At 41.9% G+C, this 144179-nt stretch overlaps 6 protein-coding genes across 6 annotated transcripts; 3 read left to right on the top strand and 3 right to left on the bottom strand.

The window, feature by feature from the left end:
* The first annotated feature begins 19739 nt into the window (after window positions 1-19739).
* On the top strand, window positions 19740-23899 carry spra (sepiapterin reductase a). The gene is made up of 3 exons (XM_080046443.1): window positions 19740-20148; window positions 20567-20857; window positions 22421-23899. Exons 1-3 carry the CDS (start codon window positions 19827-19829, stop codon window positions 22609-22611), a joined length of 804 nt encoding a protein of 267 aa, XP_079902569.1. The 5' UTR covers window positions 19740-19826; the 3' UTR covers window positions 22612-23899.
* A 16656-nt stretch (window positions 23900-40555) lies between these two features.
* Window positions 40556-50140, top strand: smyd1a (SET and MYND domain containing 1a). Its single transcript, XM_080046173.1, has 10 exons — window positions 40556-40795; window positions 42882-43058; window positions 45711-45924; window positions 46583-46713; window positions 47128-47166; window positions 47867-48053; window positions 48204-48296; window positions 48464-48627; window positions 48910-49078; window positions 49893-50140. Exons 1-10 carry the CDS (start codon window positions 40659-40661, stop codon window positions 49983-49985), a joined length of 1404 nt encoding a protein of 467 aa, XP_079902299.1. The 5' UTR covers window positions 40556-40658; the 3' UTR covers window positions 49986-50140.
* Window positions 50141-51711: 1571 nt separating this feature from the next.
* dqx1 (DEAQ box RNA-dependent ATPase 1) lies at window positions 51712-79157 on the bottom strand. The gene is made up of 12 exons (XM_080046504.1): window positions 78890-79157; window positions 71667-72039; window positions 68840-69033; window positions 65521-65968; window positions 63501-63815; window positions 63027-63126; window positions 61767-61925; window positions 58094-58285; window positions 57350-57475; window positions 56930-57120; window positions 53677-53867; window positions 51712-52936 (listed from the first exon to the last, which is right to left on the bottom strand). Exons 2-12 carry the CDS (start codon window positions 71991-71993, stop codon window positions 52759-52761), a joined length of 2421 nt encoding a protein of 806 aa, XP_079902630.1. The 5' UTR covers window positions 71994-72039; window positions 78890-79157; the 3' UTR covers window positions 51712-52758.
* A 1728-nt stretch (window positions 79158-80885) lies between these two features.
* Window positions 80886-87157, bottom strand: thnsl2 (threonine synthase-like 2; the record flags this gene model as incomplete). The annotated part of the gene is made up of 8 exons (XM_080047019.1): window positions 80886-81111; window positions 81674-81828; window positions 82780-82905; window positions 84456-84604; window positions 84941-85174; window positions 85479-85631; window positions 86454-86648; window positions 86935-87157. The coding sequence occupies 8 exons, from the start codon at window positions 87155-87157 to the stop codon at window positions 80886-80888; spliced, it is 1461 nt and encodes a 486-aa protein (XP_079903145.1).
* A 3885-nt stretch (window positions 87158-91042) lies between these two features.
* On the bottom strand, window positions 91043-112194 carry tbc1d13 (TBC1 domain family, member 13). Its single transcript, XM_080046165.1, has 12 exons — window positions 112078-112194; window positions 108796-108869; window positions 108657-108697; window positions 105462-105523; window positions 101810-101909; window positions 99307-99389; window positions 98690-98849; window positions 98315-98525; window positions 97304-97467; window positions 96614-96774; window positions 96468-96525; window positions 91043-95706 (listed from the first exon to the last, which is right to left on the bottom strand). The coding sequence occupies exons 1-12, from the start codon at window positions 112098-112100 to the stop codon at window positions 95641-95643; spliced, it is 1203 nt and encodes a 400-aa protein (XP_079902291.1). The 5' UTR covers window positions 112101-112194; the 3' UTR covers window positions 91043-95640.
* Window positions 112195-116543: 4349 nt separating this feature from the next.
* On the top strand, window positions 116544-139602 carry zer1 (zyg-11 related, cell cycle regulator). The gene is made up of 16 exons (XM_080046783.1): window positions 116544-116657; window positions 117678-117900; window positions 118487-118637; window positions 119940-120397; window positions 121963-122136; window positions 122832-122946; window positions 123243-123389; window positions 123882-124055; window positions 126014-126229; window positions 127036-127077; window positions 128742-128861; window positions 129330-129445; window positions 129912-130100; window positions 132758-132855; window positions 134098-134200; window positions 135860-139602. Exons 2-16 carry the CDS (start codon window positions 117734-117736, stop codon window positions 135945-135947), a joined length of 2358 nt encoding a protein of 785 aa, XP_079902909.1. The 5' UTR covers window positions 116544-116657; window positions 117678-117733; the 3' UTR covers window positions 135948-139602.
* The last annotated feature ends 4577 nt before the right edge of the window (window positions 139603-144179 follow it).

Here is a 144179-nt window from a genome sequence, read left to right as displayed (position 1 = left end):
TTCTATTTGGGTAAATGCAAAGAATGCACATTTTAATGTTTTTTTGGGGTCCAGACCGCATTAGAACTGGTCCTGATTGAAAACCACTGCACCTAGACTCTTCAAATCTGGACTAGATTATCATAGTGAGGCTATACATTATAGAAAACATAGTTTCTGAATTGTGAAACTTTTTTTCTATTTGTGAAAATACAATAAAGATACATTTCAAGGTTTTTTTGGGGTCCAGACGGCATTAGAACTGGTCCTGATTGAAAACCACTGCACCTAGACTCTTCAAATCTGGACTAGATTATCACAGAGAGGCTATACATTATAGAAAACATAGTTTTTGATTTGTGAAACTTTTTCTCTATTTGTGAAGATGAAATAAAGGCACATGTCAACGCTTTTTTGGGGTCTAGACCGCATTAGAACTGGTCCTGATTGAAAACCACTGCACCCAGACTCTTCAAATCTGGACTAGAATATCACAGAGAGGCTATACATTATGGAAAACATAGTTTCTGATTTGTGAAACTTTTATTCTATTTGTGAAAATGCAAAGAATGCACATTTTAATGTTTTTTTTGGGGTCTAGACTGCATTAGAACTGATTGAAAACCACTGCACCTAGACTCTTCAAATCTCGACTAGATTATCATAGTGAGGCTATACATTATAGAAAACATAGTTTCTGATTTGTGAAACTTTTTTTCTATTTGGAAAATACAATAAAGATACATTTCAAGGTTTTTTTGGGGTCCAGACTGCATTAGAACTGGTCCTGATTGAAAACCACTGCACCTAGACTCTTCCAATCTGGACTAGAATATCACAGTGAGGCTATAGATTATAGAAAACATAGTTTCTGATTTGTGAAACTTTTACCCTATCTGTGAAAATGCAATAAAGGCACATGTCAACGCTTTTTTGGGGTCTAGACCGCATTAGAACTGGTCCTGATTGAAAACCACTGCACCTAGACTCTTCAAATCTGGACTAGAATATCACAGTGAGGCTATAGATTATAGAAAACATAGTTTATGATTTGTGAAACCTTTTTTCCATTTGTGAACATGCAATAAAGATACATTTCAAGGTTCTTTTGGGGTCTAGACCGCATTAGAACTGGTCCTGATTGAAAACCACTGCACCTAGACTCTTCAAATCTGGACTAGAATATCACAGTGAGGCTATAGATTATAGAAAACATAGTTTATGATTTGTGAAACCTTTTTTCCATTTGTGAACATGCAATAAAGATACATTTCAAGGTTTTTTTGGGGTCCAGACCGCATTAGAACTGTTCCTGATTGAAAACCACTGCACCTAGACTCTTCAAATCTGTACTAGAATATCACAGTGAGGCTATAGATTATAGAAAACATAGTTTCTGATTTGTGAAACTTTTTTTCTATTTGTGAAAATACAAAGAATGCACATGTTAATGGTTTTTAGGGGTCTAGGCCGCGTTAGAACTGGTCCTGATTGAAAACCACTGCATCTAGACTCTTCAAATCTGGACTAGAATATCACAGTGAGGCTATACATTATAGAAAACATAGATTCTGATTTGTGAAACTTTTACCCTATCTGTGAAAATGCAAATAATGCACATTTTAATGGTGTTTAGGGGTCCAGACCGCATTATAACTGGTCCTGATTGAAGCTGATGTCTTTATATTTGTTTTTTTTTGTTTTGTTTTTTAAAGATATTTTTTGGGCATTTTTATGCTTTATTGACAGTGTAGAGACAGAGTTGAAATGGGGCAGAGAGGGGAGTGACATGCAGAGAACGGTTGGTTACGTTGTAACCCAGGTTCTCTGAGTGGAGAGACTATCTCTCCACCTTACATAGTTGACGTGGATACTCTTTAAGACACATCACTTGTGGCGGCCACGCATGATTGGCCAGCCGTGGCTATATAAGCTACACGCATGCGTGGCCTCTTCGGTTTGAACCTTGATTGGAACGCGTTTCTGAGCGGCATCTTGGCTGGAGAGATAGTCTCTCCACTCAGAGAACCTGAGTTACAACGTAACCAACCGTTCTCTATCGTGTCAAGACTATCTCTCCACCCTACATATTTCATATGTATGGGGACTTCTGTAAGGCACACCGCGAGGAAACCAAGCAGACGCAGCTGCTCCTGCGGGAGCCTAAATAAAAAAAGGCAGTTGAGTTCGAATGACACGTCACCACCACCAGAGTGTTCACCCATGTGCCCAGTATAAAGGAACTATTTACAATTATACATTATGTACACACCCATCGCCAAGGCGCCAGACGCTACCAAGGCTAAGCTGGCCCTGCAAGACCCTAAAGCCAGCCATGAATGGGTAGATGGCCTAGCCCAAACGCACACCGTCCTGCTGCATTGAGCCCAGCACTTGCTGCGAGAATGGGGTGCTGGCTGCCACATTTGTGCAGTAGAACCGGATAAAAGTTGACAGGGTTGACCAAGAGGCCGCCGTACAAATCTCAGATAGAGGGGCCCCTCGCCATAGGGCCCATGACGTAGCAATGCCCCGTGTGGAGTGAGCCCGCACCCCTACTGGGGTCGGCTTGGTTGCCCTCTCATATGCCTGCTGGATACCATCCACAACCCAGTGGGCAAGCCTGGCCTTGGAGACTGGCTGTCCAAGACGGTTAGGCTTGTAACAGACAAAGAGCTGGCCCGTTGTCCTATGGCCACGTGTCCGAGGGAGATACACTGTTAGGGCCCTGACTGGGCACAGTAGTGACCGCCTACTCCACCCTGCTTCACCTTCCTGAGGAGGGTGGAAAGGGTGCAGCTCAATAGATCGACCGGCGTGGGACTCAGACCAGACTTGAGGGTGGAATGCAGGGTTCGGGCGCAGCACCACCCCGGCACCACCTGGCAAGAAGCGGCAGCAGTCCTCATGCACTGAAAGAGCATGCAGCTCTTCCATTCTCTTAGCAGACACAATTGCGAGCAAAAACGCAGTCTTGAGAGAAAGCCATTGTAGCCCAGTTCCATCCAGGGGCTCGAATGGCTCATTCTGCAAGGCCGACAGCACCACCTCCAAATCCCATGGGGGGACAGCTGGCCTTCTGCGATGTGGAGTAACCCTACGAGCGCCTCTAAGAAACTGAGCAATAAGGTTGCTGTTACTAGAATCATTTACCCAAGTGTTTGAATAATTGAAACTGAATCAGGCCTTCTTGAAAGCAGGTGAAGTTTACTTGCAAACAGCATACAAGGGAATCAACAATGTATCTGGGTTGGTACATGGTTGAATACAAAGAAATGAACAGTGTACATGGGATTATATGTAAGAGAAGGTGGTGTGTGCGCAAACACATACTAGGTTTGGTGTGTCCAGCCCTTGTTTTGCTGGCGAAAGCAGAAATGTTTCTAATTAGGCAGATAACAGAATATGGGAAATTTAGGGAGTCTTTTTTACTCCCCCATCAACTTTCAACCACTGTGCACATGAATGCGTCATACCTCTGTATGTGCCAAAATCTTATTAGGCAGTTTCTTCTTCAAGGCTAAACAACAGTTGTAGCAAAAACACTTTGGGGCTGTTAGTTTACTGGGACAAAGTTCAACAGGCAGAAAGCATGTATTGTGCATTAAAATATTATACAATCATAAGGCAAATAAAATTCTGTTAACATTCCACCCTTTTGTATAATATTTAATGCAACATCTATGCATACACTTCTAAGCAAAAAGGTAAAGCATATGAGTAAATAAATTTCATTTAAGCAGAATATATCAAGTACATCAACATCACAGTTGTGAAATTGCAAGTGTGTGTACTGGTGCAACATCATCTATGTACAGTTTCAGAGAGGACAGTCTTTTGCAGAAGCCAGGGAACAGGAACCTAGGTCGTCTTGATGGTCTACAAGTCCCTTTGTGGCATTTTGACGCAAAGTGTCCTTCATATCACAGTCACTGGGGGAATGGTTAGGCATTACCATAACCTATTCAGATTGTTCCTCAGTGTCCAATGTGTCCTTATTGAAGCATGCCAGCTTTGTCTTCTCCTTGCACCTGAAAGCAGAATGAATATGGAGCAGTATCATGTTTTTCAAAACAAATGCTCCTCATTCTGCCTGGGTAAACAGCTTCTAAAATATCATCCTATCCGCATTGCTTGCTCTAGATGTCACAATTAACGCATAACAACATTTTAGGATAGGTTTGATTTCATTTTTCAGTTCACATTTTTTGTCTGTGTTGGGTAAAATTACACACACACATTATTTCAAGTGTGCTCTCTCCCTCCTCCCTTTGCAGAGACTGGCTCTCACACACACCATTCCTCAGACAGAGAAGCTCTCTCTACCTCCAAACATGCATTTCATTCATCACATACAGTTTGTGGCAAATAGGTTGCTCTTTCGTCTTTTCTTTATTTCCATCATAACAGCATAACAATTGTATGCACACTTACTAAAACCTTCTTTTATCTCCCTTCCCCTACATACTTTTTCTTTCTTTATAACATCCATCTATGAGCAAGATACTCACATCAATCTTTACAAAGTTAATGCAGTTTTTGAATCAATTTATATCAATAATACACCTTATGATCAAATTTTAGCATAAAAATCCCCTTAACTGTTAATTCAAATCAAAACATTGAACAATTCTTGTCAGTGAACATTTTCATAAAAAGAACACAAAAGAACGCTCATTTGTAAGTTTATGCTGGGACTTCAAATGACTGACTGCACCTTTAATCTTTAAGGTTGACTATGGGGCCTTGGATTGGCGAGATATTTAGCTCTAAACTTTAAAGCGTTTAGCAATTTAGTCAGAACTCTGGTCATCTTTAGGAGACGAGCATTTTGTTTCTCCTTTGTCTTGATAAGACTTTGCAGTACATTCATTTTCTCTGATAGGCATTTTTCTACAGACTCCTGAATATACTTTTTAAGCTCTTTTTTTATCATGACTTTCAACAACATCTTATTCATCTCCTGGGCCACCACCTCTCTCTGATTGATTTTTTCCTTCTCTGGGGTGGGGGCACTTGCGAAGCCAGTGATCATTCTGGCCGCATCTGAAACACCCAGTTTGCCTTTCTTTCTCTGTGGCCCCTCTCTGTTTCCCCCTTCCCCATTGTTTCTTATTAAACTCTTTTTCTCTGCCTCTTTCAGCTGCCTGGAAAAGGATCTCATTGTTTCTTACAATCTCCTCACAGGCTGTAACCAGCTGCAGGAGTTGGGCTGTTTGTTCTTCACTTTTCTTAAGGAGATTTTGCAGGAGATTACACTTTTGTGACAGGCAATTTTCAACACTCTCCTGGATAAATACCTTAATCTCCTCTTTAAACTGGTCTTTGTTTATTTTTATATCAAATGTATCCATTTTACAACTAATTTAATTTTTAAAATGTAAAATCAAATATCAAATTACCCAGTAATCAATTTAACCAGGGTGAACACCCCTATTCCCTCCAATTGATTAACAAAATTCACCAATTTTAAAACTAGAACACCCTATGTGATGTATTCTAAACAAAACAAATAAGTCTACTCTGCAGTTGTAGACTATTGACAAACATAACAAAACAAAAACTCCCGGGAGCAGTACCCGGCCGGAGGATATCCCCAGGTTAAAAATAAACCTTTCAGAGCTGACAATCAACTTGCTTCTATAAAAACTGTCCAAAATTGAGTCCAACTCACAGTTCTATAAAACAAATGATACCTGTCTGAAAAAACGGATTACTAAATGATCCGTTACCATGATCATATTAACGTGCACGGTGAGACTTTTCTTCCTCTTTGAGTGTATGTCCTCAAACACTACAGGTTGAGATAGGTTTGTCTCTAGTGCATCTCCCAAACACTAATAGAAAATAACTACAATGAGTTATTTTCCCACTGATGGTAATGAAAATACTGCTTGACACAACAAAAAAAACATAAAACAAAGGAATTACCCTAATTCCTAAATAAAACAAAACAAAACCAGCTGTATATATTCACCTGATTTCAAGAAAGCCTCGACTCGCTCAGGCTCTGGATTCCGTCACCCCCCTCCGTCCAAGTCGAGTCTGCTGACAGCCTCTTTTGTAGCTCTGTTTACTGGAGGTCTTTTGTCGAGAAGTCTTGGACTCCCCCGTCTTCACGGTGCAGGCTCGTCTTGTTCAGAGAAGAAGATGTTGGATCCGGCAACTCGAAGGACCATTTGTTACTAGAATCATTTACCCAAGTGTTTGAATAATTGAAACTGAATCAGGCCTTCTTGAAAGCAGGTGAAGTTTACTTGCAAACAGCATACAAGGGAATCAACAATGTATCTGGGTTGGTACATGGTTGAATACAAAGAAATGAACAGTGTACATGGGATTATATGTAAGAGAAGGTGGTGTGTGCGCAAACACATACTAGGTTTGGTGTGTCCAGCCCTTGTTTTGCTGGCGAAAGCAGAAATGTTTTTAATTAGGCAGATAACAGAATATGGGAAATTTAGGGAGTCTTTTTTACTCCCCCATCAACTTTCAACCACTGTGCACATGAATGCGTCATACCTCTGTATGTGCCAAAATCTTATTAGGCAGTTTCTTCTTCAAGGCTAAACAACAGTTGTAGCAAAAACACTTTGGGGCTGTTAGTTTACTGGGACAAAGTTCAACAGGCAGAAAGCATGTATTGTGCATTAAAATATTATACAATCATAAGGCAAATTAAATTCTGTTAACAGTTGCAACAGCCTTCTGCCAGCTTCCGAGGTCCAACACGGGCTGCCTTTATGGCTGACATTATTCCCCTCAATGTCAAGGGAGATTTTCCCACCTCCAACATTTCCTGGAGGAACTGGAGAATGTCATGGGCCGTGCAGGCGAGGGGATCCACCTGTCTCGAATTTCACTATGATTGAAACCCTCCCCAACGATAAGCGTATGCCGCCCTCGTTGATGGAGCCCGGGCTCCTTGTAGAGTGCTAACCACACAGGTTTAAATGTCTTAACGTAAATTTTTGAGATAAAGAATTTCCCTTAGGGGACAATAAGGTCCAAAGTCTTTGATCTATGTCTTCAGGTTGACACCAGCAGCCAGGTACAATTTGAAAAATGTTCCATGAGTTTCATGTCACATACTGAACATACTGCATAGACAACCAGACCCAGGTGTCACACCATAAGGATGTCTGACCAGTTCTTTACTGCACCTCAGGGGCGGCCCGCAGCATAGGCAATATCTGTAATAGTGTCCTTTGTTGTTGCCTGCTCCTGTGATAAACCTAGTGAATACTCAAGAAAACCAATGTTATTTTGTAAAAATCTGTTGAATATTAAGCGATTGTGTGAGTTTTAGGGTATTACAATAAATTGGTAAGTAAGTCAGAAATGTACTACTATTTTAAAAAACATATACAGTATAATAATCACAAAATAGTCCTTTTTCTCACTTGAGCTCCTGCTCCCCAAACTCTCGCTGCACGTCCCTGGTTGATAAGATAGTTAGTCTCTCTACAAATACATGTATGTGTTTATTTAGGGATGAGCGCACACACACACACACACACACATTAATACAAGTAAAGTATGAGTTAGGGGGGCCCATTGACTGGAGGTTTTCAGGGGCCCAGGCATTTGTGTCGGCGGGCCTGGTTGTGGTGGCAGGAGTCAAGGAGCTTTAAACTCCTGTGTTTTTTTGTTCCTTTATTGCTTGGTCATAGACCACTTTGATTCGACTAAAAGTGAATTAACAAATTGGTCAGGATGTTTTGAGGCGCAGACATGGTCGCATATGCATTTTTTTTTCTTTCTCTCACGGTCGCATAGGCCTATACAGGGGCGTAGCACCAAATTCTGGGCCCCTATACAAAAAGTCCTGATGGGCCCCCTGAAAAGCGGTCTTACAATACACATGGCTCTCTGAGCCAGACAACTCCACAATATTTCATCTGATGAATGACCAAATCATTACTTTTACCGGTGTTTACCCCAGAACATGTCTTAGTTAAGGTGGTCACTGGCCAGGTTCACAGGAGGTGCGGCGCCGAGCGCAAAGATGGCAATGTGCACTATAGAAATTAACAACTGTTTATTTGAATACAGTTGTGCAATTCTGTTTGCTATGTACAGGTATAATTTTACAGACAGTACAAAACACAATTAAAGAAAACTTCTACTGTTTTGGTGCAATACTATGCAGACACACTAAATACAAATAATAGACCACTTGTGTAGGCACATCAAGTGCAAATTCAACTTTTTAAAGTTCCTTTATGGATGGGGGGCTGTGATTATTGTGGACAATAGGCCTACTGTGATGCGATAGCCTATAATTCATTAATGGTTATTATTAGCCTACTTGCTTGATTTCTTTTTAAATACAGGTTGTTTTGGAACATGTCTTTCCCAATTTAAAACATAAAAATAAAGCAGCTTTGAAAATTCAGAAAACAAATCTTGTTGGCCTACACTAGCATGCTGTTCTACAAATAACTCAGTAGTTGAAATAATAAATACAATGTGTTTTCCCCTTAAAATGTCTAAATGCATTTCAAAGACAGTAACAGTGTGGCACTTCTTTAAACTTACTGAAAGTTGCAGGGGCCATCACTCTCATGTATTCATCAGACTTTTCTTTGCGCTGTCTGAGCTGATAGATAGTTTGTGTTGCCACAGTGATGTGGAGTCTTAAACTGTGCCAGCACTTATTTCTGTACAGCTAAATATCCCCATAGAAACATCGCTGCGTTTATTTTCGCCACCAGTTCAATTCAATGTTGGCTGGGAGAGGAGGTCCCGCCGACCCGGGAGCTCCCACGGGTGTCCCTGAAGGAGGGGTGCAATCGCTGAGAACCAGATCATCTGGGGCCAGTTGGGGGCCACCAGGATGAGGCTCACCTCTTCCACCTGAACTCTCTTGTTATTAGAATTATTAAAAACCAAGTGTTTGAATAATGGAAACTGAGTCAGGCCTTCTTGAAAGCAGGTGATTTACTCGCAAACAGCAAATGCAAGGGTCAAACAATCAATGCATCACAAGTCTTACATTGTTAAGCATACATGGATTGAGACAAAGATTGAACAGAAAAAGCAGAGGTTATATGTCCGATTCCTGTGTAGGCGTATACACTCGGTTTGTGTGTCCAGCCCTTGTTTTGCTGGCGAAAGCAGAAATGTTTTTAATGAGAGAGATATTCCCAGAAAATCATCTCAGCACAGGTGTTATTCTTCTGATAACAGAATATGGGAGTCATTTCTCCCTTGGGGCTGAGTGATACAATTGTATTCGAGTGCAAGAAGTCCTTGAACATGTGCTGTGTGTTCACATCTTGCTGTGTGACAAGGCAGTTTTACTTCTTAAGAAAAACATGTTTACCACAGTGTTTGTACAACAGAGTTCAATGTGAGGTGAATAGGTGAATAGAATGATAGCATTAATATGTTATACAATCATAGAGAAATAGATTTCGTTAACATCTCTGTAGAAGTGTATGATGGAGGGTGAAGGGAGGGAAGGCATACAGGAGGCCTTGTGGCCACTGTTGTGCCATAGCATCCGTGCCCAAGGGAGGATCGCCCCTTTTCATGGAGAAAAAGAGGGGACGGTGAGCTGTCTCCCTCGAGGCGAAGAGATCGGCTGTGGCTGTACCAAAGCACTCCCAGATATCGCTCACGACCTCCGGATGCAGTCTCCATTCCCCGGGGAGGGGTCCCCCTCTGGAGAGCCGATCCGCCGCAAGGTTCACCTGACCCCAGGGTTTTTCCTGGCTCAGAATGGGCCTTTGGGGGGACAGTACGCAGACCAACTTTTTTTGTGTTCGCGACTGTGCAACAGTAAAGGCAAAACGTTATTGTATTTTAAGAGGGTTTTGGGGTTGGGAGAGGGCAGTTTCTGTCCAGCTACAGAGCATTTAGGTTAGCCTGTCAATCACTGTGTTACCATGGAGCTTACTGACTGATAACATCACAATAAAGAACCTGTAGATATGAAGTCAAAATACTAATAATGACTGTTTCTAATTGATCTAAACCATGGAAATTGCAAGAAGGAAGGGCTGCTCGATTATGAAAAAATCATAATCATGATTATTTTGATTGACATTGTGTAATCACGATTATTAAAGACAGTTAATCATTGATTTAAGAACATCATGCATTTATTTAACTTTTTTTATTTTTATTTTTTTGTGGTTTTACGATTTTACATATATGGACAAAAAAAAACAAGTAGACACATACAATACCCACACAACCCCCACCCCCCTCCCCCTCCCTCACATAAACAGGCAAGAAAGACACACAACAAAAATAAAGAACAAACAAACAAGACAAAATAATCAAGAAAACAAGCTACAAATACATAAAAAACAAAAGCAAAAACAAAACTGGGGCAAATCTCACATGGCACCCGGCAGGGTAAGTGGCACCAAGGGGGCAGACACCTCAGTCCATTTATTTAACTTTTAACCAGGTTGTTTCTATTTACACCATCACTGTTTTGTCATGGTGATCATTATTTAATGTAATTATGCACTGCAGTGTATAGATGCACAGGTGTTGTGTGGACTCCAGGAAGAATAGCTTTGGCTATGGCCTCAGCTAATGGAGATCCCAATAAAATACAAATACAAATACAAATACAAATACAAATACAAATACTTTGGACTTTAAACAAAGGCCTAATTGAACTGAAAACAAAGAACATAGAAATAAGCTAAATAAGTGAAACATATTTTTAATAATTGAATAAAACAAATATGTCAAATTAAAAATAACCCGTTGCAAATGGTGTTGATAGGGGACGTATTTTGCTAACAGGGATGTGAGGGCATAATTTATTTATATCTCAAGGAGCTGGCTGGATATTGTACAGTGTTGACTGTTGTGATCAGGGCCGCCCATAAGGGGTAGAAAGTGGGAAAGCTTTCTCGGGCCCAACCCTTGGGTGGCCCATGGTCTTCAGAGGCCAAGAACCTAACTGAGCCTAAAATTATTTTTAACAGAAATATTCACTATAACCATTTAAAACTTGCACAACCATAACGACAAAACAAACATTTAAAATATTGTAACTTGGGTAAAATGCCAATATCTACTCCTCTGCTACCCTCCACTTTATGTCCGTCCTGTGTGCACGGCACGCTGAAAAAAAGTCACTAACACCAATTTTAAAAAGCCTGGCTCAGAGCCATTAGCTGTTTATATTTACGATTTTGACATTTCGGGGAACAGGCTAGGCGGGGCACTGGCTCTGAGAGACAAATATTAACGTGGTTAGTATAAACATAAACAAACATTCGCCAAGTATTCGCTAGAGATTAGCTATGCCTTTTAAACATCATAACATGATGTACTCCCCCACTCTTACCCAGGGCAGGTGGACTGGGTACCACAAAACTGAGCTGAGGGGGAATGGAGGCTGGCCAGGGAACTTGTATAACTTATAATTTGACCCCTTATACAGTATATGCCTTGTTGGCTTCCCACCTAGTTGTAGTAATGTGTTAATCACAAAATACATATCAATTTGTTCTCCCAGGAATTGTAGAATATTTCAGCGCAGCATCCATTTAATTTGAACTCTCAAAATAATCTAGTCTTGAAGAGCTTTTTTAAGTTTGAGTTACAGTAAAATTATTTCTTTGATAAATTCAGGTGTCTCCATATCAGATAAATGGAGTTCTTTAATACAATTATGCATTAATTTCCTTTACTTGTTGTGCCATATGGTCACAAAATTTGGTTTTGATATATTGTTGTACAGTTGTGTCTGGATTATTTTACCTGAGTCGTCCTGCTACTTGTGTCTGGGTGTTATTCTATGAATTGTGAAAAGTATTTGGACCCCTCAGGTAAAACAGAAAACATTCTTATAAAGTTGACAAGGTAATTACTTTGTTGTTTAGTCTACAAACAGGTTTAAATGTCTTAACGTAAATTTTTGAGATAAAGAATTTCCCTTAGGGGACAATAAGGTCCAAAGTCTTTGATCTATGTCTTCAGGTTGACACCAGCAGTGTCAGGAGCTTCTCCCTCTGCCCTGTTAACAGCACTAATTGCTGCCGCTCCACTCTGCTCAGCCACACCTGTATCCACTCCTGCCCTAATTAACCTGCCAGCTGCACTGCATTCCCTGCTCATTACCCTCTGTATATAAACCCTGGCTTTCAGTCACTCCTTGTCGGATCGTCTGCTAACCAGCACCAGTTACTCTGCCTGTTTCCTTACGCTTCTGACTCCTATCTGCAATACCGGACCTGCTCTTCTCGTTCTCTGAACATGCTCATACACTCCCTTTCCCCCAATCCTTTAATAAACTGTTGAACGTGACGCTATTGTGGTCCTCGCCTTGTTTGGGTCTGACAGAACGATCCGACCAAATATGGACCCAGCGCACGTCTCACCCAGCATGGAACTCGACAACCCTGGACAACCCGCCGCCATGCAGCGCCTGGAACATACAGAGAGTAAGGTTTACCGCATGACAGATGACGTCGCCTCTCTGCTCCAGTTCAGCCAGCAGCAGCAACAACAGATTCAGCAGCAGCAACAACAACTTGCCATGGTTATCCAACTTCTCACCAACCTTACTCCTCCGTCAGCTTCAGCCAGTCTGCCCACCGGCCCAGCTCCCGTGTCCTCTGCCCCGGTCACTGCCGCCGCAGTTGTTGCCTTCCCCGAACCCAAGATTGGCAATCCTGAGCGGTTCAATGGTGATCCAACTCAGGTACGAGCATTCCTGACGAGCTGCCGTGTCCAGTTTAGCCTGCAACCCCGAACCTTTGCCACTGAGGGGGCTAAAGTAGGTTATGTGATCACTCACCTGACGGGACGGGCTCGACTGTGGGGAACGGCTGAGTTCGAGCGCCAGACCCCTGCATGTGCTGCCTTCAACCTGTTCGCCGAGGAGATGCTTAAGGTCTTCGACTTGGGATCCACAGCAGCTGAGGCATCACAGACCCTGATGAGTATTCGCCAAGGCAGAAGGACCGTGGCGGATTACTCCATCGATTTTCGTACAGTGGCAAGTCGGAGCCCCTGGAACATGGAGGCGTTGGTGGTTGCGTTCCTCCACAGCCTAGCGGACTACATAAAGGATGAGTTAGTTTCCCATGATCAACCCTCCACCCTCGATGAAGCCATGGCTCTGGCTGTCCGCATCGACCGCAGGATCCAGGCCCGTCGTCGAGAGGGGGGGCGCAGCAGTCCATCCACCAGCACACGGAGCAGCTCGACCGCTCTCCCGTCTTCCTCTGCCACACCATCTTACCAGCCAGACCAGCCTGAACCGATGGAAATCGGCCGCGCCTCACTAACCCCTGCAGAGCGACAGTGACGCATCACCTCTAACCTGTGTCTGTACTGTGGCGGTGATGGGCATCGAGCCGCCACCTGTCCAGTAAAAAGCCGGAGCTCACCGGATGTAGGAGGAATCCGGCTGGGCTCATCGAACATTCGGTCCTCCACCAATAGTAAAACCCTGATCCAAGTCTGTCTTTACCTGTCTGATACAACCCACACTCTGGCAGCCCTGGTGGACTCTGGTGCAGAAGCAAACATTATGGACACAGAACTTGCTCGTCAGCTGGGCTTGGGAAGCCACCGCTTGTCCGCTCCCGTGCCAGCCCGGGCCCTGGACGGTCACATACTTGGCACAGTTACCAGCATCACAGCCCCCATCTCAATGTTGGTGTCAGGCAACCACCAAGAGACCATCCGCTTCCACCTACTCTGCTCCCCGGGCCAACCCTTAATCCTGGGTCACCCATGGCTCCGTCTCCACAATCCTCACCTCGACTGGGCCTCCGGAACTGTCAAAGAGTGGGGAGATGACTGCCACCTGACCTGTTTGCGTGCTGCCTCGCTGCCCACCAACTCTATACCCCCCAGCACTGCCCCTGACATTTCTAACCTTCCTGAATGCTACCATGGTCTCCGGCAAGTGTTCAATAAGACCAAAGCCACATCTCTGCCCCCACACCGTCCGTACGACTGCGCCATTGACCTTCTTCCTGGATCTACTCCACCTAAGGGTCACCTCTACTCACTGTCTCCTCCAGAAAGAAAGGCCATGGAGGATTACATCAGGGACTCCTTAGCAGCTGGTATCATCCGCCCGTCTTCTTCTCCTGCTGGTGCCGGGTTCTTCTTCGTGGGAAAGAAAGACGGTTCTCTTCGGCCCTGCATTGATTACCGAGGTCTGAACGACATCACTGTGAAGAACCGGTATCCTCTGCCCTTACTCACCTCTGCTTTTGAGCTGCTTCAGGGATCCACAATTTTCACCAAGCTGGACCTTCGTAATGCGTACCACCTAGTGCGCATACGAGAAGGCGACGAGTGGAAAACAGCATTCAACACCCACACCGGCCACTACGAGTATCTGGTCATGCCATTTGGCCTCACCAACGCACCAGCGGTATTCCAGGCTCTGGTGAATGATGTGTTGCGGGACATGCTGAATAAATTCGTCTTTGTGTACCTGGACGACATCTTGATTTTCTCCAGAACCCTGTCTGAACACACTCGTCATGTCCAACTGGTCCTCCGTCGTCTCCTGGAGAACTCCCTCTATGTCAAAGCTGAGAAGTGCGAATTCCATGTTCAGTCTGTGTCATTCCTGGGATACATCGTGGCTGAGGGAAATATCCAGATGGACCCCGCAAAGGTCTCGGCAGTTTCTTCCTGGCCAGTTCCGGAGAATAGGAAGAAGTTGCAACAATTCCTTGGCTTTGCCAATTTCTACAGGAAATTCATCCGGAACTACAGCACCGTCGCCGCTCCCCTCACCACTCTGACCAGTACCAAACATCCCTTTGTCTGGACCCCAGAGGCTAACAAAACCTTCCAGACCCTCAAGGCCCGCTTCACCACGGCACCCATCCTCCTGATGCCGGATGCAGACCGACAGTTCATCGTCGAGGTGGATGCCTCGGACATGGGAGTCGGGGCCATACTTTCTCAACGGGCAGAGGAGGACAACAAAGTGCACCCCTGTGCATTCTTTTCCCGCCGGCTTTCGCCTACAGAGCGCAATTATGACATTGGAAACCGTGAGCTTTTGGCCGTCAAGCTTGCCCTGGAGGAGTGGCGTCACTGGCTGGAGGGGTCCACGGTGCCGTTCCTGGTCTGGACAGATCACAAAAACCTCGAATACATCCGCACTGCCAAGCGCGTCAACTCCAGACAATCCCGCTGGGCCTTGTTTTTCACCAGGTTCAACTTCACCCTGTCATACCGCCCAGGTTCACGTAATACCAAGCCGGATGCTCTTTCCCGCCAGTTCCAGAAGGAGGACGCCCTTTCCCAGGAACCTGCCCCCATCCTGCCTGATCCCTGTATCATAGCTGCTTTGACTTGGGATGTCGAGGAAGAGGTTCAAGAGGCAATCCGTGACCATCCCGGCCCCAGTGCATGCCCTGATGACCGTCTCTTCGTCCCTGAGAACTTAAGATCCCGGGTCATACAGTGGGGACACAACTCCCGCCTTGCCTGCCATCCGGGTTCAGCCCGCACTTGCCATCTCCTTGCCCAGCGCTTTTGGTGGCCCTCCTTGAGAAGGGACGTCAGAGAATTTGTCCGTGCTTGTCCCACCTGCAACCAGAACAAATCCTCCAATCAGCCACCCGCTGGATTACTCCAGCCTCTGCCGGTGCCCTCACGACCCTGGTCCCACGTTTCCCTGGACTTTGTAACAGGCCTGCCCCCATCGGATGGTATGACTGTCATTCTCACTGTGGTTGACCGGTTCAGCAAGATGGCGCACTTCATTCCCCTCCCGAAACTGCCATCTGCTAGAGAGACAGCCCAGAGTGTTGTAGATCATGTCTTCCGTCTACACGGGCTGCCCAAGGACGTGGTCTCAGACCGAGGCCCACAATTCACCTCTACATTCTGGAAGGAGTTCTGCCATCTTCTAGGGGCCACAGTAAGTCTCACATCTGGGTTTCATCCCCAGTCCAATGGTCAGTCAGAGCGGGCGAACCAGGAACTGGAGAAGGCGCTCCGTTGCATGGCTTCCCGTAAGCCCCAGACTTGGGCGCAACAATTGACATGGGTAGAGTACGCCCACAACTCCCTCACCTGTTCTGCCACCGGTATGTCTCCATTCCAGTGTGTTTATGGCTACCAGCCCCCTCTGTTCCCCAGTCAGGAAGGAAAGGTTTCCTGCCCGTCTGCCCTCGCCCATGCTCGCCGGTGCCGCCGCACCTGGTCACAAGCCCGTGCCACACTACTCAAGTCAGTAACCAGCTATGCCACTGGGGCTAACCGTCGGAGGACACCAGCACCCACTTACTGTGTTGGCCAGAAGGTGTGGCTGTCAGCCAAGGACCTGCCGCTGAGGGTGGAATCACGTAAGCTAGCACCTCGGTTCCTCGGCCCATTCCCTATCCAGAGGATCATCAGTCCTACCGCAGTCCGGCTCCAGTTGCCAGCTTCCATGAAGGTGCACCCCACTTTCCATGTTTCAAAAGTCAAACCAGTGCATGTAAGCCCACTGGTCCCAGCGGCCCCTCCTCCTCCTCCTCCTCGCCTCATTGACGGTGGGCTGGTGTACACCGTTCGACGCCTGCTTCAGTCCAGACGGAGGGGTAGGGGCCTCCAGTATCTCGTCGACTGGGAGGGCTATGGGCCTGAAGAGAGAATCTGGGTGCCGTCCAGTCGAATTGTGGACCGGACTCTTATCGCCGACTTCCACCGTCTGCACCCGGACCAGCCTGCCATCCGTCGGGGTCGTCCTAAGGGGTCCCGTCGCTCCTCCTGCCCAGTTCCTGACCCTGCCCTGGCCCCTGATGGTCCCTCTCAGGCCCCCTCGGAGGATGAGGCCAGGGAATCTGACCGCTCAGAGGAGTTCTGACCCTCCGCCCGCCCTGTTTGACGTTTTTTGGGGACTTCTGGGGCCGTCCCTTAAGGGGGGGGTTCTGTCAGGAGCTTCTCCCTCTGCCCTGTTAACAGCACTAATTGCTGCCGCTCCACTCTGCTCAGCCACACCTGTATCCACTCCTGCCCTAATTAACCTGCCAGCTGCACTGCATTCCCTGCTCATTACCCTCTGTATATAAACCCTGGCTTTCAGTCACTCCTTGTCGGATCGTCTGCTAACCAGCACCAGTTACTCTGCCTGTTTCCTTACGCTTCTGACTCCTATCTGCAATACCGGACCTGCTCTTCTCGTTCTCTGAACATGCTCATACACTCCCTTTCCCCCAATCCTTTAATAAACTGTTGAACGTGACGCTATTGTGGTCCTCGCCTTGTTTGGGTCTGACAAGCAGCCAGGTACAATTTGAAAAATGTTCCATGAGTTTCATGTCACATACTGAACATACTGCATAGACAACCAGACCCAGGTGTCACACCATAAGGATGTCTGACCAGTTCTTTACTGCACCTCAGGGGCGGCCCGCAGCATAGGCAATATCTGTAATAGTGTCCTTTGTTGTTGCCTGCTCCTGTGATAAACCTAGTGAATACTCAAGAAAACCAATGTTATTTTGTAAAAATCTGTTGAATATTAAGCGATTGTGTGAGTTTTAGGGTATTACAATACATTGGTAAGTAAGTCAGAAATGTACTACTATTTTTAAAAACATATACAGTATAATAATCACAAAATAGTCCTTTTTCTCACTTGAGCTCCTGCTCCCCAAACTCTCGCTGCACGTCCCTGGTTGATAAGATAGTTAGTCTCTCTACAAATACATGTATGTGTTTATCTAGGGATGAGCGCGCACACACACACACACACACACACACACACACATTGATACAAGTAAAGTATGAGTAAGGGGGGCCCATTGACTGGAGGTTTTCAGGGGCCCAGGCATTTGTGTCGGCGGGCCTCGTTGTGGTGGCAGGAGTCAAGGAGCTTTAAACTCCTGTGTTTTTTTGTTCCTTTATTGCTTGGTCATAGACCACTTTGATTCGACTTTAAGTGAATTAAAAAATTGGTCGGGATGTTTTGAGGTGCAGACATGGTCGCATATGCCTTTTCTCTCTCTCTCTGGCGGTCGCGTATGTCACGTGACTCGCGTGTCCGCGTGTGACATATCTTGCACATTATTTTAGTCTGTTGTGAGTCTGAAGTGTTTTCAGACTACACCATTAGTTTTACCTTTCCTCTCGAACAAAGGCTGACTTACTGCCGTCCTCCGAAGTTTTTCAAAACACCCAGCAATGCGCAACATCTCCTCCTACTCTCTGGACCAGCCGATAGCTAAAATATCATGTGAGGGAGGGGCCGAGCGGAGCGCAAGGCTGAAAGGGTTCGCTGCATTTAACAGCCTGCATGCCCCGGCGTGCGGAACAATGACAGTTTAATTATGATTATTTTGTTTTCATGATTGACGGAAGCCGTAATAGTAATCGAAATTGAAGTTATTGCCTAGTCCCTCAAAAGGATGACTTAAATTGGTCTGAATTTGGAGAGGTTTTAAATGGCTATATTTATTCTCAAATTGTATCATTTTGGCGCTGGTGATTTTCCTTTGGCGCTCGGTAAATCGATTATGTCGATTGTGAAGGCTGCAGCCTGCTCTTTCTCTTGTTGAGTCTAGGTGTAGTGGTTTTCAATCAGGACCAGTTCTAATGCAGTCTAGACCCCAAAAAAGCGTTGACATGTGCCTTTATTGCATTTTCACAAATAGAAAAAAAGTTTCACAAATCAGAAACTATGTGTTCTATAATCTATAGCATCACTGTGATAATCTAGTCCAGATTTGAAGAGTCTAGGTGCAGTGGTTTTCAATCAGGACCAGTTCTAATGTGGCCTAGACCCCTAAAAACCATTAAAATGTTCATTCTTTGCATTTTCACAAATAGAAAAAAAGTTTCACAAATCAGAAACTATGTTTTCTATAATCTATAGCCTCACTGTGATATTCTAGTCCAGATTTGAAGAGTCTAGGTGCAGTGGTTTTCAATCAGGACCAGTTCTAATGCGGTCTGGACCCCAAAAAAGCGTTGACATGTGCCTTTATTGCATTTTCACAAATAGAAAAAAAGTTTCACAAATCAGAAACTATGTTTTCTATAATCTATAGCCTCACTGTGATATTCTAGTCCAGATTTGAAGAGTCTACGTGCAATGGTTTTCAATCAGGACCAGTTCTAATGCAGTCTGGACCCCAAAAAACCATTAAAATGTGCATTCTTTGCATTTTCACAAATAGAATAAAAGTTTCACAAATCAGAAACTATGTTTTCCATAATGTATAGCCTCTCTGTGATATTCTAGTCCAGATTCGAAGAGTCTAGGTGCAGTGGTTTTCAATCAGGACCAGTTCTAATGTGGTCCAGATGCAAAAAAAGCAGTGACATCTCCCCTCTCTTTCTTTTAAACAAACGTAATAAAGGTTACATCAATTGTAAACTGTTTTTAAAGAATGGTTAGACTCTCTTAGATAATCCAGACTAATTAATGTGGCTTTACCGCGGCGATTTAGGAGGTTAAACAACGGAGAATCAGTCGCTCCGCTGCTCCTTAAGAATCCCTTAACTTTCCCTTAACTGCTGAATCGGCTGCTGCGAATCAGCTGCCAACTTCAGCGTCGTCTCAGAAACGGTCTCTCCCTTCCCTGATCCACACATCCAGCATCCACTGCATTTAAAATGGATAAACACCATCCAGGGACGTGCTGTTAAACCATGCACTAAGTGACTCGATGCGATGGCTTTCCAATTCAGTATCCGGTGCTATGTTTCTGTGTACAGGTTATGCGTTTGAAACCGAGAGATGGCGACAATGCACCAAGTAGATTAAGACAGTTTGTAAAAAAAAAAAAACTTTAAAAATCCACGAAGAAGAACTGTGTAGCAGCTGCTGGGAGAAAATATCTCCGAAACCTTTTCTCCATTCTCATCTCCTCATCCTTCCTTGCGCTTCTCCTTCCACCATGTCGTCCAGTGAGCGCACAGACCTGGGCCGGGCGCTCTGCATCATCACCGGGGCCTCCAGAGGCCTGGGCCGGTCTATAGCCAGCGAGATATCTCGGTTGGTGAAGCCCGGCTCGGTGCTCGTGCTGGTGGCCCGCTCTGGTGACGAGCTGCGGTCTCTGCAGGCGGAGCTGGCGGGCTCAGAGGCAGGCAAAGCCGGCGTGCTGGCGGAGTGTGTGGTGGCAGACCTGGGTCAAATGGAAGGACCGGAGATCGTGGTGAGAGCGGCCAAAGGCGCTTTCTCTGAGGCGATGGATCACATTATACTGATCAACAACGCTGGTAAGGAGAAACCTGTGGAGCATGTTTGTGTACAGGGTCAGTGGATGGAGAGAGTGGGATCTGTTGTATTGCTAACTAGCACAGCAGATGATTCCACTGGTCCAGTGCATTATCCGGTTATATTCAGTATTCGAGGAAGATGCTTTATTTATTTATAGCTCTGAAAAAATGGGGGGTAGGGGGGCGGGTGTTTGTAACACTGCCATACTGAGAAATACAGAGAGTGTTTTCTAGAGCTTCATTAACTTTGTGTCAACTCATTCATGCAATGGTTTGCACGTAACCGTCATTCATTTGTTTAAAAAGTTCCGCACTATAGCTTTAAGAGTCAGTAGTAATGACTAGTTAGTTGATGGAGACACTCATTTCAGTAGGAAGAAGATTTAAACACACAGCTTGCTTTCACTCTGTTCCCCAGCCTCCCTTGGTGATGTGTCCCGCTACACCAAAAGCTTTACCGACATGGCCGAGGTGGACTCTTACCTGTCCCTGAACGTGAGCTCGTGCCTGTGCCTGACAGCCGGCATCCTGCAGGCTTTCCCGCAGCGCGCGGCTCTGAAGCGGACAGTGGTTAACATCTCCTCCCTGTGTGCCATCCAGCCCGTCCCCTCCTGGGTGCTGTACTGCAGCGGGAAGGCTGCTAGAGACATGATGTGCAGGGTGCTGGCAGAGGAGGAGCCCGACCTCAGGGTGCTCAGCTACGCGCCAGGTGAGGACCAACAACCAGGCAGGCTGGACTGAAGTCAAATTGAATGACTTCCTCCTACATGAGTCAGTTATGCCATGATGCAAATTAGTTTTTGCCAAAATCAGTGAATATCTCCTCACGATCCGCTACCTGTCTGTACTGTGTGTGAGCTAAAAAGAATTACAGTGTTAAAACTAGGGATGTGAACAATGTGTCGATTCTCGGCTCGATTTTCGACACGTGCTCAAGACGACTCGAAAAATAGAAATCGATAAATCGGGTGTTTCACTTTATTAGATGTTTTGGGCACATGGGAGACGTCCGTCATGCGAGTTCACGAGTGGTCGCGAGCGCGCGCTGCAGGTCCGGTGTGTGTGGGTCAACAGTGCAGTGCAACATATGCAGCATAAAGTTAAATTAACATCACGGTCGTAGACGAATATTAAAACGTTATGCTTTATATGTTGCACTGCACTGTTGACCCGGGCCACACCAGATGTAAATCACCTTCACTCAAAGCCTCCGCCCGAGCAAAGCAGCGAGTAGCGCTGTGACGGTGACTATCACCGGGAGACCTCGCAAGGCGCCGTGCAGAAAAACTCTGTGGTTTGATGGATAACATGATAACGTCAACGGGAACGGCTTCCGCGATCTGTTTTTATGTACACAGATCCATGTCTGCAAGCTGACAGCGCGACTGAAGGGACTGTACAGTGAGCCCTCCCTAGTTTCTGTTTTCAGCCGAGTAAGTTACATTCACCTCCGACGCATGGACAGCGTTTTTAAAATTAAAGCCTCTCATTTTATTATCAAAAAGGCTTTGATGCAGATGAAGTCTGAACACACACAGCGGGCGACAGCAGTGTTTTTTTAAAGGAACAGTTTATCAGCACCACAACTACGTGCTGCCGCAAAAAAAGGCACACTGCCCTTTTTTTTCTTTTTTTTTAATGGCACAGTAAATCGATCGATTTGTCGATTCATGCCTCCGACACGTCGACACGCAAACAATGAGTCGTTTAACATCCCTAGTTAAAACACAGCATAGGCTCTGTAAACTGGTACGTAAACAAAGGGACCCACCGTGGCAAGCAACATGCTTGATTACAGAGCCTAGGCTGTGAATTAACACTGGATTTCTTTTTCAGCGCACACACAATACAGACAGGAAGCTGATCATGAGTTTACACTGATTTTAACAAGAAAGGGTTTTCCATAATCGCTGACAGTGACACCACCTTTTAAAAGTTGGCTTTAACATTTTGAGATTAAAACTCACCAGTGGCTGCTGCAACTCAAAAGACTCACCCTACACTTCTAGAACTCTAACCCTAAAACTTTACATTTTTGTGAAAATATAGAGGCCCTAAGGAGCCAAAGAATGAAGTCACTTTTAAATACACAATAATGAGATACTGTATATGTATCGGACGGTGTTGTCACATGCCAAAGAAAAACAATAAACCGGTGATTGATAAGCATTATTTTTACTTTGTAGGCAAATGTGTTTCTATTGTCCATTACGTTATTTTCATGGAACACTGCCAGAACTTGACTCACTCTTCCCTGCTTGTATTGATCCAGGGCCTTTGGACACAGACATGCACCAGGAGGCCAGGACCCACACAGCCCATCCCAGCATGAGGAAGTCTATCCTGGACAGTGTTGCTCAGGGCCAGCTGCTCACCTGTGAGGCGTCCTGTGCTAAGCTGATCAAGCTGCTGCTGGAGGACACATACACATCAGGAGCTCACATGGACTACTATGACCTCTAGACATGGCAATGAGCACTCACAGCCAGAGCCATTTTATAAGTGTGCCTCGATTTGAATGGAAACCTGAACACTAGGAATTCATACTTTTTTAATGACAACAGATATAAGTGACTTAACTTCCATTTCTAATATTGATAAACCGACCAATATGACACGACACCATGAAGTATCAAAATGATATTCACCAACTTTTACATTCAAAATATTCCAGAACAGAAGAAGATGAAAAGGTAGAAATGATCATTGATTGTGTATAGCCACAGAGAAATTACTTTTAAAAGACACCACACCTAAACAATACAAGTCCCAGGTAACGTTTTCACATGCCAATTATCTACTGCCTGCACATTTATCCATGGGTAGCAAGAACCAATCATTTAGAAAATCTGGCTAAACTATTGATATTCCTTTAATTCATGCTAACATGTCACTAAACCGTCCAAGTGGTAGATTTCACGGCACAAGGCCAGAGGACTAGGCTACTGACCAGATAAATGATCGGTCAAACGTAAAATCATCAGGAAATGATAAAAACATCCCGATGGAGATTTCTATGGAGTGATTTTGCTTCAAACTGTACAGGGACGCGTTGTGACAGTGACACTCTTTCTTCAGTCGGAGCTGCAGCGTAAAGTGAAAACAAACTCAGGGTAGGTCAAATCACATATCCAGCAGGTTAGACCCACGCAGGGCTGCTTTTACCTGCCACTAGGCCCTGGGGCTGAGAGGTTTTGTAGGCCCCCCCCCCCCGGGCGGCGGTCTTACAATACAGATGCGTTAAAGCCATGTTAGTCTACACCACAATATCTCTATTGATGAAATACAAAATCACTTAAGGTAACATGTACTTAAACCCCTCCTGGTCTAGTGACTTTTAATAACCAAACACACATGGTTGGTTACTGTGTTTTTCCAAGTTATTGAAGAGACAGCAGTGGGGACCCAGGACCTTCTAGGGGGGTCCGGGGGCATGCCCCCCCGGAAGAAAAATTTGAACCTTTTAAAGTAAAATGCATCAATCTGGTGCACTTTGAGAAGAAAACTAAGGCTAAATCAACTGTGTCCTTTGTGAGCTATTTTCTGAAATCATTTGGAGACACAGAAATACCAAAAAGCAGAAACAAAAATATACAGGTTTAAAAAATCCAGTCATCCAGCATTCCAATTTTTTTTTTATAATCCCTTATCCCAAAGCTACTTCTCTCTTTGAATTCTTCATTTTGTTTTTAATGGCTCATCTCAATATAGGCCCTTGATCTGCGTTGCCCCGAACAATGTTATTTAAACAAAAATAACAAAAATGCACTGGTGAATGATAGGCCCCTGATCTCTCTACGCCCCCCTAAGATCAGGGGCCTATCATGAGCCAGTCAATAATTTATTTAAATGACAATGTGCGGGGCCTTCCTAGATCAGGGGCCTATATTGAGACAGTAAAAAAAAAAAAAAAAAATTTTTTTTTTTTTTTTTTTTTAGAGGCCCCTGATCCTTGTAGGCCCTGGGGCTTCAGTCCAGGTAAGCCCGTGCATTAAGGCGGCCCTGGACCCACGGCGTATGTTGCTGCAGTAACTGACTCTCGGTTGCGCTGAACCAGCTACCTGAAACGGAAAACCCAGATTTTCCACTAACTCAGAGCGAACAAACTCTGAGTTGCCTCTAAACCAGCTACCTGAAACAGGCCTCTGGTGTCACAGCGCCTTAATCCTGACCTCTTAAACTCTATCCGGGTTGTTTTACTTTTTGAGTGTTGTCATCTAGATTCATTAAAAAGTGCTTGTAGGTTATTTTCAAAACTGTATCTCATAAATTGTTGACTGCATGTTTGGTTATCAGTTGTCGCCCATACATACATAGGCTATGTTCATGTTGTGCTCTGACCAATCTGTCAACTGTCAATCATTTTCCTATTAACTAAAGAGAAGCCTGGAGGTTGTATTTTAACGGTGCCTTACTGGTGTACTGTATGTGTTTGTGTGTTAATGAGGTGCCGTCTTTCTTTAATAGTCATTATTGGTGAATGCTGCTTTAATGTTGAGCCTAAGCGTTTCAGTGTGTGACGGAAACACGTGGCATGTGTTCCAATTGTTCCCCAGTCATAATAGTTTTCAAACATTCCTCAATGTACCATCTGTTATTTTTAGGCTGCCCAAATCAGTTTTGTAAACTTGGCAATGTGTATTAAATAAGTGCAATACTGTCATTTTGTGTGTATTTTTCTTCTTTCAAGCCTTTGGTAAGACAATCTAAAGGCACTGCTCACAAAAATAAAGAGTACGCAAGGACGGATTAACATGACCACGGGCCCTGGACACAAACCAGTTATGGACCCCTACCAACACGCAAATACACGCACTAGCACACCGTGCAATCCACAATCACACACATTATAATGCAGTGCACGGCCTAGAGAGAGAAAGAGAGAGATAGAGCGAAATACAATTCTATAAAAGCTCTCTGGTGCTGCGCAAGAGAAAGAGACTCTTTGCGCCGGAGCTACTAGACAGTTAGATTGGGGCAGAGACACCGACGATGCGAGCGCGCGCTAAGAGCGAGCAGATTTTTTTTGCCTTTGTAAGATCTCTGCGCCTGCTTTTTGGCCCACCCTTGCCCCCCTCGGAGCCTACACTCAATGTCTGAGCGAAGCAGCGCGTCACCCGGTGAAACGCTGTGTTGGTGTCGTTCACAGTGAGACAGACACACTCTGTGGTTTAAAACTATAATGATCACAGGGGATTCCTGCACGTTAACGGGTGTCGAGGGGACAGGCTCCGCGATCTGATTGCATGTCCCGAGCCTGGATACCCCAATCTCACTGCCGACTAACTGTAAAGTGAAACAACCGCCTCGCTCGTTACAATGGTACTGGTGCGTAAAGGGAACGCACAGTTGGCAAACTCTCCTCACTACAACTGCCACAGCAGAAAAGCCACTGTAGGTCGATCGCTTAGTCGATTCGTGCCTCTGACACGTTGACTCGCAACATAATGAGTCGAGGCTTTGATTTCAGTGGGGATGTGGAGCTCTTTGGCCATTTCCCGTGCATTTTTTTCTCTAGACACATCGTTCTCTCTCCAAGCGCACACACGCTTGTCCCGGCCGAATATAAGACCCCGATTATAAAACAACCCGACTTTTTACGACCCATTCCCAGGGGGGAAACCCCCGTCAAATTGTTTTAATTAAAAAAAAAATAATCAAGGGCCCCCCTATTGGCCAGGGCCCTGGACATGTGCCCACTTTGCCCATGCGGTAATCCGTCATTGAGAGTACGTTAAATATTTCCAATTATTTCTCAATGCTTAACAGACACACTGTCATTGATAGAAACAAGCTGCCACATTGGGAGCGTTTGATTGATTTCTACCTCCACACAAACACACACACACACACACACACACAGTGCCCGTCAATGCACTCAACATATACAGTAGGCTAGTATGACAATGTGCCATGATTTCCTGCACGTCTTGTAATGTTTGTAATTTCTTGCAGTAAAGAATGCTTGTTGTCAAATACATTTTTGTCAAAATCTGTAAATATCTCATCACGACCTGTCTGTATGTGTGTGCGATAAAAAAAATCCAGAGTAAATAAACAGCCTAGGCTCTGTAAATGGGCATGTTGCTAGCCACAGCCATTGTTTTCATTGAGAAGTGATTTTGACAAGCATTCTGGAGAATCACTTGTTCCACTTTTAACTTATTTCAGTGCAGTGCATGCGTCAACCTGCCCCTTTTCTTTGTGACAAAATATGCCAAATAACGTCATTACTCAAAATACAGTGAAAATATGGGTAAGAGGGCTATGGAGAAAAATAGAGCAGGTAAACCAACTTCAACAGAGAAAAGTTACATATTTTTATTGTGCGATTGATCGGGAGAGAAGGGCTTTAGTTAGGGAGGTGGCCAATAACCTGATGGTCACTCTGACAGAGCTCCAGGGATCCTCTGTGGAGAGAGAAGAACCTTTCAGAAGGACGACCATCACTGCAGCACTCCACCAAGGCCTGTATGGTAGAGTGGCCAGATGGAAGCCACAGCCCGCCTGGAGTTTGCCAAAAGGCACCTGAAAGACTCTCAGACCATGAGAAACAAAATGTTCTGGTCAAAGATGAATGCAGCAATACAGAGACATGGAAGAAAACCTGCTCCAGAGCACTCTTGACCTCAGACTGGGGCCACGGTTCATCTTTCAACGGGACAACGACCCTAAGCACACAGCCAAGATATGGAGGGAGTGGCTTCAGGACAACTCTGTGAATGTCCTAGAGTGGCCCAGCCAGAGTCCAGACTTAAATCCCATCGATCATCTCTGGAGGGATCTGAAGATGGCTGTGCACCAACGCTCCCCATCCAACCTGATGAAGCTGGAGAGGTTCTGTAAAGAGGAATGGGTGAAACTGGCTAAAGATACGTGTACCAAGCTTGTGGCTTCATATTCCAGTAGACTTGAGGCTGTTATTGCTGCCAAAGGTGCCACAGAAAGAAGTATTGAGCAACTTTTTTTTAAATGTGTCATTATGGGGTATTGTGTAGAATTTTGAGTTTTTTTTTAATTCCAGGCTGTAACATAACGAAATTTGGAAAAAGTGAAGTACTGCGAATACTTTCGTCATGCACTGTAGATACTATTTTGCAGTTATATTAACATTTCTGCATGTTTAGCACTATTTTGCTGCTCCTATTCAGCATCATTTTTCATTACACATTTTAAGATTATTTCAAATCTTCATACTCCTTCAGCAATCCAGTTTGGCGTCAGCTTTTTTTAGCCTCCAGCATTCACACGCATTTTCTTCTGGAATTGCTTTTATCTAGTTTATAAATGTTACCCTATTGACCTGCAGTCAATTATAGGCCCATATCTAACCTTCCATTTCTAAGCAAAATCATTGAAAAAGTTGTTTATCAACAGCTAAATAACTACTTAGCAATGAATAACTGCTTTGATGTCTTCCAGTCAGGTTTTCGACAACACCACAGCACTGAGACCGCTCTGGTTAAGGTCCTCAATGACATCCACTTAAACACAGACAGTGGCAAAAGTTCTGTCTTAGTTTTACTGGATCTCAGTGCTGCTTTCGACACAGTTGACCACAGCATATTACTAGCGACTAGCAAACTGGGTTGGACTTTCTGGAACTGTGCTAAGCTGGTTTGAATCCTACTTAAAGGACAATATGTCAGGCCAGGACCAAAAGAGGACTCAGATGCAAGGAAAAATGATATCAAACTCACTTTATTGAGTTCTAAATCTCTTCTTACAAGAAGTGTTTAAATAGACAGGCTAAAAAGTACTGTCTCTCTGAAAATCTGACTAAGAACAGAATTCAAGAATATCACAACAGGGGCTTAGGAGAATGAACAAACGAAACACTTCAGCACAGGACAAAGGGAAGACGCCGACTAAATACACATGAGGATAATGGGGAACAGGTGGAAACGATTAGGGATCAGGTGAGACAATCAGACCGGTGACACATGAGGAAGGGCAAGTGACCTGAAACGAGAGGAGAGTTAGATCTTCAAAATAAAACAGGAAGTAACGAGACCAAGAACCCAAGACGAGACAACCTCACCGCGGTGTGACAGTACCCCTCCCTCTAGGGCCGACTCCTGACGGCCCAGGCTGGTCAGGGTGGTCCCTGTGAAAATCTGTGATGAGGATCTCGTCCAGGATGTGTCTAGACGGGACCCACTGTCTCTCCTCGGGACCATATCCTACCCAGTCCACCAGATACTGTTTACCACGGCCCCGGTTGCGAACTGCCAGTAACTGCTTAACCTTGTACACCGGACCACCGTCTATTACTTCTGGGGGTGGCGGCGGGGCAGCGGCTGGAACCATCGGGCTCTCCTTAGCGGGCTTGACTCGGCTCACATGGAAGGTCGGGTGGACACGGAGGGATCGGGGCAGGCGAAGGCGAACTGCTGCAGGACCGATGAGCTTGGTAATAGGAAACGGACCCACGAACCGCGGCGCCAGCTTTCTGGATGGAACTTTTAGGTGCAGATCCTTGGCGGAGAGCCACACTCTCTGTCCTGGCTGGTAGGCAGGAGCGGGCCGTCTCTTGCGGTCCGCCGTCTTCTTGACCCGGTCCCCTTGGCGAATTAACACTTGCTTGGCGGCTGCCCAGATGCGGTGGCAGCGGCGAACCATGGCATGGGCGGAGGGTACAGACACCTCCAGCTCGTTGTCTGCGAACACAGGGGGCTGATAACCAAACACACACTTGAATGGTGAAATACCTGTGGCCGAGGTGGGCAGAGTATTATGGGCATACTCGACCCAGACCAGGTGTTTGCTCCATGTTGAGGGATTCTGAGAGACCAGACACCGGAGGCCGGTCTCCAGTTGCTGGTTTAGGCGTTCGGTCTGGCCGTTGGCCTCCGGGTGATAACCCGAAGTCAGGCTGGTCTTTGCTCCGATGAGCCGACAGAACTCCCTCCAGAACCGGGAGATGAACTGGGGGCCCCGGTCTGAAACAATGTCCTTGGGAAATCCGTGAATCTTGAAAACATTGTTCATCATTATCTCCGCCGTTTCTTTGGCGGAGGGCAGTTTAGGTAAAGCAATGAATCTAGTCATTTTGGAAAATCTGTCCACCACCGTGAGGACAGTGGTGTTACCTTGTGAGACCGGGAGCCCCGTGACGAAGTCCACCGAGATGTCGGACCACGGTCTGGAGGGAATGGGAAGAGGCTGCAGGAGACCCATACGTGACCCGGAGGACGTCTTGTTGCGAGCGCAGACCGAACATGCCCCTACGTACTCCCGGACCTCCGGCTCCATGGAGGGCCACCAGAACCTCCGGGCGATAGCGAACATAGTTCTACGAACACCCGGATGACAGGAAAGCAGCGAGGTGTGGGCCCAGTGGATCACCTGTGGACGCAATTCAACCGGGACAAACAAACGATTCTCTGGACACTCACTAGGTGACGGAGCCTCACCATTAGCCTGCTTAACCTCATTCTCTATCTGCCAGGTCAGTGCTCCAACCACACATGATCGTGGGAGGATCGGTTCTGGGTCCTTGGCAGCAGGCTCGGGGTCGAAGAGACGGGACAGTGCGTCTGGTTTGACGTTTCGGGACCCCGGCCTGTATGAAAGAGAAAAGGAGAATCTGTTAAAAAATAGCGCCCACCTGGCCTGGCGAGAGTTGAGTCTCTTGGCTTTCTTGATGTACTCCAAATTTTTATGATCAGTCCATACGATGAATGGATGGTCAGCCCCCTCGAGCCAGTGTCTCCACTCCTCCAAGGCGAGTTTGACCGCCAGCAGCTCCCTGTTGCCAACATCATAGTTTCGCTCCGCCTTGGATAGCCGCCGGGACAGAAAAGCACAAGGATGCATCTTACCGTCCTGCTCTGATCGCTGTGAGAGAATTGCCCCGACCCCTTCGTTGGAGGCGTCCGCCTCGACCACGAACTGCCGTTGAGGATCTGGCATGGTGAGAATGGGAGCCGAGGTAAAGCGTTGCTTGAGGGTCCGGAACGCCGCATCCGCGTCTGGAGACCAGTGGAACTGCACCTGCGTGGAGGTAAGAGCATGGAGAGGAGCAGCTACTGCGCTGAAGCCTCTGATAAACCGCCTGTAAAAGTTAGCAAAACCCAGAAATTGCTGAACCTTTTTGCGGCTATCAGGTGTGGGCCAATCGAGCACAGCGCTAATTTTAGCCGGGTCCATCTGTACTCTTCCAGGGGCTACAATGAAGCCCAGGAAGGAGACAGTTTCGGCATGGAATTCACTCTTTTCAGCCTTGACATAGAGTTGATTGTCTAATAGTCTCTTTAACACCTGGGTTACGTGGTCTTGGTGTTTGGTCAGGTTCGGGGAGTAGATAAGTATGTCGTCTAAGTAAACATACACGAAGTGGTCAAGAAAGTCTCTCAATACGTCATTTATCATGGCCTGGAATACTGCAGGAGCGTTTGTGAGACCAAATGGCATGACTCGGTACTCATAGTGGCCACTGGGGGTGTTGAAACCGGTCTTCCACTCATCTCCTTCTCTGATCCGCACCAAGTGATAGGCGTTGCGAAGGTCCAACTTGGTGAATACTTTGGCCTGTTGAAGCTGGTCAAAGACAGATGACATGAGAGGAAGCGGGTAACGGTTCTTAATTGTTATGTCGTTGAGTGGGCTGTAGTCAATGCAGGGTCGTAGTGAACCATCTTTTTTCCCGACAAAGAAAAACCCGGCTCCGGCTGGGGATGATGAGTGGCGGATTAGCCCGGCTTTCAGGGAGGTCTCGATGTACTCCCGCATAGCTTCCCTCTCGGGTCCTGAGACCGCGTACAAGCGCCCTTTGGGGATGGTGGAGCCCGGAATTAACTCTATGGCACAATCATAGGAACGGTGAGGAGGAAGTGATAGCGCTTTGGCTTTGTTAAAAACCTCTTTGAGGTGGTGGTAGCAGGACGGCACAGAGCTCAGGTCCGGGTAGTTGGGATCTGTGGTGGGGTTAACAGAGACCATATTAATGTCTGCGATTCCCCCTCCCCGAACTGAAATGTTCATACAGTCACGCGCACAGTTCCCCCCCCATCCCACAATCTTACCCGTTCTCCAATCTATGTGGGGATTGTGACGTGAGAGCCATGGCTGTCCCAATATGAGGGTCTGAGATGGGGAAGTGAATACATAAAAACGAATGTTCTCTTGGTGATCGTTAATGCGCATTTTGAGGGGGGTTGTGATGTGGGTGATAGTAAACAACTCATGTCCATTAAGAGCTTTAGCTCTGATGGGTCTAGCTAAAAGTTCTATGTTAAGATCCAGTCTTTTAGCTAATTCCCAGTCCATCAAGCTTTCATCAGCCCCTGAGTCTATAAGTGCCTTGAGTTCAGTGGTGGCGTGGTGTGTTACCTGCACTGTGGTGAGAATACGTGAAGGGGTGTCTGTAGTCTTGAATTCACTCACCATCGTGGTCCTTTTAGCCGGGCAGGTGGAGACGAGATGCCCGGGTTCACCGCAGTAAAAACAGCGACCCTCCTGTAGTCGCCTCTGTCTTTCCTCCGGTGATAGCCTGGCTCTCCCCAGCTGCATAGGCTCTTCCTCTCCTTCCTCTCCTTCTAGGCGAGGATAAGGAGGCTGTTCTGGTGGAGGTCGCCGGGTGGTCGACCAACCAGGTGTCTGCATGCGTGATGGTCTCAAGGTGCGCTGCTGTCTGAGTTGACGAGCTCGGTTATCCGTCCGGATCGCGAGGGCGATGAGCGAGTCAAGGTCCGGGGGAAGATCCAGAGGAACCAGAAGATCCTGAATGGGAGCCGCCAATCCCTTTAAGAACACGTCGTATAGAGCCGTAGTATTCCAGCCAATCTCGGCTGACAATGTGCGAAATTGGATGGCATAGTCACACACAGAGTTGTTACCCTGTTTCAGTCCGCTCAGCTCCCGAGCCTTTTCCCGGTTGGTAGTTACTGGGTCGAAGATCTTTCGCAGCGCCGTCTCAAATCCGGTGAGTGATCTGCAAACAGGAGAATCTTGGGCCCACTCTGCTGAGGCCCAGGCTTTGGCTCTGCCGGCAAGGTGGGAAATCATGAAGGCAATCTTTGATCGGTCAGTGGAAAAAGCGTGGGGATTTAGCTCATAGTGTATGGAGCAGTCTATGAGGAAAGCTTTACATAAGCCCAGTTCACCAGAGAATCGTGTAGGTGAAGCCAACTTACATGTAGCTCCCATGATGGTCATAGTAGTAACGGGATTTACTGGTAGAGTGGCGGCCACTGCCGGAAGCGCGGGTGCTGTATCCGTCTGCACTAGATGATCGTGCAGGCCCTGGAGTTGAGAGGAAAGAAGCCCCATCTGGGAGGCCATGGCGGTCTGGAACTCCTCCTGACGAGAGAGTCGGGCTTCTTGGGTTCGCAGGGCATCAGTGAGTTGATCTATCCCTGCTGAGTCCATACTGGCTGAAGTGTAATGTCAGGCCAGGACCAAAAGAGGACTCAGATGCAAGGAAAAATGATATCAAACTCACTTTATTGAGTTCTAAATCTCTTCTTACAAGAAGTGTTTAAATAGACAGGCTAAAAAGTACTGTCTCTCTGAAAATCTGACTAAGAACAGAATTCAAGAATATCACAACAGGGGCTTAGGAGAATGAACAAACGAAACACTTCAGCACAGGACAAAGGGAAGACGCCGACTAAATACACATGAGGATAATGGGGAACAGGTGGAAACGATTAGGGATCAGGTGAGACAATCAGACCGGTGACACATGAGGAAGGGCAAGTGACCTGAAACGAGAGGAGAGTTAGATCTTCAAAATAAAACAGGAAGTAACGAGACCAAGAACCCAAGACGAGACAACCTCACCGCGGTGTGACACAATAGGCAATTTCACATCCGAGTGAACAAATATTGAATGTGGGGTTCCCCAAGGTTCCATTCTTGGGCCTCTTCTGTTTAACATCTACATGCTCCCACTAGCTCAGATTATGAATAAGAACAAATTATGCAACCACAATTATGCAGACGACACACAAATTTACATAACCATATCACCAGGTGACTATAGTCCAATTCAAATACTAAGTAAGTGCATTGAACAAATCAATGATTGGATGTTCCAAAATGTTCTTCAATTAAACAACGACAAAACTGAAGTAATTTCTTTGGTGCCAAAGATGAACAATTACAAGTCAGTGCAGAGCTTAAATCTGTAATGCTAGAAACCACACACCAAGCCAGAAATCTTGGTGTTGTCATAGACTCAGGCTTGAATTTCAAAAAACACATTAAATCAATTAATAAATCAGCCTATTACCACCTTAAAAACATATCAAGAATTAAAGGGCTTATGTCTCAGCAAGATTTAGAAAAACTTGTCCTGGCATTTATCTTTAGTAGACTTGAGTACTGTAACAGTGTCCTTGCTGGCCTTCCAAAAAAATCTATCAGACAGCTTCAGCTAATTCAGAACGCTGCTGCTCGAGTCCTCACTAGGACCAAAAAAGTGGATCTCATTACCCCAGTTCTGAGGTCCTTACACTGGCTTCCTGTCACTCAAAGAATTGATTTCAAAATACTGATGTTGTGTTTATAAAGCCCTAAGTGGTCTAGGACCAAAATATATTACCGGTCTGCTGATACGTTATGAGCCGTCCAGAGCCCTTAGGTCGTCTGGGACAGGTCTACTTACAGTCCCCAGAGTTAGGACTAAACAAGGAGAAGCAACTTTTAGTTTTTATGCACCAAATCTCTGGAACAAACTCCCAGAGAACTTGAGGTCTGCTGCAACTCTCAGCTCTTTTAAATCAAGTCTGAAGACTTTTCTGTTTCCATTTTAACCTGTAATTTTTAAATGTTATTAAGTCGATTTTAAGTGTTTTATTCATTCGCTTTTCTAATGTGTATTATGTATTTTAATCTTGCCCCTGTAAAGCACTTTGAATGGCCTTGTGTCTGAATTGTGCTGTATAAATAAACGGTCTGGGTACTATCGTATAATTACATTTTTTCATACATATCAAAATTTAAAAAACTGAAAACTTCTGTTGGTTTCAAACCAATAACGGACGGAATAGTTTTTTTTGTCTGAATCGAAAAACGAACAGAACTGCCCAATGTGCTCCGTTTTTCGTTTTCGCCGATACCTTTGATCCATTTTGGATTTGACTTGAAGAAGGAAATGACTACCAGCTGATTCCTTTTTTGATTTTGTGCTCAAAACGAAAAACAAAGTCACATGGTGTCAAACAGGAAGGAGGTCCTGTGTCGATACCGTGGTCAAATTGTGTCCTTCAAAATAAGAGTGCATTTGTAACGCATCGCTATCTGATGTGTGGAAAACGATTTTTTAATTTTTTAATAATGAAGAATACAGAGCTTTATTTACAAACAGTTTAATATATAGATAGGCTATTGTCAAATAGTTATTCATTGTTGGCTATATGATGCAGTATAACCAATTGCTAACCCATTGTGTAATTTAAAAGAAAAAAATACTTCAAACAGATAAACAGCAGTCATGAGAGGATTTTTTTTTATTGATGCTGCTCACCTCTCTTCAACTATATTTGTTGACCCAAACAGACTGAAAATTATTTCATTGAACACACACACAAATAGGCCTAATAACTTTATTTGTGTTAACATTTCAACAATACAATTCTTGAACACATACAGGCCTACTGGTAGAAGCCAGGCCCGCCCACACAAATGGCTGGGCCCCTGAAAAAGGACTGTTTTGTGATTATTATACTGTATATATTTTCAAAAATAGTAGCACATTTCTGACTTACTTACACATTTATTGTTTTACCCTAAAACTCAAGCAATTGCTTAATATTCAACAGATTTTTACAAAATAACATTGGTTTTCTTGAGTATTCACTAGGTTTATCACAGGAGTAGGCAACAACAAAGGACACTGTCACAGATATCGCCTATGCCCTGAGGTGCAGTAAAGAACTGGTCAGACAGCCTTATGGTGTGACACCTGGGTCTGGTCTATGCAGTATGTTCAGTATGTGACATGAAACTCATGGAACATTTTTCAAATTGTACCTGGCTGCTCGTGTCAACCTGAAGACATAGGTCAAAGACGTTGGACGTTATTGTCCCCAAAGGGAAATTATTATTTTTTTTTTTAACCTTTATTTATACAGGTAAATCCCATTGAGTCCGAAGACTCTTTTGCAAGGGAGACCTGTTCCCATTTATACGTTACCATTCACACACACATTCATACACCGATAGCAGGCTAACTATCGACATTCACACGAGGCAGGGTGGGTGAAGTGTCTTGCCCAAGGACACAACAACTATGACACAGGTGGCAGGGCGGGGATCGAACTTCCAACCCTTTGATCATCGGCCGACCCGCTCAACCAACTGAGCCACAGTCGTCTTTAACACAAAAATGTAAGTTACGAATTTAAACCTCTTTGTAGACTCAGGAAAATAACAGAGTAATAACCCTGTCCACTGTATAAGAATGAAGAATAACAAAGGTACACCTGTTTTCTGTTTTACCTGAAGGGTCAAAATACTTTTCACAATTCATTGAATAACACCCAGACACAAGTAGCAGAATGACTCAGGTAAAATAATCCATATGCCAAAACTGTACAACAAAAACAATATATAAAAAACAAATTTTGTAACCATATGGCACACAAAAAAGTAAAGGGAAAGTAAAGGAAATGAATGCATAATTGTATTGAAGAATTACATTTATCTGATGTGGAGACACCTGAATTCATCAAGGAAATAATTTTACTGTAACTCAAATTTAAAAAAGCTCTTCGAGACTAGATTATTTTTAGAGAGTAATCTCCAGCGAACACTTGGCGAATGTTTGTTTATGTTTATACTAACCACGTTAATATTTGTCTCTCAGAGCCAGTGCCCCGCCTAGCCCATTCCCGAAACGTCAAAATCGTAAATACAAACAGCTATTGGCTCTGAGCCAGGCTTTTTAAAATTGGTTAGCGACTTTTTTTCAGCGTGCCGTGCACACAGGACGGACATAAAGCGGAGGGTAGCGGAGGAGTAGATATTGGCAAGTTTTAAATGGTTATAGTGAATATTTCTGTTAAAAATAATGTTAAGCTTAGTTAGGTTCTTGGCCTCTGAAGACCATGGGCCCCCCAAGGGCTGGGCCCTAGAAAGCTTTCCCACTTTCTACCCCTTATGGGTGGCCCTGGTAGAAGCAAAGCTCTGGTAACAAGAATGAGCAGAAAGAGCAGTGGGTTGTGAATTGTCCTTTACTATTAAGTCCACAACTCTGTCCTGCTTTGCAATCTAGCTTACATTCCCTTAAACACATCGCAGCCACTCAGAATGTTTGTCAGACTCAGTGACAGTGTGGTATTGATGGTACAGAATATGATGGTGTGTAGTCCTACGGGACAGCTTGAGTCTGGTTGGTAGGATTGTTATTTTTTTAAGGTGAATAATCAACCCAGTCTAACAGTGAAATGTGTTCTAACTACGTTGGCCCACAGCACATTCAGGCTATAGGCTATCTGAATTGAGCTTTTTGTAAAATAAGGCTCTTGATGGTAGCCTATGACAGACAATGATATAGCAGCCTTTGGCAGCCAGCCAAAATATGTTTCCCCTCTCAATAAAGATTAAACATTTGGTGGTTTGTCCCGTTTTGATCTGGATCAACAGCTGTATGTCTGTCACTGTTTAGATCATGCCTTGTTTCCTCTGAGCAGCACATTTCGGTTCGGCACGGTTCGGCAGGGTTAACCTACTAGATCTGCCATGCGTTTCCACTACCGACAAGAGGCTTTAGTCTACTTAAAAGACGGAGATAGCCACGGTCAGAAAACAGTCTATGGGTCAGAGCCATCACGGCGCTGGCCTCTATAGCTCGGGACACAGTTTAACCCGCTGATTAATATAAATTATTATTTGGAACTTCAAAAATGAAAATGCACATTTTTTACATTTTCTGTTTGTCTCCTTTCCCACTTTCGTATGTAAAGGGCGACATGGAAAATAAAAAATAAGAAATGGAAATCAATTCATGTTTTACAGGCATATTTTGAATAAAACAGTCCGTTTTTTATTTTTTTTAAATGAAACAAATAATTAAAAAATTAAATCAAACAGTTTTTTTCGTTTTTCGTCTTTTGATTTCCAAACGGATATGAATTGAACGGAAGGTACACAGATTTATTGTGAGTGCATTCTAGTTTTGAATTTGTTAATTAGTATTTTCCATTTTGACCATAGATACAGTAAATTATAGCCTAATCCAAAAAAAATATTTTAAAAAGACCCAAATTTCTGATTTCTTGGTGGGGTAAGCTCTTACTTTGCATTTCAACTGATCGTGTATTGATGTGATAATTGTCATTCATAAATATAAGAATACATTAAATGTTTGTATTGAAATGACATGTATTAGTCTTGCTTTTGAAGCACAAAGACCTAATTATTTTTGCAATATGTGTTCAAAATATGGACATTCCAAACTGCATAAAATGTTATATGGTGTGACACTTTGCTTGATATTAACTTATCATTGAAATGATGAATATGAAGCTTTGTAAATACCTGGTTACTCTGGACACATCACATAAGGTAAGATCTATAGCAGAACTGCCTGGGAATAGGCACACAATATCCACAGATTTTTCAATTTAAACTGTTAAGTACTTTACTAGACCAACAAGTGTATGATTTAAAAGCAATAGCCTATTTGTGGATACATGCTGAATACTCAGAAACGAGATGAACTTAATATACTTTGTACCTCAAGGCTTGTATTCTAATTGTGGAAAAAAAGATCTACAAGCCAACATTGCTTGTTGCACAGCTCTATGTTGATTTTGGCTGCTGAGCTGTTAGCTCATTTTATTGTTGTCCTTTGACATGGGATTCTTTACAAATATTAGATGAAATGTTTATGTTTTTGGAGCCATCAACCTCGTGTCCCGTTCATTCTTGACTTTACCTGTTTAAGTGGTGAACTAGAAGGGGAATTAATAACTGAATAGCCTTTTGAACTCTTACCATCACTATACTATACACAAAGCACTTATAACTGCATGAAAAATGACTATACAAATACAGTGGGCTATTTTAATTCTCGTTATATAAGCATAGGTTTGTCAGACTAATAACATATAGGCACAGCGACGTGTGTGTGGTTAGATGTTCAAATTGGGCTCAGATGACATAAAAAATAATAGTAGGCTAATATGACTATCGCGGACCTGGCTAGATCTTATATGAACTATGAAACGGCATGAAGTTTGTCTGACCAGAGATGGTGAGACAATTTCCCTGTGCTTCAGGCTGAAAGCCACACCTCAGGATGGACACACAGTGCTGGGTTTGGTCTATTATTTACTATCTATGGTTTGGTCGGACTTGGCTGTCCTAAGTGACCTCATATGCAGTGACCTAATAATTGCTTATTACCAGAGCTTTGCGTTACCAGTTTGTTCAAGTCAGGGGTTGACACTAAGGTTTCAAATGATTTATTTATTTCTTGTTCTGCAAGGTTTAAAATGAGTTGTTACGTTAGGCTTATAGTAGTCATCTCTCATTATAGGTTAAATTACATTTTATTTTATACAACTGTATAGTTTAGCAAGGTTTAACCCCCGGTTTTAACCCTGTTTGAGTGCTAAATTAAATATTTATTTAATAATACTTTAAACATTAAATGAGTATTTTAGTTTAATGTACTCTAGCATGTAAAACCAGACAATAACTTCTTGTTGCACCGATTGGCTCTTTGATTTGACACGTCATACAGCGCCATCTAGTGGCTGTCAAAGCAGTTTCATTAGTAATGTATTAACTGTGAGATAGTTACTGAGGGACTGTGGTAGAGTACAGTGACCAACTCTGGATGTCTTTCCAAAATGTCGCCTTAAAATAGGCAGCATCATGATGACATCCACACTAGAGACGACTATGTCAATGACACAGTTGTAATAGCAGTCTTCTGTAGGGGATTACTAAAGGAAGTATTTGATTATTCCTGCAGGTTATTGTAAATCATACTAAACAACAGAGCCCCTACAGTAAGAACAAACCAAGCCCTGTCAAGCTTTGTCCCGGCATCCATTAGACTTTTGAATGGTCAACACCCTTTTTTGAACTGTCTCCTCTCTCTCTCTATTTTTTTTTTTACTTCTTTATTACTCCTCCTCTATGGAGGTACTATGTATTCACTAGGCTAAGCAGAGATTGTTTTTATCTGCCATATGTCGAGTACGGGCTGATGCTGTGTGTGTGTGTGTGTGTGTGTGTGTGTGTGTGTGTGTGTGTGTGTGTGTGTGTGTGTGTGTGTGTGTGTGTGTGTGTGTGTGTGTGTGTGTGTGTGTGTGTGTGTGTGTGTGTGTGTGTGTGCGCGAGTGTGTTTGTATATTGTATGTACTGTTGTACCCTGATGCTCCTCCACATATGAAGTTCCTAACGGAAGAATAAAGTTCTTTGAATTGAATAACAACAAATTGTTTTGATTTTAGCATTACTCAATTGCCTTGGCAATGTTAGCGCTTGTTTTCCATGCTAGTCCAGCCCCATTTGACTATTGGGTTATTGCATTAAATGCATCAACTGGACATAAACACAACTCAGTGTCCGCTGTCATATATATGCTGTGTCCATATGTTGTTTGCTTACAATTCTGCCCTATCAACATTATATGTTAATGCTGTGTCAATGCTGTGTTTACAGCTTGTTCTGCTGCCCCCCAGTGAGCAAACACCAACAAATCAGTTAAAGGCTCAGAGGTTTGATCAAAGTGACTTTCCCTGTACAGTGAGATACTGCAGAGGCTGCCACTGAATGTGAGCGGCTCCATTGCCTGTCAGGTGCCTGTGACAGACGGACACAGCTGCCCCAGACCAAAATACCACTGGGAGGGAACCAACCCCGACAAGGGGACGACACCCACCAGCCAGCACCCAGAGACTATCTACCTCTATGACCTCCCTACTCCGACATAGCCCCTGTCAATAGATTCAAGATTCAACTCATTTACACTTGCACTGTCCAAGTCCAGGTATTTTAGAAATATTGGGCGGTTCCCTGGAGATAAAAATAAAAATAAAATAAAATATTAATTTATCCTGCACACACATATCCATACATACATACACCTACACACAATAATTCACATCCAGATATATGCACACACACACACACACACACACACACACACACACACACACACACACACACACACACCTACATGTCTACACAGGTATTTATCAAATGTAATACAGCTCAGGTGAATTATTCTATTTCTTATGTCATCAATATTATTGCTGATAACTCTTTTGCAAGTACACTGTCCTTTGCTAACCATTCCAACAGTGTTCTGAAATGAAAACTTTCCCTCATCCCCCTGCTCACCCCCGGAGAGGTGGTACAACCCCCCTGGAGGACACAAATGTATTTTGGGCTTGTAAGGAGAGGAGTGGAGAGGAGGCAAGTGTCTCTGAAAAGTTTGTGAGGATTTGTTGAGTCCCCTCAGCCTGTCCCTCCCTTTTAGCTGTCTCTCTCTCTCCCTCTGTCTCTGTCTCTCTCTGTGTTTTTGTGTTTTGGGGCTTTTTACAATGACTGTGGGGAACATGGAGAACGCTGAGCTGTTTGACGCGGGGCAGAAGGGTCGAGGCTTGAGGGCCACCAGGGAGATCAACACGGGGGACGTGGTGTTCTCAGAACCCAGTTTCGCCGCCGTGGTCTTCGACAGGTAAGAAGAGGCGAAAGAGGTTGTTGGAGAGTATAGTTGTGTAGGACTGTTCTTTTTCCTCACAGAACACGTATCTGACACACACACACACACACACACACACACACACACACACACACACACACACACACATGCTGCAGGTGTGTTGAGGACAGTTATAGATCATAAACCTCATCTGGCCGGTGTGACCTCATTTCTTAGATGCCCACATTCTCATGACATCATCAACGAGAAATGTGCTCAGGTGTCATCTGAACTGTCTACTGGTGGACCCAGTTTTTTTTTGAAGAGCAAGGAAGTTCTACCATAAATGATCACGGCGCCTTGATAGGCTTTCAAATGATTTTCTTAAATGACAAAAGATTGTTTGAGGTTCCACATTGGAATATTTGTTCTATATGCTAACAAAGGGTTATCTTAATCTAATTTCAACAAAATAGTATTTTAAATATGAAATTGTGTGTCAAAGCTTGCATATAAAGGAATTCTATTCTATTCTAAAACGCTAAGTTTTGTGGCAGTTTATAAGAAATGTGTGGTGCATAGAAACTGAATGCCCATGGTCCATTTTGAGTTATGAATCTGGGAATGCAAAGCAGATCTGAGGGTCTGGAAAAGGGTGATAATATATAACAGCATAAACAGAAATATACTTTGACCCTTACACCTTTCAGTTCTTTCAATATCTAAGAAATGTGGTCAGCGCTGAGTTTGAATCATTCTTATTTGTTTGTCTGACTCTGATGCTCATTATGTGGTTTTAATGTGCCTCGTTTAGACTTATGTACTATGGGCGTGATGTCTTCAGCAAGCCTGCATTTATTTTTCAAAGCTGGAGCTAGTCATCAAGTGGTTTAATGCATGTGCAATGTCTTTTGATTCTCTGCAACATGTTCTGGCCTTTTCTCTAAATAATTGCTTGGTATTCAAACTGAGTGAAACCTAGCTTGTGTATGTACTGGAATGCTAGACACAGATATGGTAGCATGGTGTTTGAGCCATGTGAGAGCTTGTAGCTGCAGGACTCGCTGAGTGGGTCCAACACAGCAGGCATCTGCCTTATGTAAGACAGGAGCTGTAAGAAAATAGTGAGCCAGTGAGTGTGTGTGTGTTTGGCTTTATGTACTTGTGTGGACCTTGGCGGATGACCAACAATGTGAGGACCATTACCTTTGCGAGGACATTTTTTTCGTGCTTGTGTGTGTGTGTGTGTGTGTGTGTGTGTGTATGCCTGTGTGTGTGTGAAAGGGAGAAAGATTGCCGTTGAGTGCTTTGCAATGTTACAGCTATCCTCAACTAGCACCAAGTCTGTTCACTGTCCCTTTGGCCTTTGCAGAATACAACGTTTCCATCCCCAGACACTGAGAAGAGTGTGTACGCTCACACAGGTTGTTGTTATCTAGTCAGCTGAAAAACGCTGATTGAAAGGTTCTGTGTGATGGTGTTTGCAGATGAACCTTTCTGACTTGAAAACATAGTGATAGAGCTGTGATAATATGTTGTTTATTAGATTTATCTGTAACACTTTACAATAAGGGTACAGTACTTTACTGCAAGTTAATGTTAGGTTAGTTAAAGCATAGTTAATGCTTATAAATAATGAACAAACTGTTAATGCTTAGTTAATGCTTATTAAGCATGAACTATGCTGAAGTTAACTCGTGCTTTGTTAAGCATAACTAAGCATAATGCTTAGTGAATGCTTAGTTAATGCTTAATTAGTATCAACTATGCAGTTATAAATGGTTGGTTTGTGCTCAGTAAATGCAATTAATGTACCCTTATTGTAAAGTGTTGCCAATTTATGTACAAACTTTGGGCATATGCATATGGTTTTTCTTCATGCATACTGTTTATTTAACAATATAACATTGTTGTATAGAACTGTATGTACTATGTATCTCAATGAATGAGTGAGTACAGATTGTATTATTGGGTGACGATGCCCAGGACAGCGCCAATTCATAGAGGCCAGATGCAGTGTTGTGTTTAGAGTATGAGCTGTACTGACTAACCTCAGGTTCTGACAGTGAAATATGCTTTTAGTGCAGCTGGCTGTAATGTCTCTGTTTTGTCTCCCTCTCAGTTTGGTCACTCAGGTGTGCCACAGCTGTTTCCGGGGCAAGGCTGACCTGCACCGCTGTGCCCAGTGTAAGTTTGCCCACTACTGCGACCGCACCTGCCAGACTGCATGCTGGGACGAACACAAGCGGGAGTGTGGAGCCATCAGGAAGACAGGCAAGGCGCCCAGCGAGCACGTGCGGTAAGGAGAAGCTGCAGCAGACAGATAAAATGGAAAGTTTTATAAACTGACTTACAGCCCAAACAACCCCTGGGCTAAACAATGACTTACTCTCTGCTCAATCTCTTACTACAAGGGAAAACATGTGAAGGAGGGGTTCTCCTCATCTCAACTCTGATACTGTGAGGCTTTGTCTATGCCTGCTCTGCATAGTAGTTTACATTGATGTTAGGACTAGTGTTATTTTTGTCAACGAAATGTAAGACAACATATCGTCGTCAACGAACATGTATCACGTGACAGAAACGAGACGAGACTCAACGTAAATGGTGGTCATGTGACGGAAGACTATAATCAAATATATAATGCTTTATTGTTGACGAATAAAAACGGGACTAAATGTGGTTTACAAAAACGAAAACTCTGCTAAAATATCTCTTCATGTTTCTTGACAAAAACGAGAGGACACGAAATGTTATAAGGCTATTTTGTCTCGCCATTATAATTATTTTGGAATATTTCTGTTTCCTGAGTCTCGGGGCTACAGGCTACGGCTTCAGATTCAAAGCATTTCACTGGCTTAACATGAGCATTTAACTAGACAAACGTGAGTTGGCTTTTATTTTGAGATAGCAGGAAGTTAGCAGGTGACGTTGCTTCCTCAATCCCCACTCGCGGCAATATGGAAGCTAACAAAGCATTATCCCCAAAATCAATAACACAATTCACGGAGAAAATGACTGCTGAACATTTACATTGCGGACTGCAGCCTGAAGTTAGGCTAACTGTCAATATGCGGCCAAACGTACTCATGTCATCTTGACTGGATTCCTGTCGGACATTAACCATGACTCCTGTGTTCCCTGCTCTCCTGATACATGCAAAGTCATGTTGAAAAAGTATTCCATTGTTTTCTGAAGGATTTGTAGCCCTGTTTGTGGACGTCTATCCATTAAAACTATGACGTAGCTCCTTAGCAACGGTCATTATACCCTTGACAGCGGTCTGTCTTGCTGGAAATAACAGACCTGTAGAATGCTGTGATTTACATAGGATTCTCAAAGTGCCATGTAATAAGTTCTGTCAACAAATTCCACTGTATGCAGTCTGTGCTTCCAATCTCATGGTTCAAACCATTTGTGTTATATCTTGTAATACAAAATCTGACTTCAGTTTACAAGCAATACAAGTCATACACAAACGTTTTATTTGCACTTTGTTATTATGTTATTGTAGCTCTAGCATTCAAGAACCTTTTTTCTCTTAATTAAACTTGAATGTAATGTCAATTTTTTCTGGCATTGTCATTTGAAGCTATTTTATTTAGGCCTATTTATTTTATATAAACGTAGCCTGTCATTAGACAGGAGATTTTGAAACACAAAGAGAAGCTGTCTGAGTTCCACCAGACTGCTGTTCAGGTTGAGGAATCCGGCATTCTTACATGTTTGGTAGCTCAAATAAATATGATGTAAATTAAATCAGAGCGGCTTCCGTGTCTGGAATTGCATGTATTCTTGAGTCTATAAGGTAAAAATAGTATAATAAGCTAAGATAACCTTGTTTGACTTGTGAAATGGGGGACTTGAAGAACATTTAGATTTTGTCTGTACTATACTAGGTAATTGTACTATATTAACTAGGTATAATTGCATTACTAAAAAGACTAAAATACAAATGTCATTGACTAAGACTAGACTTAAATGTCATCAGCTTTTGTTGACTAAGACTAGACTAAAATAGTCCCAGATAATTCTGACTAAGAGAAGACTAAAATGCTCAAGACTTTTAGTCAACTGAAACTCGACTAGACTAAAAAGAGTTTAAACGTGACTAAGACTAATAAAAACTAAAATTACAATTTGACACAAAGACTGGACTAAAATTAAACTTAAAACAGGCCGCCAAAAACAACACTGTAGCCGCCAATAATGTAAAATAGCCAATAACTTAATAACTGCCAATATTGAAATGATCTTTTAGTTTTGAAAGGTTTCAAATCCAATAATATAGTAGCTGATAACATAATACCATTTCTGAATCATTTTTGCCCATAATGTAGAGTAGGGTTGTTAGTGTGGTCAGGTCTTTAAAGCAGGTATTTCAAAGAGGCAATAGTAAGGAGATGTGATACTTTATACATCAAACTTTAGAAAAAAAAAATGTCATATAAGCCAATAATGCAACAATTTATTACATTATTCACAAATTCTATTAAATGATTGGCAAGTTATTATTAGTATAGTTATCATAAATCATATGTTACTTTCCAACGAGCTCAATACGTTTTTTTTTTTGCAAGATTTTAATTTCAAGATAATCCTGATAAGTGCACAGGACATTCTTAAAACTGTCATCAGTGTGTCAGGAAAATATGTCAGTGTGCAAACACAAAGAAAGCTGTTGGGCAGCATGATGCAGCACTTTCCTCCTAAATATCTGCTACACTTAATCTGTTATCGCTTGGAGTCTTTGATTGTCTTGCACATGGAATGAAGGAATGAATCAATGGTATTCATCAGTAGAGGATGTACACAGATGTTTATTGACTACACTTCATTGAGCTGGAAGTATAGGATTCAGTGTCGGACTCACTTAAGTGACTATATTGTGATTTTGAATTTGCCATTGACTTCTCTCTCTACCCTATACACATATGTCCCCTCTGCCCAGACTGGCTGCTCGTGTGCTGTGGCGCATACACAAGAACACGGGCATTGGCTCAGACAGCCAGCTGATCTCGGTGGACCAGCTACAGGAACATGTGGCCGACCTGTCTGAAGAAGGCCTCCAGACGCTCAAGGCTGATGTGCAAACCTTCTCCGAATACTGGTCCTATGGAAGGAAGCAGAACTCCTTTGAAGAAATCTCACACATCTTTGGCATTGTAAGAATGACTGTGATTGTTCGCCAGTGCTTCATGAGTAATATTAGTAAATATATATACTGTATATGAACCTTTAAATGATCACCTATTATGCAAAATGCACTTTTTCCAACATTATTACAGGCCCCCTGTTTGTCTAAAGACTTGCTAAGTATGAGAAGAAACTACCCTCTCTCTTCTTCTCCACCTCCACCTTTCTAAAACCTGTGTTCAAAAACCCCAGTCAGGTTTCTCTCCTTTTATGATGTCATAAGGGGAGAATCCATGCCCCCTCATTACCAACCTAATTTAGCACTACCTTTACCTGTTATAAGCCACACCCTCAGATACCCCTGAGTCTAACTGGCAGTTAGACTCATCTAGCTGTCAGGGCCAATCAGAGCAGACTGGGCTTTTCTGAAGGCGGGACTAAATGAGACCGGCTCTAAAACAGAACGTTTCAGACAGAGGAGATTTAGCAAAGGCACTTTGAGAAATGTAAATTTGTTTTAATACTAAAAACTTTCTAGTAGAAACCAAAATTACAATTTTGAACATGAAAAGGAGCAGAATATGTGACCTTTAAACTGCACCAGGTAAGACATCCCTAGGAACAACCCCTTCAGAATGATCCCCACTTTACACACATGTTCATCCGCCACTCTGTCTATCTCTGCAGATCAAGTGCAACGGATTCACACTGAGTGACCACAGAGGCATGCAAGCAGTTGGTGTGGGTCTATTCCCCAACCTGTGTCTGGTCAACCATGACTGTTGGCCCAACTGCACTGTCATCCTCAACCATGGCAAGTAGGTATCCATGCTACCATGCCTTGCTAGATATAAGAGAGTGATACCCAGAGCTCCCCTATTTTACAGGAGAGGTACTCTTTTGCAATAATGTATTTCATTCTTAACCTGAAAGAAAAGACTGTGAAACTAAATTGAGAAAACAGAGTACAACCACAACTGCATAGGCAGTTTCATTATGAGCCAAGAGACCCAGAAGCCAGCAGTGCTCCTGTGCTGGTATGGTAATGCTATCTGGCCCCAGGTTTTCTGTGTCCATTAGTTTGTGGTGTTGTTATTAAAAAGGATCTCTATTTGGGAAAGCATGTTATGGAAAGTAAAATCATAAAACCAGAGTTTGACTGATTCTGTGGACCATGCTGTCTTGTTGATGCGTTAACACATGTATGGATTGACTGTCACTTTGCTTTGCAGCCAGTCAGCTGTGAGTAGTGCTCTCCACTCTCAGAGGAGGTACGTATTGCAACTGTAGTGTCTTGATAACTACCTGACACATCAACACTGTCCAGGCTAACAATGTGTGTACTAATACCATTTTGCCCATTGATAACTAAACATATTACCTGTACTGTAGTAAAAAAAAAACACTTTACAATAAGGGTACATTAATTAACAGTTAGTTAATGCTTCGTTAATGGTTAATTATATTTAACGAAGCATTAACTAACTGTGATTAACTGCTTAATTAATGCTTAATTAGAATTAACTAAGCATTAAATAACATTAATCCTTAGTTAATGCTTAACGAAGCATTAGTTAACTAATTATAGTTCATGCTTAACCAACCATTAACTAACCATTATAACTAAATATGAACAGTTAGTTGATGCTTAATAAGCAATAACTAACCATTAAAAGCTGTCTAATCTAACGGAGGGAGCGTTTTTTCACTGTACATTTCCTATAGTAGTCAGCTTGGCGACAAGGCTCTGTGTATTCAGACATAAGACATACAGCAACTGCAGCGTGGTTAATATGACATAGCCCCTCTGATAGTACAACAGGGCAAAGCAGCAAATAAAGGCGCTCTGTGGGTCATATGCTAAATCACCATTGTTTTAACTCACTATTTGATGGATAGGATCTTAAATTCCTATCTAACCCCCCATGGTGTCCTCCTCTGTCCCCCCATGGTGTCCTCCTCTGTCCCCAGGATCGAGCTGCGAGCTGTGGGTAAGATCCCCGAGGGCCAGGAGCTGACCGTCAGCTACGTGGACTTCCTCAACGTGTCGGCCGACCGCCAGAAGAAGCTGAAGGAGCACTTCCACTTTGACTGCACCTGTGAACACTGCAGCCAGCACATCAAGGACGACCTGATGATGGCCCCCGCAGACAGCAACGTGAGTGAGGGGGGGGGGAGAGACACAGGGCAGGGTTTACACATGATAACAGCCAGAATCTTTTACATTTTCTTCCTCATTTTATTTTTATGATTAAGCTAATACTGTTTAATCCTACAAGCCATTTGTTTGTGTGTCGCTCCCCCTCAGCCCTCTGCGGATAAGGTCAAAGAAGTGACCGACTTCAGTAAAGAGTGTCTGGAGAACATCGACAACGCCCGGCTGGAGAAGGATTACCACCAGGTACACACACACACACACACACACACACACACACACACACACACACACACACACACACACAATTATTCAGCTTTTCTTAGTTTCCATCTCTTTGACTGTATACACTGAATACATCTTGTCGTGTGCACTGAGCCTCTCCCTCTGTGTTTTGGCCTGTCCTCTCCCAGGTGGAGAAGTTGTGTCGTGAGTGCCTGGAGCAGCAGGAGAACGTGCTGGCAGACACCCACCTGTACAGGCTGCGTGTGCTGAGTGTGGCCAGTGAGGTGCTGTCTTTCCTGCAGTGCTTCTCTCAGGCTGCAGAGTATGCCCACAAAATGGTGCATGGATACAGGTGAGTGCTTTTACAGAGCAGTTCACAGAGCCTAGGCTGAGTAGTAACACTGGATTTTTTTTGTTCACTGGACACACAGTTAGGAGAGGTAGCAGATCCTGAGGAGATATTGACTGATTTCGACAGAAAGGGATTTTGACAACAAGTGTTCTACAGAATTGCTCCTTTAATTGATCCTTTTTTGGTTGTACGTCCTCAGTTCATAAAAAAAAGAATGACTACAGCTTCTTAGGTGAACTGATCCACTGCACTCTTTAACTGTTTGCCCTGTTTATTTAACAGGAAGTTGTACCACCCCTCTAATGCCCAGCTGGGTATGGCTACTATGCGGGCTGGCGTCACCCACTGGCACGCGGGACAGATAGAGAAGGGTCACGGCCTGATCTGTAAGGCCTACGCCATCCTGCTGGTTACCCATGGACCCAACCACTCCATCACCAAAGACCTGGAGGTAGTATCCTTTACACTCCTTTTTTAACTTTTACGTTTGGCAAAGGTAACCTGAATATTTAAGTATAATTTAAGGTGAGAAACACAAGGGGAATTAGGTCACATTTTTTAACCTTTAGATTATTATCATGAAACACGTTGCCAGTTGATTACCTATATCCAAATATTTATTTTTTCTGTATTTCAATCTTTTTTAAGAATTTTTTGAATAAATATGCAAATGTGTCAATATCTAACTCATTATGCGTACATTTGCATCTCTCTAAAAACCAAAAGTCTATATGTCAGCCAGGGTTAACATTTTTCTTTCACTTACAACATATTAATATCAAATGTCTTTACAGGACAGATTTTGGATAAAGCCTTTTTTCATTTTATTAATCGAAAAAAAATAATACTATGCACACAGGTCTTAAAAATGCATTTTCATAAATCAGACAATTAACAACATAGGAACATATCATTCTGTTATAACCTTCAGATATAGCGCTAAGAATGTTCATGGAAGTTAAGTTGATGTAAGTGCTTTAGAAGATGACATCTTTGGTTCAGAGTTTTGAGAGAAAAAAAACAACATTATGAGATAATGGCCGTTAAAGATGGTTGTATAGAAGAAATATACAGTCGCAAACAGACAAGGTTTAGTCAATGAAACACCTAAATGTACATTTTGGACCTTTTGATTTGTACTAGTATGAAGGAAGAAACGTTATGGAAGCAAAATAGATGGCCATTACTGCCTGAAGTGGCTCACCTTAATATTGTGTGTGCAAAAAACTCCCAGTAATGTTTCTTTGTGTTTTTCATGCCTTCAGTCCATCCGCATGCAGACTGAGAAGGAGCTGAAGATGTTCAAGCAGGATGAGAAGGTCTACAACACCATGAGGGACGCTGCTCTCACGAGCTGAGAAGATCCACGAAACATCACCTCTAATGATACTCCAAGGGCTGTTCTGATGCCTGTCTAACTGTGCACTTACATGTACATATACTGTATACTGTATGTCCTATGGAGCTATATGCACCCAGTGCTGTAATCAACATTTGCAGATGAAACACAACATGTTGCATGGACAATGTCTAAAATAAAAGTAAAGAGATACAACCTGTCATGTATGCCGATCACTTCCACACACACACAATAGACACTCCTCCTGACAAGCCAGGAGATTAGAGATACTAAGATTAACTACATTATTTAAATATTGTCTGTACTGTATTTAATCTCCCAACATAAAACTGCATGATAACTTGTTAACGGCTTTCTCCACACGGTCAAGATTATAATTCATATTTAATAATATACCTGATTTGAATATGCAGAAGTCAAATATGAGATCAAGCAAAATGCTGATCACAGAAACATACTGTACACACAGAGAATCATCACCCAGTAGCGTAGTTCCCTCAGCTCTGGTGAGTGTATTTAAGCACATTGTTTTGATTGTCTAGCCCAATGACTTTGCTCTTATCAGCCTTTTCTTCAAGCAGACAGACAGTGTTAAATAATAGTAGCTGGTTAACATAGTGGAACATTTAACTGTGAAATACTCTGATATTTTGGAGTCTCCAGAGACCAACCCCCGTCAATATGTGTTAAAGCTGGGGTATTTGATTTGGGAGAAAATAGCAGTTAGGATAGAGATTCGAATCCAAATACCTCAACCGCTCCACTTGTGTTCTCTCTGGTCCCTCCCTGACACGCTCTACACCGACAACGTCGGTGCCAAAGTGAATGGACAGTCCCAACAGCCAATAAGAACGGAGAATCGGCGCCTCGCTCTGATTGGTCAAAGTGTACATGAGCAGTGGCAATTTTTGGGGCCGGCACACAGAGGCAGGAGAGAGCAAAGTGATGAGTAGATATTCACAGACCACTTCACCTACATATAGCTGAATGGTTAATATGACATTTTTGCCAAATGTTACAGTGAAAAAGTTACTCACCCTAGCTTTAATATGCAACTGTTAATAACTGTATGAAATGATGTGTCAGTGTTGCATTGACAGCTTGTTCTGCTACAATGAATAATGAATGATGATGTTTATTTTCGTGACATGCCACACAAGTGGCCCATCCCACACAGGATTCCAAGACACCCATATAATACTACACAAAGAGTGTAGAACATACACATAGGTCACATAGTTCCCTTGTTAATTCACTTTGTTTGCACACCACACATGAAATAGAATCACTAGCTTCTACCATGGGCCAAATCACAGCCTGGAAAATAGCAGATATGGCTTTAGTATGCATTTTTAAAACAGGGCATGACAGTACAGTAAAATTGATCTTCAATGAAAAATGGTAACAGGATGAAAAGGGGCCACGCCACTGACATTTTCATCTGAAGTTTAAGAAAATAACCCTTATGATGTAATCCAATAGTCACCATTCAGTTGCATTGTGGGTAATTACAACTCAATGAAGAGCAAAGTCCTATGGAAAGATGGCAGTTTCTACTTGAATACAGGAGCAAAGTCCACGCTGAAATGCATTTCTTTCCCAAGGCAAATTTCCCTAGATCAATATATCTATCATGTGTATAACTCTGATATTGTAAACCTCATTCCAGGGGCGCTCACTGTGTTCTTAATCTGCATGTTGCTCCCCTTCTCTGCCCCATTTTACCTCTGTCTCTCCAAACTGTCTAGTTAAGCATATAAATGCCCCCAAAAAATGATCTTTAAAAGAAAAAAGGAAAAAAAACCTCCACCATTCCACCTGATCCCGTGAGTTCAGCTTGGACAAAACCAGGAATACCAAGAAATGAATTGCCTGTAGATTGCCTTTAATACACAAGACGGCATTCTTATCTTAACAGACTGAGAAGCAGAACAAATTGCATTAAAGTTCCTTTTAAAAGAGCAACTTAATGTCAGCTATAAAGTGAAAATTCCCTCAGCTGAAATATTTCAGACATTTTCCTATTAGATAGGAAGATACATTTGAATAAAAGGTTTGTCACTATTCACAAAAAGTGGGAGAATGAGGATAAAAGCAAAGAGAGAGACCCAAACAGCATACAAATAGTATCAAAAAGTTGAAAAATAAAAGATCTGTTTCCAAATCACAGTGAGCCCTGAGAAGCCATCCGTTCATAGTCAGCCAGTAATATTCTTGCTGCAGTATGTGTATTGCTAAAATGTTAACTTTCTGAACAAAAAGGACACCTGGATAAAGTATTCTACCCACGTCACCTCTTCTCATTTTAGTCATGCTGAAATGTAAAACAGAACTTTTTGAGGCATCAGAGTTCACATGACAGCCAAAGTATAAGTGAACACGTCTTTAGCCTGTTTTTGTCGTTCTTTAAAACAGACCAGCAGAATTCTCTCCTTAAATAAAATAATAAAATCTATATCAAATTTAAAATTGAGTCAATACAAACATGATGAAAAGAGGGAAAAGGTTTGGAAAATTTGAAAAAGCCACTGCAAATTAGATATATATTAACAATACATTACTGTACATGAGTGTTTTTCCAGTAAAAAGTTATTTAAAGAAATGTACACATCAAAACAATTAACCCCTTCATATGAGATTTCACACCATTTCATAATTCATACAAAGTAGCGAAATCTCAGATCAAACAATAAAGTGACAGGTGTGTGTGTGCGTGCGTGTGAGTGTGTGTGTGTGTGTGTGAGTGTGTGTGTGTAGTGTCTTCTGGCGTCTCATTGGACCACACAGAGCTCGGTGCTTGACTCTGCGTCCCTGTTAGTCCTGCTGTTCTCCTGGCTCTCCTGTTGGTCTGAGTGTGTGTCCTCGCTCTGCCTCAGCTCCATCAGCAGCTCTTTACCGTCGCTGGATGGCAGGTTGCCCAGGTAGTACAGAGGGGCCAGCTCCACAAGCCTGCAGCACACACAGTGGCTCATTATGTTTGGACACAAATAACAACCTAAAGTCTATGAAGAGTGCAGTGTATTCATTGAAGTAGGGCATAGTTCAACAATGTGGGAAAATACACTTGTACCCCTTTCACACCAAAAAGAAAGCTGGTGCTGGGGCCAGTTCAAAACTGGTTACAGCCTATTACCAGCCTTATTACAGCCTTATACCTGGGGTTAGGATTGAACTGGTTTTTACAGCCAGGAGCTGGATCTCTGGCGGTGTGAAACCAAAAAACTGGCTCTAGCTCGGAACTAGCTCGGAACTAGCTCCGATTTTTCGGCGGTGTGAAAGGGGCATTTTGGCTTTCGTGGAACCGGAAGGCAATTTAGCCTATAGCTTAGCATAAAGACTGGAGGGTGGTGTTATGAACTGTATCTCAAAAGTGTATGTGCTTTACCCTTAAAAAAAGAGACTCATGTTCTAAAAAAAAAAGATGTATCTTCAAAATGCAAAGAGGATTGACTTTAAATGCATGAAGTGGGCCATCATATTACTGATTATAACCGTTTCAAAAATGTTAATACATCTAATAAATACAACTTTTTATCAAAACTAAAATAATATCTGTCAAACTGAATACGAAAAAAATGCAAACATCCAAAGACTTGACCACAAGGAATCTTTATGTTTGCATAAATCAATTGTAAATCCATCTTCATTAAAAAAGAAATCTTAGAACAACCCTCCCAGGTGCGACTCACATCTGGGGGTGGACCTCTGAGGCGATGCAGATGCAGTTGTCTCTGGAGATGGTGAACTGGTGGTAGAGCACCCAGCCGGGCCGGGGGGGCGGCGGCTGGCGACACAGGTAGGAGGAGAAGGGGTGGAGGTGGGCCACATGGCGGTGAGTCAGCAGGAGGTAGTTCCCTGAGCCGTCCACGTCGTGAGCCACCTGGACAGCATGGATGAACATTTTACAGTCAAGAACAAAGTAGGACAATGTGGGAGCAAGTGTTAAAGATTGGAGACTTCAATATGACATTAAATGGTCACATACTCGGATCATTTACAGCTTCAAAAATTGTAACTTGGGGTTTCTAATAGAAACTGTTTTCACGGTGTTGTGTCCAAAAATGGTGCCTGTCTGTAACACTCCATTTTAGTGCCTGTCCCAGCCTTCCAATTTGGCCTGTAAGGGTGTATTCACACTGGGAAAGTCCGCTAGTGCACTTGCTTTGGTCCAGACCCAGAGGTGGGCAGAGTAGCCAAAACATTTACTCAAGTAAAAGTAAGTTACTTTAAGATTATAATTACTCAAGTAGAAGTAAAAGTACTCATAAAAATTACTACTCGAGTAAGAGTAAAAAAGTATGCAGTGAAAAGACTACTCAAGTACTCAAGAGTACAAGTAGGCCTACTGAATTACTCCGAATTTATTTTAGAAATATACAGAGCAACACAAACGGTACAGAATAGACACGAACATAATATAAAACAGCAATGTTCAAATAAAGATATGTTAAATAACATAATTTTAAATAAAACTATAAATAAGGTATTTAAAAATCAAATGAATAACCCTTGAACTCAAACAATAATAAATTAATTATCTGCCAAATTAAATACATCACCCTTCAAATAAAATGATAATAAATTAGGCTTGTCCAAAATTATATTAATTAAAACCAATACACTTATAACACTGTTGCAATTGTTTTGCACATACACATTTTAAAACAAATTCCTACAATATGTCACTGAGAAAATTATCTAGGTTGGGTTGAGCCCCAAAAATATAAAACGCACAAAATTAAACTTTGTTACACATCAAAACCTGCTGGCACACTCACTTAACATATGAAACTACAAAGTGGCTGAACAAAGAGACCACTCTCAGACTCTCACACAGCCAGACTGGGGCATGCGAAGTGAGTAGGCTACAGGGAGAACAGGACATGTGTCAAAGAAGAACAGTTTCTCTGTAATTGCGAGTGTGTGGGAGTCTGTGTCACTGTGATTGTTATTTTGTAAGTTAGTGTGATTGAGAACTTGCGAGTGTGTGAGTTTGTATTTGATGCCAGGGGTGTGGCTATTGCTCCTCGGAATCAGCGGTTTCTTACATTTTCTCGACTCACCCAGATAGTCGGTAAAATATGCGTTTAACCTACATGGCACGGCCACGGACACAACATCGGTGCAGAACCGCAGCCTTTAAAAAAGTCCGCGGACATTGTTGAGCCCATGGTTGAGCCCATGGGTTGAGCCCTATGACAACATGACAACACTTGTCATGTGACTGAAGTGGCTGCATTTGATTGGCAAGCTTTTGTAATGTGGTTTTTATTGGTTGAAATAGTCACGTGATAGAGATGTTGGCTGAAGACGTCCCCGGGGAGAGAAATCATGAGAGAAATGGCTCTCGCATGTAATAAATAAAATATATAAAAAAATAAGGTAACGACCGTCACGTAGCCAAATGGAACGGCGTAAAAGTACCGTTCTTTCTTCAAATATTTACTCAAGTAAAAGTAAAAGTATGTTGCAATAAAACTACTCCTAAAATTACAATTTATTCAAAAAGTTACTCAAGTATTTGTAACGGAGTAAATGTAGCGCGTTACGACCCACCTCTGTCCAGACCCAATAGAGTTTTGATTTTTTTTGTTTGGTGTGGTCCACTTTCATATTGCCCCTTTTGCAAGTGAACCAGCATTACGAAGCAAAACCACACGTGATCTGAGGTCATTCATTCATTGGACAGACATTCTGGGGTGGAGAGAAACAGGAAGCACGAAGTTTAAACTGCGAAATATATATCATTGATATAATATGGGGCTAAAAATAATAAAAGGGCCTACATCTAACCTATAAATAAAGAGGAAAAACATCAAATTATTGTTGTTTCATATGGTTATAATATGTAGCCCTATGTCAATGCCACGTTATGTGGCTTGTAGCCTACGATGTGAAACATCATTTTTACTGTATTTTTGGTGCTGGATGCGCGTCACGCGAGAAGAATAGGCTCAAGCTGACACTCAGCTGATTAAGCTGTGTATCAGCTGGGTCGGCGCAGTTCAGCTCCAAACTGACACGGGGATAGTATTGACGGTCCCGTACATGGGAAGCAAAATAAAAACACACACTTCTTGCGCAGCGTGAACCTGTTGGCACTGTGCGAGAGACGCTCCCCTCTCCTTCATCTGATCGCTGAACACATTCAACATTTATATTGTTCTGGGCTCCCGGTCAAACCACAACTAATCTTCCTAATAATGGTGACAACAACACTTTCCCATAATGTGAAGCTGACGGCTATTTATTAAAAAAGAAAAGAAAGAAAAGGCACAGTGCCTCCTGCATTTGGGTCGGATCGAGTCCGAACAAATTCACACCACAAACGAACTGCAGCAGAGTGCGTTTGGAAACGCATCGAGACTACCTCTTCAGCTGGGTCTCGGAGCGTTTGTTTGGTCCGCACCCGAGTGCGATTGCTGTATTCACACCTGCCTGAAAGATGCGCACCGAAGGCAGAAGTGCATCTGAGTTCGTTTCAACCGAACTAAACACGGCATGTGTGAATACACCCTAAATCTAACTGCTGGTTCAAATCTAACTGCCAGTTAGATTCAGGGCTATCCGGGGGGTTCCAGGGGTGTGGTACTATGGATGACCCTGTGAGAGGACCCCCTTATGACATCATAAGGGGAAGTAAATCTGACTGGGGTTTTTGAATTCGGGTTTTTAGAAAAGTGGAGGTGAAGGAGTCTGTAGTCACATTGGGGACCCATATTAATGTTGAAAAACCTGGAAAAAGTGAATATTGCACAACAGTTGACCTTTAATTAACATGTGTGAAATGGAAAGTAGGGTTAGAAACAAAATACAGTAGTGTTCTAATATAAGGTTCTACATTGTCCTGTAAAGGGAAAGGGAATTATTCACATATTTACTGGTGCATTGGTTGATGTAACTACACGTAACATTCTGCACAGTCAGGGAAAGGCCGTTTACCTTGAGGAAGAAGCCTGAGATGAGGGCGCGCTTGATGTTGGTGCAGTTGTCTTGGCAACCGAAGGCGGGAGGAGACACAGGAAGCTCTATCCGCTGCATCACCTCCAGAAGCTCCGCCCTGATCACCACGGCCAATCGCAACGCAGCGTGACTGAGGAAGTTTGTGGTGCACCACGTCTCATCCTGATTATCTGCAATGAGTGCACACACAGGGCTATGGAATCATTCATCAACATAGATATACTGGATTACATGTCAGTAACTCACTAGTAAATATATAGACATTACACCGTTGTCCCCAGAAAACACTATTATTTCCTCCTTTGCTAATATTATGTTATCGATGCAACAAATCTGTCTTAATTCAGTGGGAAATGTATCTACAACGTATTGATATAATGTAGGCTGGGCTATACGTACGCTCTTTGAAGGCGTTGTAAATATTGATGAGCGTCATGTGGTCACCCTCTGTGTGCATTAGAGGGCGCCACTGTGCCACGGCAGCCTCTTCTCTGCTGGCTTCTGTTGTCACGAAGCAGGAAGGAGCTGAATGGAGACAAATATCACATGGAATATTAAACTCATTTGAAATGCTCTAACGTGTAAAATATGTCGTTAGCATACAATGAACATCCTTTGACATATGATCTCAAGTATTATTTACACAGGTATGGTAAGGTCAATGGTAAGGTCATTAAGCTGGCCTTAGGAATGTCCTTAAACAATATGTATATTATTGTTGACTATAACAATGGCGACATCACTTGCGATAAATAACAATTACTGAAATATACAGTGTTAATGTCGTTGTGCTTTTAGTTCCCTGCCCAGCAATGACTCCAGTCATTAGCCCTATGCAGACACTTCAAATGAAATGCATTATTTCCATTCCAACAACATGGCTTTATTGTGTATTATTTATTGATAACTTAAAAGGACACATCTCCCTTTACAATAATTTCTGGTAGGCAATATCTGATTGGAAAAATAAATTGACATGCAGAGCGTGATTGCATGGCACATGGAATAGGCTATACCTTTATTGCAGTTCAAGCGGTCTTTGTGTTACGTATACCTCATCAAGTTGATAGATCGCAATAATGATACATTCCTGACATATTGTGCAGCCCTATCAAACAGTAACACTATTGGTTCCTCAGCTACCTGTTAGCATGGCGGCTATAGTTAGCAGCTCATCCACACAGTCGTACTCGCAGGCGGCGATCAGGGCCTTGGCCAGTGGAGGCTCCAGGGGCAGCTCAGACATTATGATGCCCACCTCCGACAGGTTACCGTCATCATCCAGAGCGGCCAGGTAGTCCAGGTCCTCCAAGGCCTGCATCAGAGCCTCCGGGGCTGGACAGGTAGGGACACATGGAGGAAGGATGAATATGGAGGAGAGAGGGAGGGAGGGAGCAGGAAAACAATACAATGTGAAGGAGAGAGAGAGAGTGTTTTGATATGTGAACATGATGCAACTTTTTACTTGTGCATATCTTGTGACATTTGTATTTCTATTTGTCATGGGTAGAAGTAGGATATTTTTAATGAAACAGAATAGAATGTGAAGGCTCATCAGGTTAAAGCTGACCATAGGAAGGGGAAGGACCTTATATGGCCATAGGAAGGAGTAGAGGAAGGGGGCTACCGGGGTCCCCGGGCAGCTGCTCCTTTGTCACTCCTCCCTCTCCCAAGTCTCATTGGTTCTCAGTTCACTATATAACAGGACGTTTGGAGCAGAACGGGGCACTACTATATACTGTATAGTTTGTCACGGTCTGTTCCAGCACACTCTATCTCTCCCTTCAACCATGGAGGCAGAAGAAAAACTTAGAAAACTTTGTGAGTCCAAAATACTCTGAAAGATTTTGGACTTCGAAGTACTTAGAGGCAGAGTCTTTTAAAACACTTCTTTAAATCTCTTGACACAGATGACTTGGTAAAAATGTGTAAACTTTAGGTGGGAATGATAGACTAGGAAATCTCATAGAATGGTGAATGGAATTAACGGAATATTGGGTACAATAGCTCCTCTGTTGTGGCAATTTCCCTTAAGTCCTTATCATTTTTAAGGTTTCGGGTTTTTAGATCAGGGATAGGCACAAGACTAAATTAGAGAGCATGCAATAACTTTAATTATCTTGTGCTTTGGCAAATTTGGGAAAAATATACCAAGTTAACATCTATTAGGGGAAAAAGAACTCTATTGAATGAGTCATTAGGCATATAACCTCTTTTCTTTTCCTTTCTTGTCCATTTTATGTAATATTCCTATACTCTCTTGTATTTTGTAAATAAAATCCCTTAAATGTTGTAAAGCCTCAGTTTGAATTAGTTTATAGTTGGAACAGAAGGACTTTAGGTATAGGTTTTTTCTTCAAAGAGATGGTTTCGTCCTTGGGGAGGTAAGTACAATTTGATTCCACACAACGGCACATTACTGATTTAAAACACACACAACCTCATAAAACTAACCTCTCTGTGAGGAGAGAATATGCTCTAATTCCTTCCCGGGTTTAACGCAGGCGTTTTAAATCTTGAAATAGTATATATGTTCTGTTTTTAGGAAGCGGGGTTAAAAAGCATAGGCTGCATAAAACTGAATTTAATAACTTGTGGAGGTTATCTTCCGTCGGAGAGTGGTGGAAGAGACAATTACATAAGTCTTCTAGCTTATATAATAAATAAAGGGTTTATTTTCTAGTAACAAACTTAAGAGCAAAAAAGGGGAAGTTTTTCTGAAGCAAAGATAGAAGGGTTTATACTACACAGAAACCGGCCTCATCATAAGGATGAAGGGGTTCTGATGAAGTAAAACGCTGAATACCGTGGTACTTATTGAACATTTCCTTTACCGTACTTTCCGTACTATATGCCGCACTGGACAATAAGCCGCAGGTGTTATAATGTTTAATTACCATATGTAAGAGTTCGTGCACAGAGGGGATTGTCGGGAAAGAGATGGCTGCTTGAGGAAGCTCCCACATTTCAACAAACAAGTTGCATATTTGCATAACGTACGTAAGTGTTACCATTTTGTGCAATAGTAGCTATTAGGGATGGGCACGAGTGTTTTCGCTACTTGTGTGATCGCTTGCATTCCTCGAGGATCAATCGATTCCCCGTTAAACTTTTTTCTATTTTTAGGACGCAACGCATCTGTCTACAGAACAACGGTTGACCGCAATAAAGCGCTCAATGCTTATGTCAAACAGTCACAGTTGCCATATGATATTAAGGATTTATTTTCCACAAGTTTAAAACACATTTTCCTAACTGAAAGTAATTAAATAAGCGGGCCACAATTTAAACCGATCGAGTAGGTCTGCGGTGGAGAGAGAAAAAAGAGAGAGAAAAAAAGCATGGGCTGTAGTTGGCTAACATTCAAAATAGACATTTTAAATAAGAAGGGCAGCAAATACAATACAATTATTGTCCTACAATTTAAACACATAGATAGGCTAAATAACTCACCAAAGCAGTAGAAGTAGTAGGCTAGTATATCCAATCGCGTATGCTCATCCTGTCCGTGACTAATTACCGCGACTAATTCCTCGTTAACGGAACGTTACACCGTCGGCTTTTGAATCTCAATCCTATATTCCATAATAAAGGCTTCTTATCGTTTGCTCGAATGTGCCCGAAGTCAGCCTGGCTTCTTTACGTGCCTTTCCAAGTTTTCCAGCACCGCATTCAGCTCCGCGGTGCTGTGGAGACCACACACTGGCTGCGCTGCACGGAGGTGGCAGTTATTTGCGGTTTCTGTTTGACACAACGCTTAGTTTATTTAACTTGGATCAAAATATTTAATTTTGTTAAACTTTACATCCGTTTTGTGCCGTTTTGTACACGTAATATAACATTTTAAAATAGGGGCGGCCCGCCGGCTGGCCTAAAGGCTACAAACACTAAAAAAAAAAAAAAAAACGATTTTCCTCATCCACCAATCGAGATCATTTGAAACGAGGAGTACTCGAGTAGGCTACTCGATTACTAACGCCCATCCCCAGTAGCTACAGAATATATACTGTGCTGTGTAATAACAGGGTCGAAAAACGGGGAAAAAGTCGCGGCTTGTAGGCCGAAAAGTACGGTATTTAAAAGTATCCCTGGTAGTCTGGAGGCTGAACCCTGCCCTTTCGCCGCTGCGGCCAGGGTTCGCGTCTTCGAGGTAACCGTAGGGAGAGGGGAGATTTCTTTAAGAAGAGAAAGGTTACAAGACCCCGGTATTACAAGTCCCCCCCCCCCCAAGAAATGGGACACCCCCTGCAAGATCAATGCATCATCAAGCAGTTATTGGTGGCGTGACACAAGGAATTCCGCCTTATGCTATCTAGCTAACCGGCTCACTGCTGCAGGCCAGTCTCGGTCTTGGGCAGAGAATAAATGCTAGATGCTATAGGAAGGCTTGATACTTGACAAAACGACAAAACATGAATGACAAAATGACTGAAGACTTGTGCTGATATACCACACCAATAACGAGGCAACTAGCTTCAAACTGCTGTAGTGCACAACAGTAGTCATGGTCTGATGAATCAACAAGAACCACAAACAGAGGCACAAACAGTGGAGATACTACACCAATATCAGTACACACTCTAAAGCTCAAAACCTGTCCAAAAATATGACAAACATGGAGGACAAAGTACTCCAAGTCCAATGCCTAACATACATGTTTCTGACATAACTGCTGTTATTCTTAAGTTTTCCTATTGTAACTAATAAAGAGACACTGATGAGTCCTTGATTATTCTGTGATTGTAATCCACTCCACCATTGTCTGTGCTGCATCACGGTCCTTCAATCCTATTGAAATGAAAGCGGTTGATCCTACCTGGCCTGTCCAGGAACTTGCACTGCCCCATGTCGGCGATATCCAGCCTCTTGAGCAGCAGCACCAGGTGGCTGAGGTTCTCCTCCACCACCCCGGGACAGTGAGCCTGCTCCATGCCTTCATCATACACAGACTGGGGGTACAGACGCAGACACAGGCCTATAGGAGAACAATAGGGAGGGAACAGTCATTATACAATCAATTACTAAAGCTGTTGTACTATTAGATTTGTTTTCTTTTTTGTTTGAGATCGTTTGGGCCAGGGGGCATTTTTTGATTTTATTAGGGCAGTTTTGGAGAGAGAAAGATGAAATGGGGGAGAGGGGAATGACATGCAGAGAACGATCTGGGCCGGATTCTTTTATTTATTTATTATTATTATTTTTTTAATATATTTTTTTGGGCATTTTTTTGCTTTATTGATAGTGCAGAGAGACAGAGGTGAAATGGGGCAGAGAGGGGAGTGACATGCAGAGAACGACCGCGGGCGGGAATCGAACCCGGGTCCGCTGCTGCACCCGGCCCGGGAGGGGGACGCCTTACAAACTGAGCTAAAGGCGCCCCCTGGGCCGGATTCTAACCCCTACACACCATGAGTGCCCCAACAATTTAGATTTTTTTACCGTAAAATCCACCTTTGAATGCTAAGTATGCTGTGTCAGTAATGTCATCAACAGCAGTTAACACATTGAAACAGAAGCTGGACTGTAAAGGTATGAGCTGACTATAATTCAAATGTGATGGACATGGAGTTTTCTTAGATGTGTTGGCGAATTTGTTAGCATAATTGGCTGTGTTCGAAAAGCCCTACTAACATCCTGCTCATACTAATGTTATCGTTAATTTTAGTAAGTTGTGCTTGTGTATGCGAGTTTGTGTAGGAGAGAAATGCCCGGATTAGTAATTACTTCCGTGAAGATTTTGTGCATGGATCGATAGGTTACTTTTCCTACGCCCCACAATGCATTGCGTCTCTTCAAACGAAACAGAAGTTTTTTTATATTCTTTATTGCTTCTGTATACTTCAGTGTAAACCTCGCATACAGTCAATCGTTCAGTAGACAGTATGGAGTACATACTGTACATATTGAGTATGTAGGTAGAGGAGGACGTTAGTAAGCCGTTTGGAACTCAGCCTGTCTTTTTACCTACCACTAGGAGTCACCGGAGTCATAGATTGGTTTTAAATCCTACACATATGAACATACAGCACTGAACCACACCACCTGGTAATCAGAAGAGCAGTGAGCTTTGACCTACCAGGAAGATGGCTGTTCACCCGCTCAGTCCTCATGTCGGCCTGCTGTCTGCTGACTGTCCTCAGCACCTGAGAGTTTGCTCTGATTTGTGGATTGTAAACCTGGGGTTGAATACAAGGGCAAAAGAAATGGAAACTTTTCACATGATAGCCCGAGAATATTTTGTTCCACAATTCCACAATTTCCACAATATGAGGTCGCTCCCTCCTGTACGCATGAGGTGAAGATGTATTTAGTTATTTATTCTAAAGTACTACTTCTTAGTCTTCCAACAGGTGCATTTGATGTATCAAAAGGCTCATTCTAAGGTTATTTAAGAAACAACAGCTTTGATTCTAAAGCAATTATACACCAATTAAAAAGACACTTCTAGATAATATTAAATTCCATTCCTACTAAGTTCTGTTCTGAACAAAGCCAAACAATTCTACACACTGCACATTTAATCGTGTGTTATTCACAAAAAAAAACTCACAGTTTTGAGTTGAAGGCCTGTGTCTATGACGTAGCGGATGGCCGGCAGGGAGAAGGAAGCCTCTGCCAGGGCATCGGTGACGATGACTTTGCGTTTGACGCGTGGAGCTCCATCTCCTCCCAGCACTGAGCCCTCCTCCAGGCTGGAGCCCGGGGCCTTCTCCCTCAGGCCAGAGGCAGTGCATGGCTCAGGGTCGTACAGGCGCTGGCTGAGTGCGCCCAGGCCAGCATGGAGGGGCACCACCTTCATAGAGCCAAGCTGAGGACTCAGAGCTACACACTCCTTCTCCAGCAGGGATACACACTCTTCTGTTTCCTACACACAACAGCAAGGGGAGAGAGAGAGAGAACGGAGAATCACTCTTTCAAATATCCACTGTCAAAACCCAATCACTAAATACACTGCAAGTTTTTGAAAAAACATTTGGTGCATTAGTGATGTGTAGTTGTAGAACATAGTTAGTTACAAATGTGTATCACTACATTTTTTCTTATATGTAGCATATGTGTACAAGAAAAATATTTAAAAAAAATATATATATGAGAAAATATTCTACAGGTGTGCAACTCTTATTGTTCAAATTCATGTACTCCAGTCATTTGCAGAGTTGCCACATTTGTCCATGACTTCACATTATTTGAAACATGTGTGTTGTGTTCACTGCAAAAAGTCTAGCAAAACATTTCAGCATATGATTTTCATAATTTGTGATTCATAGAATAGGACATTTGTGCATCTGGGATGAAGTATTCCAGAAGGTGTAACTGTAGTTTTGTATTTTTAGGAGGGGGAAAAATAATTTCTCCCAGACTACAAATTTAAACATGTGTCACTATTTTCTACAATCCCAAATGAGTTTTGCACCAAAATGTACCTTTATATTATTTCAACTGACATGTCTGTCGGTCTGTCGGTCTGTCTGTCTGTCGGTCTGTCTGTGTTTTTCAGAACAGATCAGTATCATCAGAAACGAATTTGACTTTCAAATCTAGCCTTAGCTAACAGGCAGCCACGCTAAGCTAGGTCTGTAATGAGACAGTGAGTCAGGAGCAGGAGGTGTGGTGATGTTGACATACAGGGAGTTTAATGTGTTTAAAAGACTTTGATGTACTGTGGGTCAATATGTACAGTTAGCTTAGACGAAAAGCATATGACAGACAGACATGTGTGTGTGTGTGTGTGTGTGTGTGTGTGTGTGTGTGTGTGTGTGTGTGTGTGTGTGTGTGTGTGTGTGTGTGACACCAGACACCTGTAACACACCTGATGCCTCTCATCTTGAGAGGCATCAGGTGGTGAAAGGTGGTGAAACTCTACAGCACAGCACAGTGTGAATGTTGGTTTGACCAGTTTTCCTTGTTGTTCAAAATTCAAACTAGTTTCTATTGAAAAAAAAAAGCCCAATCTAGACCTAAAAATGTGTTTTTCCACTGTTATTTAGGGGTGTCCCCGAAAAAGAATTTCTATAGTCAAATCAGATTTGTCAAGGCTTGCTTTAGTTGAATATTTTTTTTTTCCTGCTCATTGATCTACAGTATATTCTCATTTGGGACAATTGGCGTGCATTGTTTCTAGACCAGAAAAAAAGGGCCTGAAAATACCAATTCCAGTTTGTCTCCTTTACTTGGTATGCTAATTTAGCCTAGCATGGCGATTTTTTTCGCACACACTTACAAGATTGATTAATGAGCTCATGAGTTTTTTTTCTCCGTTTATTAGACCAATTTGGAGAAACAGAGTTGAAATGGGGGCAGAGAGGGGAATGGCATGCAGAGAACCAAAACATGGGTCGGGTCTGCTGCAACGAGGTCTGAGCCTCTATGGGTGAACGCTCTAACAACTACACCACAAGTCCCACCTCGGCTCATGAGTTATTTTCACATTTTTATTGACAGGCCACTCTACCCTAGTTGGGCCCTTCATTTGTTCACATGGAGAAGGGGCTCTCTCTTTAATGTTTAGCCCCTCTGAGAGTCGGTGCAATGCATGCCACTGTTGTAAGTGAAGTACGTCAAGCTTGTACCTGTGCACTTGCCAAGAACACCATGACATCTCCCTCCTCTCCTCTCCTGTGCAGATCCAGGACCATCTGACATGCAGAAGCCAGCGGTTCCTTCCCAGATAAAAGTTCCCGGTACACTATCTCTGCTCTGTGCGTCTCCACAGGCGTCCTGTCCTCCTGCTCTTCTTCTAGGTCCCTGGAGGGGGGGTCAGTGAGCAGCGGTCCGTCCAGGCAGAGGTGAGGGACCGAGGGCCCCAGGAAGGCAGAGAGGCGTGGGGCCAGAGTGGGGTGAGTGAGGAGGACCACCCTGAAGTTGTGTGGCCTCTGGCGGCACACGTCACACAGCAGGCCCAGCAGCACGTCGGTGGGCAGCGTCCTCTCCTGGAGCTCGTCCAGCACCACCACACCATACTGATGCAGCAGAGGGTCTGACATCATCTCCTCCAGCAGCAGGGTGTCACTGACAAACCTGGGGACAATGAAATGAGGGAAGAACCACTCTTTCTGTTAACTTATGTACAGTATGTATACATCTATTTAGTCATATTCAATCATGTGAACAATATGCGATATGCTGAGATCATGTTCAGTAGGCTATACTGTCTTTTCCCATCACTGTCAGATATTGAATATATAGTATATTTTGATCCTTTTTTATTTGCTGTATTTTATTATTTTAAAAAGAAAAAAATGTATTATCATTATTGTATTCCTTTTTTATGATATGTATATATTCTTTAGTATAAATATGTGTTGTCTATGTGTATTCATAATCCAATGTGTGTGTGAATTTGCTTTTATTTATTTTATTTCTCTTCATTTTGATTTACTAGAGATCTAAATATATGTTGTGGTGTGTTGCTTTGCACCGGGTTGTGGCGGGTTGAGACGGTGAACAACATTGTGGGCGTAGAGAAATGTTTTTGGCTCTCTGGAGTGAATTATTGATTTGGGAAAAATTAATTACAAATAAAAAGTTTAAAAAAAAGAAAAGAACCCGTATCCTTTGAACTAATAGAGATTTGAAGCATTTTGACAGCAGGAAACCCCTTCATTTAACAAATGGACAGGAAGTCTGTCAACATGTCATCTGACTTGATAATCAAGACACAAATCGACGTGCCAAATGGTCACAACTAAGACTTAGGGTGTATTCACACTGGGAAAGTCCGCTAGTTCACTTGCTTTGGTCCAGACGAAAGAGAGTTTAGATTTTTTTTGTTTGGTGTGGTCCACTTTCATATTGCCCCTTTTGCAAGTGAACCAGCCTTACGAAGCAAAACCACACGTGATCTGAGGTCATTCATTCATTGGACAGACATTCAGGGGTGGAGAGAAGCAGGAAGAACAAAGTAAAAACTGCGAAATATATCATTGATATAATATGGGGTTAAAAATAATAAAACGGCCTACATCTAACCTATAAATAAAGAAGAAAAAAATTAAATTACTGTTGTTTCATATGGTTATAATATGAAGCCCTATGACAACGCCACGTTATGTGGCTTGTAGTCTACGATGTGAAATATAATTTTTACTGTATTTTTGCTGCTGGATGTGCGGCTCGCGAGAAGAATAGGCTCATGCCGACACTCAGCTGATTGAGCTGTGTATCAGCTGGGTGTCAGTTCGGCGCAGTTCAGCTCCAAACTGACACGGGGATAGTATTGACGGTCCCGTACATGGGAAGCAAAATAAAAACACACACTTCTTGCACAGCGTGAACCTGTTGGCACTGTGCGGGAGACGCTCCCCTCTTCTTCGTATGATCGCTGAACACATTCAGCATTTTTACGCGTTCTCTCGATCAAATGTAATATATTGTTCTGGGCTCCCGGTCAAACCATAACTAGTCTTCCTAACAATGGCGACAACAACACTTTCCCATAATGTGAAGCTGACGGCAATTTATTAAAAAAGAAAAGAAAGAAAGGGCACAGTGCTTCCTGCATTTGGGTCGGATCGAGTCTGGACAAATTCACACCACAAACGAACTGCAGCAGAGTGCGTTTGGAAACGCACCGAGACCACCTCTTCAGCTGGGTCTCGGAGCGCTTGTTTGGTCCGCCCCCGAGTGCGATTGCAGTAATCACACCTGCCTGAAAGATGCGCACCGAAGGCGGAAGTGCACCTGAGTTCGTTTCAACTGCACTAAACACGGCATGTGTGAATACACCCTTAAAGGTTCAGTAAGCGGAATGGTCAGTTTAGCTAACTTCCTGTCACTGACTGCAGTTAGCAGTCCCCTCCCTCGTCCCCACATTAATGCACTGCAGTCTTCAAGCAGCGAGTTATCTAGCATCATCTCAGATAAGTAAGTGTGATAAAACATGATAAAAACCATCAAAACAGACATTGGGAAGGATTTTTACCTGCTCCGCCATTGTAGGCCATACACATTCACCCATCTGTCGCTATGCACGTGCACCGGCAGTGAGACGGGTGCCGGTTTGTAGCGTTCTCTCTTCTGATTGGATATCAGTTTCGGGATCCCCGAAAAGTTTATTTGCCGATTACATGCAGAGCGACTGACTGAGAGATCGGCTTTATGAAACGCGCACACTATATAAGAGATCACTGTATGAATAAAAAGCGATTTAACACTTATATTAACATAAATAAATCGCTTACTTCACCTTTAAGTGGACTTACATACTTCTATTTAATCATTGAGAGTGCAGGGAAGAACACCGGGATCAATTTTCAGTGAATACATTTGCTATAACACTTTTACTGCCAACTTGAGACAGCAATATACAGGGAGCACAGAACAGAGTGCCAAGGTGTGGCTGTATGCAAAAGAAAGGCTGTGTAACATTATCATATGTGGTGTGTAATCCAGTGGAGCTAAGTCTAAATGAATGCTAGGGAGGAGTCCACACATGATACTGATCAGCAGTAGGCTCAGCAAATAAAAAAATGAATGACTACATTCATGCATTTCCCTACATCATATGCGGGACACAGCTACGGTAGCTTGGCTAAGGCGCGGGGCTAAGAGACAGAAGTAGTAAGTATATTTAGTTTCAGATTATCCGGCGTCGGATGTACTAGATTACCAATAGGTTGTTGTTTATGTATGTAACACACTCTTTGTGTTGTGTTTGATCGCTTTCTTGCTTGACATTCCCTTTATTTATTCATCATTTGAAATGTTTCATTATGATGATACTTTGACATGATGTCTTTTATAGAACTCTAATGGAGACATTTATGTTATTACTGTCCAATAGAACTGAGAAATAGAACCAAAGGATTTCGACACAGCTTGGATCCCACCCAGTAAATGTGTGCGTGCGTGCGTGTGTGTGTGTGTGTCCATTGTCCATGCATTCCTAACCTGAGCATGGTGTCTGGTGTACAGCTGTCATCGTGAGACACCCTGTAGCCCACCTCCAGACCCAGGCTGAGGTCCATCTCGTCAGCCACGCGCAGGGCCAGGCTCACCGCGGCCACCGCGTGGGGCTGGGAGCAGCACACCAGGCCCTGGGAGAACTCAAAGGACAGGGCGTACTCTGCACACCACTGGGGCACCTGCAGGCAAGAAGGAGAGGAGGGAGGGGAGGAGAAGAAAAGATTTGGGTCACCCATACAAGAGAAGGTAGTACTGGAATACTGGAGATGGAAAGGGATTATTATTACACACAGACTCTGGTTTCTCAGGCGCACACACCATGGACATGTAAAGAAAGCACGCACAGATTCAAAATAAGAGAGTGAAAACAGCTGTCAGCCAAAAAGCAACCTCCTTTCCATCACATGTAGTCATTTGACCTAATGCTTATATTGACTAGTTAAAGCTTAAAGTTAGCCTGAAAGGAAGAAAAAAAAACATAAAAACAAAGAGAGACTTATAGCCCCCCAAAGGCCAATTAATGGTATATACTTTACTGTCCTCAATGGGAAATTGGTCTCGGACTCAAAAGCTGCACACATTAAGTATTTTCCTTGACAGTTAGGATAAAACAGCCAGCATGCAGCACCAGCTCCATATAGGGGGCTAAATAAAACTTTACGGAACAGCCCCCACTGCTGTACCAATCACAACAATATCTCAACAGCCTCAAGCACAATTGTTTAAAGGTGTCATAGTGGTAGGGACAAATGAGTGTTTAAAAATGGTTGAGTCGGGGCGCTCTGGTGGCGTAGTGGATAGAGCGCAAACTATATTGACTCTGGCTTTTGTTGCAGTGGTCGCGGGTTCAAATCCGACCCGTGGACCTTTACTGCAGGTCATCCCCCCTCTCTCTCTCTGTCTCCCCATTTCAGCTCTGTACTATCTAATAAAGCTTGAATATGCCAAAAAAAAATCTTTAAACATGTTTGAGTTTACAATGAGGGACTCTGTACTGCTGCCAGAGGACAAGGGCTCATATTCAGTGTGGAGGATATGTGATGGGGGGTCAGTCATTATCCTCTGGGCTTGTCTAAGAACACACTGTTCATAAAGTCCACTGATGGGGGCTGCCATTCTTTGCCTCCATATGAAAACAAATGGGGATGCGATGGGTGTAAAAAGCGAGAGGCAAGATCAAGGCGCAATGTTATGATGAAATAAATAAGTAAAAGTATGTCCCAAGTGTATGCCTACTGCATCCTAACTAGATTCTTCTTATGATCAGATGTATATAGAATAGAAAAAAGAAAGAGAATGCGATTTGGAACGCAGGGCTAGTTTCTAGCTGGATTAACACAACCCACTGTATATGAACCCACTGTATATGAAACTGGCAGCAGGAATGTGTATTTCCTCCTTGGGAGCATATGGCCCATGCATGTCCATCCTTGTGCGTTTCCACAAGTTACAGAGCAAATTAGGATACTTTCACAGGCTTTCTCCATAGTTCTACTGGTCATTCAAAGTCCCAGTACCTCTTCATCTTGCAGCTATAAACACCTAGAGGAAGCTAAACTACACTATCATACACAATATGGCATTCAATTATGTGTGCCATGGGCTTCTGGATCTTACAGTTAGGCAGGTGTGTTACATGTTCCAATAATAAATGAACAACCAAGTGGCATCCATGGATGACAGGACTGAGAAAAAAACAAACAGGGCCCTACAATGGAGCTTGAATCAATATTGAATCAAGGGTTGCATTAGATCTAATGAAGAGGACATAGGGATAAATACAGGCTGAATGTCAGCCAACATCAAACAAAACTAACCCAGGAAGACTTGCTATCACTTTGTGGGGAAAATGAAGAATACCAAATGAACTAAAAGAGAACAGAGTATAGTGAGAGTGAAGGAAGCTTAGAGTGATTAGAATGAGGTTGTACTGTACATGCTTCAGACAGTAACAAGTGCAAAGGTCACCAGAGTGATTATGAGAAAACAAGTTGTCTGTTTAGAGCCTCCTAACAGCAGCACTAACATAGAGGTATACAGGTGGTGCATCTGAATACATTAGAGTATCAATGAAAAGTGTTCCCTTGCAATTGAAAAAAAAGATTCATTCTAGATTCATTGTACACATGAAGTGAAATGAATCTATTATAAACCTACTTTTAGGAAGGTAGATGTTTCTGTATAAATCCCTTTTTTGATTTGGTTTTATGTAATATTTTAATATTTTGAGATACCGGATTTTTTTTTATTCCATTAGCTGTACGCTGTAATCATCACATTTTTGATAAAAGAAAGGCCCTGACATATTTCACTATATGAAATCAAGAATATATGAATGTTTCACTTTTGAATAGACTTTTTCATGATATTCTTTTTTTTTTAGATGCACCCATAGAAGAAGGTGCCGGAGATGGGAGCCCAGAGTGTGTGTCCAGGTTACAGCAGAACTAACCAGGCCTGCCACCACCATGTTTCACTGTGGGCATGGTGTGTTCAGGGTGATGTGCAGTGTTAGTTTACCGCCACACATAGCGTTCTGCATTCAGGCCAAAAACTTCAAGTTTGGTCTCATCTGTCCAGACCACCTTCCTCCAAGCCTTGCCACAAGCCGTGTGGGGGACCCAGCAAACATGTGGAGGAAGGTGCCCAAGTTATGTGCCACTTTGTGTTGGTCTATCACATAAAATCCCAATAAAAGACATTTACATGTGTGGTTGTAAGTAACGTGACAAAATGTAGAAAAGTTCAAGGGCTATGAATACTTTTGCCAGCCACTGTAGGTCATTTTGCCCTGCATTGCTTGCTGGTTTACCTGGGTGCTCTTGCCGGCTCCACTGGGTGCACTGAGCAGCACCATGTTGTGGCTCTCCATGTGCTCCAGCAGCCTCTGTCTCAGCCTCCACACAGGGAAGTGCTGCCTCTCCTCCAGCAGGGAGTAGTAGCGTGAGGAGAAGGGCAAGCCGTCGTAGGGGTTGACCTCCAGGTCTCCCAGCCCTTCCTCCTCCCCCTCTCCTCCCTCCTCTCCATCCTCCAGCTCTCCAGACAGGAGGGAGGACACAGACAGGGAGTCCAGGGGGGGCGTACAGGAGGGCTGCTGCAGCCTGGGGAGGGAAGGCTTGGCCTGGGGTGATGACATCATCAGCAGGGGACCGGGTGGTGATGGAGTGAAAGGGGCCTGAGATTACCTGCAAAGAGGAAAAAGACATAACTTTCTTTTATTTTAAGATCATTTCTTTGCTGTTTGCAATGCTTTTATTTAGTGTGGAGAGACAGAGATAAAATGGGTCATAGAGGGGAATGACATGCAGAGAACGACCACGGGCCGGATTCTAACCCGGCTCCCCAATAGGAAAAGACACTTATGATTGCCGGTGGCATGAGGCAATGGAAAAAGCTACAGTGTATTAGATAAGGGCTGTGTATGTCATTTTGAAACGTATTTGAGACCGAGCTGAATGCCTCCATATACCATAGATATAGTATGGAGGCACCGTCACCGCTCCCTGACGCTTCAGTTGCTGTCAGGAGCAACAGGAGGAGCGATAGTTTCTGCTTTGTTTTGGTCAAGGGAGGAAACAATCTGCTGCATGGTGTTGTGTTATTGTGAGACAGCACAACCCAGCACGCCGCGGTATGCACAGAGTCACAGACGTACTGCCGCAAAGAAAAGTGGGGCTGATTAATTCCACTATTTATACTTTTATCTTGCACTATTTGTACCCTATTCATTCTTGATTTACCTTTGCTAGCCACATGCTATTTCTAATATGTTTTACATGGACAAGATTGCTTATTAAATATTTGTCTGTGATCTTCACAACATTCTAACCACACACACGCACATCCCAACATTGACATGTAGTAGTTGCAATTTTTTACCATATTGTGTAATAATGTCATAAATTATCGCTATCGAAAAAAGTAGAGTTCAGGAAACCAGTATCGAAGTCAAGGTATCCGATTCCGAATCTGTATTTGATATTGACATTTTTTCAAATGATACCCACTCAGCCCTATATTAGCAACACTGCTACTGTATAGAGCTATGCGTCGCCTGCAGTGCCAATAACCCTTTAACAATCAGCTGGCTGTACAGTACAGTCAGAGGCACCAACAGCTAAGGAGAAGAAAAAACAAGGATATTATTATCGACCAATCAACGAACGGCAGTGTGTAGCTCCACCTTTATCGTCACCCTTTCAGGCGGCTGGTACCCCAACGGAGGAGTACTGAAAATGGGAGAGGGTTAGAGCGGTTAGGTAGCTTATATCCGTACCCTACCCAACTTTTCGAAAATGGAAAGCCAAAATAACCGGACCGAACTGCTCCGACCCGTTCTACTCGGTGGAAACGAGGCATTAAATTCAGCCACAACCAACATCAATATATAAAGTGGACCTCAGGGGGCACAGTGCTTTCCTGTGTCAGTTAAACGTCTTTCCCACTTTGCTCAAACAGGCCCTTCATGTAGCATGCTAGGTATTTAGCTGTGGAATGCTTGTCCCCACCCAGATGAAGACTTGTGTTGGACAGCTGTGATAGGCGGAGGGGAAAGGCCCGCAGGCACCTTTACTAGTGAAATGCTTTATTCATGGTTGGAGAGGACAGGATAATCACATGATAACAGAGGCACATAATTCAAAAATAGCTTAAAAAATATCTCCCAGCTTCTACTTTATTGACTGTTCATCAACTAAGGGGCGTGACACATGGGTACATTATTTGAGGTGTGTATTTTCATATCATGATATTGATATGTTTTGTATTTTATCACTGATAAAGCAGCTCAGTTAATCATTCTTATTTATTTGCAATATTGACAACAATGGCCCAATAGAATAAGACATTTTAGGTATGCATGGTTGAGTTCATATATCTAGTAAAAACAATATGTCGATTAGTCATTTGACAGAAAAGCATGAAAAAGATTAATCCTTCACGTAATTTGTCAATCAAATATTTCTGCCACAGTGAACTGACTCTAATCGGGTTCTGAACTGTTGTTGAGATGGACTGACACAAAGTGGAACAGTGTGCTGTGGTCTGATGAGTCTACATTTCAAATAGTTTTTGTAAATCATGGACGTTGTGTCCTCCGGGCTCCAGAGGAAAAGGACCATCCAGATTGCTACCAATACAAAGTTGTAAAGCCAGTGTCTGTGATGGTATGGGGGTGGGTTAGTGCCCGTGGCATGGGTAACTTGCATATCCATGAAGGCACTATTAATGCTGAAAAGTACATACAGGTTTTGGAGCTACATGCTGCCATCCAGACAACGTCTATTTCAGGGACGTCCCTTCTTATTTAAGCAAGAGAATACCGAGCCACATTCTACATCTTAATACAGCTTGGCTTCATAGGAACAGAGTGCAGGTACTAGACTGACCTGTCTGCAGTCCATACCTGTCTCCTATTGAAAAGATAAAGTGCATTATGAAGCACAAAATATCACAATGGAGACCCCGGAATGTTGAGCATCTGAAGTTATAATTTTGTAATTTTGCTTTCAAAATGTCAACAATGAATGTCCTCAGTTCCCAAACGCTTACTCAGTGTTGTTCAAAGAAAGGCTGATGTAACACAGTGGTAAACATGCCCCGGTCCCAACTATTTTTAAACGTGATGCAGACAACATTTTAAATGTGTGTATATTTACAAAAAAACATTACATTTGATCAGTTTAAACTAATATACATATGATGTGTTTGCTCGATTTGTATGTGTTTGTACTGTTTTATATTGAATACGCCTTGAGAAGGATTAGGAAATGATCACATTCTGTTTTATTCACATTTTACATTACGTCCCAACTTTTTCTAAATTGGGGTTGTAGAATGCAACAGTCAGCAGAAGAGCAAAGTAGCAGTATAAGACATGTTGTAGCCAATGGGCGAAGGTCAAGGCAAAAGGTTGGGAGGAACTGTTTACCATGGGTTGTAAATGTCTTCATTTGCCATTTATTCACATCAACTGTTACACTCTAGTCACACATTCTATGCCCTCTTTAAATCTGTGTTTTTGGATGATGGTTCTCAGTAAAAAGTCCTTTAAAGGTGCAGTGTGTAGCATGTATCGATATTTGCCACATATAGCTGTGTTTCCACAGCAGGAACTAGGAAGCTTTGCAGGAACTCTGGGTGTTTCCACTGGAACCAGGGTCTAAACTGTAGTTGCTGGAACCTTTCTTACCCCAGAAAAAGATCCTGCTTGGGGGGGGGGGGGGGGGGGACTTTACAAAGGATCAGGAACCTTTTGGGGCGGGGCTGCAGCTCTGAAGAATTCTGATTGGTGGAGTTGCCTGCTCGCAGCTTTTCACCCGCGATGTTTAAATCTCCGTTTAGCGAGCGTCTCATTTCCTGGTTTGAGTTTAATCTATTTGCGATCGTTTGCGATGTAATAAAAAGCGAACAGCACCAGCACAACATGAGCGTCCTGCGTACTATCACACATCATGCATCTGCTGCGCTTGTGTGAACATGTTAACATTATAGCAGCAGTTTGTACAGTCTATGGAGCAGCGATGCAACACTTCAGCTCAGTAGTCCCGCCTTTTATTTTTCTTCTTTTTTTTTTAAACTGTCAGATGGCCGCTGTTCTCCTCACACAGCGCACCTCGCCAGCACCATTATTCATCTCATCAGTCTCTCTCTTTTTCTTTTTTCTCACCAGACGATCGCTTCTCTCTGCTAAAATAGATAGAGAAATAATCTGTTGATTCTGATTCACTGATTCTCACCAAACTCATTTATTAAATGTCACCTGTTATAAAACGAGGTGCAGTGCAGATACTTTTACTTCTTCTCCATACATCATTGGCCTGATATGCATTAACCTCACCGGGACTTCAGACCCCGGTGGAAACACACACAGCCCAGGAACTAAAGGTTCCTGCTCCAGGAGTTCCTGGAACTCTAAATTCCAGCTAGTTTTGGAGGAAACGCAGCTTATTTTATGACATCATAAGAGAGATACAGTGTCGTGCGAAAGTTTGTGAACCCCTTGAGCCTTTTGGAATTTTATTTATTTTAACCATAATTAATAAAAAATGTTCAATACCAGTATTTTTTATATGAAATAACAGATGTTTATCAATTCAACATTTTTCTTTTCCAGAAATCAATTGTTAAAATAGATAAAACAAATTATTTGACAAATGTTGTATGTGCAAAAGTTTGTGAACCCTAAGCTGCATTGCTTAAATCGAGCAAGGTAAACACAATCAGGTGGGCCAAACTGATTGATGAAATAGACCAATGTAATGAGAGATCTTTAGGGAAGAAATTGGGCGCCACTAGATAAAACAAAGATAAAACCAGGTCAGTTTAGGGCCACCAAACTGAACCCATACAGGTCAGACATGCTAAAAGGGAAAAAAATCTCAGAAGATCTCAGGAATAGAGTTGTGATGTTGCACATTTGTCTGGGGACAGCTATACATTTGTATATAAAAGTTTGAGCTCCATCGGCCCACCGTGAGGCAAATCATCTACAAATGGAGAGCTTTAAGAGTGACTTAACATCTGCCTAGAAGTGGACTTCCTTCAAAAATATCTTCAAGCACCACAAGAAAAGGGATTTTTCAGGTAAAAGCCAACCCACACATTACATCTGGAGATTTGCAGACCATTTGCCATCACCATTCTTCACTTGGGAGAAGGTTCTGTTGGTGGTAGGCAGAGTTGCGTTTTTGCCCAAACATGGCGGTTTTGGTTATGACCAAACAGATCAATTTTGGACTAATCTGTCCACAGAATAAGACTTCAGGTATCTCCAGGTGCTCTCTGGCAAAGCTGTGACAAGCAGTTTTGTTCTTTTTTGAGAGCAGAGGCTTCTTCAGCAACCCTCCCTTGAAAGCCATGTTGACTGAGTTTTCTTCTTATTGTGGAACCATGCACATCTGTCCCAGATGTTGCAAGAGAGGTCTGCAAATCACTAGATGTAATGTGTGGGTTGGCTTTTAACTAAAAAAATACTTTTCTTGTGGCGCTTGAAGATATTTTTGAAGGAAGTCCACTTCTAGGCAGATGTTCAGTCACTCTTAAAGCTCTCCATTTGTAGATGATTTGCCTCACGGTGGACCGATGGAGCTCAAACTTTTTTTGAATTAATTTATAGCTGTCCCCAGACAAATGTGCAGCATCACAACTCTATTCCTGAGATCTTCTGAGATTGTTTTCCCTTTTAGCATGTCTGACCTGTATGGGTTCAGTTTGGTGGCCCTAAACTGACCTGGTTTTATCCGTGTTTTATCTAGTGGCGCCCAATTTCTTCCCTAAAGATCTCTCATTACATTGGTCTATTTCATCAATCAATTTGGCACACCTGATTGTGTTTACCTTGCTCGATTTAAGCAATGCAGCTTAGGGTTCACAAACTTTTGCACATACAACATTTGTCAAATAATTTGTTTTATCTATTTTAACAATTGATTTCTGGAAAAGAAAAATGTTGAATTGATAAACAAACATCTGTTATTTCAAATAAAAAATACTAGTATTGAAAAAAATGAATTAATAATGGTTAACTAGGGCTGGCCCGAATACCATTTTTCAGGCTTCGAATATTCGTTGGTTTTTCCGAGCGAATATTCGAATATTCGTTCCAGAAAAACACACCATCAGAAACAACATAAAAAAAATAAAATAAAAAAATAATTAAATAATTTTTTTTTATTTTTTTTTTTTAAACGTTAATAATCCCTATATACTCCCTGGAACCGATTTTGACAGTATCTGCATATTTTGTTGAAGATTTACGCGCTCAGAGGTGAAGTAATGGATGCGCTACTTAGTGATGTAATATCCTCCTAAATGAGCAATACTACTACTACTACTACTACAATATTACTAACTTTTATATCCAAATATAGAATTATTTGATGACATTATATTGCAGTACTAGCTTCTTGCAAAAAAAAATGTTGAAAAAAAAAAAAAAAAAAAAATTATAAAAAAAAAAAAAAAAAAAAACGAAGCTCCGAATACTAATTTAAACTCCGAATATTAATTTTCCGAACGAGTATTCGAATATTCGAATAATTCGGGCCAGCCCTATGGTTAACATAAATAAAATTCCAAAAGGCTCAAGGGGTTCACAAACTTTCGCACGACACTGTATCTGGGTGAGGTTTTTGACATTTTTAGATTTTTTTTTTAGTGCCGATTTTAGGTGGGGGGGCTTGGGGAGGTCATGGCCCCCCCTGAAATCTTACTGTCCACCCCTGTGACCCAAGATAATGACAGAAATTGAAATCTCGTTATTTTATTCACGTCTCAATGTAGGCAAATACAATTATGAATCATTTTTGCATTGGCTATAATGCATTTATTTCACGTTTGCTTTGCTATGGCCACCACACTCTAGGTATCTGACCCACCTTGGCCGCCCCAGTCAAAATGTCCTGGAAACGCCACTGTTTTTTTTTTTTATAGATTTTTGACATGTTTCTGAGTATTTTGTCCTCTTGCTGTGGCTAGGGGATAACTATTAGGAGAAGGGCATTATAATAATTACCCATCATGGGTGGAGCCTTAATTCCAGTTTGTGTGTGACACTTCAGTGACGAGACTAAACAAAGGATGCTGAAGGGCCGACAGCTGACTGTATTTTACATTATAAACAGAAGTCTCTTCTTTTGATAGCTAATAGCATAGACAATTATTTAAATCATACATAATTCAAGCTGATTGGCTTATTGTTTAAAGCACAGTTTAACATCTATGACTAAACAACATTTAACTCCATTATAACATCTGAACGCAAAGGATATTATGGCCGTCCATTCGGGCTGCAGTGGTGACTGCCAGCCTTTATAGGCAGGACGACATTTAAACTAGTTAATGGCCTCGTCTTCTATTACAACAACTAGATACTCTCTCCTCTTTATTAACCCCCAAGTGCCCTTTTGAGTTCTACCAAGAGCGACGTGTTAGCTGACACTGACAGTCACGCAGACGTTAATAAAACACATAGACACACCACACCAATGACCGAGTAAAGTAATAACAGGTCCAAAAGTTGAAGCCACGTCTTACCTGTGAAACATATTGGCAGGCAGGTGAAGAAAGCAAGCGAGAATAGTCCGCCCTCACTCACTGCTCTGTGTCCGCTGTGGCTCACACACACATACACACCTCCGTCACATACCCGTACCACAGCTCGGTAACAACCAGGAAAGGCGGGAAAAAAAATCGACGACAAACGTTCACAGGCCCTTTCCAAAAATGTTAACCGTCCCTCGTTATTATTCCGCTGACAATGATAATAGAAGACGAGTGTGTTGTCTGTTTGCTTTAGCTAGCAGTCGCCATGTTTGGCTGTCTAGCTGTCAAAATCTCGTGCTACGTTCAGGGCGCCTCGGAAAATACAGAAGGCGGTCTGGGATCCATGGTCAATGGTTGGACCCAAAGTTAAACCCTTTGTATACAGTATTATGTTTACCAGTGAGCACATACTAATTCGCTCTATATACACCTAATAATATGTATTACAATGTTTTGTTAATATTTTCATTATATGTATTTAAAAAATTATTTTATCTGTGCATCACTTACAGACAAGTGTTTGTGCTGGAACAAAAATGATATCATTATGACACAAAGTGTATTCGGTCTATTTTAGGCTACAATGCAGGAGAAGGATTGCAATGACCTTCGCACAGCCAGACCAAACTACAGCTTTAAGTATCTACACTCTACTAATGTTATAATGCTTGAAGAGCTTTATGTGAGCTGTGGCGCCACCACTAGGCAGAAACTTGTTAATACATTAAGTTAAACTAAAACATATTGAGGTAAGGAAAAACAAAAAAATAGTACTAAATTATTATTTGAAGGGTTATACTTTAACTTTCAACGATGGACACCAAAACCGTCCAGTCTGAAGTCCTACTGGTAGTTTCATTGAAGGATATTTGTCTTCACCAAAACTGCAAATGATTGTGGTCACAGCAGTTCCACAGCAACAATACTTTAAATCATTGAGCCTGCTTTTTGTCCAAATCACTTCCTCACATATGAAAACATTGGTAACCGCTTTTCAATGCATAGTATAATTGCATCATTTACAGCCTATAATTAACACATAGCCTACCTTTATTCAATAGCAATGGCACATAGTATGCCATTACTTTGAATAACAGTAGACATGTCATACTGGAATAATATAAGCCCAGGTGTAAACTAATAACATTTATAAAGGGAGTGGGGATCATTCAGTATTTGGATGCACTGTACTTGAGTATGTCCATTACCTGCTGCTTTTTATTTCTACTCCATTGCATTTCAGCGGTGAATAATGTAAATATTATATATTGGATAGCTAGGGGGTTCCTTCCCACAAACTAAGTTCATTGAAAAAATGTGTATAAACTAGAAAGTGTTTTATTTATGATTGAAAATCATTTTCCAGTAAAGTTTTTTAGATTTCAAGCATATTTCAAACCTTGAAAACTCAAGATTTAAAATCAATAATCATTCTCCAAACTGTCCCCGCTATCTCTGTACAAACACTGCTATAAGGGTTGGGAGGTATTAAGGTATAACTTAGATTGTGATGTGTTCAAGTGTTGTCAGTAAAAATGTGTATTTGGTGGAGGTAATGTCATAGTGATTAGTTCAATGTAATACTTTAAAATGTAGCAATAGGAAGCCTAAATACCCCGGAAGGTAATACCGTATTCCGGGGCATAATTTGGGGAAGGTTTAAAGGTATTAAAAAATGGATACCGCCCAACCCTTCTGTTCATAAAAAAATAATAAAATGGGCTTGATTGGGCTTGATTTTATTTTTGTTCCATGTTAAAGTTGCAGAAGGAAGATTGAACACTGTATATAGTCGGTTGGTTTGTGGTTTATGACATCATCATGGCACAAATACAAAGACAAAGTCATATGACACTACAGATCAAAGACGCAACAAGGCCGAGGCCCACTGATAAGGAAGTGCATAGATCAAGGACAAGCTGCCCCAAGTCACCTGTTCACCCAGTCACACCATATTGTTGCAGCATTAAAAAAGCATCTTTCACAATCAGCTGTAGTAAGTGCCTTTGTTCTTCCTGACTGTGCTCACAGAGTGGATCTTGTCTCTCAGTGTGTCCTCCCAGTCTTTGCACCAGTCAGGGCTGCGTTCCAGGGTCTGGTAGCGCGTGGTCAACGTGTCCAGCACCAACACGGCCTCGGGGAGGTCAAAGGTCAGGCCCGCCCTCTGCACCGCTGCCTGGAACTTGGCTGGAGAGGCTGTCGCAATGTAGCACCTGCAACCAAGAGTTTCAGTGATGACTTATAAAGATCTTTTAAAAACTGTAGAGTCCAAGTGAAGACCAATGTTTTCATATTTGTTTGTAACTTTTTAGTCAAGGCCTAACCAGGGACAGGGGTTGCACATTAGTCTAGAAACCTGTATGCATGGCATCTATTTTATATTTTATATGAAACAATATACAATGTATTTGTCCCCGCTCAATAAACTTCTAAATACAATATTGTTGAGTGAGAAGTACAGCCGGAGGACGTATAGGCAGCTGGCAACATTTGTTTCTGCCCAAAGGTTTTATACATTTATACATTTAATAGGAATTCAAAATCGTGCCAGGACCGGAATTGGTTGCACACACAATTTCTTTCTTTCTTTTTTGTTCTTTCAATAAGAAGGGGCTGTCACCACTACACCAGGAGTGCCCCCCCTACTGCATGCAATTTATAGACCCAAGAAATACTGCCTCAATTATGTGAGTTTTCTAGATTTTCACATGGACATGGACCAATGGATTCCAACCCCCCCCCCCAAAAAAGGTAGATGAATAGAGTATTGTTGACCTGTTGAGCGTGGGGCTGTGTGGACAGTTGTAGTGATGCCAGACAGCCACAGCGGTGTGTGGACACAGCACATACTGGTTCTCCTCCCAGCATCTCCTCATGGTCTCCAGGATACCTTCATCACTCACTGTTCCAGATGACAACACCTGGTTGAGCTAGCATGTAAAACACAAGGGAAAGATGATGAAGTGTTATGGTGGTAGGTTGCTATGGTCTGACTAAGAGATAGAGAGGAAAAGCATGTCTCAATAGCTGGGTTTCCTTCACCCTGTTCTTATGCGCATTTTGAAATATCATATCAGAAAACGGTGCTAGAAAAACACCACAATTCAAAAAAATCTAGGGGTAAAAAAGGTTTTTATGCTCCCTTGAAGTGGCGTTTGACTCTGGCAAAAAAATTGGTAAATGTGCATAATGTGAGATGGAACAGTTTTCGAATAACTATATTCCTTTTGGAGATTATGATAATTTTCCATCCTGCTGTGGGGCTTTAAAGCAATTTGAGTCAATTAAAAAAAGGTATTTTTTGCAGGTAAAATGGACTGGGCAGGCTCTAATATGTCACCACGTACACTTAAAAAAGTATATACAGTACATACCTTAATCACATACATAACATGCCTGATCATATTATAAACTGTAAACGCTATATTGATCATTCATAGGGAAAGCGTTTTCATTTATATTGTAGAGCCGAGCCAGGGGTGTTATATCCCCGAGGTGTGTATGGGGTAGAGCCAGTATTTGACCCGCTACATTTACTGATCTTGTCCCCTAATAACTATATCACCTAACCCCAAAATGTGAAGCTAAAGTGCTATTAATGGTTAGTTGTCAGCATGGTTCTCCAGCTGAGTCTGCCAGGTAAAAGTGTCTGAAAAAAGTGCCTCACAGGCGGACACAGGCCCGCGTGTAATGCCGCTCCTCTTGCATCGTGTTTGGTGCTGGAGAGAGTGCATATGTAGTTTATCTGCTCCGACCGCTTGATGGAAATGCACCTAATTTTGCATTTCTTTTTTTTGCAAACTTTCAAAAGATTGGGTTTAACATTTAGATAGAAAGCCAGCTAATGTATACAGTAGTTAACTGTGGTAAATGCTTGGTACCAGTTTGTGTTGTTTTTCAGACAGAGCGTGTCTATGTGATTGTTGGAACTCCTCCATCATGTTCTTGACTGACGCTCCGTCTCTATCCAGCAGCAGCCAGAAGACTCGCTCTATGTTGTACGGGTCCTACAGGTACACAGAGCAACAGAGGTGTCATGTCACTAAGAACGTTTACTCAAGTACTGGAGGCCTGCTAAAGTACAAGTTTGACTTATCTGTACTTTACTTGAACATTTTCTTTTTAAGCTACTTACTACTACTACTCAATTCAGTGGGAAACATTCTACTCCTTACTCCACTACATTTAACTGATAACTTAAAGTTACTAGTTACTTTACAATTTCATATTTTTGGCACACGAAACATATGAAAAGTTTACAAAACATTATATATTACACAACAGTATGTGTGCCAACAATATGATGAAACATTAGTTGATTCATCAGTAAGTTGACTGACAATTACATTTTCTATTGAGTTTTTTTTTGATAAAAGTATCATTTAATGGAAGTATGACAAAGTTGTCTTTTAAAGATTCATTTAAAGAGTGAGGGATGGGCTACACACATTCATAGAACCTGGAGTTACATCCATGTAACTTCTGCTTGCCTGGTCTTATTGCTGAATAGGGGAATACTCCTAGTGGATAGTTTGCATCATGTGTTTTGCCATGTGTTGATGAAAAACATCCTGATCTTATCTTAAAGCCATCGTCAAGTTGAGATCCCGGTAACACTTTACAATAAGGGTACATTAATTAAATTCTAGTTAATGCATACTTAACATTAACTTGTCCTTAAGTTACCATTAATAAATGCTGAGGTGATGCATAATAAGCATTAAATAAGCATTAACTTACTGTTATGCTTAGTTAATGCTTAGCTAGGCATTATTTACTAAGCAGAGTTAATGCCTAACCTATCATTAACTAACCATGAACAACCAACCATTAACTGTTAATGCTTAATAAGCATGAACTAACCATTAATTAACAGTTCATTAATGTACGCTTATTGTAAGGTGTTACAGACATCTCTAAATATTTCAACTACGATCCACGTACAAATCAAAATACAGTCTTTTTATTTAAAAAATATATATATTTTAACTGAAAATAAAATAAAATCAGGGTTAGGGTTAGGGTGTGTGACTGTGTTACCTGGATGTCTATGGCAGGGTTAGGGTTAGGGTGTGTGACTGTGTTACCTGGATGTCTATGGCAGGGTTAGGGTTAGGGTGTGTGACTGTGTTACCTGGATGTCTATGGCAGGGTTAGGGTTAGGGTGTGTGACTGTGTTACCTGGATGTCTATGGCAGGGTTAGGGTTAGGGTGTGTGACTGTGTTACCTGGATGTCTATGGCAGGGTTAGGGTTAGGGTGTGTGACTGTGTTACCTGGATGTCTATGGCAGGGTCAGGGTTAGGGTGTGTGACTGTGTTACCTGGATGTCTATGGCAGGGTTAGGGTTAGGGTGTGTGACTGTGTTACCTGGATGTCTATGGCAGGGTTAGGGTTAGGGTGTGTGACTGTGTTACCTGGATGTCTATGGCAGGGTTAGGGTTAGGGTGTGTGACTGTGTTACCTGGATGTCTATGGCAGGGTTAGGGTTAGGGTGTGTGACTGTGTTACCTGGATGTCTATGGCAGGGTTAGGGTTAGGGTGTGTGACTGTGTTACCTGGATGTCTATGGCAGGGGCCAGTGTTTGTGTGACATCAGCTGCCATGGAGAAGTCACCAGCGGTTACCGTCCTGTGCACAATGTCATTAGAATTCACCATGGCAACCAGCTTCAGGGGCAAACCCATCTGTTTTACAATGAAGCCAGCTGAATGACAGACAGACAGACAGACAGACAGACAGACAGACAGACAGACAGACAGACAGACAGACAGACAGACAGACAGACAGACAGACAGACAGACAGACAGACAGACAGAGGGTTACAACATTCTGATCACCTTCTTATTTGAAGCATACATGGGGTGTGTGAGCAAGTGTTGTAAATGTTCAAATGTCCTGATATGTAGGTGCTTTTAATCTGTTTGTGTTTATTTAAATACATGTGTGTTTATTTTTTAAACTTTTCTTCAAAACCTGATATATAAAGAGTTTAATTATTTTTATTTTGTTTCCAGTTCCTCGCTAGCAGTATTGAACCCACCAGCGATGTTGCCGGCCCCTCCAGTGGGCACCACCATCTCCAGCGGGGGCAGCTGTCCCTGGCCCTGCTCCACTCCACTGAGCTCCAGGTAGGCATAGATGAAGTGAGCCAGCTGCACCATCACTCTGGACCAGTTGACTGAGTTGAGGCTCATGAGGTTGTGGGCCGTGACCAGCTGCTGGTCTGCAAACAGCCGGCGCAGAGGCTGGTCTATGTCGTCTGAGCTGCCGTCCGCTGCACAGCCACACATAGGAGGGATTTGATGGAGAAAAGGTTCATCAAATTGTGGCTTTTTTTTCAAAGGATTATATTTTGGCATGTTTTGCTTTTATTAGACAGTTATTAGTCTTGGAGAGACAGAGATGAAATGGGGCAGAGAGGGGAATGACATGCAGAGAACGACCACAGGCCGGATTCTAACCCGGGTCTGCTGCAAAGAGGACTGATCCTCTATGGGGGCTTGACCCACTACACCACAAGCACCCCAAATTGTGTTTTTTTGGTTAAAGAACAGCAATTGGTCCCTTAGGTTCTTTACCTGCAAACACATGGACGTTGTCCTCCAGGCAGGTGATCATGTGTTTCTCTTGGACAGGTGTGACTCGTCCTCGGGGGTAGACCACCACCACATCCAGCCCACTCAGGCCTTTGGCACTGTGGATGGCTGAGCCCCCTGTGTCTCCTGAGGTCCCTGGAGAGGAACAACCACGAGTGTTATGTTTGGATTGACGGACACAAAAATAATCCAGACATATCGCCCATCAAAGCAATGACCTTCTGGAGCTTTTGGATGAGTTAAGGGCTGATTTGTAGCCACTGAAAAGAAACAGTCTCACAATACCTGCCTGGACAATAGGCATGTCTTTGCGTCTGGGTCATTCTACCGCAATGAGCGCACTGTAAATATTTCTGCACAGTAGTTTGTCTACTGTCCAGAGTCCTGTACTCATGTTCAACCTGTTATACTTGCAGAGGCTTTTTTTTTTTTTACAAGATATTTGTTCTTTTTTCTAATGTCCTGCCATATTCTCTTCATTTCATCAGTGCTTGTTGTTTTACCCCACAGCGTTTATTTTCTCACAGATATTCTCCCATATCGTGTTTCTTTGAGTAATATTAATATTAAATGGCTGTAGCTCAGCAGTGCGTGTGTTTTCCTCTTCCTACACCTCTAACTCCATGGCAATACATTTCTCTTAGCGCTTGCTGTCACTCTGCTCTCTGTCCAAACACAGTAAACCAGTAACACACTAAACCCTTATTTAGATCTACTTCCTTTATCATGTTTGAACCCGTTGTCATTTGTGCATTTACTCTTAGTTGATCACACGCTGAACGCCCACAGACCAAAAGTGCAATTTTTTAGAACGCTCACCCAGTTTAGCACTCTTTATTTTGGATCTTTAGTAGATCAACCCGTAAAGACCAGTTCAAGATATTTCCTTTGACAATCACTCCATTATGTCACAGACCGGATGTAAAAAGGCTCAAGTTTACAGGTGTTATTTCTTACCCACAACAACAGTCACTCTGCTCTTTTCTTTCTGGAGGAAGTAGTTGAGGAAGCGCACGGTGCAGGTCATAGCCAGGTCCTTGAAGGCCAAGGTGTCTCCATGGAAGAGCTCCAGGACTGACAACCCGTCCTTCAGCCGGGCCACCCTCACCACCCCGGGCACGGAGAACCCAGCCAGGGCTTCACCCACCAGCACTGGGGCAGAGGTGAAGGATGGAGGAGAGAGGAAATCATGTTATGGTGGTTAGCAGCTCTGTTGTAAGAGAATAGGTGTTTTCCTTGCCTTATGTCTTAGTTTAGTTTATTTTCAATCTTAAGCCGAGACACTGCAGACAAAAACATTTTTTTTGTAGCATTTTGTACACCCTGTTTTTGAATGCATGTTATAAATGTAGCATTTTTTCTATCTCATTTATCTGTATGAAGTAGGAAAGCTTAATATGAAAGATGCCATGATCCAGTGAATGTCTGAGCAGCTCACCCTGCAGGTCCTCTCTGGGGATGAGGTGTGTGGGGATGAAGAGTGAGGCCACCTCCACCACCAGCTGGCTGTAGGACAGACCCCTCCAGCCCCTCACTGTGTCCGGGCTGAGCACAGGCACGCGCTCAGGCATGAACATCCCCCCGTCTGGAGCGAAGCCTGAGAACAACACATCCCGGAAGCTCCATCCATGGACCCCACCCCGAGTACTGCAGTACTGCATGAGGAAAGCCTGGCAGTGGAGACTACTACAGTATTACATTACATTACATGTCATTTAGCAGACGCTTTTATCCAAAGCGACTTACAACTGGAGGACACATTCATAAACCGATAGCAGCAGCAGCTACCATGCAGGGTGCAAGCTAACTACCACATTTAGGGTTCAGTGTCTCTTTGCCCAGGGACACTTGGACATGTGGCGGGGAGACGGGGGATCAAACCACTGACCCTGCAGTTGTGGGTCGACCACTCTACCCACTGAGCTACACCCCTCCCCCCCAGTATTACACACATTCATGATCTGTGCTCTGTGTTATAGCAGTGTTACAGGGTTTTCCTGCATAGTGACATTTTTCACCCCCACCCCAAAGAGGTTCTTCCCAGCACTGAAGGAAAGTGCACCAGCGCCAAAATGATCAAAACTGAAACTAAAAATAGCTCTTTAACTTCTTAAATGTGTTTCTAGTTCAGTCCAACTCTAGCATATTTCTTGCAGTTTCTGTGGTTTGGATGAACACATTATTTAAAATATTTTATTTAATAACAGGTAAACAGTATAAACATTTTGCTTCATATCTATGGTCTCTTCATCACGTCACATCAGAACATTTTATGCACGGATAATAGAGGGTTAGTAGTAGGTGAGGGGTTAGTAGGCACAGGTGTTAAGTTACTACATAGTTTCAAGTGCTTGTAGGCTACTTAAGTATCTTTATTTTGTGCTACTTTACTATTCCTCTCCAATACATTTAAAAATATATATATATTCAGGGTGTCCCTGACTGAGAATTAACATTGTCGAATCTGATCATGAGTTATTTCCAATATTTTTATTAACAGTTATATTGAAGGTCCTATTTTTTCTATCTTGTGCTACTTTCCACTTCCACTCCAATATATTAAAATATGTTGAAATTACGTATGTTAAACATTCACCTTTCTGACAGCTATCATACCCTCACCCTGCACAGACCATTTAGGCTACTACTCTATTTGTAATAGGCTACGTCAAGACAGCACACAGTATACTCACCACTCTGTAGTTAGTACACTGGATATAAATAGAGCTTTTTCCTCAGTTGATTTCAAAGAAACTAATTCCTACACACTTCCAGATGGCTTGGCCCCCGTCTTTACTTTCTACACTAAGAGGGTATCTGTTGACAAGATGTGGACTGTCCAAAGGAGATACAACTTCAACTTGTACTTTGAACCACATGTTCCTTTGATACAGTGGGCAATATACATTACCCTCATTCTCACTCAACCATAACAGACTAGCCAAACAGAGCTTTCTCATGTCTTTATAATAAAATCTGGCTTCTTGGTTTCCGGTATTTTGATCATTTTAGCGCTTTTATGTAGCCTATTGGCTTTAAATAAAGATTAAGCATATTATTTGTTTAGACCTTCTTTTTTACTGAAAATAAATCTAGATCTCTTTTCAGTTGATGCACTGTGATTGCAAGTCTCACTGAAATGTTATTCGCCTACATAAGCAGTGTGTTACATATGCTACACAAATAGCAGACTTGAGTTAAGACCCAGTGCTTCCCAGAATGAGTTAATTGAAACAAATAGCGATAGTGTGTGGGACAACCTAAGCTTGTACCGCAGGGCAGGCTAAAGCTAGTCCAGCCACGGCACTATTTACTTACGTTAGTTTGTGACTTTTGTAAATGACTACCATTCTTTAAAAATAAACGCTAAATGGGCTTTTAATTGTGGTTAGAGGCCGTTAGACAGCAGGCTATGTTATCAAGTATTATCGTGTTCACTTTCGCAACGCTTACCTCCAACGGTCTGTTGCAAATAGTTGCAAATGACTAGGCTGCCATGGACCGGTGCACCACCAAGTCGTCTTCCCATTGGCTCAGAAGGCTGTGGGCGGGACTTGGGTTGCGTGCATCAAAACCATAGATAGTATAATAAATCAAAACATACACTGCCCGGTCAAAAAAAAAGTCACACACACTCAAAGTTTTCGTTAGACCATCTTAATCTTTTAATACGGTAGCCATTCGCCGTAGCACATTTTGATAAAGCTTTTTTTTTGACACATAAGGTTGCTGAACCTAGAGCTGACAAACTGAAGGAACCCCAGATCCTACAGTACACATACACAGGCTTGTACAGTAGGCACTAGGCATGATGGGAGCATCACTTCATCCACCTCTCTTCTTACCCTGATGCACCCATCACTCTGGAACAGGGTCAATCTGGTCTCATCAGACCACACAACCTTTTTCCATCGCTCCAGAGTCCAGTCTGCATGCTCCCTGGCAAATTGAAGCTTTTTTTTCCTGATAAGCCCCACCAATATGTGGTTTTCTTTAAGGTTATCTGTATAGTCCACATCCCTTATGTTCTCTTTGCATTGTGCTTTTGGAAATTCTCTTACTTTCACTATTAAACCTAGCTGTGAGTTCTACTGTCCATATTTTACATTTTGATTCCACCAAATGTTTGAAGTGATCTCCCATCCCCATCATTAAATAATTATTTCTGACCACATTTCATCCTCAAAGATGATGGTTTACCACCACTATCTATTCAAGGTTTAATAATGCGTTGGACAGTTCTTAACACAATGTTAGTAGTTTCAGCAATCTCTTTAGTAGGCTAGCTTCTTTGCTGGATGGAGGCCAATAATTTCTCCCCTCTGAAACAGAGTTACACCTTTTCCAAAATCACAGCATGTCTTCTGACATGGTTGTTAAATAAATAAGAAGTTATTCACTGCATCAGTTAGGGTTAAATAACTTGTCGCGATCTGAAACATATTCATCACTGTAGTTTTTGACCGATGGAGGGCTCTTACCTATTTGCTTGAGGTAAATCCAGTTGGCGACTTTTCTTTTGGCCGGGCAGTGTATACATGGAGTTGAGGCTCTATAACAGGCCCACAATAGCATCCCAGAAAATACTAAAAGGTCAACATTTGTGGTCACAACCAGTTTGTAGTAACGTGGTAGTAACTTTATTATTGGCAATATACCTTTCATATGGAAGACATTCTCATTTATCATAGTTGATAAAGCACAGGTGCAACTAACTTTGATTCAACTGACCCACCGAGCCCATGGCCATACTCACTATGTTGTATGTTCACTAAAGTTGAACAGTTTAATACGTTGCTGAAGACTCACTTTTGTTGCATTGGCCTTTAACACAAGTTGAGACTTTGACACTCCTAACTTTTTTTTCATGTATCTTATATGTTATTTTGTATTGTATCTTGTACAGCACTTTGGTCAACTGATGTTGTTTTTAAATGTGCTAGAGAAATTATTTTGACTTTGACTATGCTAATGAGCAGGGCATTGTTAAACCTAAATAGGATAGCACAGAAAGAGAAATGTAGGGTGAGACCATAAAACACTCTTTCTGCCTTTTCTCAGGCTAGGATGATCCAATTTTTTTTTTTTTGCACATTTATACTTCATAGGATCTCCGAGTTCAATACACCTTCATATTCCAACCGGTGAAGTAGGCCTTTAAGTTACACTTGTGGTTTTCCTTTAATGCTGTGTCAAAATGTTTGCAGTAGAAAATGTGTATAATTAGCCTACTAATATATGTAATCACTTGATAACCTGGTCACACAACACAATGTAACACAGGCCCCAAACAAACTGGTCAAAAGGTGTAGCCTATATAAAGCCTATATAATTGAAACTGGTGGCCACACAACGCAGTATAACGTAGGCAGGGCCGAGAATTCTAACTTTTCATTCAACTTCACTTTTCAAAAAGTTTAACTTCAGGGAATTGCTGGTTGGTAACATTTGACTTCATGACACGACTTCACAAATAAGGACATTTGATTTATAGCATCATTCATTTTAATGCACAGCTGCAAACATGTAAAAACAATATATACAAGTCTTAACACTGGAGACATTACAAAAATTGGCTTACAAAATCGGGACCATGCAAATAACTGACATAAGACATAAAGAGTATAGGGACCCCCCACCGCCAAAACACGGGCGCGCGCGCGCGCACACACACACACACACACACACACAGAAATAAATACACATTACTAAGAGGGGCATGCGGTTGTCATGAATTAGTAACAGTCCCTTAAAAAGGTATTCACCCTAACACTTTAGCACATGACAAAAAAAAAAGTCAATTGCCAAATGTCTTTGTTTTGGTCTCAAAATGTTAATGTTTGTTCTTTCAAGCTGAACAGAAATGCTGGATATATATAAGTGGTTTGATACAGATGTGTAGCTTAAGATGTTTAGGACTGCTTTTTATTCAGGAGATTTCTAGTTAACCCATTGATGCCTGATGCTGCGCAACGCAACATGTCTCTCCTGTCTGTCGCTCAGCATCAGGCATCACTGGGTAAAGGGGAACTCGGAAATGTCATTTGTGGTTGTAGCCACTTATTTTTAATAATTATAAGTCAAATGTGTTCTCCTTTCAACACAAATGAGATATGTCTCAGTGTAGTTTAAAAGTAAAGGACAGTACCAAGTCCTTCTAGAATAGTCTAGTTCAGAACATGTAGTAACATACAGTTCTAGAGTTGTTAGTGTTTGTTTTAGAAGAAGACTAAATAAACTACAGTGAGCAGTAAAAATGTACTGAGCCGTTTGTTAGATTGACATCTCCAGAAGCGCTGGCTTTTTCTTCAGAGAGCCGTAGAGACAATAAGAATACGACAAAGTGTAGAGATGGACTATAACATCTTATGAATGGGAATTTTTGATGAGCACAGAAATAACCTTAAGTGTAAAGCTGTCACCAAATGGCTGAATATTAACACTGCCGGTTTATCAATTTTTAATGTGAGTGGATCTGGTGGATAATATGTATTAACTTATTTGAAATAATACAAGCAGTCATTGAAATACAAACAGCTGGTTCTTCCAGGTGTTGTTAAGAAGAAGACCAACTGCACAGGGATTTAAACGCAAGGTGATTTTTTCCCCAGCTCAGAAAAAAAGGACTGGAATGCCAATGACACCAACTCTGATCTGTCCTGAAATGTGAATCCATACAAACTTGACACAATTTCAAAGAATGTCCTTTTTGTTAGGTTTAGTGAAAGAGCACTTCTGACAGAAACCTGCCACAGCTTATTGACACCATTTTGTAAAGTAAACAGAGCACGCACGCACACGCGCACACACACAGCCCCCCCAAGAATGTTAAATAGTACATTTCAATAGTGTGTGTTTGTTGAGAACAATCAACTAAGACTTGATTTGATCTTGGGTAGCAGAAGAAAAATAAAACACACAGAAAGAAATCAAGAGTTAGGCAATGCCCCATGTCCAATGTTTAAGAAATGTATCTGTACAAATAATATATTTAAAAAAAAAATGTATATATTACAGAAAAAAAAACTTCAGTTGCCCTGGAAATGATGTTTGTTACCATTGTTCGGGCATTGTATATGAAGGCTCATGTTTGAAAATCCTACACTTTGTACAAAATGATATATGACACTGAGTGAGTAACAACGGCCTGCTCAGCAACAACTTCAGGTGTTCCATCCTTTGTTCATATTAAGGTGAAGAAGCATTTCATCACTGATAAATGCCTTCATATGGGTATTCAATACTGAATTCAATAAATCAATCAGTACAATCTGGGCAGCTTTCTGAGATCACTACTTTCCCCGCACTGATTAACCTTATGAATGGGAGTGGATACTCCAGTTGTAGCAGGTTTCAACTTGCAGATACACATTTACATTCAAAGTATCATTTAGACTTAAAGGAATATTTCAACATCAAAAAATGTTTAGCTTTTTGCCTCAATCTCCGTCTCAAGCAAAAGGCGACAGAAACCGTTCCTGTAACTGTGCATGCATTTTTGACGAAGAAATGGGGAAAATGTATATATCAAAAATGTTGAAGTATTCCTTTAAATCAAGCCATTACAAGTCTGCCACACAGAGCATGATGGTTTGTGCACAACATGAGATCAAATTAGACAATAGCTGTGCTGGTGTTCACACTGGACATTATTATGAGGCTAAACCAAAGGTTAACCTGAACCGTTAAAGCTTAGATATTAACTCAAAGTTAACAATTTATTTTTACTTTTTATAAAACAATAAACTGCAGGCCTGTTTCCACTGCCAGACAGGCTGCGTTTGCGAACTGCAATGTTGTTCAGTAATTCTAGTTAAAACTTGCTTTGTCACTCCAACTCGTAAACGTGTTGCTACATAAGCTAATGGATAAAGGTGACAGTTTAAAGAGTTGGAATAGGCACCTAATGCTTATCATGGCTGTTTTAGAATGGATCATTGGGGGCACCCTTAGCTCAGTTGGTAGGGCGTCCCCCTCCGGGCCGGGCCCAGCAGCAGACCCGGGTTTGATTCCCAGATGCTAGGTCAACAGATGCTCCCCTCTCCTTCATCTGATCGCTGAACACATTCAGCATTTTTACGCGTTCTCTCGATCAAATGTAATATATTGTTCTGGGCTCCCGGTCAAACCATAACTAGTCGTCCTAACAATGGCGACAACAACACTCCCATAATGTGAAGCTGACGGCTATTTATTAAAAAAGAAAATAAAGAAAAGGCACAGTGCCTCCTGCATTTGGGTCGGATCGAGTCCGGACAAATTCACACCACAAACGAACTGCAGCAGAGTTCGTATGGAAACGCATCGAGACTACCTCTTCAGCTGGGTCTCGGAGCGTTTTTGTTTGGTCCGCCCCCGAGTGCGATTGCTGTATTCACACCTGCCTGAAAGATGCGCACCGAAGGCGGCAGTGCATCTGAGTTAATTTCAACTGAACTAAACACAGCAGGTGTGAATACACCCTCAGTCAGCTGATTGTGTATGAACATCATATGTTTTTAGAATGTTGGCTTTTGACATCCGCACTGTATCATATTGCACTTCTGTCTATTTATGTCAAACAATAGTAATACCAACGCCTTATAAGGGTTCAACAGTGTGCTTCCAGAAGTAAACATCCCATTAATTTTCTCCATAGGGGATTTGATTTTTAACCACAATGTCTCCACCATCCAAGGCAGACTTACCGCAAGCTAACCTAGCGCGAAACCACGGTATATGCTCCGGTAGATGACACAAGTTTGTTTGATATCAACCTCGTTTTAAGAAAAATAGTAAATAATATAGTTAATTCGCGATCTCACAGAGAATAGCTACACTACCCATGATCCTAGAGCGTCACAGCAACGTCTCTGATTGGTGGAGCCCGCGGTAACCATGGAAATGTTTAACACCCGCAGGAAATTCGGCTTTACGGTGACCGCCATTAAAACAGTAGAAAAAAAGAGTAGATAATGGTTGTATTCTTGAATTAGACAAACAGCAGATCGTAAATTATAAATGCAGTAAGACATCTGTGTACAGGGATTGTGGGTAATTTAGTTATTTTGCTCCCAGAAAAATGATGTACAGTCTTGTACCATTTACTTTTTCTATTTTTTTTTTTTTTTTTTTTTAGCGCAGAATAAAATGTTTTATTGACAGGAGTATTTTTAAAATGTCAATAGGGGGTTTGAAGGGGGACATTTACTTCCAGACCTGGAGCCTCCAAAAAAAAAAAGGGGGGGGAGGGGGGAGCGGTCACTGTTGTGCCCCTATTACTGTGGGCTAGTAAGAGCATAAGCCATGTTCTCTAATGAAACTACAATAGAGTTATATATTGGAGAACAGGCTTGATTAATAATATTCAGTGTGAACAGCTGATTTGTCTTGCTCTTCTTTCAAGTCCATAGTTTAGAGTAACATGACTTTCCAAATTCCTCTCTACGTTTCCGCCAAAGAGACACAAAGGCATTGTTGAGACATAATGATTTCAGAAGGTTACGTAAACAAAGTTCACATGGCAATCGCCCATCAACTTCATACTTATTTTACCCAGAAAGAAAATATACCCAGAAACACCACCTCCTTTAAAAAGATAAGGCATTCATGTCTTTTTACATTAAAAACATTCAAGTTCTTAAAATAAAAATGTAAAATAAAGAATAAACATGCGCTATTGCTTAACCCAATGGAACCTTAGCTCAATCTGAATACATACATGGTCGCAGTGGGGACTTGAGTTAAGGTCTTGGGCCTTGTTCTACAAGGTTTCTTCTTATGATAGACTAAGGTCGGTAGTGTTGATTTAATGTGGCTTCCTCTTACTTAGATAGTCAGTGCAAAACATCATTTATTTGAGTCTCCATGGAGAGATGGCTGTGAGGAGCTTTTTTCCCATAATGCATTTAGAAAGCGAGTGGCATCTCTTCCTCACTTTCAGCATGTCCTTCGAGGTTCCATGGCAGTCCACAATGACCAGACAACATCAGACATCAATTTAAAAAAAAGCGTTTAAAGGCTGGGTTTTCCCCCCAACACACGTGTCCAAGGCTCTTCATTGATCCAAGTCCTCTCACCATTACTGTACATGTTTTTAAAGTGTAAAGTCCCACCTACCACGCTCTAAGCAGAGAAGGGCAGAGGGGGGACAGAGTGGGTTAGGTTAGGAGTTGTCCTGCAGCTCTTTGGCCTTGGCCAGGATGGTGTGGACATCTGAGATGGGATAATCCTGGAAGAAAGGAAGAAAAATGTGAGAGCTTGTGAGTCCCGCCTTGTTTTCTCTCCTCCTGTTCCCTCCTTCACTCTCTCTCTCACAGGTGTCCTGATTAGGGGGCAGGTGCTCCTGTGGAGCTTAAAGGCGTGGCCTGTGCCGGTGGCGGGTCTCTCACTCAGCGCGAACTGCTCCCAGCGGCAGACCTGCATGTTCCTGCTCTTGCTTTGTCTTATGATTTAGTTAATGGAGGGCTGTTGGGTTGTGTTCTTTTGTTTTGATCGTAGTCTTAGAGGGGCCGGGGTATAGTTTAGTTGGAGGAAGACCTGGGCAATAATGCAGTACAACTGTGGCTGTCCCAGGCTTCCTCCCGTTTACCCTTTTTCTTTTACAGCCTCCGGTTGAGTTGAGTTGTGGGATTGATTTAATAAAGTACCTTATGGTTTTAAACGTTGATTCATGGTTTGGTCTGGGTTTATTTCATGTTTACTGGCCGGTTAACGAGCTTGGTATGGCCGGCCGTAACAGTAAGGACGTCAGCTTTATGCCTCGTCTCCACTGAGCAGCACAGTTCAGTTCAGCACGGTTCGGCAGGGCACAGTAAGGAACATTAACCCTAGATCTGGCTTGCATTTCCAGTGCACGGTTCACTTATTTTGTTCCCCTTTCCAACTGTTGACAGTGGAAACGCAAATAAATGCGTGCCGAAACCGCGCAGCTCAGTGGAAACCAGGCTTTACTGCATGTCTACATGTGAAGCTTTGTTTTGTTTTCTTTACCTGCAGTGATCTCATGTTGACTGTGAAGTCTCCTGCCATCAAGCTGTCTTTGATGAGTCTGAGAACACAGAGTCAACACAAAGCATGAGGCAGGTAGAAAGGGACAGCTTTCAAAGCTATAGGAATAGACCGTGTGAAGAGCTCACATGAGCATGGCACAGCAGACCAGGATGAGGAAGTGGAAGCGGTCCTGGTCAGAGAAGAGAGAGTCCCAGATGCGGATGACGTCGGGCAGGAGGAACTCCTGAGATAACAACAGGGTCAGCCAGCGGAATGTGAAGTACTGGGGCTTGATGTTCTGCTCCTCCTGCACGGGACAGAGGGACATGGCAGTAGGAAAGTCATTTCAAGATAGACATCGTTAGCCTCATAGCATAATTACCTAAATCATATTTACTCTACTGAACACAATCCCAGTGTCCCTCCCTCCATCTTCTGCTTTATTTCTTTCTCCTCTCCCTCATGAATGACATTATTTCTGTGTTTTCTCGGTATGACTAGGTCTGGATATCATTCAAGGATTTTCAACATGGATACAGATACCTAGATTCGATATCGGTACCCGAACGCTACTTTTTTTCCCGATGGCAATTTTATGATATCTTGTATTAAACAACAGGACGTTTTTTTTACTACACAACTGTATGGAGGCATTTCGGTCGCTGCACAAAAAGTATAGAATTCCTAGCCCCAAGTTATGACAAAGTTAGTAACAATTGAAACGTGTCCTCATATGCCATTCATTTGGAAATACAGTCAACTTCTAACAAATGTGGTCATTTATATGAAAGCAGTAAGGAAAATGCCCTGATAAGGACATGCGCCCTTGACCTTACCAGTTTGAGGTATAGCTCCAGGTCTTTGTCCTTTAACATGGAGTAGACGCTCTCCATCTTGTACGTGATGCCACACTGAGAGTCATCCAGGCTCTTTATGAACATGTCTCTGTTCTCTGACATCAGGTTGGTGAAACAGAAGAATGTGTCGGCCTCCGCATGCTCTGGACAACCAAAGCACATGTTACACCACTCAGACAGCGACGGTACTAGTAGTGTATAAAAGTTACTTTAAATTCCTTTGCAGCAAGACGAGACACTAAACAGCGAGTTCAGGAAAACCATCTTCTTCTATGGTATCTTGCAGTATCTTGAAACAACAATGAACTACTAATGTAGCCACCTACTGGCAAGGTATGGAAATGCATAACTCATAATCAAACTGTATGCCTAAATGCATATCCAAACAGAATAAAGTTTAAAAGGTGCTGTAAGCGGAATGGTTCTTTTAGCTAACTTCATGTCAGTTACTGCAGTTAGCAGTCCCCTCCCTCGTCCCTACGTCACCACATTAATGCACTGCGGTCTTCAAGCAGCGAGTTATCTAGCATCATCTCAGATCCATAAGTGTGATAAAAAACATGATAAAAACCATCAAAACAGACATTGGGAAGGATTTTTACCGGCTCCGCCATTGTAGGCGCATAAACATTCACCCATCTGTCGCTCTGGCGTGCACCGGCAGTGAGACCATGAGTGAGACGGGTGTCGGTTTGTAGCGTTCTCTCTTGTGATTAGATATTAATTTCGGGATCCCCGAAAAGTTTATTTGCTGATTACATGCAGAGCAGCTGTTTTGAGGTTAAGTGTCTTGCTCAAGGACACAATGGTAGAGATGGTGGTGCACTGTAGATGTAATAGCAGCCATCACTAGTTTTACTAACAACACCCTCCTGTCCTGTGCCGGGAATCCAACCAGAGACCTTGTGGTTACTGGTCGGTCCCCCTCTTTCCTCTAGGACATCCTGGGCACCAAATGTTCACCTTTTTTTAATTCCACTGTGTACCAACCTTTCCACTGGCTGTTGGGGTCTGTGGCGAAGGTGTAGTAAAGCGGCCCGACGATCTCGTTCATGCCCTGGACGTAGGCGATCCCCGGGTTGAGTTTGGCGTAGATGAAGAGGATGCGCTCCACCACCTCCCAGTGTGCCTCAGTGCCACTGGGCAGGACCTCGTACTCGTTAGAGGGGTACAAGTTGAACGCCTTCCCAGGAGAGCTGACCTGGGGAGGACACAATAAGGTTTGTTTCAGAAAAATAAGATTCACAGTCCTTATGGTGACACAGAGAGCTCACACAGACATAATGTTTGCTGAATATATGTAACCATAACCAAAACTGTACAGGCCATAGACACACACACACGCACACACACACAGTCACATACGTTGGTGACTCCACTGCGGTTGCGGTTTACGGTCTGTGCTTTGAGTGTAGTTTGCTCGACTCTCCGACGCAATGTCTCATAATCATTCTGAGGATCCAGGATGAGTTGACATGGGTATTCTGTGGGCCGCTGGAAGAAGGCCATGTCTGGGTACAGCCGCCTGCAAACACAGAGCTTGATTTACATAAGCTCATTATGATCCTTCAAACAGATTGGTGGAGTTGTATTTCTTATACACTCCCTGCGTTCCAATACCCATACTTCCCTACTATTTAGTATGCCAGAAAAAAGATTTAGGATGTCCCAATACATGCACGTCAATTGTAGTATGCTGAAAATATATAAATGCCCAGTAACTCCAATAGAATTTTGGAGTATTCGTCTTTATTCTTGACATTTCTCGACATAATGAAAAAAAACTTCCTTATCTGATTTTTTCTCTCTCCTGTGGCCCTTGAACTCTTCTGTACTTAAGTATGTAGTGTGGTCAGAAGAAAGAGTATGTGATTTGGAACGCAGGGACTGTATACACAGGGAAAGGCTGTTGTCCCTTCTGTACCTACATACTATAAAAAGACAAAGTCATAGATATTACAATACGTTCATATTAGTCCTACCTTACGTCCTTGTCAATCTGTAGCAGAATTTCGTTGTCTTTAAAGTAGTTATTCCACCTGCTGTCCGGGTTTGGATTAAGAGGCTAAAAAATTAAAATAAAAACAGAAGACATTTATTAGTGCCCAGGTTACATGTTAATTAGTTAAGAGACATGTGGCAAATTATCAATTGATTGCCATTATATCGTATCGCGGTATACAACCCCAATTCCCCAAAAAGTTGGGACGTTACGTTAAAATGTGAATAAAACAGAATGTGATGATTTTCTAATCCTTTTTTGACGAGTAACTATCCAATATAAAACCGTAAAAACACATGTGTAATTGTTTAAACTAAATCAACTTTATAGTTTTTAATAAACATACACACATTTTAAATGTTGTGCTGTGTTTCAAAATAGTTGGGACCGGGGCATGTTTCCCACTGTGTTACATCACCCTTTCTTTGAACAACACTGAGTAAGCGTTTGGGAACTGAGGACATTCATTGTTGACATTTTGAAAGCAAAATGATTTCCCATTCTTGCTTGAAATACAACTTCAGAGGCTCAACATTCCGGGGTCTCCATTGTGATATTTTGTGCTTCGTAATGCAACACATTTTTTCAATGGGAGACAGGTATGGAGTATGGACTGGCCAGTCTAGTACCTGCTCTCTGTTCCTACGAAGCCATGCACAAGAAGGGACGTGCCCGGAGGACACAACGTCCATGATTTAGAGTAGAGTCTCATCTTGCATTTGTGGATGTCGCGACAAACTGTGTTTACCGACAATGGTTTTCTGAAGTGTTCCATGTAGTGATATCCTTTATAAAATCATTTTTCACCTGAGGTCATGGACATCGCATTTTAATTTTGGACCTTGTCCCTGGCGTGCAGAGATTTCTCCAGATTCTCTAAATATTTTAATTATATTATGGATCGTAGATGGTGAAATCCTTCATTTCTTTGCAGGAAAGTTGTTTTTAAACTGTTGGACTGTTTTCCTCTGCAGTTCATCACAAAGTGGTGAGGCTCACCCCATTACTGCTTGTGAAGACTAAACCTTTACGGGATGCCCCTTTATATCCATTCATGATAACATCAGCTGTTACCAGTTAACATGTTTATGTGAGTAATGTTCCAAACAGGTTTTTATTTATTTAACATTCTACAGCTTTCCCAATCTCCTATTGCCCATGTCCCAACTTTTCTGAAATGTGTTGCTGGCAGCAAATTCAGAATATGCATATCATTTACAACAAACAATTAAATAGATAGGGTACAACATTAAATATATTGCCTTTGTATTGTTTTCAACTTGATTGTATATGAAAAAAGGATTAACAAATGATCATATTCTGTTCTATATATGTTTTACATAACGTCCCAACTTTTTGGGCATTGGGGTTATATCATATTGTGAACCATGTATCGTGATGCGTATCGTTAAGTCTTTGACAGATAGTTCAGTTTACTCATAAGGATATATACTCCACACTGGAATGGGAGCTCACACGGCTCACTTCATATTGCACTGGGTGTCTGTATGTTCAAGTGCCTGAAGGACATGGGGCAGATGACAACATATACGTCACACATCCACGGAGGGCATCGTTTGAGCTTCATACATCGGGCTGCCTCAGTTAAAGCAATGACACAGGGGAATTTGTTGCAGTGATTGTTCGTTTGACAGTCAAGTGTGTCAAAGAATGTGCTTCAGGACTGCATAACAGTTACACATACAGTACATTCCACTTTTTACTGTTGCACTTTGCCCTGCAAGAAACAGATAAAGGTTTACCCAAAGTCAACATTTTAACATTAAGTCCTTTGGCTGGTCTTCCCATCTCCTCTAGCTGTTCTGTACGTTAGTGACAGCTGGATGCCAATGATGCAAATCAAACTGGAGCTCCATGAGTGCTGCACAGCTAAAGAATCCCATATGCCCTCTCTAAGGCTTTTCTAATAGGCATACCCACACCCACGGTGGGTGATTTTGAGTGTGATATTAGCTACACTGGTTGTATTTTGTGGTGTTGTTTTCTTCTTTGTTATCGTTTGATTGTATTACTTGTCTTTTTTTTTTCTTGTAAAGCTTTGTAAATGTTGTTAATATAAGAGTATTGTATAATATGAATAATTTGAATGCGCATTATGTAAATAGTTGTTTAAAATTGATAAATGCATAGCAGATCATTACGAGCAGTTGAACAAGGGGTGGGAAAACATAAGCTTGGGCTTCCTCTCCCTCCTTTTAGGACATAGACACTACATTTATTTTATAAATATTGTTTACGTATGTATACGTTATAATTATTGTTGTTTAGTGTTACGTGTATTTGGATGTTGTGTCATACTTGCTTTTCTTATTTAATTTTTTATTATTTTTTTCTAAATAAAGACGAAATCAATGAATGAACTGTAGTTGACATAGCATGTAGCCTTTACTGCATCAGACCTCTCCTTAGTTCAACACTGCAGGGGAAACAGAACAGCAGAACAAAGGGGAGACTTGACTCACATGGTCCTCCATAGTCACGTCTTCTCTGGAAAGACCCATGTTGGCTTTGGCGATACCCGGCTGGATGATCATCTCTTTCAGGAACTGGGAGTACACCTCCCTGTCAAGAGAGAAGGGAACTTACTTATTTACTAAGACATATCCCAAGCTTACACTGGGTTCACACAAGCACTCATCTGAAACATTCATTGGCAGTAGTGTTAAAGACAATTTATCTGATCTTTAACACATCTATCAAACACAAAGCATTCTCCACTTAAAGCGTCTCTAAAGTTAGATTAGCAGTTTTGTATTCTTCTTTCATTTATTTTGGATTGTTGGTCAGACAAAAAACAAGACATCATTTTCTGCTTTCACAAAAGCTGGGAAATTGTAATGGTCATTAAAAATATATACAGTATATCTTCTGACATTCTATAGACCATCGCTGGAATAATAATTTATTAATTAGGGCAGATGGGGGGGGCAGCTAAAACATACATATTTGAAGTCAAATGTCCTTTAATAGAGTATGTGAACGCAGAATTGGGCCTTACTCTGTCAGGTCTGGTATAAAGAAGGAAAACGGAGGAAATAATATGGTGTGGGGGTTGTTTTTTTCCCACCATAATAAACAGCATGAGGCCTGCTGAGTCAGGGCTGAACTGAGTGTGTTATTTTCTATTTTTAAGTCAGCTAACGACATAAACTAATGTCTTCAGCTATACTGAGTGATAGCAGCTGATGTTGTGGTTGCCTGGTGATACCAAAGAAATAATAAAAATAGAGAGCAGTGTTGATCTAGTCTTTAGGGCTCCAGAGTACGCCTGTTCTGTGCCCACAAGCGCCTAAAATATCTACGGAATGCGCCTAGATATTTTCACTGGTCACACCAGTGCACCTGAAATTTACCATGTGTGACATCACACATGGTCAAATGTAGGGGTTAGGATTAACAGGACAGCTGGGCCAAGGGAAGACTGAGGGAAGAAAAACCTCATTCATTATATTATAATAGCGATTTTATAAAGATGGAACGCCGGTTCCGTATGGGTGACGTATTCTTTTAATGTGAGCACATGTACTATGTGCAGGGCTGACGGGGAAGCTCAACACTTATTTTCTTGTTTTATAGCAGCTCTGCTCACCCAGGGCTTCAGCAACAAACCAAACAGTCAAGGAAGCTGCCCTTCACTAGATTCAAATCATTGATCATTGTCGTGAATAACAACGGATTGAATGTGAAGCCGACATTCGCTAACGACAGTGCCCACTGCCCACGCGCACAGTGTATCAGAGTGATTACGACTAAAAAAAAATTCAAAAGAAGAAAAGACGTATTTCCATATCACGGATTGCTTAATTTGACAGTTTATCACATTCTCAGGAGCCTGGAAATCCAGACCTGCCGCAAGGCGCTGGCAAATTAAAGTCTGGACACTCTCCATTGAAGCTCATTAAATATGTCAAGAAATCCTGAGCTACGTTTCAATTGGTTGTATCTGATATGGGCGGGCCAGAGCCCTATGTATGGTGCTCTGGGGCGGACGTAACCGGATGACGACAGTGCGCCGTCGAAGCCGTGATGGTAAACATCAAAGATGGCTGTTCGCTAAACGAACGGGGCTTAATACGTCACATTGTTCACTGCTCTGATTGGTTGTAGTGCTATCCAATTGTGTGCAGTGGCATTTGAAATGCATGCAAAGGAGCCGTAGCCTGGCTCCGCCCGCCCACCTACTTCCGCCCAAATTTCATTTTCCCTTCAGTAGTCAGTCTGGGGATGGGGCGTATTAGTGGGATTTTGCTCAAACAAATTTCCGAGTGTCCAATCAGCGAATAGAGCGAGTGGCTGAGAACGATGACGTGGAAGTCGCGCTCCAGTTTCAGTTGAATGCTGCGTTCCTTTATACTCGGAACTCGGAAATTTCCGACATGGTAGTTCCGACCTGTCTGTGTTCCAGTGCATCTGCTCGCGAAAGTATGGACACCTACAACCTTTCTCATTCAAATAACTAAACGTTAGGCTCTAACAAGTTACTGTTGCCAGGTACCGGTAGATCCATAGAAGCCGGTCAGAAGCCGACCAAACGTGATGCGATTGGTTGGCTGATCCAGAGTGGCACTGAGCAGATCCAATAGTTTTAAACTTCAACAGACACCCGCCTCCAAGTGAGTGAACGTTTGCCAATTACAGCAGTTCCAGACCTCCTGTACAAATGAAATGGAGTATGATGGTCTGGTAGCACCAGGCTATAGGAGCCGCCCCTTGAGTTAGGAATTACTATTGATCGTGGCCAGACCCTCTATCGTTCTAGATATGGGTCTGGATTTCCAGGCTACATTCTCAGTACAATCCACTGAAAAAAAGGCAGACATCTTGGATGAAGGACGCTATGGATGGAAGGGCCAGACGAGACGAAAAATACAAATACAACAAAACTGACATTTCCACACAATAGTGTAAGATTATCTTCTGCCGCCTCTTGTGCTGCCAACATATTAAGTGGCCACACAAAGGTGGAGCGTGGCACTCAACAAGAACATAGGCTATATGTGTATTCTTCAAATCAATAATATGACGTTATCATCATATCATAGTATGGTCATGTGCGGGATATGGCTGATGCTCGATAAGTACCAAGGCGCAGCAGTCTTTAAAGGTATATTTGTTTTGTTTGCTTGTTTTCTGAGTTTTTCAAACACTTAAAGGTGATTTATTTATGTTAATATAAGTGTTAAATCACTCTTTATTCATACAGTGATCACTTATATAGCGTGCGCGTTTCATAAAGCTGATTTCTCAGTCACTCGCTCTGCATGTAATCGACAAATACACTTTTTGGGGATCCCACTACTGATAACCAATAAGAAGAGAGAACGCTACAAACCGGCACCCGTCTCACTGCCGGTGCAGAGCGACAGATGGGTGAATGTGTATGGCCTACAATGACGGAGCAGGTAAAATTCCTTCCCAATGTCTGTTTTGATGGTTTTTATCATGTTTTATCACACTTATGGATCTGAGATGATGCTAGATAACTTGCTGCTTGAAGACCGCATTGCCTTAATGTGGTGACGAGGGAGGGGACCAGCTTTATAAAAAAATGTAATCACAATTTTTTTGTTGACTTACCTATGATTTAAACAAACATTTGTCTAAGCCCCTTAGTACTATGACTCTCCTTGTTAACAAATGTATATAATAAGATAATGAATTACCTCTATATCTAATTATCTATGTGGACTGACAAAATGGGTAAGGCTGAAATGTAATATTGGGTGCACCCAAATAATATGCTAGTGCACGTAGATGAAAAGTTCGGCACACCGGTGCAACCAATTAAAAAGTTACCCTGCGTTCCAATCCCCATACTTCCCTACTATTTAGTATGCCAGAAAAAGATTTAGGATGTCCCAATACATGCACAGCTATTGTAGTATGCTGAAAATACATAAATGCCCCACTAACTCCAATAGCATTTTGCAGTATTCGTCTTTATTCTTGACATTTCTCGACATAATGAAAATAAATCTTCCTTATCTGATTTTTTTCGCTCTCCTGTGGCACCCTAAAACTCTTCTGTACTTTAGTATGTAGTGTAGTAAAAAGAAAGAGTATGTGAATTGGAACGCAGGGCTAGTCTGGAGCCCTGATCAGATTTGTCCTTACCTCTGCTTCTTCAGGGAAGACTCCCATAGTGTCTGATCCAGAGGTAGATAATTCAGAAGGATCTGGACAGAGACAGAGACATGACACATTCGACAAGTATCTATATAGCACCTTTCTTAACACTGTTACAAAGTGCTAATTAACAATGAAAAATAAAGCAGGAGCTATTCCCAATAAGAAGACAGGCAGACAGAAATAAGCACAGAAACATTAGAATATCATAAGAAAAGAATAGAGATACAATTGATAAAAAATAGAATGTCAAAGCACAAAAACAGTGAGTATAAAATAAGATCAGAGAGAACATAGGTAAATACGGAGTAAATATATTCACAAGTCAAACATTTCCAGAATCTATCTTTAATATCTATAATAGACATTTGAAATGTTTGAAGTTATCCCTCATACTAAGAATCACATAATGCTCAAAGAAGTGTTGGAATTAGTAGAAACAGAATATAGGTTTGTGGTGTTCAGAAGAGTGGAAACATTTTATTGTACCTTTGGAGCTCTTGAGCCGGCCTTTGCCTTGCGTGTGTGTGTGTGTGTGTGTGTGTGTGTGTGTGTGTGTGTGTGTGTGTGTGTGTGTGTGTGTGTGTGTGTGTGTGTGTGTGTGTGTGTGTGTGTGTGTGTGTGTGTGTGTGTGTGTGTGTGATAAAGTGCTTCGTATAAGGCGCTGTGTCAACTTCGATTACATTTTTTTTAATTATCCAAACAGAATGAGTGGTTGTGGTTCCTCTCCGTGTCTCTCTAGGTCGTCCTCAGACGAGCCCTCCATCGTTGCTTCCAGTCATCCTGGTTCTCCATACATCTGGCCAGTTCATTGGTACTTTGCGTTCCTGCATCCTTCTTGAGTACATCCACGTATGTTAGTGTAGGACGTCCTCGAGACCCATGACCATGATTTGGTTCCCAAAGTACCAATTTGCTGGCTGGCAGCTCTTGGTGTCTTTGGCAGTGTCCCGCCAGTCTCATTCTTCTAGAAGCTACTTTCTCGCTAACCCTTGGTATTCCTTCATACAGGATACTGTTGGTAACATGTGTGCTCTTGCTGATGTTAAGTACTGCACGGAGCATCCTGGTGTAGCACCAGTCTAGAGACTTCTGCAAGGCTGGCTTCAGGGACCAGCATTCGCTGCCGTAGAGGAGAACAGACTCTACCGTTGCATAGAAAAAGCTGAGTTTGATTTGACAGGGGAGGTTAGAGTTCCACACACAGGTCATTCCGTTCAGGGCCCTCCATGCGAGTGCCTTCCTCACCTTTAGGTCCTGCTCGGTTGAGTTGACCCATGAGCCCAGATACTTAAAGTCCTCGACTTCCTTCAGCACAGAGTTTTCTTGGCGTTTAGCCTAAGGCCAACCTTGGCGCACTCCAGCTCCACTCTGTTCAGGAGTTCCTGTGCTTGATCCACGTTGTTGGAGAGCAGGATGATGTCATCCGCGTAGTCCAGGTCTGTCAGGAGGACAACTGGTCCTGACATATTAGTAGTTCAGTAAAGGCTGGCCTCATTTCGTAGTCTTCTTTTTACTGATTTGGTTTTTATTTCAATAATAATTCCAACAACACAAAAAGGCAAATGGTGATTTCATGTGAGAGGAATGTTATGTTAGTACCTGGTCCCTGACTAAATGAACTGAAAACTAAACTAAACTATGCAAGAACCAATCATTGACATTCCAACACGGATATGGACTTTGAATTGAGTGGTTGCTCCACGAGCTGTTTGTCTTTATGCAGGTCAGGTGACCACCATCCTTTAGTTAGAACAGCTGACAGTGACATGTCAGCTGCTTGGCCCATTAGAGTCTGTGAGACAGCCACATGGAATGGACTGATTCCATTTACACATTAATAGACGTTTTCTTTTTATTAACCCATTGATGACTATGGCAATCTAGGATGCATGTCCTTAATGCCTGAGGGTTTTCTGAAAAAATAGTACGAATTGTCAAGTCTACCAAAACCTTAATATCTAAGCCTGTGTAGCACATAGAAACATGAAATAAAATACATTTAAAAGTTAAGGTTCACAGGTGTTATTTAAACATGCTCCCTTAGCGCTTACAAACCAACAAATATTTCTAAAAATCGTCAAAATTAGATGAATTAGAAAATTATTAAATATTGTTAATAAATAGATGCAATGTGTTGTGTGATTTTCGTCAGTAGTCTATAGTAGACCTTGATTCTGCGCACCAAACGCCACTAACTGTTCTGTCGCCGACATAGCTGGCGTATTTTTTTTATTATTTTGTTTTATTTTTTATTTTTTTGATTGACATGATTTTCGGCAAACCACACAACTTTTGGGTGGTCACGTGGTCTTCAAAAAATCAACAAAACCCACCTCATGTGTATTTGAACCAATGACGGTGCATTCTATGCTGGGAATGCCATGAAAATTAGATAAAGTAATAATGCTGCGCGACGCAGCATCAGGCAGGAGAGCCAATGTGGCATCGCGCAGCAGCCGTCATCAATGGGTTAAAGCTCATCACATAAAAAAAGCTTTGTTTTCAAACTGCATTCTCTAGTCTTATTACTCAGTGTTTGAAATTCTAATTTCAGCGCGATTTTTGGGCGAAATAACAACAGAAGTAATCTATCTACTTCGTCTTTTTTCATAGAAATCAGGTGCTTTTTTCTTTAAACAAATAAACACTTCTGTTGTTTATGTTCATGAATGTGCACGTAGTGTCTATTTTTGCGTTGCTTTGCTGCTCTCTCCTCTGCTGTTTTGTGACGTGCGGACGAGGCTGCTAACGTTAGCTCTGCTGCTAGACATCTTATGTGGATCTCAATCAATGGACCAGAGGTGTCTGACTTCACATACCAGGAGGCAGTGGAAGCTTGAAAGTAGGCTACTGGAGAAGTTCTCAAAACAGCCTGTCCTAAGACAAATAGGTGAGATTTTGATGACTTTGCAAAGAAAAATACCCCGGACTGCGGCCCACCTCTCCAAAGCATCAAGTCTATGGGAACCACTGTCAAATGACAATAAAGTTCAATCTAATTTAATCTAAATGTAATCTGATACAGCAGTTTGGGGGTGGCATAAATCAAGCTCTTTCTAAGAAGTTTGAACACTTATGAGCAAAAAAATCAAAGACAGAAGTGTCTTGGTTTTGAGCATGACAACTGAAATGTGTTCGCATGAGGCCCAGTTTCCTAAAAGCACACAAAAGTTAACTCACTTTCCAGCAGAGCGCTCGTATGCCTCCCTCAAACGGGACTCCTGAGTGGACCAAAGGAAAGGATGGTCAAATACACCAACAATTCAATATCCACACTAATGTTATGTAATATCAGCACAAACCAAGGTGGGTTATGTACCACTGAAGCACAGCTCCCGAAGTGTCTTCAAGTTGACGTTTTCTTCACTCAAGGCGACTTTGAATTCCTGTATCCTGAAATAAGAAACACAAGACGACTAGGTTAGAACCAGGTTGAGTGTTCACCCTACCATTGTCTCGGGTAGGGGGGGCCGGGCCGCCCAAATTTTGCATTACTTTTGTGTCAAATAACAACAGAAGTCATCTAGCTAGCTACGGTCGCTTTTCAAATATATCAGGTGCTATTTTATTAAATAAATGAAACACTTGTGTTATTTATCTTATTTATGAGCACGAGACGAGGCTGCTAACGTTAGCTCTGCTGCTAGACTTCATATGTGGATCTCAATCAATGGACCAGAGGTGTCTGACTTCACATACCAGGAGGCAGTGGAAGCTTGAAAGTAGGCTACTGGAAAAGTTCTCAAAACAGCCTGTCCTAAGACAAATAGGTGAGATTTTGAATTGTTACAATTTTTTTTTTGGACAGATCGATGTCAAATTTTAGTCGTAAAAAGAAACTTTTGTAAAGAAAATTTAAAAAAAAGAAAAAAGAAAAGTAAGATGTACAGCATAGTTGTTGTTCAAAAAATAAAGAACAAAAATGTGCATAAGTGAAGTGAATAATGGAGTGTTTTCTAATGAAAGGAAACACAGGACCCATGTGGATGTTGAGATTGCTTAATGCAGTGGTTTTCAAACTGTGGGGCGCAGTTTTTTTTTTTTGAGTTTGTGTTTTTTATATGAAGATCACGGCATAGCTGGACAGGAGTTCTTCTGCTTCGTTCCTCTCACTGCATTTAAATGCATTCATTATATTACAGAGAAATAGGTCTCGTTAAAAAAAAGCGCACCAAGCCCATCCCAGAGGAGCCTGCATACATTTTTTTATTTTAAATTTATATTTTTATGGAAAATCCATGTGTCTTTCTTCAATAGCTACTAATTCATCAGACCCAGTGTCTCCAAATTATTTGTTCACACAAAATTCCTCATATTTAGCCTCTTAATTTTCCTCTGAAAGTGCACCAGATTCATAGCCTGGCATTCCCAGACCTGCCACTAGGCGCTGGCAAATTAAATTTGCTGCGCATGTTGGTCTGGACACGCTCCGTTGAAGCTTTATCAAGAAAACCAGAACTCTGGCTATGGTTTCAATTGGTTCTATCTAATATGGGCGCGCCAGAGCCCTTTATATGGTACTCTGGGGAGGACGTAACCGGATGACGACAGTGACGTGCATGCGACGTCGAAGCCGTGATAGTAAACATCAAAGATGGCTACGGATATGTTGTGTGAGTTTGAGACTGCTTTGGCCTCGACCCTTAACGATTTGGAAGACGGCACTCAAATCTTTCATTAGCAAGTAAGTGGAATGTTCTGTTTTGCCGACCGACAACGGCAAACGTTTAATTGAACAGTTTAACAGCTGTTCGCTAAACGAACAGCTGTGCATCGCACCTTGTGCATCGCTCTGATTGGTTGTAGTGCTATCCAACTGCGTGCAGTGGCATTTGAAATGCACGAGTAGGAGCCGCCCCTTGAGTTGGAAATTACTATTGATCGTGGCCAGACCCTCTATCGTTCAAGATATCAGGGTCTGGATTTCCAGGCTACCAGATTCATGCATTTCACTTCAAAAAAGGTGAAAAAAAATCTCACAGGGGGAATACCCCCGGACCCCCTTAGGGGGGTCTGGTTCTGCACTGGCTACTATTTTCCTCCATCAGGACATTGGAGGCTCTAGCGAAAAAAACACTGTGTGTGTGAATGACATTTAACTAGTCAATAATTTGGGCAAGTCTGTCTACCTATCTTTCTCACTCCGCTGCACACTCAGTCACTACTATCCATGCTTAGAGAAGGAAGCAGGATTAAAACACTGGATTAAGATGCTAAAATGTATTAAAACATTTGTTTAAAAACGCACACTTTTTTTTTAGAATGTTACAAAAACATAATACATAATTTTTAGGGGGGGGGGGGGCTGAAATGTGTTCTCTGAGGGGGGGGGGGGGCTCACTCTCTCACACTTTGAAAACCCCTGGCTTAATGCATGATTCGATACTATGAAATACTTTTTGTGTGTAGTATCACTTTTCTACCACTAGATTCTGTTCGTAAGCATTGCCAGAGCTGTGCTTATATTTACACACTTTCCCAAGTATGAGTACATGTTGGTAAATTACACACTTTGCATGGCAATGTTTTTAGGCACTCCTTAAGCACACATCTATGCGTACACATGGTTGATAAATGAGGCCCCTGGACGTGTGCATTCACTTCCCTATAAGCTCATCAATATTCAAGAACATTGTTGAAAAACCTCCTTTGCCTGATTTTCGTCCAGAACTAATCCTATGTATTCCGACCATTCCGAAAGCTCTTATACATTGGATGTGGTGGTCCTATGTATTTTGGGGTAAAATCACACTTGTAAAATAAGAATGAGATGAGATGCAAACTGTCTACAATCAACCCATTTTAGTAGCTAGTTCTTAAATGTAATTAACACTTGAGTTTTAATTTAGCTGGAATTAAGTCCCAACAGAAACACACCCTGCGTTCGAATACCCATACTTCCATACTATTTAGTATGCCAGAAAAAGATTTAGGATGTCCCAATACATGCAAGTCAATTGTAGTATGCTGAAAATACATATATGCCCCACTAACTCCAACAGCATTTTGGAGTATTCGTCTTTATTCTTGACATTTCTTGACATAATGAAAACAAAAACTTCCTTTTCTGATTGTTTTTCTCTCCTGTGGCCCTTAAACTCTTCTGTACTTTAGTAGTGTAGTAAAAAGAAAAGGTAGGCTATGTGATTTGGAACGCAGGGACAGTCAGCACCATGGGTCAGCAGACATAGCTAGCTGGATGATAACGTTAGCTAATGGTTAGCCATGTCAGGAAGTGTGATGTGTCAGCTGATGAGCAAACAGGGACCGTAGCTGTATGTCCATGACCGTAGCCCATGACCGTAACTACATTAGAATAGCTTCTTTATAACGTCAGTTCAGTTATGACGCACTCCAGAGATTCGCTGTGTTGTGACATTAAACGTGACGTTTTAAACGGAGCAATGCAAATTGGCACGCACACTAAAATTAGCCTTATGTTTGGTTAAGCTGATAATGATGCTACTGGTTGCTAGCTGAACACTGAAGTTATTATGGTTAGCATGCTAGCTGCTACTGTAGATAACAGTACGACCACTGTTTTGACTGTCCGTGCGTCCTGCATGCCCGCTCCAGAATAAAGATTTAGAAGCGTACTCACCTGTTCTTGTACGCAGTAGACATGTCTAGGCTGGCGGTGACAGGGTATTCCTCTAACTGTTTCCAAATAGGAATGAATTATATTGGCCTGAGGGAAGTCCTCCTCCTTTCACTTCCGTCTTCACAATAACACTGTGGGCAACACACCACGCCGTGTCAGTGAGTGGGATCACGTGCTGGGATTGTCCTAACACTCCTTCCGTAGGCTATCTATTCATCCCATCCCCATTGTTACGTTGTTGTATTTTAGGTTTCTTCTCGTTTTTTTCCCTCCGCACTTTGATTATTAGAGTTGTGCAGGTTAGCAGACCTACATACAATTGACACTAACATTATGCAACTGGTTCTCTTTTTTCCTAGAAACTATAAGATTCAACAAACATGACACAGGCCTACAAGACACTTTCGCTAACAAAATAAAATAGGTAACCTAAATAACATGGATACATTTTTAAGGACAATATGTAGGCTATATAAGGAACAGGGAGAATGATATGAAGAACAAGTTCATGGAGTAAATTAAATACAATAATATTACAAAACAATATAATGAAAACTTCTTTACAATCATCTTTATTGTACAACAAACATAAAATACATAAAACCACTTGGAGGGAAAAGGTCAGTCCCAAATGAACAGTGAAGTCTATAATAGTCTTACAACTGGAGATAATTGGCCCCCATAGTTTCCAAAAAATTGTTTTAAGAACGAACCTTTATGAAATAAAGAAGAAATATCTCTGATCCAGTAAGAAAAGGGAAGGGTAGGAGGAAGATTTTCTACTCAAGCTTAATGAGTCTTCCGGCTAGAAGAGTGGTAAAGGTCAAAATGTCTTTCATAGAAGAGGATATACTGTATATGGGAATGTGAGGGGGAGACAACAAATACAACATTGAGTGGATTAGGTAATACTTCCCCCCTGTGTTTTCAAATAAGGTGTTGAACATTTCTATACCCAATAGGGACTCAAACATGGACCTATTTTTCGTTTCAAAGATTGTATAAATGTTGATATACATAGCCTACAGTAGGCTGTATAGGCTACATTTTACTTGTCGATGCAGAATTTTAATAAATGTGCATTTGTATATAGATAGACTTACAACTAAATAAAAACAGCTAAATGTAACTATTTATTGGTGTATTATTGTCGGTTAAAATTTCAGTTTGAATAGTTGGTCTCTCAGACATTTGCTTCACTGCTGTTGACATGCCTTCTGACAGCCACTAGAGGGAGTAAAGGCTTTGAGCAGCTATTGAATGAGTAGAACATGCAAGAAAGTAAATACAGCATGTATGATGATTCATTGAATGTATGAAGAAAATATTGAGAAGTAACACGTGAGTGAGATACTGTCTGGATGCATGCATGTTGCTTAAATTGACTGATTTAGACCATTCAGTTGTGCTTAAAGATTTAAAAGGCATGCACAATTTCAATTTGTCTTTGTGATCATATTAAGTGTTTTTTTTTAGTTGAGCTATCTTTGGCCTTGTCTCCTCATGGTAGGAGCTAGATGGTGAGGCTCACTGTAGGTTTGCCAATTTGAATGGAAAGTTTACTGTACATTGCAGTCTTACCATTGGAGGACAATTGGAGAGTTCAGCATGATGGTGTTGCTATTTAAGATCAGGACGTTATCATTGTAGGCCCTATATTGATACCACACTCCAAGGAAATCTGGAAATGAGTTGTTGAAATGATTTGCAGTGAACCAAATCTTAGTCAAATCTTAGTCACACACAATGACTGCACAATGACATGCTGACTGAAGCACAGTTATTAATACGCATACACTTAGACTATATTTGATAATATGACTGTGGTGTTTTTCTTATTGCAGTGTGAGAAGTCTGGAACTCTGTGTGACTGCAGGGTATGGCTGTGTATTGGCACCCCAGACACCCCACTTGGGATTTCTGGGAGCCAGACTGCACAAGACATCCAGGGAGCTGTCTGAGGAGGCTGAAAAGGCAAGGGTTCTGTCTCTGGCTGAGAAGACGTTACAAGGCATGGGGAGCAAGACACTCCTGAGAAAGGTTATAGCTGAAGGGAGTGTCAGGGTGACGTCCCTGTTCACTGCCCCCGCCACCAGGAGCTGTTCCGGGCTAAGGGGCCAGACATCTATGAGCCCCGGTCCCCAGCTGATGATGACCCTGCAGCTAACCAAAGTAGGCACCGTTGGAGGTGTGGCAGGTCTAGTGCCATGCAGGAAGACCAACTACCTGTGCAAATGAATGCATACATTCATGTTTATAGTGGGCGGTAGTGGCGAGGTGGGTGGAGTTCGCCTCTGGAGTGCAGGGTCGGAGGTTCGATCCCCCGCCTCCCCGCCACATGTCAAAGTGTCCCTGGGCAAGACATTGAACCCCGAATTGCTCCCGATAGTTAGCTTGCATCCTGCGTGGTAGCTGCTGCTATCGGTGTATGAATGTGTGTGTGATTGGGTGAATGTGTATGAAACAATGTAAAGCGCTTTGAGTCTGTGAAAAACCAGGGAAAAGTGATGTATAAGTGGAGTCCATTTACCATTTATGCTGACGTGTTAACACCACCATGTATATCTGTGTATAGTTTACATCTGTTTATATATTTACATGTATGCACATCTATACTCATATCACCTATTTATAGCTTTAGGTCACATGGGTTTTTAGTTCAGTTGTTCATGTAGCCTATTTATATACACATTCCATCACCTCATCAGCACCTGTGCCTCCAGAGATTTTTTCCTAGGGGTGTAAATCTTAGGGGTGGCACACGAGTACCAAACGCCTCTAATGCATTTCAGGAATCCTTTTATGATTTAGTCTTTAGACTTTGGTTAAAAACAATGGCAAATAGTTTAAGGAATTGCCCACAGAACTATATGGTTTGTTCTTTTACATAAATGTACTTATTATCTGTTGTGCACAAACTAACATCTGTACAGCTAACATTTTGATCCCCACAATAATACAGTTTTTTAAACCCAATTTTTGTTTATTAATTAATGCATATAAAAACAGTCCTTTTTTATGTTGGCCTATCTGTATAAAAAAGCTTTATTGCAGACACTGGTCCATATAACAAAAAAAGGAGATAAAAAAATACATAGAAATGAATACCTTACATATTGGCCTACAGGATATGCAGGCTATTGCACCAATGCCGTCTTTACCTAGACGTGTGTCTATAGCAGCTTTCAGAGGGCTGACTTCAATTATGTTGTTCTCTGACTTGTCCAGGCGACACATAAAACTAAACATCAGTTGTCTTAGAGTGCCTCACAGGTTGTCACTCTATTGGACACATACAAATGACTGGCACTATGCCACCTAGGGACACGAAGCAGCAACCTCAGTGCATCATTGTATGCTACCTTGAGCCTCTGCATACTCTTTTTCTTATATTTTAGACCACAATTGGGCAGTATACAACGGTGTGATGTAGGTTCTAAACTAAACAGAGAGCATTTAATGTAGTCAGAACACATACTGTAGAACACTTCCTCATAAGCATGTGAGCTTGACAATACATTTTACAGCGCTGTCGGTAGAGGTCCATGTCATCCGTCCAGTCATTGGATATGACATGACCTAGGTATTTGATTTCCTTACACACAGCAAGAGGACTGTCTGACAAATAAAAGGTTGCAAAAGTTGATTTCCTGTCCTCTGCGCTTCTAACTATCATTACTATATGACTTTTCTTAGCGTTATAGCCTACTTTATGTCATGATCAAGGCCATAGGCCTACTGAGAGCACACCTTCAGCATCTGCTGCAGCCCAGCACTATATGGACAGAGCATGACCAAGTCATCTGCGTACATAAGATGATTATCAATAGTGTTGCCAATAAGACAGACAGTTTTTAACCAATGTACACTGATTTGATAATTAATCCATGTCCACATTAAATAACATAGGAGACACAATTCCTCCATAGGCCTATGCATTAGGCCTATGTGTTAGGCAATTATTAATTCAACATAAGAGCATGGCACATGGCAAATGTACATTTTTAACAAAGCTGTTCTCAGGCTACATTATCGTGTCAATAATTAATTTAAAAAAAAGCATTAGGCATACATGGCAAACTTACATTATTAGAATGTCCTGTACAGTGGAATACAGTAGGCCCTAGGCTACATTCTATTTCTATTCTATTTCACTTACATATTGCCTGGCTGTTTTATGTCTGTAGATGTTCTTGTGTATTCTTCTATCTCCTTTATGAAGCATGTGTTCCATTGTTGGAGGGAGCCGGAGACATAAGAATGTCATTGCCAACGACTTCATGTATTTAATGTGCATATCATTTAAAAAAAAGAAAGAAACTTAAACGAATAATAATAAGACTGTATTACAGAGAATAAAAGAAGGAAGTGGAAGGCCGAGAGATGGAGCAGAGCAGGAGGAAGATCAGGAGAGAGAGAGATGGGGAAAAGGAGGAGGAGGAGAAGGAGGAGTAGAGGTAAGAGGAGGAGGAGTCTGTTTGTTGACATCGGACGAAAAGCAAAATCAGATGAGTGAAGACTGGTGCTAATAACTCCATTTCTCGCCGTCATCGGGACAAATAACCTTGGCGAGAGCTAAGGTACAGTACTGTCAGAGGAGCCGTGCACTCAAACACCGGTGACCACTGTTTGTAGCCTGTTGTTTCCACACAACAGCTATTAGCTAGCGCTAGCCCCACTGGCTAAGTCAGCTAACATCATAGCAGGTAAAGTCATCGCTAGCCACCAGCTAAATGAGAGACGCTGGGATGCACTGGTGACACCGTATCGGCAAGTTAAGCCTTAACTTGTAATAACAAGTGTCGCCCTTTGGTATTCAGGGATGTTGCGAGCGAGGATAGTAACAGTTGTTGTCTGTTCGTCAGTAGCTGTCTGGCGTCAGTTTACAAGTCAATTATTCTCTATTGTCGATAGCTAGCTAACTAGCTAACTTAGTAACAGTCTGCTGTGTTTCTCCCAGGATTCATTGCTATGTGTGGTTAACTGACAAACTATCATTACCAACCACAAGACAGGACAAGCTAGGTTACTAGCTGCAGATTTCTAGTGAGTTTATTTAGCATTGTTTTTAAAAAAAACAAGATAATTATGTAGTAGAACAGGCTGTTTCAAAGTCGCCAACATTAGTTGGCAGCCATACAGTATGACGGCTGTCACGGCCAAGCCATTTATTTATTATTTTATTAAATGAATGAATTAAAATGTTTAGTTTGGATTAGGAGTAGAAGTTAGTCAGTGTGTAAACCTCAGTGAAATCAGTTTATTTTATTTGGCTATGGCCAAAAATGCACCACACAGTCCAATTCACAAAAGAAAAATAAATGTTACCATATTAAAATGCAAATGCCAATTATAGTTGAAATCATAAGAATTTTGGCAGATTAGTTTATTGTACTAATTAAAGTGACTGTACATGTACATGTATTTGTTTTCATAACTTGAATTTGCAGCTACTCAACGAATCATCACTTCCATTTCATCTTCCCATTGGAAATATTAATCATTCAACCTTAGCATGTCAACAACCCATGCAGCATCTTGTGTAAATAAATTGCCTCCTTACCCTTTCCTATGTTTCAATGCTCGGCACGCCCACCCAGGTTCCCCTAGCACCCTGTCTGTGATCGTAGCCGGAGAAGAAGAAGAGGCTAAAAAAATGGCAGCCAAAACGGGAGACAACCCGGACAGCCTCATGACTCTGGCCACCGTCTTCTGCCTGAAGAACCTCCGCAAGACCATGTGCTACCAGGGCTTCAGGAACAAGCTCTGCCTGCGCTCCGACATCTTCCTGCCCAGTGAAATCTGCGACAAGCTGGTCAACACGTAAGTATGCAAACAGGACACAGGTCTTTTGATGTTAACCCAATTTCTGAAGTTTCAGTCTCTCAAAATGCCTCCAATGTCCAATATAGGCATCAGGTCCCATGTGGCTGCAATCTACTTATCTGATATCGGACTGACAACTACCATCCACGTATAGATAATAAAAAAAATCCATAGTCTGTTTTTAAATATTTAACTATGAAAGAAAAAGGACATTTTAAGACCATAGCTTTGTGAACACAAGTTTAAAAGAATTCAGCAATACAACAAGTTGAGTTCTGATGTTCTTTTGTATTCAAACTGTAAAAAGCCGTTAAGATAAACCGTTATGCTTTTTTGCTTTTTTAAATAAGAATTGCTGTATTGCTTGATGCTTCCTTACCTTACGCATAACATCACCACGACAAAGAAATGTATAATTTTTCTGATATCCGACAGAATCGGTATCGGCTGATATCCATTACCCCAGATATCAGAATCAGATTGTACTGATAGATAGTGGACCGCTGCATCTCTAAGTTATGCCTCAATGTTTGTCTCAGTAAGACAGATTCCTTGTTTTTATGTTGTTGTTTTTTTCAAACAGATATATGGAGTTGGTCCACACAGACAGTAACTTTGAACCAGAGGAGAGCTTCTTCCAGCTCTTCTCTGACCCTCGCAGCACCAGACTGACCCGGGTCCAGCTGAGAGAAGACTTTGTACGAGACAGAGACCTGGAGGCCATCAGGAAACAGGTGGGCTTCTGGGAGTTGGTGGAATACTTTATTTTTTATTTAACCTTTATTTAACCAGGAAAGTCCCATTGAGATTAAAAACCTCTTTTTTGAGGGAGTCCTGGCCAAGAGGCAGCAACGAGTTACATGTTCACTCACAATAATACACTCACAGTCACAACATATAGACAAAAATTAAAATGATAAAAAGCTGTTATCAAATAAAATCATAAAAAACTGTTATCGATTAAAATAATAAAAACAGTTACAAGTAAATTTAAAAATCAGAAAAAACAACTACAAGTAAAAGAGGTGGTCTGAAATGCTCTCAGCTTAGATTTAAAAGCGTTCAAAGAAATCATTTTGGTTAATTTAAAATCTTTTTGTATCCAGTTCCATGTGGTGGGAGCATAATACTATAGTCTTTTAGAATAATAAGCTGATAACATCTGTAGTATAGCATTTAACATCTTGACTTTAAAAACATATTCAATTAAAAGTACCTCTAAATATTCCCCTTTTTAAAGGGAAATTGAAGGTCCCCTTGTGTACAAAATGCTCTTTTTAATTTTTTTTTAAAACATTAACATGGTTTCCCCCGGTGTGACTGAAAAAATCTGCCCTCTCATTTTCTCCACCTCCACCTTTCTGAAAACCTGTGTTTCAAAAACCCCGGTCAGACTTCTCGCTTCTCATGACATCATAAAGTGAGAAACCGTGGCCCCTCATTACCGACCGAACGTAGCACTACCTTCACCTGTGATAAGCCACACCCCCATATGCCCCTGAATCTAACTTTGAGTCTGTCATTTTGAGCTGTTATATTTTCAAAGAAAAAATAAAAATAAATCACTAATATAGTGATGAAGTGTAGAGGATTTTCTGACAACATATTGTAGGGTAACACTTTACAATAAGGGTACCTTAATTCACTGTTAGTTAATGCTTAATTAAGGCTTAATAAGCATTAAGGTTAGGTAATCAAAGGGGCCCACCGTAGCAAGCGACATGCCCATACACTGGGTTTTTTTTCAGCGCACACACACAGTACGGTAAGGTAGCGTATCATGATTAGAAATGTAGTGATTTCGACAAATAGTGATTTCAACAACAAGCATTCTGCAGAATCGCTGACTCAACTATTAAACCTGTGGATTCCATCCTTAAAGTTGTTGTTTGTACTGCAATCTGTAAAGGATGACCTGGTCAATAATGATTGCAGCAGTGCACACTTAGGCCAGTGGGGTCAAAATACCAACATTGATGTGGAGTAATGATTTCCTGTGTGTTTGTCTGTCTGTGTGTTTGTGTGTGTGTGTCCAGGACCTGATTGAGCTCCACCTCACCTACTGCAACAGCCTGTCGTCGCGCAGCCTAAAAACACTGAGCAGCTTCCGCGAGACCCTGGTGTCTCTCTGTCTGTTCGGCTGCAGTCACATCTTCTACAGGAAGGGCGGCGCTCCACTGGCCTGCAACGAAGACACGGAGGAGGACGAGGAAGAGGAGAGCCCCGCTTCCAGGCAGGCCCTAGAGACTGACTTTAACTTCCAGGGCTTCAACCGCCTCCGGCTGCTCAACCTGGGAGGCCTGCCCGACGAGCTGGACGCAGAGACCCTGCTCAAGCCCCTCAAGGCCATCACCTCGCTGGACCTGTCCAATGTACAGCTGGTGGGCACGGCCTTCCTCACCCAGTGGAAAGACAGGCTGGCTTCTCTGGTTCTCTACAACGTGGACCTGTCAGAGGAGCTGGTCACTACAGTGGTGGAGATTAATAATCTCAGGTAAGGCAGGAATGTATACTACTCATGTACACATATCAATTATTATTATTGCATCTGTATGTATTTATACACATTACATTACATTTAGCAGATGCTTTTATCCAAAGCGACTTACAACTGGAGCACACATTCATACACTGATAGCAGATGCTGCCACGCAGGGAGCAAGCTAACTATCGGGAGCAATTTAGGGTTCAGTGTCTTGCCCAGGGACACTTGGACATGTGGCAGGGAGACGGGGAATTGAACCACCGACCATGCAGTTGAGGGTCGACCACCCTACCCACTGAGCTATATATATTTTCATTTTCATTTATTTAAAGTTCACGACCGTAATATCACAGTATGGAGAGCATTATTGAGTGGGTCTACAGTGTACTATAAATATAGCAAAATATCTACAGCCTATAGGCGTATAGTGTTTAAGTCAATTAAATGGCTTAGTATGTTTAAATCTGCTGACTCAAGTTTGACGTTTAATTGCTTTACAAATGTCTCGTTCAGCACTGAGAGAACGATCGGTAAAATAAATGAATCGATTCATTAATTTTTTTCTGACAGCATTCCACTCTCTCCTTATTTGCAGTAACAGTTTTTCTTACAGCTCTCTGTTTGCTGCTGTCCTATGATTATTCAGACTGACAAACTCTTCCTCTTGAGGGAAGTCAGAGACACACTTCTTTTTTCATTCCGTTTGAGTAAAGTTAGCGGCGCGACATGGTTCCATTTTGTGCGGAAGCAGAGTCGCATGACGCATCCAACGCATCCCCTTTCATGAGGAACACTCACAGAGCCTGAAGCTGAACCCCCAGGTTAACATATGGAGTTGATAACCTCCTTGGAGATACCAGTTAGCTCTGAGCGAGGGTTTAGATTATGAGTTTGTGGTTGAGCTTACTTTGTAGTATACCCCTCTGGAGTTGTTAGAAATCCAAAAAAACAAAGCTAAAAGAGAGATACAGTTAGACATGCATTCATCAGACAGGTGGACATGTGCACAAATTAATGATAATGTTGCCTTGTAAATAAATGCATAATCTGATATAATCTCTGTGCATTATCATGTAGTGATTGAAAAAGGGATGTAGATATGTTGCAGCCTTAGGGGGATCATATTAGAATACCTGTTTGTATCAACCCACCACTTTTCCATTATAAACACTCCATACTTAAATAAATAGATCGCTTTGGAATTTTCCAAGTCTCTCCCTATATAATATGCACTCCCATCGCGTCAACATACTTATGTACTTTCTTTGTACATGCCCACTGTTCACCTGAAAAAGACTGGTGTCACGCTCATTTGGGCGGCTGTGGCGAAGCGGGTAGGGCGGTCGGCCACTGGAGTGCAGGGTCGGTGGTTCGATCCCCTGCCTCTCCCCGCCACATGCCGAAGTGTCCTTGGGCAAGACACTGAACCCCAAATAGCTCCCGAAAGTTAGCTTGATTGGGTGAATGTGTACAAAACAATGTAAAGTGCTTTGAGTCTGTGAAAAACCAGGGAAAGAACTATATAAGTGGAGTCCATTTACCATATGCCATTGATTGAACATTGCTCCTCTCAGGCATCTGGACATCTCGCGGGAGAGCAGGCGGACGTCTAAGTTCAAGATGACCAGGAAGATCTTGACGGCTATTGTCCAGCGCCTGGTCAACCTGGTGTCCCTGGACATCTCGGGACACGTCATGCTGGACAACTGCACCGTGCCACACTTTGAAGAGGCTATGGGTCGGCCAAGGTGGGTTTACACACTCTTAACATGTTGATTTGGATATAACATTTAAAAAAAAGTATTTGGAAATTTTTCCATTACAGATTATTTCCCTGCGTTCCAAATCACATACTCTTTCTTTTTACTTTTTACGTACAGTAGAGTTTTAGGACCACAGGAGAGAAAGAAAAATTCTGAATTAAATTTTTTCGAGAAATGTCAAGAATAAAGACGAATACTCCAAAATGCTATAAGAGTCAGTGGGGCATTTATGTATTTTCAGCATACTACAATTGACGTGCATGTATTGGGACATCCTAGATATCTTTCTGGCATACTAAATAGTAGGGAAGAATGGGTATTGGAACGCAGGGATTCACTTTAAGATGAACGCTGAACAAATGAATAATAAAAAAAAAGCTTTATTGACATGACTATTGTGGTAAACATGAGTAAAAATTTACATATATTATATTAGCCTACATATAAAAATGTTCAAATAACAATTTTTATAATAAAAATGTAAGAAGATATAAAGCTATGCATCATATTAAAAATTAGTAGTCATGAAAATAATACAGTGAGGCCTGGTGTAGAAGATCATTCCCTCTAACAATCTCTCTCTCTATCTCTCTCTCTCTCTCTCTCTCTCGCTCTCTCTCTCTCTCTCTCTCTCTCTCTCTCTCTCTCTCTCTCTCTCTCTCTCTCTCTTTCTCTTTCAGCATGGAGCCATGCAAGAGCAGCATCTATCCGTTCCAGGAGCTAAAGAGGCCCCTGCAGTTTCTGGGCTTGTATGACACCACCCTCTGTAATGTGACGCACATCCCCGCGTATAAGGTACTACTGGTGGGATCTAAGGCGTGTTCACACCAGCTTCTAGAAGAGTCCCAAAATAAAAGTCTCAACCCGAAAAATAACATAATGAAGGATCTTTAAAATAGCTGATGCACATGGGCAAAAAAAATACCGTAGTACCTCCCACTACGATAAAGGTACAATGTAAACTGGTTTGAGCATCCTGTGATTGAAGTGGGAAAATAAATCATTTCAAATGCAGTAGGTCATTTGCCCATATCAATAACAGACTTGATTTTGTGAGTTAAATTCTGTGTTTTGCCGGGCCCTTTTTTCAGGTGACTGGATCCAAGAATGAAGAGCAGGTCCTGAATGCTATTGAGGCCTACACAGAGTTCCGCCCGGAGCTGGCCCACAGAGCCATCAATCAGCTGTTTGACATCGCCAGGATACAACACTGCAGCCAACTGCTACGCGCTTTACAAGTAGGATGACTTTTTAAAGGTGGAGTCAGCCATTCTGGAGAAAAGGCTTGTTGACAAAATCACTTTTTGGTCAAAACCAGGGAATATCTACAAATAATCCGCTACCTTGTCCGTATTGTGTGTGCGCGCGCTGAAAAAATACATCACGTGGTAATACATAGCCTTGGCTCTGTAAACTGCTATCCAACAAAAATAATGTAAAACTAAGGAGGCAATTGTGGCTAGCCACATGCAAGTTTACAGAGTCCAGGCTGTGTATAAACACTGGAATATTTTTTTGTTGTGCACAAGCACAGTACAGACAGGCAGCAGAAACATGAGGAGAAATTCACTGATTTTGATCAAAAACTATTTGGACAACAAACGTTCTCCAGAATTGCTGACTCCACATTTTTAATTTTTTTTGCTTGTTCTAATTAAATATTTGTTGAGTGACTCTGCGTGCCATGCCGTGTGACACACTCTCCCTCTCTCCCTCTGTCCTCTTCTCAGCTGGTCATAGCAGCGTTAAAGTGCCATAAATACGATAAGAGCATCCAGGTGACAGGCAGTGCTGCTCTGTTCTACCTGACCAACACAGAGTACCGCAGTGACCAGAGCGTACGGCTGCGTCGAGAGGTCATTCAAGTGGTGCTCAACGGAATGGAGCAGTACCAGGAGGTCACTGTAAGTCTGCCCCCCCTTCTCTGACAAATAAAATGGCTTGGGGCGGCAGTGGCGAAGTGGGTCGTGTGGTAGTCCACAGGATTGCAGGGTCGGAGGTTCAATTCCTTGCCTACCCGCCTCATGTCGAAGTGTCCCTGGGCAAGACACTGAACCCCAAATAGCTCCCCATGGTTCTGAGAGCGCCTTGCATGGCAGCTACTGCCATCGGTGTATGAGTGTGTGTATGAATGGGTGAATGTGGTAAGAAATGTTAAGCGCTTTAGGGCTGAGAAAATGGGCTAAAAAGCGCTATACAAGTCAAGTCCATTTACCATTTACCATTCCATTTCGGCTTCTACTTTATACTGTATGTGAAAGTTCTGTTTTGAAAAGTGGATTTAAAAAAAAGATTATAAGTAGATATTTCTGAAATATATTTTGTGCTCATGATATTATTCTATGGCAGTAGAAAAAAGGACAGCATGCCTGTGTGCTGTACTTTACTGTGTGGTTGGATGTACTGAAACAAAAATCCATTTATTTTCATACTTCATTGTAGGAGAAAAATTAGGTAATCATAATGTTATTGTTAACGTTTACAGCTTCCTATAAAAAAATATTGTGCAAATGATGAATGCAGATAATTAATTAATAATAATTAGTGCTGAAAATAAGAAAATAGATGACGCACAAATTCATGACGACGTTAATTGAATCACTCATTCATATTTATATTACATTATATTATTAAAGATCAATAAACTTGTTCTCTCACACTCCTCATACAAACAAATAGAGCGTATCAAAGTATTCTAAACCGTCACTTTGCCATTGAATAAGTACAAAAGAATAGAAAAATAGAACTAATATATTCAATAAATAAGTCTAGAGCAAAAGTAAAGGAGAAAACTAAATGGTATAACGCTATTTACAATGTGTACAATATACATTACACTCAGATATTTCAATGAACACTATAAGGGCATGACAATGTGCAGACTGAGCATAAATATAAATCACTTAAAATGATAATCTAATGTTTCTGTGCTTAGGTCTGCATGGAAAAAGGTTCTGCTTTATTTTTCGTTGTTAATAAGCACTTTGTAACAGTGTTTAGAAAGGTGCTATAGGGGCGACTGTGTCTCAGGTGGTAGAGCGGGTCGGCCGATGATCAAAGGGTTGGAGGTTCGATCCCCGCCCTGCCACCTGTGTCATAGTTGTTGTGTCCTTGGGCAAGACACATCACCCACCTTGCCTCGATAGTTAGCCTGCTATCGGTGTATGAATGTGTGTGAATGGTAACGTGTAAATGGGAACAGGTCTCCCTTGCAAAAGAGTCTTCGGACTCAATGGGATTTACCTGTATAAATAAAGGTTAAAACAAAAAAAATAGATAAATGTAAATGACAATTTAAATATTTTATGTTTTTTTTACTTTATTTTTGGATGTTAAATTAAAACAACTAACATGGCGTACTCTGCTTAACAGGTTTCTCAGACATTGTTTAAACTAAAGGTAAATGTGAAACAAAAAAAATAAGAAGTCAAAAAGGGTGTCATGATGGTCACTTCAGCGCTGCTATATAGTCCAAGAAAGGCTGCCATAGCTGTCTAAATTGTTCTACTTTTCATGAACATATAGACACTGCATTCCAATTCACATACTCTTTATTTTTACTATACTACATACTAAAGTACAGAAGAGTTTTAGGGCCACAGGAGAGAATTTTCTTTTCATTATGTCAAGAAATGTCAAGAATAAAGACGGAATTCTCCAAAATGCTATTGGAGTTAGTGGGGGCATTTATGTATTTTCAGCATTCTACAATTGATGTGCATGTATTGGGACATCCTAAATCTTTTTTTTCTGGCATACTAAATAGCAGGGAAGTATGGGGATTGGAACGCAGGGAGAGTGAATGTAAAAGGTCTTGAGTTGTAAAAGCTGTCCTGTGCTCCTCTTGTGTCCCTCCCCCCAGGTCCAGAGGAACTGCTGCCTGACCCTGTGTAACTTCAGTATCCCAGAGGAGCTGGAGTTCCAGTACAGTCGGGTCAACCAGCTGCTGCTGAAGATCCTGGAGCCCGCCCGACAGGACGAGTCCATCCAGAGGATCGCTGTGCACCTCTGCAACGCTCTGGTCTGTCAGGTGGACAACCACCACAAGGAGACTGTGGGCAAGATGGGCTTTGTCAAGGTAAGTCACAGTCATTAAGTCAAAGTCTTTCATTGTCAGTTCTGATATATGCAAGACATACATCAGAATCAAAATGGCGTTTATCTCTGGACTATGTGCAGTTAGAACGATAAAAAAAAAACGATAAAATAAAAAAATATAGAATTAAATAAGATAAGCATAAACAATATTTACATTAGATAAATTCTATCTAATTCTATTCTCTGCAATATAAAACAGTATATATAAAATAGAATAGAAAGTAAAAAAGGGAAAATGAAATGTGCAATGTGCAATGTGATAAAAAAAATATTTTACAATATGCAATCATCTTCCCTATTCACTTGATTGGATGTGTATTCAAAAATTGGACGTTTAGGGGCGAGGCGCTCGTAGTGTAAGGGGTGAGTGGTTGTTGGAAAATATCGATTCATCTAAATATGGCGATACTGATGGTGAATGATCATACCCGGCTGCGTAAACACTGGGTTGGGGCAGGTTTTCCACTCTAGGGGCACAGCTAGAATAATTTGTGAGGTTCGATCCCCCGCCTACCTGCCACATGTCGAAGTGTCCCTGGGCAAGACATTGAACCCCAAATTGCTCCCGATAGTTAGCTTGCACCCTGCGTGGTGGCTGCTGCTGCTATCGGTGTATGAATGTGTGTTTGATTGGGTGAATGTGTACGAAACAATGTAAAGCGCTTTGAGTCTGTGAAAAACCAGGAAAAAGCGCTATACTTTGTTTTGCCGTAGTACTGCTGTCGGTATGAAATGTATTTACTGTCAGCTGACTGTGTTCATATTTCCTGTGTCCTTCCTTCACAGACCATGTTGAATCTGATCCAGAAGAAGCTACAGGACAGAATGGTGAGTGTTCAGATTGAAGCCTGACTCAGGTGTATTATTTCATGGAATCATTTATCCCGTAACATGGTGTTCCAGATTCAATTGAGAAGTGAAGTTTTGAAAATGTAAAAAATAGCTTGTGGTCTTCCTGGCTGGGTGCCCTTAGTTTGACCTCTCTCACGCGCTGATTGTCAAATAAAGACAACAATAGGGCTCAACAGTACAGTTAGAGAATCCCATTAATTTTCTCCATAGTTTGATTATTAGCCATAATGTAACAACCATCCAAGGCAGACTTACCAAGAGCTACCCACATGTGAAACGGTTGTATATGTTCCTATAAGTGCTGTCAGTTTAACGCGTTATTAACGGCGTTAACGCAAACCCATTTTAACAGAGTTAATTTTTTTTATCGCACGATTAACGCTCTTCATGGCCTAGCAAACGTTGTGGTTTTTTCTCATGCTGTTGCATCAATTAGTAATGTTAGAACAACCGAAACACCACAAACTATAGCCTACATATGGCTCGCAGTTGAGTTACTGTTAATTCAAACGGAACATGTCCTACAGCGTAATTTCACATTAAAATCATTTAACTGGCAAAACGGCTAAACGTCAAGTCAATTCTGACTTTTATTTTGAAGCAGAAACCGGAACCTAGCACTTCCTAGCTCAGCTGCGCGACCTTCACTAGTAGCGTCTTGCGTGTGCGACTCTGGGACTTTGCGGAAAAAGAACAGAAAAGAAAGCTTGTCATTTGCAGAAGTCTTACTTATAACCCTGCACGCACACCAAAACCTCCATGAATGTTAGTGGCAGCCGGCAGTCATTCATTTTCACTTTAATTTTCGCTACGAAGGGCGACTGAAGCCCCGGCTGCAGCAGCGCCATGGCAACCACCGGCACACAAGCTTATAGTTTGTCCACTCCACTCCACACAGTCTGAAATAAGCCGTGGATGAATGACTCCCAAAACATTTAGGCCTACAACTACCAGTTTAATTTAGCCTAAATACTAATATGTTTTATATAGCCTATGTTGTTTCATGGTTTGGTTTTTAAATAAAAAAAGAAGTTCCAATTGTGTTTGTGTATGCTGTTCTAGGGGTGGGGGGGGTGGGGGATCTACATTGTGGGCTATTTGCACTGAATTGCAAATTATGATATTTTAGAAGAAATACACTGAATTACAAGGGTGTAGAGAATGGGTGTGATAAGAGCATTAAAATGAGAAAAAAAATAATGGGACGAAAATAAATCAAGGGACATTTAGGCTAGAATAGATAAAAATGCGATTAATCGCGAGTTAACTATGACATTAATTGCGATTAAATATTTTAATAGTTTGACAGCACTAGTTCCTCTATAATGACAGTTTGCAACCTTCAACCTTGTTTTTAAAAAAAGAACATAGTTAGTTCCAGATCTCGGGAAAAAAATAACTACACTACCCACAATTCTAGAGTGTCTGAATTTCACTGAATTTGGGTAGCTGGTTGGTTTGGTTAAAAGTTTAAAATAACAATGATATAAGGAATTGTTTAAAATGTTTTGAATGGTGGACATTTTACTTTTGGAACCAGAGCCGCCGAGAAAGTGAGCGTTCACTGTTGTGCTCTGTTGCCATATCGTGTGTGTGTGTGTGTGTGTGTGTGTGTGTGTGTGTGTGTTGTGTCCTCTCAGTGTGACCAGGTGATGGAGTTCTCCTGGAGCGCTCTGTGGAACATCACTGATGAGACGCCAGACAACTGTCAGATGTTCCTCAACTGTCGGGGCATGAGTCTCTTTCTGGAGTGTCTACAGGTTAGAAGACAGTATAGTGTCTTTAGTGAGACCGTTAGCATTCTCCTGGTTGCTAGGGGGTGTGAATCTTTTTGAACCCCACCATTTGATACCATTCCTGGGGTCACGATTCCATTCAAAGTCGATTTTTCTTGATTCAGTTTAAAGGAGGATTTCAGGATCTACTCTAGTCTATTGTGTGCTAAGAGGCGTTGTGGCAAAATTATGGCACAAAAGCAAATTAAAGTACATGTCTTAATTTAATGTGAAGCTTGTAATGCATGTCATTTTAAAGGCAAGTCAACATTCCCCGGCATCAGCAAAATACATAATAAAAAAAAAAAATAATAATGTATTTATTATTTTTGCAAATTAGGAATCAATTCAAAATGGCAGAAGATAGGAATCTCTGTTCCATACATGTTAGAACATATAAATAGGACACTTTGGCTCAGCTCACCTCTCCGGCTGTGTGATCTTTTTCTCTAGGAGTTTCCAGACAAGCAGGAGCTTCACCGCAACATGCTGGGGCTTCTGGGAAATGTGGCTGAGGTCAGAGCGCTGAGGCCACAGCTGCTCACACCACAGTTCATCACTGTGTTCAGGTGAGAGAGAACAGTGGTCAAACAGGGGTGACTGTGGCTCAGGTGGTAGAGCGGGTCTGCCAATGGTCAAAGGGTTGGCGGTTCGATCCCCCCCCCCTGCCACTTGTGTCACAGTTGTTGTGTCCTTAGGCAAGACACTTCACTCAGCTTGCCTCGTGTGAATGTCGATAGGCTGTGTCTGATGCATCATACTACAGTGCATTACGATACAAGACAGATCTAGGTGTTATTGTTCTGTACCGTGCCCAGCAGAACTGTGCTGCATTAGTCACACATGATTGGAGCAGTCACACAAAAAAAAAACTAAAGGGAGCTTAACTGCTAAAAACTTCACAGAGGTTTTTGAACAACAAAACTTTGCCTGACTGTTGCATTTATAGTCCAAAAGCACATTTTTTTATTTGTCATTGTTTCATACATAGTAGACTGGGTATCAGTTCATTGACCCGTTTGCTGCTTCTGACAGTAACCTGCTGGACAGTAAGGCGGATGGGATTGAGGTGTCGTACAACGCGTGTGGCGTGCTGTCTCACATCATGTTCGACGGGCCAGACGCTTGGTCCATGGAGGAGCCCAAGAGAGACGCCGTCATGGACAAGATGTGGGACGCTATCCAGAGCTGGGACGTCACCTCGCGACGCAACATCAACTACAGGTGGCGTTCTCTTTGTTGTTTCCCCTTGACTTTTTGATGTACATGTACATGACATTTTTGTATTATGATGTCAGTAGGGGTGGGTGATATACAGCTTAAAAATGATATCATGATATTGATAGGAAATTTGCGATAACGATATTTATGACGACATTGAAAAAAAAAATTAATAACGTTTGATTGGTGATTGCAGCCGGCAGCGTTTCTTATTAGACACAAATGAAAGGGCATTTCCCATCCTTCTTTTCCAACCATATGACAGACTACCTATTTCTAAGTGTCTTTTGCCACAAGGTGGATTATAGTGTTTTACTGTTTCAATCAAGTCCGTTCTTTGAGGATAGAAGATCTCTGAGGATCAATTATAAAAAATAAACACTGCTGAGGCCTAGTTTGTGTGTGTGTGTGTGTGTGTGTGTGTGTGTGTGTGTGTGTGTGTGTGTGTGTGACACTGCATTGAATGCACTAGTAGAGAACACTGTCAGTAGTGTTGCTGCACGCGCTGATACGCCGCCCTCGCTGTGTTGTGTTGTGGTTTGGCATCATGCTTTAGGGAACGGAAATGCGTCATGTGCAGTGTTGGGAACGTTACTTTAAAAAAGTAATTAGTTATAGTTACTCACTACTTGTTCCAAAAAGTAACTGAGTTAGTAACTGAATTATTTTATAATAGAAGTAACTAGTTACCAGGAAAAGTAACTATTTGCGTTAGCCTACTGTAAAAAAAAAAATAAATTTGCTGTATGTCAACAAATTTGGATTTTTCTGAGCAGTTTTCACAAGTCAGTTGAAATGAGTAGAACAGACAGGTAGGCCTACTTGTAGGCTACATAACCTTCAATATTTATTGCACATCAACAGACAGCAAGAGGTTTATCCTGAACTAGGCCTAGCCTATTTTGTTCTCAACAAAAGTAGTAGAGGAAACTGCTGAATGTACCGTGCTGATCTGCTATCACTGGATTCACTTCAGGGGTGTCGGCTGAAACACCACTTAAGGCCAAAAACATCAGAGTATGAAGCATGAGACGATAAGAGGAGGAGTAAGGATTTATCCGCTGTTTATTTCCTTCTTTAACATGCACAGCAGCATACAGATCCCAGGAGAAGAACAATAGCAATATTCGGCTCATGATGACACGCTAAACAGCTGTTGCAACCGGCGAATCGCGGCTGTTTAATAACGTGCATAAATTATAATTTATAGAGATCGGGAAACTCCATGCACTTACTCTCAAGGGCGATGCAAACAAACTCAGGGAGAGCACGTTTAGGTGGTTACTGCGGCAACGCGCACACTCACAACAGAGAGAGAAAGAAAAAGAAACTTCACTAAACAGGCGCTCCGGCTGACTGACGTGACGGCGCTAACTGACAGTTATAATGTCATCCACACTGAATAAAACACATCTTAAAACAGTATAAGAAATAACAATCGCTTATCTTGTTGTTAAACCACCGTTCTCCTTACTAGCAGTTTGTGTAGTATGGAGCCAGGGGTGCTTTCGGATTACACAGTTTATTCAATCAATTCATAGTAACGCACCGCATTTAACGTTCAGTAACGATAACGGCGTTGTAACGACGGAAAAAGTAATTAGTTAGATTACCCCGTTACTGAAAAAAGAACGGCGTTACCTAGCGGTGTTATTTTAAACGGCGTTATTCCCAACACTGGTCATGTGTCATACGTCATTTATTAAGTCACTATATCATGATATAACACTTTATCACGGAAAAATGGATACTGGTATTATCGCGGCCGGTATGATATGGCACAGCACTCAATGTCAGTATCAAAAATATATGTTTTAAAGAATATAAAGCTAGAACTAGTGCCTGGCAGTTCTATGCCTACGCAAGTCATACAATTGCTACTGACAGTGAAAGTCCAGTGGTAAAGTAAAGTGATAAGAAGCTATGCAATGGTATACGGTTTACATACTATTATTTAGTTTTTTCATCCAAATAACTATTTGGATAGAACAAATATTGTGGCACCTTGGGAGATGGGTTAAGCCCTTCTTTTATGGTGCAGGTGACAGAAAAGACAATGATAGTAATGTGTCATGTTATCCTGCAGTAACAGGATCTCAGTGTACTGTAATGCTGGGTTTGGAGCTGTGGTCTAGCAGCTGTCTGCGGCCTTTCCTTTACTTTTGGCTTTTAAATCATTAAATGGCTCAACCAACACCTAATCATTGAAGTGAACTTCTCCATGTTCACGCTCCGTCCAGAGCACTAAGGTCCACCAACCAGCTGCTCCTGGACGTGCCCAAAACAAGGCTCAAAACTAGGGCCGATGGAGCCTTCTCTGTTGCAGCTCCAACACTGTGGAACAGATTGCCATTTGAAATAAGATCTGCTGCCACAAACTGATCAGTTTAAATCCTTGTTAAAAACCCACTTCTTTTCCTCTGCTTTTATCTCTAGTAGAGAGCGTTCTATCCCAGCAGTGTCTACTAGAAGTTTTTACTATTGTTTTGTGTTTTAATTTAGTTTTAATTCTTGCTTTTATGTGTCTGTTTGATGTTTTGGATGTAATGTATTTGACTTATTTTACTGTACAGCACTTTGGTCCGCCTCGGCTGTTATAAATGTGCTATATAAATAAAGTTGACTTGACTTGACTTTAATTTGCCTTGGCTCTCTCTCAGGTCATTTGAGCCCATCCTGAGACTGCTGCCCCAGGGCATCGCTCCTGTCAGTCAGCACTGGGCCACATGGGCCCTCTTCAACCTGGTGTCAGTTTACCGTGAGTATCTGCACCAAACTCAACGTTAAACGTTAAAAATGTAACTCTGGCTTTTATTTTAGAGAAGTGAACATTTTTCTAAGGTATATTCATATAACTAAAGAAACAAACTTTTTTGTCACAGAGAAATGGGATCCCTGGAACACATTTTAAGTTAAAAAGCTACCTGAAAAGTTACTGTTTGACTGTTGTTGTTCACAGCATATAACAGATATACTAGTCTTCCATTTACTTCCAGGTGCCCCCCAAAATCATTTTGTGTTGATTTATGATGATATAATGTATTCAATACATTACATGTAGAGAAAATATGTTTTGTAAGCTACCGGCAGGCACTGCAAACATAAACAAAGACCCCGTCCTCTGAAGCTGCATAGTGCACCTTTAACATCATCAGCACAAACACTAGCACTTGGTAACTTTTCTATGGGCAGAGATATGTGTCAGTAGTACTTGAATTTGATTGATCAACTTGAATATGAATTGATCAACTTGCATTTGAATTATTGAAATTTGAATTTATACACTTGAATATGAATTCATCAATTTGAATTTGAATTAATTATGCTTCAATCTGAATCAGTTAATATTCGAAATGACACATTCAAATAAAAGTTCTAAAATTCAAGTTTTCAAATTCAAGTAGAGAACATTCAGATTCAAGTAGAGATGTGCACATCCAGTTTCTTTGAGGAAGAGCAATCGAGTGCAGATCTCTGATAGTACAGTGTTATTTAACGTTCCGGAATTCCAACTGGCTGCAGTTTAACACTAGAACAAATTGGCCATAACTATACTTTTCCTAACTAGAACACTAGCGCTCTATTTATACCTATAACCGCCACGCGGGTCAAATTGACCCATGCATTTCTAGTGTAATATAAAGTCATAAATTCGAATATATGATAGTATCAATAATTCAAATGCAAGTTGATCAATTCATATTCAAGTCGATCAATTCGAATTCCAGTTCTACTGACACATATCTCTGCCCATACTTTTCCTTCCCATTGTTCCAGCTTATAGAGCAGAATAACATTAACATGGTAAACGTTCCTGTGACATGATTTTTTATTTTTTTATTTTTTTATAAATGACTTTTTGGACTGTGTTTTTACCTGTTCTCTTTAACTTTTCATCATGTACACACACCTTTCTTTACTGCTGATACGGCTCACCTGTGCTCAGTATTAACAGAGTTTTCACAATCTTTCTCTCTCCTTTTTATTTTGTTGCCCGCAGCAAGCAAGTATTGTCCCCTGCTGATAAAGGAGGGAGGAATAGTTCTTCTAGAGAAAGTCCTGGAACTGGATAGCTCAAAGCCAGAGACCAAGGACATGGCCAGGTAAAGGCTGAAGCACAACGCAATCAAAGAACACTCTGTAACCATATCTTTCTCTACGTGTCATATACTCCTTAAGCCCCTATCTCACTGGGCTGCGACTGTTTGCAACAAGTTGGAGACTGCATTCGCAAGGGAGTCTCTAAACTGTCTTGAAACGTTCGCGGCGGTCTCAATTTCCTCGCATGAGTCGCAGAGCCTCGCAGTCCTGTCGCTTGAATTTTAAACATGTTCAAAAAATTTGTGCGACAAATCTTCTCTCAAAAACAGTCTCAGAGTCGTCGCAGGTGTGTCGCACGCATCAAAAACCCTTCTCAATTTAGTCTCTGCGAAAAAGTGCGAGAAGTGAGACAACTTTGCGAGGGTTTGGCGACATATGAAACTAAATTGTGACTGATTTGAGACACAAATGAGACATTCCGTTCGTGCAACGCTTGCCAGACGTTCGCAAGACATAAATGCGAGCTCCCGGCAAGGACATTCGCAAACGTGTCGTATGTACCAACTCAGTGAGACTGCAAGTGAAAATTGTCGCTAATTTGCATATTTTCTCATGATTTTGTGTCTCCATCTGTCGCAGCCCAGTGAGATAGGGGCTTTGGTTCGGAGGGTTCTGTTTGCAAAGATACATTCTTCAGCAATTATTTAGTACCAAGCTGATCAGCAGCCACAATACCCAGCTGTACTGCTTTAAGATTCCTTCTGTTGAATGTAGTAAAGACAATCATTTGAAACGATGTGTACTTTAGTGCACTGCATCTTTTCTCTCTATATTACTTCTAAACCTACATTTCAAAATCTGTAATCATTAAGTCTGAGGTCAGTGAAGTTAGTTAGAGGAGGGGCAGGCCGCCTTCACTATAAAACACTGCATGGCACCTTGATAATAAGAAAAGTATTATTATTATTGAAGGTGAAGTAAGCGATTTATTTATGTTAATATAAGTGTTAAATCGCTCTTTATTTGTACAGTGATCACTTATATAGTGCGCGCGTTTTATGAAGCCGATCTCTCAGTCACTCGCTCTGCATGTAATCGGCAAATAAACTTTTCGGGGATGCCACTAGGCTACTGATAAACATCAGAAGAGAGAACGCTACAAACCGGCACCCGTCTCACTGCCGGTGCACGCGCATAGCGACAGATGAGTGAATGTGTATGTGCCTACAATGGCGTAGCAGGTAAAAATCCTTCCCAATGTCTGTTTTGATGGTTTTTATCATGTTTTATCACACTTATGGATCTGACATGATGCTAGATAACTCGCTGCTTGAAGACCGCAGTGCATTAATGTGGTGACGTAGGGACGAGGGAGGGGACTGCTAACTGCAGTAACTGACAGGAAGTTAGCTAAAAGAACCATTCCGCTTACTTCACCTTTAATAATAATGAAGTTATAATAAATAAATAAATGCTCAAATTGCATATATTCTATTCCACTTTCCCGTGGCTGCTCTGCTTTGTTTTCTCACCCAAAGCTGAGCAAGACCCACAGGAAGGCCCAAACTAGATTCTGATTCAATCATATCAAATAGGTTTGGTATGAATGCAACCAAAAATGCTGTTTGTAACAATTGAACCATTTTAAAGAAGCTTTAGGACTTGACCTTACCTTTTTAAGCTAAAATTTCATTCATTATTCTTTTTTTTCTTCCCTTCAGCAAAGTAATGGAGCAGTGTGAAACCTTTAAAGACGATCCCATGGAAACCAATCAGGGACAGGAGGTAAACATTGGACAGAGAGGTTGACACCAACATGGAGCCAGGAACTCCCAGCATCAACATCAAGCAAAGCAAAACCTTAAGGTTCCTCCTACTGTCACCACCACAAAGGGTCAATTGTGTGCATTCTTCTTCTTCTTCTTCTTCTTATCATCATTCTTCTTATTTTGTAGAGCAGAAATGTGTCTGTGGCCCAATTCACACAGCAGTTTGGAGGAAACCCTTCAATATATCTGACACATAGGACTTAAGGTGGTGTGTGTGCATGGTGTTTAGTTGTGAGGGTGCTTTACCCTTTGCTGCACATAAGCATCTCTTCTGTGGGGATGGGTTTGTTGGGTTGGTCGACTGTTATCTCCCTGTGTGTGTGTGTGTGTGTGTGTGTGTGTGTGTGTGTGTGTGTGTGTGTGTGTGTGTGTGTGTGTGTGTGTGTGTGTGTGTGTGTGTGTGTGTGTGTGTGTGTGTGTGTGTGTGTGTGTGTGTTTTATGATTTAAGATTTAACAACAGAACAAATCAGTTGGGAGTGATGCTTGGTTCTCAGTGGGAGCAAACAGAAAAAGCACCCCACAGCTCACTACAGTTTAAGTGTGTAACGTTGAACAAAAAGGCTGAGTAGGTTTTCCTGTCTCAGCTCTCACAGTGAATACTAGCCATTCAGTTTGTGTGTGTGTGTGTGTAGGCTAAAGGCTAGCATCACACAGATGCTAACGGGAGGGAAGTCCACCCCCAGAACCTTGTGGCACAACGATGGACTCCTTTGTTTATATATGTAAATATTCTTCTTCTCGTCTCATCCTTTTACTGTGTGTATGTTTTATAATATAACTGTAAACACTCATGATTTACTCTCTATTTAAAATTTGTTTAGGTTTTACTGACTATATTGTCAGCGCTAAGAAACTTAAGAAATACCCAATTATTTAAAGGTGCAGTCAGAGATTCAGAAGAATGCTTGTTGTAAAAATTACTTTAAAAGAAGAAAAAAAAAATCAGTGAATATCTCCTCACGATCCACTATCTATCTATACTGTGTGTGTGTGTGTGCTGAACAAAGAAAATCTAGCCTAGGCTCTGTAAACGGGTATGCAAACAAAGTGGCTCGGACCAACCCACCATAGCTAGCAACAATGCTATCAATATAGGCTAGGCTACTGATCGACTTGTTTTTGGCTTTGATAAGCATCTGGCTTCAGCACCTATTTCCATATTGTCAGGCGGGCTTATTGTCACACTTGCTACAGTACTACTAAAAACAGATGCTACCTGTATTTTCATAGCTATGAATATTAGCGTTTAGTGATAGCATTGCTGCTAGCCACAGTGGGTCAGTCGGAGCCCCTTTGTATACATACCAGTTTACAGAGCCTAGGCTGCGTGCATTAACATCATATTTTTTTTTAAGCGCACACACTGTACGGACAGGTAGCGGATTCCCTTTGTTTGACAAAAATGATTTTGACAACAAGCATTCTCCAGAATTGCTGACTCCACCTTTTAATGTAGTCTTGCAATCTTGCAAACTGTATTTATTTAAAGGATCCTCTAGGGTTAGTTAGTTATTGTTTTTTTTAACTATCTGGCATTTTCACCTGCTTCTGTTGATTTTCTTTAAGTGTGAGGAACACCACAACGCAAATACACTATGTGACTGGAGTATGTTGGAGGTTTAGTTTCTTAAGGTTTAATTCCCTATTTCCCTCATGGCCTATGGTTTTGGAATGGCCTGCTGAACTATCATCATATAAAGTTCATGGGTTACTGATTCAGCATTGCCCTCCTATAACATTCTCACACTCATGATAGACGGGATCCAAATTCGACAACAAGAGATGTTATGTTATTTATTCCATGCGTTTGTCAACCTTCTCAAAAAAAAAACTGGTGCCTACATTACCAACAATGCAACTAGACCACTGATAGCTGTTAGCTGCTCTGAATGGGAGTGGGCATTGTTATCTAGTAGCTGCTAATGTAACCTGGAGCCTCTATAGCCCTTCAAGCAGAGAGGAGGAGCGCGGTCACAGAGGCTCCAACTCCAAACCTCCACATATTTTTCATTTACAAACTTGTAGTATTCAGCCCCAACTGAAGCCCAGTGGAGTGACATGAACTTGTTGTCATGTAAACAGTTCAAGCAGAATCTGGAATGTAAAGGGATACTTTAGTATGCTTGAAGTGGGGGTGTACGGGGTTACTTATGCTTTGTTAGTGTGTTGACTTATGGCTGATGACTGTCAACGCAGTCACTATAAGGAGTTTCTGGGAAGATGACGCTGAAAAAACAACTTAAAAAATAAATATCCATTTAATTAATTGTACACTAAATGGAGGATTTTTTCACTGCTTTAGTTTCGCCAGACAGCTGTTTATTTTTGCACTTTTCCTTTTTGAGCGTAGTTAGCCAATGTATCACTCTTTTTTTTTTAAGGTTATTTTTTGGGCATTGTTTTGCTTTATTAGACAAATTGGAGTGACAGAGTTGAAATGGGGCAAATGTAGAGGACATGCAGAGAACTGACCCGGGCGGGATTTGAACCCGGTTCTGCTGCGGGGCCTTGGCCCTACCCACTGAGCTACGGGCGCCCCAGCCAATGTATTACTTACAACAACTCACGCCTGTGCAGTGCAGCGTATCACGCAAACAAGACTCAGAGCTCCCTCAGCTTATTCACAATGCATAAATACCTCTTACAACCCCACTTCGGTTATACTGAACTATCCCTGTAAGGCTGTGTCCGGCGTTTGGCTTACAAGCCACAGTGCCTCCAGTGGTTAAGGTTGATGCCAGATAATCAAAAAGATTCTCCTTTGTTGACACCTGACGGCCCATCATTTTGACTGGTTGGTCAACATGCTGCTAAGTAACTGCTTCATTCAAGTCAAGTTGTCAGTTGCAGTGTGAGACGTCCCACGGTACTAAGCTAACATTAAACAGCACGTGAAGCAATAACTGATGGGAGAACATTGTATCGTCCTCACTGGCAGTGTGACCGACTGCCTCTGTGCTTTGCCTGTTAATACGGAAGAATCAACTTTGACTCAAGGTTCCCTACTTGTAATGAAGAATAAAGGTGCAGTGTGTAATAGTGGAATATTTAGTGACATCTAGTGGTGAGATTCCAGATAGCATCACTCCCTTGCTTCCCCCAGGACGCCCACTATATATAAAGTGCGTAAGGCCATTAAGTTGGTCCATTCTGTGATCCTGTAAAAACAACATGGCGGCGCGCCCCGCTCATGGTCAAATAAAAAAGGCTCATTCTTAGGTCATTAAAATAAACAACAACTTTTATTTTTAAGCAACTAATACAGTCATTAAAACCTTCTTATGCATTTTATATTCCATTTCTAACAAGTCTGTTCTGAAAAATGCTAATAAATTCTACACACTGCACCTTTAAGGTTAAACGTCCTCTCTAGACCCTCGCTTTAACCAGTTTGTACTGGCTCATTCTCACTGCTCCCGTTTGTTCTAAATAAAAATCTCGATTTGATTCACTCCGAGTGCTGTTGTGCCTTTAAGAGGGGCCCTGTGGAATTGTTTCTTGTAAACAGCACTCATATTAAGATTTGATGTTTTCTCACCAAAACATGGTGTGTGTGTGTGTGTGTGTGTGTGTGTGTGTGTGTGTGTGTGTGTGTGTGTGTGTGTGTGTGTGTGTGTGTGTGTGTGTGTGTGTGTGTGTGTGTGTGTGCGTGTGTGTGCGTGCATGAGGCCTGACAATTGTGTTGAATGCATTTTCTCATGCATTATTTGGCACATCTCTATGTTTCAATGCAAACGCCTGTCGATAAGAGGAAATAGTGTCAAACTTTCAGCACAAATATATATACGTATATAGGGTTGCAAAATTCCGGGAATTTTCAAAGTTGGAAACTTTCCATGGGAATTAACGGGAATTTTGGGAATAAACGGGAATTTACTAAATTTAAAGCAAACCAAATGCACTAAATTCTCCTAACTATGTTATTGTTATTTTTTTTTGTTTTTTTCAACCAAGTTTTAATATATTTATGAACATTTAATTTCAGATCAGATTTTTTTTAAAGTTTATTGAGACACCCAACTTGATATCATATATTGATTTTTACTAGACCAGGTTTACAGAGGCTTAAACTGTGATTTTAAATATAGTTGGGGACAATATATTTTAGCATAATCTTGACTAAAACTACCAGATTTTATGCAGGTACACTTGGCAAATTGCACAAAGCACACATCCTACTGCAGGGGTACTGAGGCCACGCCCCCCACATGCACTGTGCATTCTTCCATCACATGGGGGGCATTTGACTTTATTTATTGAATGGGTGGGGTCAGACAGATGAGTAATATTTAACTCAACATTCATCTTATTGTTGTTCAGTGAAATTATTGATTGTTCAAAAAATAATCAACTTCAGAACTAAGTTCTTCATACAAATAAATCTGTTCAAATGTAATGTTTTTTAATTGTATTATTTTGCATTGATGTCTGCCTATGACCAAACATAGTGTTTAAATGTTTAGATTTATGTTTGGATATGAAAAAAATAATAATTTAAATTACCGACATTTAGTTAATTCCTATAATTTCCAATTTTGAATATTCCCAAAAGTTCCCGTGGAAAGTTGCTGGAAACTTTCCGGTAATTTACCGGAAACTTTCCACCCCTTTGTAACCCTATACATATATATATATATATATATATATATATATATATATATATATATATATATCGCTCTGCCCAAATGCTCTAGTATCAGGGTCCTTTAAAGTTTGTTCAAGGTACAACTACAAAACACAGGGACCAGCCCATCAATACTTTGTGGTTAAAAAAATATATATAATATTGAAGTATTCAAAACTAAAACAATTGCAATTCTCAATAGAAGCTGTCTGAAGTAGAAATTATTACGAATGCATTATATTTATTTGAATGCCAGCAGGGCAATGGGGAGCACACAGAAGTGTATATTTTAATTTCCCTGCTTTTAATACTTTAATTAGTCTTAGTTTAGTTAAGATGAAAAGTCTTTTTTTTTTGCATTGTTCACCATAAGCCGGCCAGCAGTAACACACGGCAGATTTGGAGTTATGACTCCATAAATGGATTCACAGTTAATAAAAATCAAAATAAGGCAGGTTTCTTTGGGAATGGGTCAGTGGAAGTTGGATTTTTGATTTAGAAAAAAGTGTGAAGTTCCAATAAAATGCATTTACGTGTCGTATACCATTCATATAACAATATGGAGTCTGTTTAATTCTACTATCATTTTTTTTTCTGTGTTGGCGTAGGCCTCAGTACCATCATTGATCAAACTCATAGTTAATCCTAATGTTTCATGTTTTGTCTGACCAACTTTCCACATCACAAAGATATCCAATTTACAATCATATCAAATAGAAACAAGAGTTGAGTCATTCTCAAAATGGTTGCAGGTTTACATGTCTGTAAAATCTACACTTGAACACAGTTTAATTGACGTAAAATGTTGTGTTCAGGGTCCGTGCTGAAAGTACGATTCCACCTCGAATTGATTCTCAAGAGCATTTTTTGGCTGATTCTGAGAATAGGATTTTGGATGGTCGGTAGAAGCGGAAAACATCCCTTCATTCAACATACATTTAATTAATCGTGCTCCTAAACCAGGGACTTCCAGGACCTTAACATGCATGCCACTGTGAAGGAACCATGCACCAATGAGTTGTATTACATAACTTTTCAAATGTGTTCAGGTGAACCAGGTACATTGGTTCGTAACATTGTAAGACACTGGCAACATTGTGTGTGTGTGTGTGTGTGTGTGTGTGTGTGTGTGTGTGTGTGTGTGTGTGTGTGTGTGTGTGTGTGTGTGTGTGTGTGTGTGTGTGTGTGTGTGTGTGTGCGTGCGTGCGTGCGTGCGTGCGTGCGTGCGTGCGTGCGTGCGTGCGTGCGTGCGTGCGTGCGTGCGTGCGTGCGTGCGTGCGTGCGTGCGTGCGTGCGTGCGTGCGTGCGTGCGTGCGTGCGTGCGTGCGTGCGTGCGTGCGTGCGTGCGTGCGTGCGTGCGTGCGTGCGTGCGTGCGTGCGTGCGTGCGTGCGTGCGTGCGTGCGTGCGTGCGTGCGTGCGTGCGTGCGTGCGTGCGTGCGTGCGTGCGTGCGTGCGTGCGTGCGTGCGTGCGTGCGTGCGTGCGTGCGTGCGTGCGTGCGTGCGTGCGTGTGTGTGTTGCTCAAGCTAGTTCCCAGTCTGTACATTGTATCAATAGGAGTCTCCTACATATATACAGTAAAAAGGATTATGATCATGGGTGATGCCTAACTGATGGTTTTAAGCTTGTTTTTTCAGATGTGTCAGGTTTAACCCCAATGACTTGATTTTCCTGGTTCTCATGTACAGTTTATTTTTTCTTTGTGTGATTTATGGATTGGTACAGCTGTTTTCTATCACTATCACAGTCATGGTGGAAATGGACAATGTTCAAGTATAGGCAGCGGTGTTGAGAGGAGAAGCTTTATTATCGAAACTTAATGTTTCTGTCTGGAATTCAGATGTGTGCATATTTACAGAGGATTTACAAGCGCTCGATCGATGGATTTTTAGTTGAGAATCACACAGTGTTTTATTACAAGATTCTAGTAAAGAGGTGTGAACTCTCTCTCTAGGGAAGGTATCGCTGATCATACACCTCTCATCACCTATTTCTCTCTAGTTTGGAAGTCATTGAATGTTTCAATTTATATGCTTTATCCAGGAAAGAAATAATGTCTAGAGCTGAAAAAATCCCCATGTGGATGTCAGTGACAGCAGGTAGCTACTGTTGTTGGGGGGGGGGGGGGGGCGGTTGTTATTTATAAAGATGTATGCTGAAAATATTAAAAAAAAATAAAAAAAATAAAGTTCCATATTGCTCCGGGAGAGTGCTGTGTCACAAACTGTTTTGAAATTTCTAAAAATTCATCTACTAATTTCATAATGTTTCTGAAGTCTGTCGACACGTTTTTTTTTTTTTTTTTTTTTTTGTAGGTGCTGATGAGTGTAATCCAAAATGGAGTAAAGATTATTTGATCCAAACGTTAATGAATATCCAATATTTCTGATCTATAAATAGTACCAGGCCATTCATGTAAAGAGATGAATAAGCAATAAAGATGGAGTGGTAAACATTGGTGTTGTTGTGATCACTTATTGAACCAGTGGTGAGAACTATCTGCTATGAAGAAAACCAGGGGGCTCATTGTTACAACACATGACACCTTTGCAGTTAAATACATAACTGAACCCAAAAAAATAATACATACAGTGCTGCTTGAAAGTATGTTAACCCCTTGAGCATTTTGGGATTTTATTGAGTTTAACCATTATTAATTCATTTTTATCAATACCAGCATTTTTATACTAAATAACAGGTGTGTGTTTATCAAGTCCACATTTTTCTTTTCCGGAAATCAATTGTTAAAACAAATAAAACAATTGATTTGTCAACTTTTGTACAGTCATATGAAAAAGTTTGGGAACCCCTCTCAGCCGGCATTATAATTGACTCTGTTTTCACACAAAAAAGATAAAAGTGGTATGTCTTTCATTTTCCAGGAACAGCTAAGTACTGGGATGTTTTCCAAACAAAGATTTTTTGAAAAGCAGTATTTGGTTGTATGAAATTAAATAAAATGTGAAAAACTGGCTGTGCAAAAATATGGGAATGTGGTTTTGCTGATTTTAATACATGTAACAGCATGTAAAACTGATGACTTTAAACACAAAGTTGGTTGGATTATGTTGTTAAGCCTTGAACCTCTGTTTAATCATGAGAAAAGGTATTTTAGGTGCCTAAATGCAAGTTGCACTTCTCTTTGACTCTCTGCAGAAGTGAGACAGAATGGGATCATCAAAACAGCTCCCAAAAGATCTTAAAAAGAAAGATTATTCATTGTTATGGTTTAGGGGAAGGCTACAAGAAGCTTTCCGAAAGGTTTCAATTGTCAATTTCTACTGTAAGGAATGTTGTCAGGGAATGGAAGGACACAGTTGCAGTTAAACCCAGGTCTAGCAGACCAAGAAAAGTACAAGAGCAGCATATGCGGCGGATTGTGAGAATGGTTGCACACAACCCAAAGATCAACTCCAAAGACCTGCAAGAACATCTGGCTGCAGATGGTGTATCTGTACATGGTTCAACAATTCAGTGCAATTTGCACCAAAACATCTGTATGGCCGGGTGATGAGGAGGAAGCCATTTCTGCGCCCACGCCACAGATACAGTTGCTTGGAGTATGCAAAAGCTCATTTAGACAAGCCA

This window comes from Ammodytes marinus (genome assembly GCF_949987685.1).
Source record: "Ammodytes marinus genome assembly, chromosome: 18".
Taxonomy (NCBI): Eukaryota; Metazoa; Chordata; class Actinopteri; order Uranoscopiformes; family Ammodytidae; genus Ammodytes; species Ammodytes marinus.
This window is presented reverse-complemented; position numbering and strand designations above follow the sequence as displayed.

What these genes read in the sequence shown, in the direction of transcription:
- spra (XM_080046443.1), top strand. Translation starts at nt 19,827, where the DNA reads ATGTCGTCCAGTGAGCGCACAGACCTGGGCCGGGCGCTCTGCATCATC. An exon ending in TATACTGATCAACAACGCTG is followed by an intron (nt 20,149 to 20,566) that starts GTAAGGAGAAAC and finishes TCTGTTCCCCAG; the next exon opens with CCTCCCTTGGTGATGTGTCC. An exon ending in GGTGCTCAGCTACGCGCCAG is followed by an intron (nt 20,858 to 22,420) that starts GTGAGGACCAAC and finishes GTATTGATCCAG; the next exon opens with GGCCTTTGGACACAGACATG.
- smyd1a (XM_080046173.1), top strand. Translation starts at nt 40,659, where the DNA reads ATGACTGTGGGGAACATGGAGAACGCTGAGCTGTTTGACGCGGGGCAG. An exon ending in TCTCACACATCTTTGGCATT is followed by an intron (nt 45,925 to 46,582) that starts GTAAGAATGACT and finishes CTATCTCTGCAG; the next exon opens with ATCAAGTGCAACGGATTCAC. An exon ending in GCTCTCCACTCTCAGAGGAG is followed by an intron (nt 47,167 to 47,866) that starts GTACGTATTGCA and finishes CTCTGTCCCCAG; the next exon opens with GATCGAGCTGCGAGCTGTGG.
- dqx1 (XM_080046504.1), bottom strand. Translation starts at nt 71,993, where the DNA reads ATGATGTCATCACCCCAGGCCAAGCCTTCCCTCCCCAGGCTGCAGCAG. An exon ending in GGTGAACAGCCATCTTCCTG is followed by an intron (nt 61,926 to 63,026) that starts GTAGGTCAAAGC and finishes GTTCTCCTATAG; the next exon opens with GCCTGTGTCTGCGTCTGTAC. An exon ending in TATAGCCGCCATGCTAACAG is followed by an intron (nt 57,476 to 58,093) that starts GTAGCTGAGGAA and finishes GTCTCCATTCAG; the next exon opens with CTCCTTCCTGCTTCGTGACA.
- tbc1d13 (XM_080046165.1), bottom strand. Translation starts at nt 112,100, where the DNA reads ATGTCTACTGCGTACAAGAACAG. An exon ending in TCTACTGCGTACAAGAACAG is followed by an intron (nt 108,870 to 112,077) that starts GTGAGTACGCTT and finishes TTCTTATTTCAG; the next exon opens with GATACAGGAATTCAAAGTCG. An exon ending in TACGAGCGCTCTGCTGGAAA is followed by an intron (nt 105,524 to 108,656) that starts GTGAGTTAACTT and finishes GTCTCTGTCCAG; the next exon opens with ATCCTTCTGAATTATCTACC.
- zer1 (XM_080046783.1), top strand. Translation starts at nt 117,734, where the DNA reads ATGGCAGCCAAAACGGGAGACAACCCGGACAGCCTCATGACTCTGGCC. An exon ending in CGACGCAACATCAACTACAG is followed by an intron (nt 130,101 to 132,757) that starts GTGGCGTTCTCT and finishes GCTCTCTCTCAG; the next exon opens with GTCATTTGAGCCCATCCTGA. An exon ending in GAGACCAAGGACATGGCCAG is followed by an intron (nt 134,201 to 135,859) that starts GTAAAGGCTGAA and finishes TCTTCCCTTCAG; the next exon opens with CAAAGTAATGGAGCAGTGTG.